At 39.6% G+C, this 144,179-nt stretch overlaps 6 protein-coding genes across 17 annotated transcripts in view; 3 read left to right on the top strand and 3 right to left on the bottom strand.

Annotated features, from left to right (window-relative positions):
- NDUFAF7 (NADH:ubiquinone oxidoreductase complex assembly factor 7) overlaps window positions 1–6,240 on the top strand; it is a 6,636-nt gene extending 396 nt beyond the window's left edge. The window contains exons 3-9 of the mRNA XM_040058120.2: window positions 1,316–1,426; window positions 2,402–2,612; window positions 3,056–3,114; window positions 3,835–3,948; window positions 4,742–4,885; window positions 5,193–5,366; window positions 5,743–6,240. Of these exons, the coding sequence (XP_039914054.2) occupies window positions 1,316–1,426; window positions 2,402–2,612; window positions 3,056–3,114; window positions 3,835–3,948; window positions 4,742–4,885; window positions 5,193–5,366; window positions 5,743–5,955 (1,026 nt within the window). The 3' untranslated portion in view covers window positions 5,956–6,240. The remainder of the gene's footprint in view (window positions 1–1,315; window positions 1,427–2,401; window positions 2,613–3,055; window positions 3,115–3,834; window positions 3,949–4,741; window positions 4,886–5,192; window positions 5,367–5,742) is intronic.
- A 2,483-nt stretch (window positions 6,241–8,723) lies between these two features.
- PRKD3 (protein kinase D3) lies at window positions 8,724–51,023 on the bottom strand. 6 transcript variants are annotated; one of them, XM_040059315.2, is made up of 19 exons: window positions 50,791–51,023; window positions 46,017–47,043; window positions 36,325–36,463; window positions 34,507–34,638; window positions 33,676–33,833; window positions 31,311–31,500; window positions 28,777–28,854; window positions 26,179–26,362; window positions 24,548–24,671; window positions 21,689–21,766; window positions 19,787–20,063; window positions 16,691–16,743; window positions 16,248–16,320; window positions 13,202–13,308; window positions 12,508–12,669; window positions 11,942–12,040; window positions 10,855–11,122; window positions 9,895–9,980; window positions 8,724–9,328 (listed from the first exon to the last, which is right to left on the bottom strand). In XM_040059315.2, exons 2-19 carry the CDS (start codon window positions 46,305–46,307, stop codon window positions 9,155–9,157), a joined length of 2,673 nt encoding a protein of 890 aa, XP_039915249.1. In that variant the 5' UTR covers window positions 46,308–47,043; window positions 50,791–51,023; the 3' UTR covers window positions 8,724–9,154. The 6 variants fall into 6 exon arrangements, with proteins under 6 accessions (XP_039915249.1, XP_039915252.1, XP_058275894.1 ...); XM_040059318.2 differs by having other exon boundaries at window positions 50,915–50,982; XM_058419911.1 differs by lacking the exon at window positions 50,791–51,023 and adding an exon at window positions 50,617–50,636.
- A 4,898-nt stretch (window positions 51,024–55,921) lies between these two features.
- On the top strand, window positions 55,922–68,308 carry QPCT (glutaminyl-peptide cyclotransferase). Its single transcript, XM_040058727.2, has 7 exons — window positions 55,922–56,248; window positions 60,087–60,233; window positions 62,604–62,885; window positions 65,407–65,583; window positions 66,419–66,518; window positions 66,993–67,109; window positions 67,930–68,308. Exons 1-7 carry the CDS (start codon window positions 56,147–56,149, stop codon window positions 68,073–68,075), a joined length of 1,071 nt encoding a protein of 356 aa, XP_039914661.1. The 5' UTR covers window positions 55,922–56,146; the 3' UTR covers window positions 68,076–68,308.
- A 5,031-nt stretch (window positions 68,309–73,339) lies between these two features.
- On the bottom strand, window positions 73,340–88,349 carry SLC30A6 (solute carrier family 30 member 6). 3 transcript variants are annotated; one of them, XM_040058724.1, is made up of 14 exons: window positions 88,290–88,349; window positions 85,793–85,879; window positions 85,094–85,178; window positions 84,000–84,042; window positions 82,275–82,340; window positions 81,795–81,875; window positions 80,522–80,557; window positions 79,630–79,724; window positions 78,843–78,891; window positions 76,937–77,056; window positions 76,532–76,634; window positions 76,184–76,231; window positions 75,560–75,628; window positions 73,340–74,549 (listed from the first exon to the last, which is right to left on the bottom strand). In XM_040058724.1, exons 1-14 carry the CDS (start codon window positions 88,290–88,292, stop codon window positions 74,052–74,054), a joined length of 1,383 nt encoding a protein of 460 aa, XP_039914658.1. In that variant the 5' UTR covers window positions 88,293–88,349; the 3' UTR covers window positions 73,340–74,051. The 3 variants fall into 3 exon arrangements, with proteins under 3 accessions (XP_039914658.1, XP_039914660.1, XP_039914659.1); XM_040058726.2 differs by lacking the exon at window positions 88,290–88,349 and adding an exon at window positions 88,226–88,244; XM_040058725.2 differs by lacking the exon at window positions 88,290–88,349 and adding an exon at window positions 87,884–88,033.
- Window positions 88,350–92,194: 3,845 nt separating this feature from the next.
- Window positions 92,195–130,968, bottom strand: SPAST (spastin). Of its 4 annotated transcripts, none has more exons than XM_040058809.2 (17): window positions 130,483–130,968; window positions 126,432–126,518; window positions 125,084–125,167; window positions 119,465–119,560; window positions 113,381–113,565; window positions 112,264–112,397; window positions 111,872–111,965; window positions 108,546–108,620; window positions 107,262–107,333; window positions 106,667–106,742; window positions 106,035–106,126; window positions 104,249–104,328; window positions 103,390–103,432; window positions 102,731–102,810; window positions 100,819–100,889; window positions 98,952–98,992; window positions 92,195–97,763 (listed from the first exon to the last, which is right to left on the bottom strand). In XM_040058809.2, exons 1-17 carry the CDS (start codon window positions 130,886–130,888, stop codon window positions 97,641–97,643), a joined length of 1,839 nt encoding a protein of 612 aa, XP_039914743.1. In that variant the 5' UTR covers window positions 130,889–130,968; the 3' UTR covers window positions 92,195–97,640. The 4 variants fall into 4 exon arrangements, with proteins under 4 accessions (XP_039914743.1, XP_039914744.1, XP_039914745.1 ...); XM_040058810.2 differs by having other exon boundaries at window positions 126,432–126,515; XM_040058811.2 differs by lacking the exon at window positions 119,465–119,560.
- A 4,317-nt stretch (window positions 130,969–135,285) lies between these two features.
- On the top strand, window positions 135,286–140,912 carry DPY30 (dpy-30 histone methyltransferase complex regulatory subunit). 2 transcript variants are annotated; one of them, XM_040060337.1, is made up of 6 exons: window positions 135,286–135,407; window positions 135,666–135,784; window positions 135,875–135,948; window positions 136,033–136,080; window positions 137,232–137,374; window positions 140,621–140,912. In XM_040060337.1, exons 3-6 carry the CDS (start codon window positions 135,913–135,915, stop codon window positions 140,691–140,693), a joined length of 300 nt encoding a protein of 99 aa, XP_039916271.1. In that variant the 5' UTR covers window positions 135,286–135,407; window positions 135,666–135,784; window positions 135,875–135,912; the 3' UTR covers window positions 140,694–140,912. The 2 variants fall into 2 exon arrangements, with proteins under 2 accessions (XP_039916271.1, XP_039916270.1); XM_040060336.2 differs by lacking the exon at window positions 135,666–135,784 and having other exon boundaries at window positions 135,288–135,407.
- Window positions 140,913–144,179: the final 3,267 nt, after the last annotated feature.

Genomic DNA, 144,179 nt, shown 5'->3' with positions numbered 1-144,179 from the left:
ACGCAGTTCCTTGCTGCTTAACTTACTTGTTTTACTTTAGCCACGCAAGCCTGGCTGCAATCCTGGTAGGCAGCAAGCCATCCGTGAGCCAGCAGTGTGTCCTTGTGGCCAAGAAGGCCAATGGAATCCTGGGGTGCATTAGGAAGAACATTGCCAGCAGCTCAGGGGAGGTGATCCTGCCCCTCTGCCCAGCCCTGGTGAGGCACATCCAGAGTCTGAGTCCAGTTCTGGGCTACTCAGGACAAGAGAGACATGGAGCTCCTGGAGTGGCTCCAGTGGAGGTGACAAAGATGACTGAGGCACTGGAGCATCTCTCTTATGAGGAAAGGCTGAGGGAGCTGGGGCTGTTCAGCCTCAGGAAGAGGCACTGGGAGGAGAGCTCATCCATGTCTGTGAGGATCTGCAGGGAGGCGCCAAGGGGATGGAGCCAGGCTCTGCTCAGTGGTGCTGAGCAATGGCACAGGAGGCAACGGGCAGAAAGTGATGCACAGGGAGTTCCACCTGAACACGAGGACGAACTTCTTTACTGTGCACTGCCACTCAGATTGACTAGAGAGTTGTTTCCTCCCTAGAGACATTCAGGAACCATCTGGACACAATCCTGTGCCTTATGCTCTAGGATGACCCTGCTTGAGCAGGGAGGGTGGTCCAGATGGCCCAGTGTGGTCCCTTCCAATTTCCATCCCAACTGATTTCCAAGCCAGTGTTCAGGTACCTTATCAATGTCAAAATACTGGAGTAGCAATGATAAGGTTCAAGTTATTTCCCAAGAGAAGAATTGGTTTTGAGAGAGGAAGGATTTTGTTCTGAACTTGCTTAGTAACACTTTACTTTTATACAGAACTCGCTTATAAATAGAGAGTTATGGTGATTTTCCAGTGTGAAAACTCCCCTCAAGAATAATCTCCAGAGTTTGGTCTGGCTCGCTCTGGTTTGTGTATCGTTTCCAGAAGTGAAGAGTGACTAAATCCTGTTGTAAATGATGCTTTGGTAAATGCATTGTCAGGAAGAACAGTTGTCCAAAGGCACCTGCGCAGTGACCTGCATTTGAACCTTAAGTGAAAGTTCTTGCTCCAGCCAGAACAGGCTCTCCACATTTACTAATGGCTTCTCCTGGGCTGACAGCAAGCAATGACCAAGTCTAATACTTAAAGACAAGAATGTGAAGTTATGTATCATAATTCTTCTTAACTTTAAAATATCGAGACAGAATGTTGCCATGTTATCTTAGTTATCATCAGACAAAAGGCAGGTATGATCTTCCACAAGTGCTGAAGTTATTGCTGTAACCCTGTGTGTTGTTTCTCACTGACAGTTAATAGGAATATGGTACATTAGTGAATGGATGGCCATGGGCAAACCAAACACCTTCCAGCTGGTGGAGCTGGGCCCAGGGAGGGGCACCCTCACGGAGGATATATTGCGGGTAGGTGAAAACCATTCATGTTCTTTGTTTCTGGCTGTATTGCATAGCTACAGGGGAATCTGAAGGGAAGATGTTATGCTGGCAGGGTTTACCCTTCCCTAGTAGCCAGATCACTTCAGTCAGGTTGGCAGCTCAGACTCTTATTAGAACAGATGAGTTTCTGGGACAGAGCTCTCAGGTGGAAGCAGAACAGGGGCCAGTGTGTGCACACTGCACAGGCACGCCTGTGACCTTCCAAACACCACTGGATAGAAGGGGAGGGCAGGAATAGTCCATTGTAGGTTAGTGCTGTGTAGGGAAACATTATCTGAACTGAAAACCATCTAGGAAGGTGTTGCTATGTGTAACTGGGATGGACACCTTAGTGCAAGGCACAGACCAGGGGAGTACACAAACACAGAATGAAATTGTAGTAATTCTTTTGGTAATTCCTAAGTTCAGGGCCTTATTTCTTTTGAGTTAACGCTTTGTGTTCAGTCATGCTTACATGGCTGTCTTAATTAAAATGCTGCTGATTCATAAACAGATTACTAATGGGATTTAGCACCACATAAGAACTTTTATTCTATTTACATACGTTAATAAAAATAGTGAGATGTGGGATATCAAGCACTTGTTTAAGGTGGCAGGGAAAACGGAACCATTTCTCTCCTAATGCTAGACCTTCTACAGGTCTTAGAGAAGCTGCTACTACTCTTCCAAATTAGCATTTCACATTGTTGTCCTTACAGCATGTAATGTGTAGCAAACTTTTTTTGAAGTGTAGCAGATTTTATTAAGACTTATGAAGAAAACTCACACTTCCTACTGAAGGAGCAAAATGCAGTCTCTGTCACTGAGATTTTGTTAGTGAAAGCCAACTAAAGTCTTTTATCTTGAATAATTAATAGTAAATAGTGAGAAGAAAGGTTAATACTTAAAGCTTTAATGTACATAGCACAAGACTGCACCTAATAGAATTCATCTGCCTTTTAGGTCTTCAAGCAGCTCACCTCTGTTCTCAGTAAATGTGATGTCTCCGTTCATCTGGTAGAAGTGAGCCCCAAACTCAGCGAGATCCAAGCAGCAGTGCTGACAGGAGGGAAGGCGCAGCCAAACCCTGAGGATGAGTCTGCTTACATGAAAGGCATTAGCAAGACTGGAATTCCCATTTTTTGGTACAGAGATATTCAAGATGTGCCACCAGGTAAGGAGCTTGAATGCCTCGTTAAAGGGATGGTGCCTTTCCTTCACTGACAGCTTTTGATAGCAGAGGGCATCTCTGCTAGCCTTCACGCTGGACAGAAAAGTAGTCTGAGGCAGGATCTTGGTTCATTTTCATCATTGCTACCTACTCTGTCTGTTTAGGGATAGCTACCCAATTTCCTATATTCTGTCTTTGTTTTCATGGGAAAAAACCCAAATCTTTACTGGCTTTGCCTGAATCTCATTTCACAAGATAGTGATCTAAAATTAATGGCCTGGAAACAAGAGCTACCTGTAGAAATGGTATCTTTCATGTGTACAAGCTGGAAGTAATTATAGTTTTTTCACAACCACATTAACAAGCTTAATTCATTAAAAATCGTAAAAATATTTTAAAGTGGAAGCATTCATAATTTAATGTGTCTTTTTTTTACCTTCCCCCAGGTTACAGCTTTTACCTAGCACATGAGTTCTTTGATGCCCTGCCAATACATAAGTTTCAGGTATAGTAAGATTATTATTGTAATTGTGACCATCTGCTTAAATAAATACCTTTTCTCTTTGAGGAAGAGCAGAACTAAGGTGCCAAACTAGACACATGCTCTGTCTCTGGTGAAGAAATAATTCTAACTGAATTTGGACAATAAGGCTTAATTCAGCTGGTAACTGTAAAAATAGTAATTATTCTTGAATGGAAAAACTTAAAGAAAGCTAAGAATTTCTTTCTGCTTTGATAACTCAAGGTTTTAGGGTATATTTCTTATGCTACATTAATGTAGCTTTTAATTTCCCTGTGATTTTCTTTAATACTACTAACAAAAGACTGAAGGGCTTTCATTTGAATAGTAATGAGAGCAGCAAGATAGAGGCTAGTTATGATTCAGAAGTAGCTAATTTATGAAAATCACCAGTAGAATGAAACCTTTTATTTTGATAAGTTAAATGTTGCACGGTCAAGAGAAGAGGCAACATCCTTCTTCAGAGCATCATTCACTCCTTTTAAGAGTAATTAAACCTGTATTTGTTGGCTGTGCAGATGAGACTCCACCACAAGCTTTTTCTAAGGCAGTTACTGGAATTAAATAGGAATAAGTAATAGTTGTTAATAAGGTATTGTTCCTAAAACCTTTGTGAGAAAGCTTAACCTATTAGTTGAATCAAATGACCAAGATACTGTGGTACCTGTTGGAGTGTCATGTGAGTGCTTTGGGCTCGTTGAACAGCGAACAGAGAAAGGCTGGCGTGAGGTGTTGGTCGATATTGATCCAGAAGTTCCTGACCAGCTGCGGTTTGTCCTGTCACCATCCAGGACCCCTGCAACACAGAACTTTATTCAGGTGAGGTTATGCCTACCAGAGCTCATCTTTACACCTCTATTGACTCTTTCAAGTACATTTAGTGCTTCTCAGTTACTCTGACAGCAAAAGGAGGGCTCTCAGTCTATAAATAAACAGAACTTAGAATTTCCACAAAAGTTTAGCTTTGTATGCTGTGAAACCACAGCACAGAAATTACCATGGGTATCAAACTTTGCAAAATAGGAGCTTGAACACACAAAATGTCTCAGAGAGCAAACCGAGGCAGCAAGTGACAGGCAGAGTTCTGCACTGTGTGTGCGGCATCACCACCTCGAGAGTGGCCCTGCCCCAGCCAGGCTCTCAGCCTGCTGCAGGGTACTCAGGGCAGCTGCCTGCTTCTGTGCCAGGCTGACCTTTAATGGGAAATGGCTGTGGTATCTTCCCCAAGTGCACTGGACACTCAAAGCTACAAAATTAACTCTTGGAGATTGAGGAGCTGCTAAGTCTCACACAGGAAGGCCTCTGGGAAATGTGTGCACAGCTGAAGCACTATTATCCTTAAGTACCATAGTAAGGAAGTTTCACCTGATTCAGATATTCTTAGTAGAAAAATTTTCATTTGACTACTGGTTACTGAAGAGATGACTGAAATCCAGCACTCAAAAAGTACTAATTGAGAATAAGGGATAGCAAAAAGTAGCTCAAACTAGTATAGGTAGCCTAGAATGCAACTCCCATACCTGTGTGTCCCAGCAAAGCAACAGCCCCAAGACACCAAGTGTGAGGGATACTTGCTTGTCTGTTAATCCAAGTGTTCTGGTCTTTGCATTAGCCAGAAGAAACAAGAGACCACGTGGAAGTGTGTCCTGAGGCTGGCGTCATTGTGCAGAGGCTTGCCTCTCGGATAGAGAAGGATGGTGGAGCTGCTCTGGTTGCGGATTACGGCCACGACGGAACCAAAACTGACACTTTCCGGGTAAGGCACCGGCCCTGTAGCAATGAGCCAAGACTCTGTTATCTTTGATCATTAGGTTCTTGTAAGATAAAGCTCGTAGGTGGGCATAATAGCAAAACCTGCATAAAACTGAGTAATTCCTATTTAATCGGTACCCAGAAGGGTTTCTCTCAGATGGAAAGGGTGATCTGAGGTCTTGCTGCATTTATCTCCAATTTTCCATGTATAATTTGCTATTGTCACCCCTCAGAGGCACAGTTTAATTTTTGCTGGCCCGGCTATGATGGTTGGACCACAGGTGAGTGTAATCTTCCAATTTCATTTTCAGGGTTTCCGGAATCACAAACTCCACGACGTGCTGAGTGCTCCAGGTACAGCAGACCTGACAGCAGATGTTGATTTCAGCTACCTTCGAAAGATGGCACAGGGGAAAACAGCTACGTTAGGCCCCATAAAGCAGCGGGAGTTTTTAAAGAACATGGGCATTGACCTCCGACTGCAGGTACGAGTGCTCACAGCTACAGAACCCTGCCAATCCACAGACAAGGCCCTGAAGGAGCACGAGAGCTCTAGTAAAAATACCTGGTTTTAAAATGAAGTTGTTCAAAATTAGATGTAGGTGTGAGATCAGAAAGTTGCTTCTGCTAGATGTAAGTTACTCCAGATCCCTGAAAGTAAACTGATCATATTGTACTTAGGAGCATTTAATGCAAAACTTGCATCAGTGTATGGGCTGTGAACCACCACCAGTGATCTCACCGGTGCTACAAACCATCACAGCACTGTTCAGTGAAAAGGATGCAAGAAGGGATTGCATGTATGCAGGAATTTATAGGAACGCAGGAAGGGCTCTAACCTGCCTTTTTTTTTTTCTCCAGGTGCTCTTGCAGAACTCAGGTGACACAGCAACTCGTGAGCAGTTACTTCACAGCTATGATATGCTGATGAATCCCGAGAAGATGGGGGACTGTTTTAATTTTTTTGCCCTGCTGCCTCACCACAGACTTGTACATCCTGACAAGAAAGATAAGCCAGAATCAAGGTCTCCCCTACCACCTGTTGCTGGATTTAATGAACTGTTACTAAAGTAATTTCAAATACTGTTGCAAAATATGTGATGGCTGTTTCAGAGTAAGTCTGGTGCAGCACACCAAACCTCTTGACTGACCTACTCAAAGTAGTATGAGTGGAAATGAAACACTGCATACAGAAACCAGCACACACAGAGCAGAGAATGAACAATGGTTTGGGGGTCTTGAGATAGAACTGAATGAAATATTTACTAGTGGAATCAAACTTGTCAGTAACAAACGTGCATTAAGGAGTCTTCAGATGTATTCAGGCTTTAGTACTTGAATAAAATCAAGATGCCTTGACATCTTTAAAGATATTTTTATAAAGAGAATAGAGACAGGATACACATAAAATGAGTTGCTGCCAGCAGAATTTCCACAGCAGGACCTATCTAATAACAAATCCACAAACACAAAAGCATAGAACCATTTACTCCCAAGAACATTTGCTAGGAGAGAGAATTCATGTAAATAAAAAGAACAAGTCTGATAGGGAAATAAATTTTATTTTCAAGCTTACCAGAGGATATTTACAAACAATGGGGTGTATAAAAATATAAAAGTACTTGACAGTGTCATTTTGAGGCTATAAATTTAACATGAGCTTTTTTCTAGCATCACCATAGCACTATTGCTCGAGTGAACGCAGCTTAGTTCACCTAGGGGTAAGGGTATTAAACACTGTAACCTACTGCTGTCAAAGTCTGCAGTAAAGGTGGAAAAAAGGGAATAAAAAACTCAGCTATTTTTGCTACTCTAGGAATTTTACTGATAATGTAAGTCTGATTTTTTTGGTTTCTTGACTGCTAGCTGCTTGTGGCTTCTATTGTCTCGCCCCATAAGTCTGCCTATGATCAGGCAATGTCCTCCAAAGGCCAACAGCATTATATTTATTTTAATACAACTAAAGGAATAAATAGCTCATATAATATTTTGAAGCAGAGCAGACTTAATGGGGAGAGACAAAAGCCAGGCCTTCTACTTCATTATTGTCCCCTCCTTCCTCTATTCCTGTTGTGCTTTTTCAAGTGACTGAGCTGCTTTATTTCCTCCCTTTAAAATAACACAAACAACAAACCCACAGGTAAACCTAAAGTAACAGCTCAAGTAAAAAATCTGAAATTTAAAACCAAACTGTATCTACATTATTACAGTTAGGATGGAATATAGCAATGGCTTCACTGAAATTTGGTCACTTGAGCACTGGAAGCTGAAAAACAGCACTGCTTTCCTTGCCAAGAGCAGGCTAATACCAATGTCAGAGGTGATTGCACTGCTTCCAGAGATGAAAAGCAGTGCCTCTTAGAGCAGTCAGTCCTGAAACCCTCCCTTAAAGGGTTAAGAATCCAGAGCTCAGCCTCTGCCAACACAGACACCTACAAAATGCAGGGGCAGATATATAAAGGGCAATGAGAAAAGAAAATGTGAGTTAAGGACCCAAACCTACCTGTGGGCACATCCTTCCGCAGCTGCCACTGAGCACTGCCAGGTCACTGCTACTGTGAGCAGCAGCCAGCTCTGAACTAACCCTGTAACATTTTAGGTATATCTAACAACTTAAAAATCTGCTCACCGGTTTCCTTACCTGAATAACAACAGTAGAAAAAATACTTATCTACACACAAACAGAAGAAGAAAAATCTTTGTAGGAGAGAGGAGGTACCCCAAAGCCTCTCGTTGCCTTTGCAGTTCAAGCCCATATCAGTATTTTAGAAATATTTCCAACTAAGCTTCAGTTAAGCAGCTTGGCACATCAGGGATGCATACAGCCACCCAGCACCCTCCAGCAGCACAACATTGTTATCCCACAAAAAAAGGATTTCACTCTTTTTGGTTTTTAGAGTAAGACCAAAAAACCCTCATCCATTTGCATTTAGCACTATGGCCTCAGACTTCTTTGAAATACCATTAACTTGAACTGTCCAAGGGAATCATTTCCAAAGAACACTGCTGTTTCCCCTCTATTGTGCCTCAAGTCCAATTAGTTAGAATCATTCAATTGAGGCAGGTGCACAGAAAAAAACTGAGTTAGGAGTTGCTTTTGGACGCTTCATTCAGTTCAAACAGTTCTGAGCACAGTAAAGAGGATGGGAGGGGCTGCAGGTTAAGGTGGGAATGCAGTCCTTTCTCCTACAATCCAGCTGCCCCGGAAGAAGCAACAGGTGATGCAGTATCCACTGTTACTTCTATGTGTTGAGCAGAGTTAACATAACAAGCTAGCAGGCTACAAACTACTGATGTAAGTCCAGGGAACCTTAAAAAAAAATAGAAAAATATTAGAAAAATTTTGAAGTCTTATTACTCAAAACAACAGAAGAAAGCTGCATGTATTTTTCCCTATTTTTCCACATCCTTCTGGTCTTCCAGAGTGAAAGGACATGCTACATCAAGTCTTGTGTGCTCTCTGTGCATTACTTGTGTAGTTTTAAGGCAAAATGCCTTTGGTGTGTATCAATGACATGCCAGCCCTGCACAGCAGCATTGTTGTGGCTTATTGCTTTTTTTAACAGAAAAAATAAAGGCCTAGCATGGCTTTGATTGTCATCTCTTTAGAATATCAGCCAGCATTTCAAGAGGAATGTAAGAAGTAATTAGGTTTTCATTTTTTTTTTCTTTGTTGCCATCTGTAAAAGGTTCAATTAGGGCCAAGACACACATATTTAACTGTCTAAAAAGCAGCAAAATATTCCTTCATCTCTGAAGCTGTATTCAACTAAACCACCATGTTTTGCTTTAGCCAAGGTATTCTGTACTGATTTCTTTATAGAGTCTCTTCACCATCCACAGTTTGAGAAATGGGAGATGTATCTAAGTAACAGAAAACAGTCCTCTATGGCCTAGTAAATAGAGATTAGAAAACTAATAAAAAACTCTTACTGCTTAGGCTATGAAAAAAACCAAAAACCCTTGAAAAACACAAACCATTCAGTCTGTACATACTACACTTTGGTAATGGCTTTGTAGCCACCCAGCCCAGTAAAATGTTCCCCAACAGGGAACAAGTGGGCTTTGTATCCCACTGTCCAAAAGCTACTCAGAGTTAAAAGTCAGGGATGAAGAGAAGCTTGCCAGACGACAGTCTATTCCCATGGCAATGCAGGATCCTCTGGGGCTTCTATGTGGACAGCATCTGGAAAGAGCAATACTTGTTCCAAAACTTATCTTCAGTTTCTGCCTGGAGTATCCTTCCTTGCTGCAATTTAGCATAATGAACAAATCAAGGGTCTTCTTCCATGTCATCTGGATTAGGAGCCATAATGAAGTGCTGGGGGTACTCGAGGTTGTGTTCATAAGCGTGTTCTTTCCAGCGCGCATCGTCGCTCTCATGGGTAATGTAACGCTCTCCAATGCGCGTTTCGAATTCTCTGAGGTCAAGCCAAGTCTGATAATCCTAGGGAGTAAAAGAGATTTAAGGAAGCAGTTTTAAGAAACAGCAGCACTACATTCCCACAGATAAATTCTGCAGTTTGTGTCCATTTTTAGTGTAAACAGCCACAAGATAGAACCAACAAGATCTGAATTAAAAAAAAAAAGAAAACCAAAACCAAACGCCCTCCCACAAGATGCCCCAACACTGCCTCCAAATAATAGTTCAAAATTAAATAGACTAGTATGTAAGGCTGCCAAAGCAGCAGATAAACTCCATTCTAAACACACCTGTTCTAAACTGACTACAAGTTACGGCACACACCAGGCTGTGTGTCCACTTCCACACTGAACAATGTCTCTATGCTGATTTCACAGGGCTCCGTGCACTCATCACAGCCCACAGTCAGGGGGGAAGCCAGAAGAGTAAACCCATGTTGTCAGACAAAAAGGAAAAGGTGGGAGAGACAGTAAGACAAATTTCCCTCGAGGAAAGAAGCCATTCACAGATGGTCAAAAGCCTCCGAAGGATTTCAGCCAAAAAAATTATTCACCCATTATAAACATAGCGAAAAAGGCAGATGGGTTTACCTGTAACCATGGGTGACTAAGGGATTTGTCAACACTGAAACGTTTTCTCATCTTCACTTGAAGCAAATTGTTTATCAAATCGATGGCTGGCAAAGAAGAACAAAAATTATACTGTTTAAATACTAATCACCTCTCATCATTCAAATGCTGCAGTAGAAATTAATTATTTATGTGCGAATGTATCCTCCAATGAACTCCTTTAAATTTAACCAAGCTCTTGAATTTTATATCTAGCCTTGCTTATGTTAAATGAGGCTACAAAATAGGGATGGTGCAAGTTCCCCCTACTTTTGATGGAAATACTAAAAGCTTTACTATGATATTGATTAATCTTTTTCCCTACTAATTTTAGTGATTTTCAGACAAGATTGAGCATAATCCCGTGTTCGGCCATGATACAGGTACTTCCACTATTGTACATGTCCTTCCACATCTACTTGTGTATTAATCATGTATTAACCAAACATGGCAACAGCATATAACCAAAGCTGGCACTGGAGAGCTCTAGAGACCAGCCTTGTAAACTTCTAGATTGTTCAGACCTGACACTTAAATCTATACTTCTTAATGTACAAACTAAAATTCCAGATTCAGCTTTGAACTGTTTCTGTGATTATAGTTCAGATAAAATATGCCAGCATTCAGCAAATACCCACACATGAATTAACTTTCCTTTGGGACTTTCGGGAAGTGTCAGATTACTCATCCATCATGGATGAAATTCATTTTTCTTGCTAAATCTCTTGACTCCCCTGCCCTGAAAATGATCTAAAGCACTATATTTCACAATTTATCTTTCACAAATACGTTTACCTCATATTTATCCACTTTGGCATAATCTACTAAACTCAAACTATCAATAATTTTCACACTCCTTCCTAAATGAACCTTGACGTTTAAGCATTTGAATGTGTTACCCGCATACACGAACATTCTAATAGAGAAAATTAATTTCTTTACCTTCGCTAGAAATTTCCTTCCAAGGATTTGGTGGGTACATAAATGCTGCATTTTGAATCTGATCATTGATATCCTCATCTTCATTAAATGGGAAGGTACCACTGAGGCTGACATAGACAATAACTCCTACTGACCACATGTCTAGGGAGCGGTTGTAGCCTTTGCTCCGGAGCACTTCAGGGGCAAGGTAGGCAGGAGTGCCCACCACAGAGCGCCGGAACGACTTCTCACCAATGATGCGTGCAAAGCCAAAATCACACAGCTTCACCTGCAAAAGCGGAACATTTGACACTGAGAAATCTCTGCTTGACTTCACACCCTTCCTGCCATCACCTAAACACTGCCTGTATGCAAGCAGACACAAAACCCCATGTAAACCAGTCCATTAAGGTTTTAGGTTGCTGGGTTTGCAGCATGCACATCAGCCACGCTTCAGATCAAGACCTGAACTGGCCCTGCACAGACTCGGGTCTGGGGAAGTTTGTGTATCACATGGCCACAAGTGTGCAAATATGGAAAAAATATCTTGATTCCAAACCCAGCTCATTTTCAGAGGTGAATCCTCACTCTTGAAGGGCACAGAACCAAAGTTAAGAATGCACATGAATCCTGGCCAAATCACATTTCTCTTAATCGTATTCCAGAAGCTGGAGGCTTTGGCTACACAGAAATCAAACAATGAGTTTTAGCTTGAACTCAGACCCAGCCAGCTTTTGACAAAACATGCCAGTAAAAAGCATTAACAGCTGGCGCATGCACCAATGCTCAAATCTTCATGATCCTGCAACAGCTCGTTAACTTGAACACAGCAGGCACTTGTGGAGATAAAAGGATCCACATCAAGTTCAACATGTAAGCCCAAGTCAATAAGTCGTCCTCAGAGCATAAGAAAGAGCAATGCACTAAAAAGCACTTAGTGAGACAAGGGAAAAAAAGAGACAACTACAATACATACAGTTCAAGTAATTCTAGAAGTTGAAAATCCCACAAGAGATTGTTTTTTAAGCAGCAATGGCGATACTTCTTAAAAACAAAACAAAACAAAACAATGAATAGTAATGAAAAATATTGTTTAATCTTCACTCACCTGAGGGAATGGTTCTGCTGACGCTAGTAGTACATTTTCTGGTTTTAAATCACAGTGCACAATATTCTTGAAGTGTAAATTCCTCAAAGCAACAAGTATCTACAAAACAAAAGAACACTTTCAGAACATAGTCAAGCATACCAGAAGTGTCAAAAGACGCACACACTAACCAATACAGCAATTTTTATCAACATAGTCCTCAAGAACTAACCCATATATACTGTGCAAGTACTGTTTTTTCCAGTCTATCAAGACTTGAATAAACAAGAAAAGAACTTTGAATGTTAATTATGTTAATTTTTTGGCCCTTCTTTCCCCAGACATAACATTATGGACATTTAAAAATGAATGTCAAAACAGTAAGCATTCGAAAAGACAGAGAAGGAGGGGGGAGGAAAAGATTGGAGAAAATAAACCCCCTTGTTTTCAACTTTTATTAGATGTGTACCTCTCTAAACTCTCTCTTTAAATAACAGTACAGAAAACCCCTTCTCCAAATTCTTGTCTTATAATTACACAACCCAAATCTAGCCTTTCGTCTCAAAGCAGAGGAACTGACTGCTCACCTGAGTGACCATGAACTTAGTTATTCGTTCTGGAAGTCGACTTTTCTCACTGGAAAGAATCATCTCTAGCATATCCCCATGCAGCTTTTCCATCACAACAAAGACCCGTTCTGGGGTTTCGAACATACATTCCAGGTTCACAATCCCAGGGTGGTGCAAATTCTAAAACAAAGCAGCATAGGTACATCACTAAAACAAAACAGTATGAAATACCCTGAATTACACAGAAATGCTGACCACAAATCAAAAAAATGTTAAATAGATACAGGTGAAAATAAAAATCTGAGGAAAGAAACTAGCTTGAAACAAGTCAACCCATGAACCATGCCAACGACTAAGGGTAACTTGTTTAATACAAATTAGCTGCAATGATTAATATTACAGCTGATGCATGTTCTGTACTCAAGTAACCGAGTACAAGAATAATACTCAAAGATCAAGGAGCCAATAGTGGAAAACAACAGAAAATAATACTGAGGGAGAAAACATGGAGCCAAAGTACATGGCTTCAGCAGGATCCTCTACAGCGGGGTAGATACCACTCCGAAGTTATCTACTCTACCAAGTACTCTTCCAAAAGTACTCAGGAATCACAGATGTAAATTTAAAAATCAATTCAGAACACTCAATGCAAAATCTTATTAACGGTCTATTCAAGACAAAACTCCAACATGGTCCCAAAACACTTTTATACCTGGAGAATGGCTACTTCATTACGAAGCTGACTTTCCTGTTTAGTTGGAAACCTCATCTTGTCAATGACTTTGATAGCCACATCTCTTCCAGTCTTCCTATGTTTTCCTAAACAGAAAGTCAGAGTCAGCCATCAAGAGGTAGAAGCAATTCATAGCTGTAAAACATTACAGTAGAAATTCCTTTCTGGGGAAACCAGTATATTCTGCCAAGTATACAATATTACCATATTTATATTTAGAATTGCAAATGGTGTATGAATAAAAGAAGTGATCAGCCTCCACAGGAATTCTGTAGGTTTAACTTAAACCAGTTACTACTCTGCTGTCAGGTACACACACACTGACATTAGATGTATTGGGTGAAGTTTTTGCTTGTGCAAGGGACTTACTTGCACATGAGCAAATAATAACTACTCCACAGAATATTGCCTCTCCTGTAAAAACTACAACAATTCAAGGCCAAAGTGAAGACAGATCCACAAACCCACTCCAGTGGTTTCATACGTCCACATGCACAGGAAATTACACATCTAATACTCCATGGGAACATAAGAGTAATTAGGTGCCCCAAAGAACAGCAACACATTTAACACCCAGGGCAGTCTGCTGCCATCAAAAAGCTCTAAAAGGTTGTGGTAAGAAAAGGTGGGAAGAAAAACACCATGCTGACAGCAGCACATGTTATTCCTCGCTGCAACCTGCATCAGCTACATGAGAAGCATTCTGCAATATGCAGGGAGGCTGCATCCAGGGCTAAGTGAGGAGCTGTTAATGCTTCCCCAGCTTCTTCCCAGCTGCTGAACTGGTTTCTTTCAGTCACATCAGAGAGGTTAATGGGATCACACACTGCAAGACCCTGGAAATCTGAGACATTTAATGCTACACTACAACAGAACAGCAATTCTGTACCAAATTTTCATTTTCCGCTCAGTGAAGGGTTTAGAAGCCATTTTAGGAGAAGGGATGACACACACAGCCACAGTGCAAGTGGCACAGAAGGGTCTACCAGCACTTCTGTGGGGAGCCCAGCTACACCTCAGCAGCCAGCCTTCCCTGCTGCTCCCTGGTCAGCACTGGTGCCAGGACATAGGCAGGGCACAGGAACTGCTCCACAGGCTGCTCTGCCAAGCAACTACTGCACCTGCCTTTAACACCATCATAAAAAAAGGGCTTATCACCACCAGATGAAGGAAATAATATTGAAATGCAGCACAAATACAATTACAAACTAGATGCAAAACACAGAAGGCAAATGCTAGATTGCTAAAGAATGTAAAGCAAACCAATCCATCTAACAAAACACCTGACTACACAAGCTAGACTACAGCTAAAAATTGCCCATGAAGAGTAACAGAAAAGCAGCTTGAAAATTCCTTTTGTTAAGCAAAACACAACCAGCCAGTTTTCAGTGCAAGTTTTACATCAGTAAGAAAATGTCAAGAGCAGTTTTTTTTCTGTCTCCCTTTTTCAGATCTTTCAAACTAATCAAAATAGGAAAAGCAGAGGGAAACTGTTCTCACTGATGCAGGAGTTGAATAACTATATCCTGTAAGTTTTGATTTGCAATTTTGGAAATGTTTGTCAAGAATAGAGGGCAGAAAAAAATACAACAAAAAAGAAAAACCCAATCCAAACCACACAACAGTGAAAGCAACCGAATCTATTAATTGTTACCCTTATTTCAGTTTGACTAAACAGGCGCAGATAAGCCAGTATCAGAAGTTACCAGATCTAGTCTCCCCAAATACCAACAACAATTAAGCAGTGTGTAGAGCCAGCAAAACCATAGTCTTTTATATTGTCTTTTCATACCCTTTCAGATTGTGATTTTATATTAAGAAGTAAGCATATCCTATATATTTTAAGTCCTCATTCAGTAAAAAAAAAAAAAGTAATGAAAGCTTTTTGTAAGTGTTTATTACACTTACAAGCCCTCATAAGCATTGCATCATACAAAATACCAAGCTGAGATTTATCTACATGGCAACTGAGAAAAAAAAAAAATCCCATCATTAAAATAAGTGTCTGCATTTGTTAATTTCTATTCATAAGAAAGGGAGGACATTTTGATTCATACTGCGCTTTAAAAAATACAGAGGGAGCAAAAAAACCTGACCTCTTTCAAGAGTGATGTAAAACCAGACCAAACTATTTCCATCAAGAAGTTTAGAAGTAAAAAAGTATCTAACTATACAATTGGCACACAGAAACATCATAGCCACAATACTTCCTGATTAGAAAGAAAACGTGACAGAAGCAGAGAGATTACCACTTGCAAATTATTACTTATGACTTTTTCTTTCTTTCCAGATTTATGGTCTGTGGTTTTCTCAACACTTGAGATATAACATGAGATTAAAAAAAAAAAAAAAGAGAGAGAGAGATAGAAACATTTATGGCTCATATGCATTTCTAGTATTTCTTCTTTTTTTGTGATTACGTACTAAAAACAAGTCATATGCTGCAACAGAAGGTTTTATAAACTAGGTGATAATACTAGACTTGAAATCTAGGACTCACACTCTTGGCAAAGAATACCTCTTTCTACTTTACCCTGCTGACAGAAATTTGTTTGCATCAAGAATGTCAATAATATGTTTGCATCCATACTGTCAAAGCATAAACTGTGTTTTTCTAATTGCTTTTGGCCACATCTCTCAGGTGTCATATAAAACAAGTGTAACTGACAGCAAATATATGACTTCTACTACTGTAAAACACAAACAACAGTGTTAGAATTTGCAATTTAAAAAAAATCATTAAACATGGCCAAACTGGATTGCTTAGTATTTAGCTGTGGTCAAAATGCAATGCATGCTCTAAACTGATTAGGATGCCAATGCGGAACTGCAAATGCAAGAATTGAATTGTAAGAAATATTGTACATATTAACTGCGGAGACATGTAGCAGAGTAATCCAAACAAAACTTTTAACAAGGATAACTTCACCTAGATATTCTAGATATAGCTATGTATGAAAAGGATAATTTTATCAAGCAGACATTCTATCTTAATAAATGCATAATGGAACATAATGCAATTTACCTCCATATACAATACCAAACTGACCAGAACCCAGCACTTCATCGGCAAATATTTGGTACACGGAGCTGATATCCTAATGCATTAAAAAAAGAAATCACAAATATCACGAGTCATTAAAATGTTCAGGACCACATTAGTTATTACTGGCTAGGCTGTAATTATATTTGGCACTAATCAAACTCTGTAAAAGGTACCATCATTACACTGAATGGGAAAACACAACCAACTTTTCCTGCAGAGGATCCACTGAGCTGCACCAAAAGCAGGGACATACATTCATAAAAACTACCAGCCATGGCAGGTTAATTCCCACACACAGCATGGACTTCTTTACCTGCCGTGCCCTGGTGTTGCTTTCTCATCCAGACACTGCTACTACCGATTACTTTACAATACTCAGATAAATAAATAAATATCACTGTAATACAATGCACATGACTCACCACATTCTCCTGGACCTGGCAATTTGAAACAGAGATGCTTAGAGACAATTCTTCTGCAATAAAGAAGATAAAGCCAAGTAAGTAAATAAAAAGGGCAGACTTTTTCTAAAAGGAGTAGGAAAATGAAAACCAACAGAAAGCCTCTACTGACTTCTAAGCCAGTATCGGTGAAATAACTTTTAGTGTTATTTTCCAGAACCTTCATGCTCTGGAACATGTTAAATAAATAACTCTGGGAGTTTTGCTGGTAATATTTTTCTTTTTGGTCCTATTTCTGAATACAAAAATAGTAGAACAATACAAGTGTGTACACAATAGACAGCTGGAGAACCAAAAGCAATAGCAATTGTATCACAGTTCATTAAATGAATAATGATTTCTGGTAGCAATAAAGGAAAATACATGCAAGAGGAGCAGGTAGATCCCTCTTAGTCAAATGAATGTGGCTTCTTATCTTCTGTGGTACTAAGATATACAGAATCAATGCATAAGAAAAGGAAACAAATCAAAGAAACCAAGTAACAGAAAAACTGATAGTTAAAAAAGCAATAAAGCCCATGCATAATATAAAAAATATCTTTGTTTCATGGATAAACTACAGAAGGATATCAATCCTTGGAATAGAAGGGCACATTCACATTCAGAAAGTGTAATCTCCAAGTAAACGTATCAGATCAAAAATTCTTCAGTCTGCACCAGACATTGACATGAATTTTTCACTACAAGAATAACACTGATGCACAGGCAAGAACAGACAGACCAAGGAAGGCAGGAAATACCCTTCTCTTTTGACCTCCAAGACCAAAGTAAAGCATCTCAGACTAAAAGACATCTATCACTTGGAGACTGTCTCTCAGAAAGCATTCCAACTGGAAGTGTTTGTGTGTAACTTGGACCCTGACTTGTCAGTGGGGTTGGACTGGATGATCTCCAGAGGTCTCTTCCAACTCTAACAATTCTGTGATATTATGTTAACTTGAAGAAAAAAAAAAAATTATTTCATCTACAAGGTAGATAGAAAACACACTACAGACTTACTAGCACTTCGAAAAGAGCCTTAATCATCCTAAAGAGAATTTAGAGAAAAAAGATGTCTGATTTTTGCTACCTGTGCTTTATCTCAAAGAAGAAATTTACTGAGAGAAGACAGGAACAAATACTAATTCTGAAAGACACCCTGAATTCTGCATCTGAAATATGAACTCTGAGTCTTGCATATGCCTACTGATTATTGACTACAGTGAAGTCAGTACTGAAGTAACTGTGCAGAACACAAGGGAAAATAATAAACAATTCAGCCATAAAATATCCTAAGGTCAACAAAAACTGCTGCAAAGTAACTAGAAAATAAAGATACAGTTTTTGAAAGTGTTTAACAGAACACACTGAACCCTTCTCCACAGATGGCTACAGAATACAAAGTAACTCAGAGGTAAAGAGCGAGTTATTCCTTCCAAATAAATCCATTTTTCTCGTGTCTGAAATGTGCAAGAATAAGGGCTAAGAAGTAGTCACTTGTAAAGAAATCACTAATGCCACGTTTCAGTGTGTAATCTACAGCAGGTAAACAGCTTACTCTCTCTCTCATTTTAGATGAGAATCACCCCACAAAGAAACACCCCACCCCAAGCACCAGGCACGTGGTAACAAAGGATCCTTTGCCATGGGCCACACTGGAAGAACATCCTCGTTTTGAACGAACTCTGGCCACAGGGTGGTATATAAGAACTAAATAGTGCCTTGTGGACACTTAGACACTACAAATTCCCTGCTGCTGCAAGTATTTCAAGCACTAGCAATGTCTCCCTCCTCCTTTTGGTCTTTTCATTTAAAAGCATGTATTTGAAAAATTTTCTTAACTAAAATCTAATTATCTTAAAGGTTCTCGAGATACATTTCATGATTCACAAACTGTAGGAAGAAGAGGGATGAACAGACATTTTGCGGCCTTCTGAGTTTAAAAAACAACCTGAGTTGTCTAAAAATGTGCAAATGCCACTCCCCGACTCACAGTATTTTCTTATACTCCTTCCTCTCAGCATCTGCAGTCCTATTCCCTATCAGTGTCAATGAAATGTTATTATTTATCTCTGAAAAACTATTTGTTTTGGAAATATCAAGTGTCTTTCCAACAGTAAGCCTTAGGTGCTAGAAAACAAATGGTGTGCATGTATATATATAAGAAACTAAAAAATTCCATACCAAAAGTGGCATTTTACGTATGGATAAAGCCAGGTATGAGGTACCATTTCACAGGTATGTTTCTTCACTGTAATTAAATATCAATTCTACTACTGACATTTATAGTTTACTGGTTTAGACCATTGCTCCATTTGCAGAGAGTGCCTTTACCTCAGACTAGCATTTACATGTTCTTAACTGTTGCTGATGCAGAGTAGCCAGATATCAGAGACAGAGAAACTGATCTTAGAAACTCCTGCAAAAAAAAATTTACTGCAAGGAGATTAAAGAGTAGCTGGAATTCAAAAGGAAATTCAAAAGCAAAAGCATAAATCTCAGTAAAGAATGAGAACGAATGCTGTTTCAAGGAATAAAGAGATGTCTTAAAAGAAAGAAAACAATATATTAAGTTTAGTGGAGCCTTGATGATGAATACAATCCTATGCCAGAGTTAAAAGGGGAGGGAAGAAAAAGAACAGGGTACTTTTTATACCTACCCATATATAGGTGCTAACATCAAAAAACATCCAAATTTAGTTCTTTCAAAGTGTATGCTTATAATCTGAATATATTTATTTAGTTATGTATATTAGAAATATCTAATCTGTGCTCCCTTTTCACATCTCTGTGTGCTTTCTCAGTGGTCCCACAATAAAACTCTGCATTCATATTGTAAATCTGATCCTTTACTACTTTCTGCTAGAACAGATTAAAGGATTTGCCTCCACAAACCTGAGGGTCACTTTTTTAGAGAGTTATGGAAAATGATGCACCCAATTCAGCAGATAATCAACACACAATACTAAATAAGTATACTAATAAATACAAGTACTAAATATAAGCACTTTTCCCAAAGGAATCTCTACCATCAGCAGCTTCAGCATATGAACAACAGAGCCTTGTTTGCCTGCTTACTGTGATCTTTTCCTTGTCCTGCAGCAGTGCAAACGCTAGGTTGAGGAGTGACTGGCATCAAGGCCTGGCGAATGGCTTTCTCCCAGCCCTGAGCTACGTCAAGTCCAACTCCAGAGGCAGCAAGAACTGGACTGTGATGAGAGCTGCCATTGTTCTCGCCAACAAAGTACACCATCGTGTCAGTGATGATCTCAAAACAGTAGGGGTTGCTGCCCTGCACCACGTGTGAAAAATCTCGAGGCTGAGTCACCTGGAGAATTTCTGACAGTGGAATCTCCTGAAGAAAGATATTAAAAATTAAAAAATGAAAATGCACAGAATATTTTAATATACTAACACTAATAACTTCAAGCATTGCAAAGAAACCAAATCAAATATATCGAAAAACCAAAACACCAAGCTTCGTAAATAAATTCAAACTCCACATGACCATTGCCCACCCAGTTCTCTGAATTCCTATACACAAGTCTAGACAGACTTTCAGGCCCATCACAGTTCTCTCTATACAACTACTAGTTTCTACTCAAGCTACACTTATATTCATCGTGAGACACACCCCCACTGCATAAGTGATGCACAACTAGAGAATGAAAATTTTCCCCTTGCAGTTTATGCAGCTCAGGCACAGAAGAGCATGGGGGGGAGGAAGTGCAACAGTAACAGAAAGGACAGGATGCAGTTTTACAGGCTAATCAGTAGGCACTGCTTTGTGCATCAGAATCGTTTTGGGTAAAGATTCTCTTTCATACAGATATTATCTGCATACAGATATTATCCTCCACCTGGTCAGTTTAAGACCATGGTACAAGAGTACTACAGAACAGATCTGAAGGAAGAAATGGTTTCAAGTTCACGCTAGCTGGAGGAGGACATTCCACATCCATGGGAAGGTGCAGGCGCATGTCACTTGCAAGAGTAGTGAACAAGCAGGTGAAAGCCAGGCAGGCATTAGGAGGACAAGAGACAGCAGCTGATTGAGATGAAGAGCAAATAAACATGAAGGCAAAAACTGTGAATTACTCAAACAGCAAAGACAAACAATCAGATCTAAGCAGTTAAAACAAGGGATGCAAAGGGGCAAGTGAAAGGACTAAAAGCAGTGACATAATGGAGCAACAAGCAAGGAACATATTTTACCAGCTGTGTTTTGAATGCACAGGGCAATACAAGTATCAGAGAGGTCTGAGAAGAGACTGCATTGGTCAAGATAGGGATGAAAAGAATCTGGGTAAGTTTAGCTGGGTGTATAGAGAAAAGGCTTGATCTTAGAGATGTTATAAAGGAAGAAGCTGCAAGATTTGGACCCCCACCTAAAGGTATAAGACAAGAAAAGGAAAAGTCCTGTTTACACATTCAAATGCATTTTCTGAATATTCCACCACCAAACACAATCCTACATTGACAATACACTAAGCTTCATTTATACAAACATAAGGCTATACAGTAAATTTTCCTGTAAATCATGCTAGACACTTTCAGTTGTACAGTAGGGAGTAATTTAATTTGAGGAATAGTGAAATTAAACACATAAGCATGCAAACTTTCAGTCACTACTCAAAGAACATAGAAATCCAAGCCTTCATTCAACTGGTGGCCAAAGAAATTCCCTGGTAATTTTGAGGAAAGCTTAATATGCCAGGTAATTCAGGAGAACAGTACATGCAAAAATGTAAGGAGAGACATACTCAAGGGAATTAGAGCAGGAGCTGCAAGCAACTTCTCAGAGTTAGTCTTGGTCCTTCTCACTTACAGGCTTTGGGCAACAATTAACCTGGTCACAGTTTTGATTCAAAAAGAGATGGGAAAATGGAGATAATACGTAAACTGCGCACAAGCAGATTTCATATCTATAAAGCACTGAATAAATCAACTGAAACACAATTATTACTCATCATTAATTACCTTGTAATATTTTGTTCCAGATTCATTTTGAAATAGTGTGAGGCATTTGCTGTCCAGTCTCCAGTAATGTCTTTTTCTCTACAAAATGCACAGTACAATTACATAAGAATTACATAAGAGTCATATGGCTTTTGCTATCTCATTATTTAAATAAAAATGTTTTCAATTACTGTAATAATCATTCAAAATTAATCTACAGTTTAATGTTAGACTACAGAAATGAAAAAATAAACTTTGGGAATAAAGACTTTGTTTTAGTTGAAGAAGCAGCTCAAAAATTATTTCCACAAACTAGCAAAAATACCACTTACCCTACAGCAAAAGCAGTGATAAACAGGAGTTACCTCATATAGGAAAAAACAGTTACTAGACAGGTTTTATTCTAGGTGCACATTCTCACATATCTGAACCATTTAAATTTAGTGACAACTGTGGGAGTCACGCTTTCTCCCTCTATGCCCTCATACCAACAGTGCAAGGGTTCAAGCACCGAGCAAGCCTTGTTAGCCCTTAATTCTTTTGTCAATATAGTGGCAAAACAGACACATTATGAGATTCAAATGAAAAATATTCTTTGTGGGGAAAAAGAAAACTAAGACAGACTAAATAGCCATTTGCTGGAAGTATCCACCAACGAGGAAACTCCCCCACCAAAAAGCAACATGGATTAACTGTTGTATATAACTGTTTTGTAATTTAAGCAGAAGAATATTCCTCAAAACAAAGAAGCTTTTAGAAAGCTAATAGGGCTGTATGAATCTAAGAACTTTGCTTGCACCACGTCCATACAGTTAGAAAACCACTTCCATTCTTCTGGGACAAAAATCCAAGATTCTCACCTCTAACTTAGGATGACAAAGTTTGAAATATTAATCTATTATATTTATATTTTATAAACTTTGTCATATTAAAAGCCAAGGGGTTTGGGGCTTTTTTGTCACATTTAAGCAGAGATTAAATCACTTCAGTTAGGGAGAAGCTAAGTCTACCTATAGGAGTTAGACAAAGAAAACTAGATCAGAAATGGATTTAACTAAAAGGAATTCCCAGACAGCACTGGGACAGTGGGTGAAATCAAAAGGGTAAACCCCTCCTTTCGACATATATGCTCCTTATTAAATCATGAATCAGGAAAACTTCGGAGGAGAGGAATTAAGGAAAAGGCTGGTAACTTACTCAGGGATTCAAAATCTGCCCCATACCCTACTCTGAGAAAGGATGGGACCAGGATCAGAACAAGTAAAGAAGATGACACAGAAACTTCTCATTTTAAAAAGTGAAACATCTTGTTAACCAGGGAGCACAAGAAGCACACAGATCCTGCTGTGAAAATGAGCCTGTCTGGAGGTGGTAGGAAGCCCAGTTGTTTCAGGAATAGGAAACAGTCTGACATTGCTGAGAATGGAACCATCAGGGGAAATAGCCGATGTTGTAATGCCCCATACGGAAGTCTCCTCCCATTAGGAAGCTCTGTGAGATCATTTGGCTGGAGGTACCTTGCTTTTGGGTCACTCCATGTGACTGGCCTTTTTCAGGTGATGTCATCGAGGCAGCAGCCAGACTGACAGATGAAGAAAATCAAACTAAGCTAAGGTGTTTCATCAGATCACTGTTCTAAGGGGAGGTTCAAAAAAAAAAAAAAGAAATCCATGGAAAACCATACTGGTTGTACTGAAAAGTTTAAATCAGAGCTGAATACCACATCTGCCCTGAACAGTTCTGCTAGAACTGTTCACCTTTGTCTGCCACCTGGCCTTAGTTTTGCCAGAGCCAGCTGATGAAAATTGTGACTTTTATGTAGTCTTGGTTGTAACCGCATCTAGAATACACTAGATACTTACTTTGGATTGTGATAAATACATCTAGGTATTGGAAAACTGTACGTTAAAGGAATTATTTTTAAGGTAGTTTCACAAAGACCATTTACAGCAGTCAGTTTAGCTGACAATCACAAAAAGTGAAAGCATTACGGTAACCTGAGCTGCCTATCACCCCTTGATTCCATAAGAACTTAAATAACTTTACTTCTCTAAATTCTCTAAGTCTCCTTCAATCAGGTGCCAAAGAGATAAAGAAAGCAAAAGTATTTCTGCTGCCTCTTGTGGACAGTCTCCATACGCCATAATGTTCCCCATGAGATCTGGGAACTTCTTAAATTCATCCTTTTCATTCATGTACCAGAAAACAAGAGGATTCACTTCCTGCCATCAGACAATACTAAGGAACCCTGTTATTTTGCCTTGTCTTCCTCCTCAATGCACGAAACCAAGTAGCTTGCCTACTCAGTTAAGAGCTCATTACTGGTAGCACTGGCAACAAACACACGTTCTTTTTGGAGGATACTTGCATGCCCAAGGACATACAGTCAAGCCACAACTCTTAAAGTGAATTGCTAGAGGAATTAAGGGCTCCCATATCTACACATAACTATTTACAAACATCTAGAACTTTAGAATAATACTCTCAACCATTTCAGTACACGTAATATTTTCATGATTTCATGAAAATCAATTGCAGCTTTCTTTTCATGCAGTAGAATAGAAAAAGAGACACAAGTATTTAGTTCCGCTACTAAATACAGAGAAAACACAAGCAAATTATTCCCAAGTTACCTTCCCAGGAAAGCTGAAATACTACACATGTAATTCATTTGAGACAATGCTTTTCCTCCTTAAAAGGGAGAAGGAAAAGTACAGTTCAATCACCATATGAAGAATTTTGAATAAATTACAGTTTCTGCCAGATTTCTTTACAATGAAGAATCACAGCTAAGTTCTTTCAAATGATACTCAAAATCATAAATAAAATACACTAGTTTAGAGAAATAACTTAATTTAGGAAGAAACTAAAGTAACTGACCAGGTTGTCTCTACTGGTATAGTGGACCATCCATCCTTCTTTCACCATTGTACTGCTCTTCCTCTTTGTGTGTTTGATTGACTGTACAACTCGCATGAGAGGAATATTATTGCTCGTTGAAGGACTAAAAAGAAGATACAACAGTTTAATATATAACAAGTTAAAATACAATAGTACTGCAATTATATTTGTTTTACACATTTAGTCCATAATTTTCAGGAACAGACACCTTTTCTTCCCATACAGATTTAGTTGATGGATGAATTTGGTAAGGCATCTGAGCTCCTACTAGCTCTCCTAGGGCAAGTATTGCAGTACATAAGGAACAGAGAACACATCGGAGTGGGGACACCTACAGAAATCATCTTCTCTCTAAAGAGAACTCTGCTGAGATTGCTGGTCTTTTATGCTATTTTACACCACAGAAATATAACTAACATCAGCATAACTATCATTTCTTCTTGTCTATGTAAGTTGATTATGCTGTTTCATAATATTGTTGTTAATGAAGGGCCCTATCAAAGCAAACTTTCAACTTAGGAAAACAAACTGGGATGCATTAACTCAAATCACAACTGCACTAGAAAATCCTGTAAATGCTAAGGTATATTAACTGTCTTGCAGACAAGGGTTTGATAATCTCTCATACTCTGAGAGAGTCATTCATTAAACATACAGTTTTTAATAGCACTGAAAATGCTATTGAATGCATCACCGAGATGCCTGCCTAACACCAGAGCTCTACATGTGGCACTAACAGACAGATCTGTAAACAGAAAATGTAAGGATGCTTTAACATGGCATGCTGTTACATTACAGAATTGGCTACAGGATGCTGTCATGCCATAAACCTGAATTGCTTCAAATCCGATTTGAAATAAATGGAAAAATCCTACGTAGAGGTAGACGTTGCTTCCCACTCAGGAGATCCTTGAGCTATAAATCACTTAAAGTTGGGAGGTATCATTATATGCTCTCCCTCACAAATTTGCTATTAAGCCCTGAGCTACAGTGATGCTTAGTTTGACCGAATACAACTGCACTTATCTTATTAAGAATGACTAAGAATGGCTATTAAGACTGACTATCTGACTGATACTCAGAATAATAGAGAAATAAAAAGATCAAATTTGATTCAAGGAACTATGTTACAGTTATTGGATAAAAAACTTCAGAAAAAATCACTTTCAAGGTAAATAAAGCAAACTATTGCAGAAGATGCATAGACTATGATGCGAATATTAAAATATCCCAACTAATGCCTTTTAAATCCACACACATATAACAGTAACTAAATTAGGCTCAAGTCACAGAGACCTCAACCGCGCATTAGCCTTGTTAAGCCATAAGTTTTATCCTGCTTTGATAGACAGGTTGTATTTCTTCAATAACTCTCATAGCATAACACTTTTTCCAAGTAGAAGAGACTATATTCTTTTAGTCTATTTATGTTCCAGATTTTCATGAGATGGGAGGACTTTACAAAGTATTTTCAAGCTAAAAAAAAAAAAAGAAACCCCACACAAAGGAAAAATACACCTTCAGCAATAAAACTGGGGTAATTGGAAACATTTTGCTCACAATACTGAGCTACATACATCCCGAGCAAAGAAATCCGTCCTATAACTTACCTGATTGTTTTGACAGCTTCCTCATCTTTGTCTGCATCGAGGTCAGATGGATCCATAAAAAAGATTTTGTCCTCTGGAGGAGAGGGCTCTTCAGCATCATCCAGGACTCGACTACCATCACTGTTCATTTCACTGCTATCAACTTCCATTGGCATATCCAAATCCTGGCCTGGGCTAGCAGGTTCTGGAAACAACACAAGTCAGACATTATTTCAAACACACAACTAAAGAAAAAATTAAATAAAATCCTCCAAAACGCACCTTGTTTTTGTTGGTTTTTTTTTTCCCAGTTCATATTTATGGAAATAAACATAAAACTACAATCACAATATACAAAATCTTCATATTTTTCCCATAAGATGCAGAGCATGCTAATGAACATTACCAATTTCATTTTGCTAAATGCCAAGGCAAGAGAGACTCAACTAAAACACAAACCATACAGAAAGAAACAGAGTGAAAAGCTTAAAGTCTAAACTTAAATCTCATTAAGTAATTCTGTTCCACAAGTAATCAGAACAAAGTAACCTTTTGATGGCTAGAGATGACCCAGGGAATTATTCCTGTACAAATTAAATTCTCCATTAACAGAAACCCAACTCTGCTCTCCCTGATTATAGTCCATAACAAGAAAAGTAAGAAAGAAAAGGGGGACTGTGGAATTGCAGGAAAAGAGAAAAGCAGAACAGATCTTATTTACCTCCGATTTTCTGCAGGCAGAAATTTAGTACTTTCTAAAGCTGTACAACTGGTACTGTGGAAAACTAAGAATTAAGACATAAAAAATATCTTCATCTGTAGCCTTTTTATGGTTGATTTTTTTTTTTGTTGGTTTGTGGGGGGTTGTTTGTGTGTTTGTTTTTTACCTGGGGTGAGTTCAATTAAGAGTAGGAGAAAGAACAAAAAATAAATTGCTCCTTATGTCTTCAGAAGAATTACATGAAACCGTAGCTCTCAAACTACGTGGCCTTTAGCACCTTAGCACCACAAGGGCAGTAAAACCAGGCTGCAGCAACATCATGTTGCACATTGCTGCTCACAGCCATCAACCTCAAGATCCAGGAAAGAGCCTGGGAGCTGAAGAAAGTTAGCATGAATGGATGGGATATATTGAGCAATGGCAACAGACCCACTTAGCTAACACAGCTGCTGCCCAAGCCTCTAAATCAAGTTGAACAGTTTGAAGTGATCTGCTCCATGTCACCAATTTTGTTTCACCAAAAAATGTGTGACAAGGCAACACAACCACAGAATGGCTGAAATTAGAGATTTTTAAGTCACCTGGTCCAACAACCCCCCGAGTTCATTTCTCCAGTCTGCTGTAGTCCCTCTGGATAGCAGCACAAACCCTCTGTCATATCAGCCCGGCCTCTCAGTCACCTGCAAACCTGCTGAGGGTATGCTCTGTCCCATCAGGATCATTAATAAAGATGTTGAACAGGACTGGACCCTTCGTTGACCCCTGGGGTACACCACAAGTTACCTGCCATTGATAACCACTCTCTAGGCCCACCCATTCAATCAGTTTTTAATCTCTATCTGCTCATCTATCCCATATTTCATCAGCTTAACTCTTGTCTAAAACCTATACTCTTCCAAAAAGCGTTTTGCACACTCCTCTTTCAATTCTACAAGGTCTATTCAGAAAGCAGTCCTACTTCATTGAGGTTTCTAGAAATCAGAGTGGAGTTCTTTCTTTCGGTTTGGCTTGTGCTTTTTCTCCTTTCTCTTATCTCAAACACCTCAGCTAACTCTGGCCAGTAAAAATCATGGATATGAGAAAGTTGTAAAAAATGGTACATTGCCTATTGGGATTTCCAATACCTCTGAGGGTCCAGCCCTGGCAGAGAAATGGTTTAAATCACAGAGCAAGATGGCATGGTCGAGCACGTGTTGAAAAATCAAAAGGTTTTAATAAAATAAACTAATACAAAACAAAATATCCAAGCTGAACACAGAGTAGGGACATGTCCTATACACCTGTTACAACACCTCGAGAATGTCAGGAGCCCCTTTGTTCTTGCTTTTATCTACCCAAAGATGGAGGAGGGTTCCACTGGCAAACTGCCAATAAGGAGAGGTGCAGGATTTAAAGAGCAGTGACACGGTCCAACAAGTGCTTTTCTCTTGTCATTGAGCCAATTACAAAGAGAAAGACACAGAACTTTCTAGTTAAACTTCCCAAAATGTCAAAAGGTAAACGGAAACCCTTTTCCTCATACAGAAATGCCCACTCAGGGGTGAGGGGTGCATTACTACACATGCCTTCAGATATTTAAATGTTTTAAATTATATAATTCATGGTGAACAATGAGTGGACTGATCACAACAGATCTTCATATTTGGTACATTGGGGTGGCTTCTAGATTTTTCATTTCCATTGAGCAATCCCAAGCAAAGCATACTGAACTTGACAAGACTGATTAAGTGAAATTTCAAGTCACCAGAGTATAAGTTTTACAGTGAATCTTTTTCATTTTCACTGACCTCCAAGATAAATAAAAATATGTCAAATATTTAGAGATGAGGGAACTAAATACTAGTGCAACTTATTCAGCCTCAAAAGATCTCTATTTGAAAGCATGTTTCTCATCTTACCTCCATTGAAAATAACCTCTCCAAGACAGTCTCGAGGTACTTTAGGTGCACAGCGTTTGTGGCAGTTGAATCTGCAATCTAAAATATCAGACAGATAAGCCCGTAAACCAGAACCTCACTCCCATCCAGACACCAACATTTACCATTCACTTCTTCCAACACCGACTTCAATTCAGATTCATACATTTGCATGTAACTGAAGACAGCACCAATGAGGTCACCTCCAGGAGGAAATTAACAATCTTGGCCTTATGTCACATGTTGATTTGTCCCACCACTACTTATTATGTCAGTGCTTCCCCTTCCAGTACAAAATGGTTTGCTACTTCTGTAGCTTTTTCTGCAGCTATTTTTTCCCTCATGATGTAATTTTTCCCATTCTTTCATTTGTTCCACATCCTTTTTTCCACGGCTATATGATTTAACTGTCTCATCTCTAACATTTTTTCCCACCTGCCAACTAAGATTTGCAGACATGAGAGGCCTCTACAATCACACAACTACATCAGAGCAAACATGCTCCGCAGTAAATCCCCAAGTCCAATTCCCCTCTCATTCAGGTTACAGATTTGCCTGACTACTCAAGTTCCACTTCTTGCTGACACAGGACAGACAGAATAACGTTATGTCCGGATTCGGCCTGACGTGGACATGGAATCTCACCTGGATGTGTGCCATTTCTGCATCCAAAGTATCAGACACAGCCTACTGAACCAAGTCCAGCGTGCAACATTACTGGTATTAACAGGAATTTCCTTTATTAGTAGCATCCCTGTGATTTTCAACTCCATCAACACCACGGATTTCAAAAGTCCCTGCTGCCCCCGCAACTGTTTCCATACTGATAATTTAGCCTCTTTTTGCTGTCCAAAGCAAGCTCAGTCAAGAGAAAAACCATTATCTCTCCATTTTTAGTAGCAGAGGAGCCAAATTCTGGAGCAGAATACAATACTGCTCAGCTTCTGAGTGCCTAAAAAGATGCATCCTAGGAGACCCATGAACAGTCTTTTTTATAGCTGTGGCTTCAGTCCATATTATGGAATACAATTACTTCACTACTTTAAAGGAGGCTGGAAGAAACAGAGACATTTCAAACCCTGTCAGGAAACTAGAAGACTGAGCCTATCCTAATAAATTAAACCACATTCAGAAACATTCCTGGATACTGCAATGCAATTCTCTAGTCTAGTAAATAGCTACAAACATCCCCTAGCAGGCTTTTGGCCCACAGCATTAGTATAATCCCAAACAGTTCCAAGGTCTAGCTCATAAACCAGAGCATCCTATGAAATTGCTCCAAACAGGCAGTCTGCATAGAGCCACCCAGGCTGGGATGCTAAGAAAACTTGTTCATGAACATGGGTCATTCTGTCCCAGCTGACCTCAGTGTCCAGGAATGTTTCTGGGCACATTTAATTTATTACAACAAATACAGCCTTAACATCTCAAACATCATCCTCAGAGCCTAAATAGCAATCTGAATTAAACTGAGAAATAAATGCTCACAATATGTATACAGATAATCTTTTTATCCAGGTCATTCAATTCCCTGAAACTGATATGGTAGCCCCATTTGTTCAGCTGGATACAGTCATAGCAATTGTACATGGCCAGCAGCATCTAAATGTTAAAACCACAAGGCATCTTTTTCAGGTTTCATTATTTTTGTATCATGCACATCCAAGAGACACACTGACTGGAAAAAATATCAAAACCAGTTCAGGATGCAGACTTCAAACAGACTACAAAGACTGCAAATAACAACAGAAATGAAAGATAAAACTACTTCCTTACTTACATGAGACAGGAGTATTACTAGTCAAAAAAAGTTAGCACAGCTGTAAGCTTACAATTTTTTCTCTCCTCTAATAAAGCCAGCTGAAAATGTATTAAGTGACCTCTCAAAAAGCTGACCTTTGATACTCCTGCTCGACAAACTCACATGAGAGAAATGGAAACTCCTTTCCATATTAATGTTTATGATTCATCACTAGATTTTTGTTTCCTGCAACAAAGCTGACAGATCTGCACTACCTGGTAATAAAAAGCCAGAAGGAGGTCATACTAGTTATGCCCTAGAAACCACATGGAAGAGCCTGAGAACTGAAGCCATGCATGTTTACATATGCTACATAAAAACCATGCAAGTTCAGCACAGGCACCTACCTCCAAAAGGTAATAATCAGTATCCTGTACTAGAATAATACAATGAGAAGTCACAGATTCTTTAGTGGTTAAGTCTAGAATACAGACATTGAACAAAAGGAAGCATTTCCCATTTTTATTAATTCATAATTATCCTTCTAGAATTAGAGTGCTTTCAATCTACACAATTAAATATTATTTTTCAGAAAAATGTAAAATGCACAGCTTTACTACAATGAAAGTGAGGGCTGCTGTGATGTGAAAATTATGCAATCTTTCAAAAATCACACTTCCCTGTTTTGCAGTAAACAGCCACCTAAGTTGCAATCAGTTTTAAATACAAGACCTTTACTGAAATTTACTGCTACAGCAGAAAATTAAATGTTTACCTTTACACTGCATTCCTTGGCGAAAAAGGCCCTTAAGCAGCCGTTTGCAGTACTGGCAGATGGTGGGACGAGTGTAAGAGTGAACAGCAAAGGTGTGTGGGACCTTCACCCTGCAAAGCACCATCTTATCCATCCAGATGGGGCGGCCACTCCAAGAGGGAATCCTCTTACTAGGTTCTGGGCAGCAACGCTGGAATAGAGAAGGAATTCATAATTTGCACCAGAACAGTTCTACTGCCATGACTGCTTTGAAAAGTCACAGCACTCAGGGGAACTGGAAAAAGGCAAAAACTGTGCCCATTTTTAAAAAGGACAGAATGGACAACCTGGGAACCGCTGACCATTTCAGCCTCACCTCTGTGCCTGGGAAGATCACAGAGATCCTACTAGAAGCTATGCTAAAGCACATTTAGGACAGAGAGGGGATTAGGGACAGCCAGTGGCCTTCCATGATGGATGGAGTGACTCCATCAGTGGAAAAGAAAAGGGCTACAGATGTCATTTATCTGGAATTCTGTAAAGCCTTTGACATGGTCACCACAACATCCTTCACTCCAAAGTGGAGAGAAGAATTCAACGGGCAGAATTCTAGGAGAATAAGCAATTGGCTGGATCCAGAGGGTGTGTCTCAGTGGTCAATGGCTCAGTGTCCCAATGGACATCAGTGACAAGTGGTGGCCCTCAGGGTTGATACTGGGACCAGAGCCATCAAATGCCTTTACCAATGACAGACAGTGAGAGCGAGTGCACCCTCAGCAAGTTTGTGGATGTCACCGAGCTGAGTGCTGCAGCTGGCACACTGGAGGGACATGATGCCATCCAGTGGGACCTGGATAAGCTTGAGAAGTGGGTCCAAATGAAACTTATATAGCTTAACGAGGCCAAGTGCTGGCACTGAACCTATGTTGGGGCACCTCTCTGTATGAACACAGCCTGGAGATTGGTGTCAGCCCTGATGGGAAGGCCTTGAGGCTCCTGGTGGATGAAAAAAAAATGTCAGTGGGGCTGTAAGGGAGGTGTTGGCTCCAAAAGTGACCAGACAAGAAAGCAACCTGGCCAAGGAGCTTTAAGAGGACATTCTGGTATTGTAAAACAAAACCATGAAAACACCAGATGGAAAAGCCTTACAGAAAGCAGGAAATTATGTATGAACCTTCATTTCCACAGAAGATAAAATTCTAGAAATTCACTCGTGACACTTATTTTTTAAGCAACCTCACATGGTTCAGAGAGCACATACAAGCCTCCATATAGAGGGTAAAATGGAAAACACTGGAGGCAGGCAAACCAAATTCCAATCACCACCTCAAACTATTAAGTTTTTAAAAGCAAGGTATAGCATGCTGGATTAGCTAACTAAATTAGGCAAAAAGACTTAGAAAATTCAAAAATTATTCTGAAAATTAAACCCTCTCAAAAAAATTCTTTGAAATTAAGTTAATAGAAAAACTTCAGCAATTAAACCAGAAAAGGCATTGAGTAAAATGAAAAGGTATCAAAAAGGTACTAAACATACACATAGAAATCATAAAGTTACAATACTATGTTCACTGAATAATCTTACCAGTAGTCACAAACATCAAAATAAATATTTTTCACTACTCAAGAATAAGGTTTTTATAACTTCTAGCTAAAAAAATCATGTTCTTGAACTAGATTATATGATTTGTATTTTAAACAGGGTAAGAATAGTAATAGTGTAAAATAACAGATTATTAGAAAAGACCAAGGCACAAACAAATGGCTCTAATCACTACCTGTCCTGTGATCCCCATATAGCTGGGATATAGTTGATAATTCATATTTGTTATGTAATTGATAGCCTCTCAGCAACCACCATAACAAGGAACTGTTATGGATGTCTGGTTTTACTGTAAGCCCTTCATCCTCTACACTCCTCTTGAGTGATGGATTTTATTTGGTTTTTTTTTGGATTAACTCCATGAAAAGCGTAAGAGCAGATCAGGAACACTCTTCCCCAGTATTAAAGCTTACAATCTGTACTGCTTTGGCCAAGTAACTAATCTGTGCTGATACAATTATTATAGAATGAATCTGTATTATTAAGAAGGCAAGATGTTTTATAATTCTGAAGCCAAAGTTCTCAAGATTTTCCATGAGTGAAAGGCTAGTAACAAAATTATATATAAAACTTGTAATTTATTTCCTGTTTCATCTCTCACAGTAATAATAAGCAGTAAGTGTCACGGTCTAATAATCACCATATTTTGAAATTCACTAAAACTGATCATAATGGTTAAGCTTGACTCACACACACTCATCATGAGCCACTTAAAACACTATCTAGTTCTCCACAGGTTAAAGAATTTAAAACAGAAATTGTTTCTCCTTTCACATTACATACTTCTTCAGAGGCAGAGGATGTGTGTTCAGCTTGTGCTGGTCTTGGAACTGAAAGCCCTGCTCCTGGTAAAGACACGTTCGACAGGCGCCTCTTTCTCACTCCACTGCAGTTGTTTGGAATCTTGAAGGCACATCGCTTATGGTAGTTTAACCCACAACCTGGAAGAGGAGTTTGTTTTTTCAAAACACCTCCCAACATTCAAAGTAACAAAAACAGTACGAATATTTTGATAAAGCAGTTTTAAAAAGATGACCCAGGAAAATGGTAAAGGCAGAAATAGCCTGTTGCGTCAAGTTCTCTTATTTTAGTGTTCCTGATGCGATTCACAGAAACAGCTTCTCCTCCAGTAAACCCAGTACCAGTAACAAGATCTAAGACTTGGAAGCAGCTCATTTCCCACCACCAGGAGGCTTTCATCACTCCCTCCCTTTGGAGCACAAGAACCAAGAAGAATTCAGTGAGAAGGCAGCGTCAGTACCTGACAGCAGGCTGCAGAGAGCTCCACAGCCAGCTGGATCAAAGCCATAAGGAAAGGGATTCCCCTTTGGGAATCTCTCCAAACTCCGTGTTCCTTGTGCAAAGAATACAAGGTTGTAAGCTAGCTATCTTTTTCAAAGTCGCAAACAACAACACTTCTTAAGTCATTAGCCCAAGGTCATGCACAGTTTGTATTAATGCCAAGATCAGAACTTGGGTTTTCCAATGCACAAACCCTTCCAGCTACAAAATACTACATTTATCACTTGCTAACATACCAAACACGACACAACTTCTTCTTCCTCATCTTATATAGATATACACACACAAATACACTCAATATCATAGACTTACCTTCACATTTTAATCCTTGTCGTACCAAACCCCACAGCATCTCTCCGCAGTAGTCACAAAAAGTAGGAGCCTTGTAGGAATGCACATAAAGTGCATGAGGACGAATCTGGAAATCTTCAACTGTAGCCAAAGCTTTTAAAAAATTGCAGTAAGTTATGGCTCTTGCCAGAGTATCAACAAAGATTTATGGAAAGAACATGTTTTAAAAATGGCTAATTTAAAGAATGCTAACAAGCTACTTAGAAATCAGCATTTTACTGTATGTCATTTAAATATGCATTTAGGAGACTACATAGTTTTCAGTAAACATTTTTACTGAAGAAAAATATCCATTGAACTCCGTAGGCTAATGGCCCCAACTAATTAACAGTATGAATCACTCTGCTGAAAACCTCACTGAAGGCAGGTACAACAAGCTTTGCTAAAAGCAACAGTAAATACTTGACAGAACAACTTAATTTTCAAGCTGTTTTGTAACGTACAAAATTTTCAAAAAAAGACAGTTCTTCAAGATAGATTTTTACCTTCTAAAGGACTTTCGCAGTAAAAGCTTATTAAACTCAGTGTATCGAAACAGAACTGTGGATAAAGTTTCCACAGAACACTGAAATATTCTTTTCCTTAAACAAGCATAGATATATTTAAATTATTTTTGTCCTGTTTCTTTGAGGGGAAAAAAAAAAGGTCATCAACATTACCTTGCCCTGATGGCTACTATTTTTTTACCAGATATGTACTAACACTTCCTATTCAGATTTTTATTTTAAAAATCCTACTGAAAGAGATTTACTCCTAAAAATCTCCTGAATAGTCCTGAAAATCCTACTGAAAGAGATGTCTTCAAAATGCCTCAGTTTTGGGTGGTCTGTCTGTCTGTAAGGAAACTGTCAGATTGCCAAGAAACACACAACAAATTTTCCAAATATGCTATTCACCAGAAGCAATGAAAAGCTCAAAATAAGATGATCAATTACTGAACATCTTATACATGCCCTGAAATGCGGCCATGGACTCGGCCTTATAGCTATCAAATTCATACTTTATTGACCAAGTTTACAAATCTAAGCTGATGACAGTCAAGAGGTCTCTCTTCCTAATATGTAGCCTCAGTTTATCACTTTATCCTCAAAGACTTAAAAAACTGTTCAATACTAATCCAGCTTTTATTTGTAGTTTAACTACAGCTGACTTTTGATTGAATTTGACCAAGTATTGATCAAACATATACAACAACAATCCAGGCTGGGGTTATTTTGTCCTCGTTATTGGTTAATAACCCCCACTCTAAGGACTACATTGTTTAAAGAAACCGTTTTTGAGAAGTACAATAACCCATAAGAGTCTGCTTTTATAGGTAGGATTCAGCAACAACATTTATGTAAGTCTTATGGCAGCATAAGCCACCAATAGCAAAAGGTACAGAACAAAAAGACAGATATAAGCAAAAGAAAATCCACAACAGTTGGAAGAACAAATTCTGAATCCTGCCTGCATTTCACATTGTGCCGATTTAGCACAACCTTAAACAATTATAAAAATTAAAAACTGATATTATTATACTTATAAATGCCCATTTGTAAAATTCAGATTCATTTATAATGATAAACCTGAAGAAGATTAAAACAGAACAATGGAAAAAATTACAAAACTGAGTACTGAAGCATCAGTGACACTTGGACTTTCTTGGAAAGCTCTGCCCCAAAATATGTGAGACTTAAGTGAAAAAGCTCAAGGCAGACACGAAAATAATGCACCATGAAGTCCAATTTTTTTAATCTACCGAATAAAGAGTTGTTCCACTGTTAAAATAATACCTACCAGAGAGTACAACCTCAACAAGATCTCCCTCATGTATCTCTTCTGCTGATGTAATTCGTTGCAAAATATTATCTGAGTTCAGGTCATGGCGGAACAGGAGAATTTTGTCATACATGCCGAAGAAACCACACTCTGGGAACTGCAACAGAAATCAAACTCTAAATGAATACATGCTCTTTGATAATTCTATACATCAATGTTTTCAATAACAGCTATAGAACTCAAGAGTTGTAAATGTTGCATGGTAACAAAATTTTCCTGCTTATTTTTGAGGAAACAAAGCATTTTCTGAAATTTTTAAATTTTATTTTTAACCTGAAATAAGTAAGTGTTAAGGTTTTTGTTTCTTTGGGTTTTTAATCTCTCGGACCTGCATGATCAGTCTGGCAAGTAAAAGCCAATGCATGCCTTTAACTTGGATAGCACCGCCTATAACCTTTATTTCACAGGTATTCTGGTCAGGCAGGTACTCAGCTCGAGACACTCCAGCAGCAGCTGCCACACACTTTTTGAGAAGCAAGCCAGTTAAGAGGCTCCTTGCCATTGTTCTGCAGCAGTTTAGATCTACAGATATGAGAAATCCTGAGTAACACTCTCCGAAGGATGCTGCTTCAGCCAGCAAGTTGGACTCTACGACCTCCAGTGATCCCTTCCAACATTACCTATTTTCTGTGATTCTGTGAAAAGGAAAACTCAAATCCCCACAAGGACAGAATAAAAAATCCACACAGGAAACAGATACACCAAATAACATGCCACTTTTCTATGACATGCCAATGAAAAAAAAGCTTTCCCATTCTGTATTTTCCCTACTCTTCAAAATTTCAAGTATGAGTAAAACTTCTTAAAATGAAAAGCTTAAAAGTAAACAGTTCATGGGGAAGAATCAGGAACAGACCCTGAAGAGGAATGAGCAGCACTCAAGCAGCTCCTTTGATCTTTTGGTTAAAACCAGAATTCAAACTTGAGGTGGGAACACACACGCAGAACAAAATGGGAAAAATGGGGGAAAAAATATGGAAAAGCTCAGAAGAAACTTTTAATTAATGAGGTAACAAGTCAGTAATTTATGTTACACAGTCAATAGGTATCTAAACTGCACAAAGCTTATAGTATATTAATTGTTCTTAACTAAAATCAGAGATTTGTTCCTTCATCAAATCAAAAACATAATGAAGGTATCATATCCATCGTGCCCATTGTTTTCACACTTTCCTCCCATTCAGAAAAAAAAATAATGTTCTCTTTACATCAGCAATTTTATCTGAAATATCAAGTTGGTCTTCTCTGTTTGATGTATAAACACTGCATAATTACATGACACATAACGCTGTGTTCATGCTCCAGAAAGCATGCTATTTACCCTGGACAGTCACTAAGAAAGGCAGAATTTGTACAATTTAACCCTCTCAAAAGCAAAAGACAGAGCTGACAAATTTATACTGATGCATCGGTATTTAGCACACAGCAATAAGAAACTGATTTACTGGGCCAATGCCAAAGCAGCTGGCTGCTTCCTCTGTCTCTCAACTCACTCTCGGGTTTCCTACATAAAATAGCAAACATTCAAAAATATTCTGAAAATCACATTTTTCCAACTGCCCAAAGATCATTTGTAATAGGAAAGAAAATATAAAGCTTAAGAATCAACTGTGCTGCCCAAATACGTGTCTCAGTATCTCTGCAAGTACGCACAGGACTTGATTTTATATTCAGAACACACAAAAATAAAGCAACTAGTAATTCTTCCAAGGGAACTGACGTTTCCTCATACCTGAAACCATGTCATAAACTTACTTTAAGCTCTAACCCAAAATCCCACTGTGCCTTAATTGACAAGAAAGCAAGATATATTTACATTATTAAAATAAGTGCTGTGAGGTTTTATTCCTTGATACACAGTTAACTTCTGTTAATTACATTATACTGTTGAAGAACTTAATTATATCAGAAGGGATATAAAATCAACATTACAACAGTATATATCTGCCTGCAGATACACTTGACACTTTTTAATAACACAAATATTAATTTCAGCTTCCAGGAGGGATAACTCATGACTCAGGGAATCATGTGAACTATTGCCTCTTCGTATTAAGTCCACAGAACCACCTATGAACCACAGATTTTAAGGAAGCCTCTAAGATATTTCACCTCTAAGGTGAAAACCTCTAAGGTTTGAGTCTCCTTTTGATAAAGATACGTCTTTCTCTTTTATATTTTTTTACTCTTTAAGACTATAACCCTGTCATGCAGCTGGCAGAATATCCCTACACATGTAACCAGAGGTCACATAATCACCTGCCAAGCAGCACTTATCTTAATTGCTATGACAAAATATGCTCTGCCTATGCACCATTTATCCATTCTCATGTACAAATCTTGGATTTATTAAAGTGTTTTAAACGTACTACATTAATTTTCATTACTAAAAAGCATTAGCTGACAAAATAAAGTTACAGATGAACTCTCAAGTGCTCTTTGTGACAGCAAGTGTAATCATTAAAAATGAGATATTACATCCCTTAGAAAGCAGCATCAACATTAACCCAAATAACATTATAATACCTATAATAAAGATTTTGGTTTTCAAATAAATTCCAGACAAAGGCAAAATTAACTTATATGGAGTAGAAATATTGTGAAAAAAGCAAAATTATATGTTACAGATTGTTAGAGCTGTAGCAATCCAACAATCAACACCTTCATTTGATTCTCCATTAATTATACTGACCTTCTAAGCTATGCGTCATGAATGCTTCTCATATTGTCATGATATGATTTACTGCCCTGTTCTTCCAAAACAAACATACATGCACATAAAAGAAGTGACTGTGAAAGACTGTTTGGTTTTGTAACTCTAACATTCAACCTCCTTAAAATGTATTCCTTCTGTTTACAAACTTGAGCTTTATCGGTGACTTCTAGACTAAGAATCACAAGAGCACAACTAACAAAGGAATAATCTCTACTAGTATGGACTACAAGAATCCTCTCACTGAACACAGACTCTGTATACAGTTTCTGTACTACATGACAAGACTGCACAAGGACATATTTTTCCAGACATTGTGCATGCCTGATCTCCATTTCTGAAATAGGAATTCCAAAAGCTAAAAGGATGAGACGAAGATAGCCTGTTCATTGGTATGGAGAGCTTCAGTTGCTAGGACATTTTCCTGAATCCATAAGAGGGACAGGCAGTAGCTGAGGAACGTCACAGTAGCTCTTTACCTGTCCTGCCTGTCGGGCACTTGTCTGCACATCCACAAAGCAGTACAGAGGAAAAAGGCAGGTGGGGGAAACCCACCAGCACCCTGCCCTGATCCTCACAGGCCCTTCTCAGGAGCCACCAGGCCACCAAAGGCCCATCTCCATAAGCCAGGGGAGCACAGAGAAAGAAGAGCAGGCAGGAACCCATCCCTTAGAAAGCAGCATCAACATTAACCCAAACTAAGAACTCCAGGGAAAAGATACCCTGGCCTTCACAGGACATCCTTAGACCCAGTTTCCACACATACACTGATCAGATAAGTCAACACTACAACACTTTTTGGCCTGAGAGGGGTTGCAGTCCAATGGCATGGTACAGATTATAAAATGCTGGGAAATTAGGATTGTACAATACCTACAGAATGTTTACAGAGGAAACAAAGGCAAGGAAAGAGGTGATTCAGGGGGGAATAAACGTGGGAAAAAAACTGAGAGATAAGAAGATAAAAGAAGGAGGTCACCTGTAAACAGGGATTGGTCAGAACAATTGTCTGATCATGCCCTGTGCATCATCAGCACCACCCATCCTCTATTCTCATTAAATTCAATTTCTAGCTATTTTCCTGAATGATTTTCCCTCACTCGCCCGTGTGTGTACGGGTGGGGTCTGACTGCCAACAATCAGAGCAAGAGGACCCTGTAATGTCTGTGACTGGAAAGGTCAGAGCAAGTGAAATCAAGAGCTTGAATATCCAGCAACTGGAAAGACCAAGATCCCACATCTGCTAGTGGGCAGAGAGTGCTTGAAGTCAGCTGCTGGAGACACCCACTTTCTTTTGTTGCTTTTTGTTTTTCTGGTGGGTGAGTAGGTATGTGTCTGTACAGTTTTTTCCCCACACCAGACCTCCATCCTGAACCACCAGAGACTGATACAGCACAGGACCGCTGGTGCTGTTTGTGTTCATGTGAGTGCTCACAGACAGACACACTGTTGATCTGTTTGGATCTGTGCGTATACACCTAAGTGCTGCCCACCTGTATCCAAATGCTAGTGCCTATCAGGTATATGTGGTCAGTCTTGCTGTCTCTGGCTGCACACAGGGACAGAGCTGCAGCAGCCTCCAAATTCCATCATACCTAACAAAATTTTTCAAGTCAGATGAACTAATCCTCATCTTTCCTTGCACACTTCCCCCTGACCCTCACCAAAAAAAATCCTCCCAGTTACAAAAGAACAGGCACTACCGGGAAGATGCTTGCCTCCCAAGTCCTTTCCACGCACTCTGGCTCAGATTCCTCTCGTCTGCCCCCACTCCAGCCCTGTGCACCCAAGGCATGGAAGCACTGGCCAGCTGCCCTCCCCACGGCCGGCTCTGATGAGCTGCAGGTGGCCCAGCACAGCCCTGTCTAAGGCACTTGGCCGGGCCTCGATGCAGGGAGCGATCAGCTCCGAGCAAGCAGCTTGGCTCCTTACAGGCGTGCGGCGCCCGGCTCTCTCTTCCGCTCCCCAGTCCATTCGGGAATACAGCATTCCTTGCTAGCACCTTGGCCAGAAGGCTGTGCGCAGACTGCTGGCCAAGAATAACCTCATCGATTAACAGGGGCTCTATTTCAAGTGGTATCTTTTAACAGAATTTTTACGCAAAGCTTAAACTATGTTCAATAGTTGAACTATGTTCAAGTTGTACACTACCAAATTCTTCGCTCTTGTACTCTTGCAGCAAAGTACAGCTTTTATAGCTTTCCTTACGCTCAGTTACATGAAGCCGTTAAGGAAGAACATTATCCAGTTCCTTTGAAGTGTTAAGAGCTCATAATGTAAACTTGAAAACAAAACTCAAAGCAGAACTTTTTAATGCCTGCTTTATCTTACGGGATTATACAGCTATTACTTTCCTGCATAAAAGCCTAATGTATCTTCACAGTTACTCAGAACACATAAATTGCTAATCTCAGTATTACCAAGTTTCCTAAAAGCAAAAACATGACTGTTCCCAGTCTTAATAGTTCCAAAAGAGCATCTAGTGACAGGAAATCACTTGTGGGAAGTCTACGTATGCACTAGACTGTGCCAAAATTAATCTCTGGTACACCAATAACATCAACTTATATCAAGAATATACGTAATTCTTAATACTTGAGTGGTACTAGCACAAATAACACAACTAGTGCATTACTGCAGCTACACTGAGGAAAAATCATTGGTGCCATCTAGCATGATCATACTGTAAATATTACAGCATATCTAGCTTTAATTGAGAGTGCATTACATCGTCTTTTTTTTATCCAGAACTCAACCAACATACAGCAGTCAGTATTGCTGAGCAAAACACAACTGAGGCTTCTTTCTATCTTGGCAGTAACTGAAAAATCCCTTTACTTCAAGTTCCAGGAGTTACTTTACAAAATTCTGGATCAGTTGCCAAAAATTCACACTAGGGAAAAGTGTAGGCGGATATTGTTTCAAGGTCCAATATCTCATGACCCGTCATAACTCAAAACAAATGCTTCAAACCACTGAAAGTTAATTCCAAAATCTAATGGTCCAAAACACCACTGGAAAGTTTCTTCGTTCCCTGAAGTCATCCATTCTGTTCTCCTGCATCCCTACCCAGCTATTCACTCCCACTCTTTAGAATCATGTGCCAAATCACATTATCACACAGACAACTAGCTTTAAACATGTTGCAGGAGATCTTCCCGTCACCAGATGCCTCGGTACAGACATACTTGGACTACTGCTTGGCTAGGTTTTCCAGCATACAAACCTGTTACCGTGCTGGAAATGCTGATCTGCCCCCATGTAACACCTCTGTACCCCCAGTAATTACCCAGCTCCCTCCCTCTCACAAGCACGTTTGCTTCTCATGCCTCAACTCTTGCTAAGTCTCTGCATTACTGAGCCCACATGGAGAAAACAGTTGACAAGTCAAGAAGGCAGAGCAGTAGGAGGAAATAGATTTGAGCACATCTGAACAGAAGAGATGATTTGCATTAATTTTAGAGCCTTTCAAAAACAAACACCATGAACTATTACGAGCTTAACCTGGAGAAAAACCCAGAACACTGGTTGCAGTATTGTTATTTATTACACTCAAGGTGTTACTGAAAGAGTTATAGGGATCCATTTGTAACATGGATGGATCCTTGTAATGCAATGAAAATACAGAAGCCAAATCTAATCAGCAAAACATAAGAAAATATCCCTTTGATTTTGCTAAATGATGCCTTTAGGTGGTTCAGTCAAAAAAAAAAAAACCTAGGCAGGAAGAATACGAAACAGACTTCACGGGTGAAGTATCAGTACTCAATCTAAAAGAATGTAATGGTTAAAGGATCATGAGAATTTCAGAGAGACATTCTAAGGCAGGGGAGCAACTGGTCTGTTTCAGAGCAAAATGTAAGGAAGCCATCAGAGGAAATACATACAGAAAAGGAGAATGCTGAATGTGACTGAAAGTGAAAATGATGAAGGACAGGTCTGTGGACCAAAAAATATAGAGAAGTTGCAAAAACATGAAAAATTCATAAGTTTACTGAAAAAAGTTATGACAAATCTTGCAGGTACTCATACTACACAAGTAATAGTACAAGTAATCAAATGTTTTTCATTTATAGCTCTAACCAGAATAAAATTAGATAAACTAAAATACAGCATTTAGAACATTCTGTCCAACCTAATTCTCAGTTTGCAGGCAGTGGAACATCACCACATGCGAGTTTCTAGTTCTAAGTCAGTAATCCCTTTATTGTACTTCACATGAGGAATGAAGAAACAGTATTCCAACACAGAACAGGATTAAGAACTTGCCTCTGTAATATCTGATCATTGTGCAAGGATACACACTGTCTACCTGCTACAAGTTTTTCTGCTTCTAAACACTGTCCCTCTGTTCCAGCAGCCATGTGTGTCCACCTTAGGTTCCTCTCCAGACTGCCCCTGAGAACTGTATGTCTGACACTTTAATACACAGCAACCCAGATAAGGGATGAACAGAGAAGAAAGTGAATGTACTGGAGACCATAAGCAAGAATTTTTTTGAAGCATCTCTATAAAGCCTAAAGCTTGGATTTTCTGAGGACTTCCATTAACCATTCCAGTAAACAACAACCCTAACACAGTGCCTCCCAAACTTTAAACTTGAAAAAAATTGAAGAAAAGCACTTAAAAAGGAGAAAACATCTCCTGATGTTTTGAACATCTGTAACAGAGCTAAGAGACACACCAAATATTTGCATTACTCATCTCACTCTCCTTGCAGACACATGCCTCTTCAGTTTCAGTTCTGCTGATGCTGCTTCTAATTACCCTTCTGCAAAACCTTCTGAACAAGCTACACTGAACACCAGTGTCTGAAGCAGGAAACACAGAAAAGCAGAGTCCTAACCAACATTTTTAATACTGCAGTTGTAGCCCCAAATACAGTTAAGCAGGTGGTTCAGGCTCCCAAGTAAGTGAAGAAGGACTCCTCTATGTAGAGGAATACAAGAAGGAAGGAAATGTCCATTTAACTCTAGTAAAGATAACACCGAAGAAAGAAGAAAAGCTATCATTACTCCAAGTAAAAGAAAAGGTATTTCTCCTTATTCATTAAAGAAATGAGACAGCAAGTAGATGCTGTTAGTACTATCACAACAACAAACCACACAGTACCCTGCAGTCAAGACAAGGCAGTTTAAGCAGGCTGTGGAATACCAGAGGAAAGGGGAGTTTTAACACTGTTGAATCTCAACAGCATACCCAGCAGCTTCAAAGCTTTTAACTGGAAAAAAACAGCAACCATTTGCATGACTACCGACCAGAATGCAGTTCACAATTTTCACATTAGGTATATACTAATTTCACATTAGGTATATACTAATCCAAGAACATTTAACAGTCTTGCAACAGTCACCAGATCAAAGAGAAAAAAAATTCAAGGCAGGACATATTCAAATACTCAAATAAAGAGTACAGGGAGAATATTGCCACTCGTGCACTAGCTGCAAAACAACTTAAGAAAGATGAATCCACCACACACGAGGTTGTTTCATGATCAGTTTGCTGCCAGCAACATTTTCACTGAGCAGTCACTTTCTAGTAGCATCAGCTGAAGGAGAGCAGAAACTGCGGCGAAGCCAGACAAAAAGGAAAACTGCTCATGAAATCCTCATCAGTTTTGCAGTAGATAAGGTTTAGCTTGTAAGAAGTTTGAACTATAACAAGACCTCAAGTTAAACTTTTAGCTGAGCCTGCTAAAAAACAGAAAGGAAAAAAGAAAAATAAGTGTGAGTGTACTTGTTTTCATCTTTCTTCAAGACAGAAGACAGGAAATATGCAGATGTAAAGAGAAGGAGCTGATATAGAAAGAAAAAGCAGCCCCTAAGATGGCTGCATAAAGGTACACCTAACATGCACGGTACATGAAAAAAAAGTTGACTCAAATAACTCGTCTCTTCAGAAAGAGATAGACATGCTGAATTATATTCTGGAAGTTATTATGAAATTGGCTTGTTTGAAAACTAGTTTGTAAAAATATGAAAGACGCAGTAAGTTATGAGATGGGGAAAAAAGACACACAAGCATATCCAAATACAATATAATGTACTTATGATTTTTCAGGCTATTAGGTGGAAAGGAATTATATAATAAAACTAACCAACAACAAATATTGTAATTATCACAACAATGGAGATAATTCCCTGACCTTGATGAAAAATAGCAATTATTTCTTATTTTATGAAATACTGTTAACTTCTTTTCAGGCTGCTTCCTGCGATCTAGCCTTCTTACCCTAAAGATAAAATCTGGATGCAAAGCCAGCATGATCAGTGTTCCTTCCTAGAGAGACAGAATTTCCAATAGGGTAGCCAAGACAGAACAGAAAAGTGTGCTAAGATTCCTTTATTTCTCAGTCAACCCTCTCCTAACAGAAATTATACGGATATGTAAGAGTAACACATGTATTCAGTATACAGAAAAACAATGCTAGGACATTATTAGCTGTTTGGTGGGAGCTTTAATTATTAACTAGAAACAAAAAGAACAGCTAGTATCAAGTCTGTGGCCCTGCTACGCATGTCCATAGCCACAATTGGTACTGCCACTGTGGCTGGCTATACAGATCCAAGAACGTTCCTCAACAATAGTAAGCATAAGCCAGTAAAAACCTAAGGTATCCATGACAATTGCTGAAAGGAAAAAACTGTCCATATTGTGAAAAGTCATTCTCGTAGAAAATTTAGAACTACATCTTCTTTTACTAGATTTCACAAGTAAGAAAGTAAGAGGAGGGTTTACTCTTTTTGAATTAAAAGTTTCTCCCTTGAGACTTACCCAAATTTCTTTCTGCATAATTGCAAATACATAACATAGATCTTTGTCACCATACCAAACTCTTGGCATATCTCAGCTGCTATTCACTAAACAGCCTGTTAGCAAATAGCCTGTTAGCAAACAACTGCTGTCATCAGCAGAACATGGCAGCATTATACCATACCTTCTGGTAAACTATTGAGCACACGAGGTCTTTAACAGCAGAGAGGGACAGGTCCTGAGCTTCAATGGTGACAGTCTCTCGAGTGAGACCGATCTGCAGAAGGAAGGAGATCCCATGCATAGAGCCTCGGGAGTTGGTGAGGCTCTGGGTACTGAAACTGCCATTGGAGAGTCGGCTGGAGAGCCCCGACTGGGGACTTGAAGACAAAGATGGGGTCTGTGGTGCAGCAGCATGACACGTAGGTGGGGAAAACTTCTGTAAGGATGGGGGAGAAGAGTCGTTTGCTGACATCTGACTTGCTTTACTCTGCCCAGATCTCCCTAGTAGTCAAACTCTAAGTAAAATACGGTATCAGTTCTTGGTTTGAAACGAAAACAAGGATAATGTAAGTTTCCCTTTCTTAGTTCAGTAAAATGCTCCTGACCAGTAAAATTTAAAGTTCCCTTTCATTTGGTGCAAGTCAAAGAGTAAAATAATTACAGCTGCAAGTTACTTTAAATTAAAGGTTCTCTTTCTGCAGTCACAATCAGCTGATCAAAAGCAGATTGCCTGTCCTTTAGCACCACATCCAGACACAGAGGCTTACATAAAGGCCTCACAGAAACACATCAGCTCTGCTGTTTTATACTTGTCCTTCATTTTTATTAAAAAACAAAAGCTGGAGAAACAGACGGAAATAGATGTTGGTAATTCATTAAAAGTATCCTTGTTCACCTAATCACACAGATCATATCTTAAATGAAGACTCATCTTCATGCAAATAGCCTTTTACAATGAAAAAAAAGTGTATCCTTGAGCAACAACAGAAGTCCACGTATGTGATGAATGTATTCCTCCTTCAGAAAGTCTTCTCTGAATTCACAGGACACGGTGAACTTGAAGATCAATGAATATATCTGATTTCATTTTTATAAAATATTTTAGCTCATAAAATGAAGGAGCAGAATGTCTGAAGACACAATCACATTAAACGTAATCTCTAGCATCACCCAGATAATCTCCAGCATTTTGAAATGTTGTACTCTGCCTGTAGGGGAAAAGACAAAGTTGTTATTTCACATGAAATGCATAAAGTCGCATACCCATGTCATAATCACTCTACTTATACGCAGCAGGATACCAGCTCCTTTTACTCAAATTTGTTACATTATAAGCATTTTGCATTTGTAAGTTAAATTTGACTGCCTTCCCACTGTTTGATTCACAGGAAAAATCAGATCTAGCAATGACCAATATGTTACCACAGCTTCTAATTAACAACAGTTTAGCAGAGCAAAGCACTTAAGAGGAAAACAAGAAAAAAGGCAGGGGGAGGGAGCAGTAGAACACAGCTCTGCTCTGTACATCTATATTGAGAAGCTGGTGGGTAGGGAAGGAAATTCATTAAATGCATAGGAATGTCAAAAAAAGATACAAGATAAAAAACTCAAACTCTATGCGGCAGCATGTACTCAGGGTATCATTTTAATACTGTTACTCAAGAAAACTGAAGAATGACTTGCACAAACTCTAACTATAGGAAGATATGTAGAGCATACAATTGAGCATTGGTCAGTTCCTTTGGAAAAAAAAATGAAATCATTTAATAATGCTCACACATCTGATTAAAAAGGCAAGTCTGCTACAACCTTTGGGGAAAAAAAAAAAGGTCAAGAGCATGGGCTTGAGATATTTGTTACAAAATGCTATGCTACCTGATTCAATATTTCAAGCATCTCATGAGCAGATGAAATGTTTGAAAAGAGTAATTTCAAGATACCCCATGCAACTTCTTCCACAGGAAAGTCTTCTACGGATGCAAAAGTGGTCCAGAGACCTAGATACTACATACTGCTAACAGTTTTTATGGCAAATTGATCCATACAGGATACCAAAATCAGTAAGCTCATATATTTTTCCATCTCTTATGTATAAAAAAAAAAAAAAAAAAAAAATCATCTCAGAAAGTGTATTACCCTTGCAATGAAATTTCAGAAGAGAAATGCCATATCTTATTGCACACAGAAATAAGTAGAAAGGACAGCAGAAACTATCCTTCCCAGAAGTAAGGCTGAGAATTGCTAAAACAATCCATTAAATACACTATGCACTCCTGGTATTTACCAGTGTAATAGTACAAAGCCCTATTGTCATTGCATTCTGAAAGGTAGATAAGGTAAGAGAGATACACAAATTGCAGTACTGGAAGGAAAATAAGCTGTTGGTACTGTGATAAAAATTCCTAACAGGGGCTCTGAAAGAGAGATCAAATTGATACTTCTAGATTATCAACATAGATATCTAGAAACTCTTGCCTTCAAATACAGAAGAGTTGTTGGACATTTAGCAAGGACACCTGAAAAGAAACTTCTGCCTTAAAGAACATGCTAAACCCGACACAGATGAAAGCAGTAAACAGGAAGAGTAAGGAGAGCAACAGTAACATTTAAGGACCTTTCTCAAGAAAGCAGCCTCACAATGTCTTCAAGTCTGCTTGAAGATGATTTGTCCTTGTTTTCTACATGCTGCTTTCCTCTCCCGCACCTCTCAGAGATACCAGAGACAGCAAATACGAAGCCTTAGGGGTGGATTTGAATTACAAAAAGCAATGCCTAACCAACATAATAGAGAACAGAAGAGCCTTATGATGTGAAAGAATTAATGAGTCTGCTAGGCAAGTTTAAATTAGACAGTGAAAACACCCTGTGAAAGCTCACCTACAACTGCCTAATTAGAACGCTAATTATATTTATCAAAAGCGCGATGCATTTCCATCGACAAAGCCTTTTGATACCATGTGTATTTGCATACAAGCCTTTGAAGAAGTTTATTTTTGTTACTCGGTAGGAAAGAATAGATCTTTCTAAGAAAGGAATACCATAGAAACCGCTCCCTTTGTATTGAGGATCGAGTTCTACCGAACATCAAATCAAGTAAGTTCATGCCGAAATTGACATCCAGTCTACAATTCTGCATTCTTATTTCAGCAAACAAAACCCTACACCTCAAAAAGCAGAGAGGAACGGGGGCTATGAAGGAGTCCCTCCGCCTCCTTCCCCTGCTGCCCAGCTCGCAGCCTGAGCTCGCCCAGAAGCGCTGTCCCTCCCGATCCTGCTGCCCCCAAACCAAGCGTCCCTCGGGCACCTTCCCCAACACCTGGCCCTTAACTCTCCCCTCCGTCCCGCTGACGCGGACGCCGAGCCCCGCTCCAGGCGGCCGCACTCGCAGCTCTTACCCCCGCAGGGGCCGTTCCCCCCGGGAGGGACGGCAGCTCCCCGCCACGGACGCCGGGCGGGACCCGTCCTGCCTGCCGCGGCTCACGCAGCCCCGTCCGGGCCGGCGCTGGCAGCCGCCCGTCCCTCCCAGGTTTAAATCCCCGCTGCGCGACCCGCCCCCGCCGGCACCATCTCCGGAGATGATGTGGCCTCGGCCCGTCACCCCCACCCCGGGGCGCCCAGGGCGGAGCTGCCGCCGCGGGGCTCTCCCCCAGCGGGGTCCCGCGGGCGCTCCCCCGGGGCACGGCCCGTGCCGGACTCGGCAGCCGCTCCCGCCGCCGCGGCAGGAACTTTTCGAGTCCGCCCCCGCCCTTCCCCGGCGCGGCGGCGGCCCCAACCCCTGTACGCACGCCCACAACCCGCACACCGCGACCCCGCGGCCGCTGCCGCGCACGGCGGCGGCGGCGGCGCCCTCGGTCCCGCCGCGCTCACCTGCGGCCCCGCTGCCCCGGGCCGGAGCGGCCGCTCACGCATCTCCAGCCCCGCGGCTCTCCGCACACACACCAGAGTCGCCCGGCACGGGACGGGGCTGCGCCGCGGGGGCTGCCGGGAGCTGTAGTCCCGCGACCCCGTTCTGCCGCGGGCCGCCCGGCCCGTGCGAACCACGAGCCCCGACGTGCCCCGCGCGGGCGGGGGGCTCAGCGCGCGCGGCAGCGCACGCGCAGGGCTCCCTGAAAGAGTTTCCGTTAGTTTTCCTTGGCCGTGGCGGGCGCTGCCCCGAACCGCTACAGCGGGACGGGACGGGACGGGACGGCCCCGGCCGCGGGGTCCTGCGCTCCGCGCTGCTGCCGCCGCCCCGCCCTCGCCTCTCCAGCCGTGCCAAAGCCCGGGTCCGCGCCGGCGCGCATCCCCGGCTGCGGTGCCAGCGCCGGCCGCGGGTTTGGGCAGCCCCCCGCCCTGCCCGCCGTACCTCGCAGGACCGCGCCTCTTTCCCCCCGCTCCGCCGGGCCGGGGCAGCCACAGCCCGTGTCTCCATCCCCGTTCACCTTGCCGGGACGGGGGTGGCGCAGCCCCGCGGGGATATCCCTGGGCCGGGCAGGCCCTCCATCGCTGCACAGGAAATACTTGACCGAGTGTGTCACAGCATCGCGCTGGTCTTTTCCGTGGCCACGCTGACCTGGACGCTTTCAGCCTCTCCCGCTAGCCCCCCACGGATGTGCGTGCAAGAGCTCAAAAGTTCTACAGGCCCTTTTCACTGTCCGTCTCCTGCTGCGTTTCAGCCCCCCCCTTCTAATATTCTGGTTCACAAAAACCCATTTTCTGCCCCCCGTTAATGATGCCCGTCTTGGCATCAGCAGAAAATCTCTGCCCGCAAGATACTTAGCAGAAACAGTGGGCTGAAGTACCAAATAAAACTGGTGCAAGGCAAAATTGCCTCTAATAACCTCCTTCCAGCCCAAAAGCTCCCCGTTGAGAGACAACCCGTAATCTTCCTTCTTGAATTTGGATTCAATTTCTGTGTACAAGTCTTAAAATAATAACCACAACCATAGGAAGTTGCTGAAGTTTAAGTTACATACCAGACTGAAAACACCTTGAAAAGGCAAACTGTCAAATTCAAAGGCTTCTAATCCTCCACTCAGTGAGGCGCAGATGGAGAAGCAGATTAGTGCCTTGTCACTTATAGCTCTGTTTGTAACGTACGTTTCTCATTTCCTTCATCTTGCACTCCTGAGGCCTGGCCCAAAACCCGCTGAAGCTGAGGGGAGTCCTTCTGCTTTCTTCACCCTGTTTTGCATCAGACCTTTATGCAGTGCAGCTGACAGAGAGTGTAACCAGCTAGCTCTCTGTGCTGACTGGCACCATTTTATTTGATAAATAATTAGCCTGCAGCTTCTTGTCAAAATCTGGAAGTACTTTAAACTAAAAATGTAGCAGTTAATGGTTGATTCTGCTTTTAACTGGTTTTGAATGCCAAAAACCACCCTGGGACTTTTTAATGAAGGCTATTCCATGAATAGAGGATGTTCTTGCCAAAGCTCTGCACCAGATAGCTGAGCAATCTTCGCTTCCTTTTTCCTCTAAAGTGGGACTCCCACACACCACCACTGTAAACACAGAGCTTGGCTCCATAAACATGATTTCTGATGCTTAGCACAGCAAGGAGTCACACTCTACTGTATAAAGTGCAGCAAGCTTCTCATATTTTGAGTAGCAGTCCTAAAAATAGCTGTTTATGCACAACACCAGATGGGTACTAGGTATTACCGCTGTCACTGGGCAATGATTATATTTCTTTGGAAAAAAAGCTCAGCTTTATACCATCCAATAGGGTTGGTGCCATTTCATTTGCTGCCCTAAGCTGTAATAGCTGCTTTTTCATAAATCAGAAGATGGATTAGTAAAATTGATTTATTACACAACACAGAACACAGCATCAGGCAAAATAAACCAAACTGCTGTAAGTACTTCTTTGGTGTTACTTTCTATTAAACAAATATCGCTGAAGCATCCAAACCCTGTTCTGTTTGTAAAGAACTCTGTTGTGAAGATGTGTAAAACACATCTGAAAGCAGCTCTGCATTCAGTATCTGTGTATGGAGCAGCACATCCATCTGTGCACATGCACAGCTGACTCTGTGATTGCAGCATCATGACAGCATTAGCCCTGGCTGCAGTAATTGACAGGGCAAGCATTCTGGTTTGTTATTTTTATGACTACCATAATTAGTGATTTCCTGTGGATTTCATCAATGTTCTTAATTTTTTTTCAGAGCCCACATCATTCCCTCAGATGGTTAGCTTGCTTTCACAGCTCAGCTTTCCCCACTGAAGCCAGCTGTTCTTTACAAATCACTCTCTCATACGTCTACAAGATACCAGAAAATGGGTAACTTCCGTTGTATTTATTTGCTTTTATAAACAAAAAAAAAACCCTGATTTTTTCTGTACAACCACAAGTCTAAAAAAAAAAGACCTGTATTTGGAACCATTTTATAACTCTAAAAATGCATCAAGTCTTTTTCCAGTTATAAAATAATACCCCTATCATTTGGATATTTCATATCTGGAAATGGATACATAATGTATTAATTTCTGTTCACTAATCTAATGTTTTGAGTATTTTCATGTTCAAGGCAATGTCTTGGGAGAGTTTACTGGTGCATTTGCCTGAGAAATTCCATAAGCACATGCTGCCATGATTATTTTTCACTACTTTTGACACTGATGTTGCATAGGCCCTCATTTAGGATCTGCAAGGTCTGCAACAAATGTCTGCAAAAAAGAGGAAGTAATATCCCTATAGACAAAATATAGAAATGCTTTTCCTTTTTTTCTTCTTTTTTTCTGTTCATTGTCTCTTTTCTCTCTCACTCTCTCAACTTAACCTCTCCCATAAGCAAACTGAAAAAAAAAAAAAACGTTAGGAGTTCAGGTTTGGTTTGGATAAAATCCTAAAATGTGGGTATGTCTCTGAATTACCTCATCGTCTTGGTTTGAGCCCTTAGTTGAACTTTGTCCCAAAATCTACCTCCAAAAAAACAGTGAAAACTTAGTATAGACTTAATAAACATAGAATCAAAATTTACCTTGATATAAACATATGTTTTGACATATTTTTTATGAAACAAAATACATATTTGTATTTAAAATCATAGGTAATTGAGTTTTGGAATTCACTTAATACCTCTAGTTTAAGGAATGACTTCACAGATCCTTGCATCTGCTAGATGGGTAGCCTCATTCATATCATATATGTAATTCTACTGTGTTGGCTCCAAAATAAAGTCATATCCTAAATAAGTGTTTAGGGTAAACCTAACACATTTCACACTTTCCACTTATTAAAGCTTTGTCTGAGAAAGCATCAGCCCATGGAAACAGCATCTCTTTAACGTGAATCACCAAGGAGAGTGCTCCCACAGCCTGATGAAGCTGATCCAAACCCCTCAGAGAAGAGCAGTGGATGAGTTAATCGGGATGAGCAGCAGCAGCTCAAGCCCACAAGATGCACATGAGCAGTGGGCACCTGCAGGCTCCTGGGCTCCTCTGTGACCCTCATCCCCACCACCCTTTCCCTCTGGCCAGGAAGAGCTGAGTCTCCAGCAGCCCAGGCTGTGCCCTGGAAATAGAGTATCTGCTGCCTTGCTGCTGTTGGCAAATTAGCCATAGCTCAGGCTCAAAATTATAGAATTGTAGAGTGGCTTGGGTTGCGAGGGACCTTAAAGACCATCTAGTTCCAACCCCCCTGCTGTGGGCACCTTCCTCTAGACTGGGTTGCTCGGAGCCCCATCCAACCTTTTGGATTGGAAATGACCTTTTATGATGTGGATTCAAACCATAGGAAACCACACTTCCTCTGCTCTCCCTGCCACGGACCTGCCAGCGGGAAGAGACAAGCATTGAAACTGTATTTGTAACAGTGGAAGGTGCACGAGTTCCCCTTCTGGAGGAAGGAGAAGCCTCCATCGACTGTCCATCGGGACTTCAGTAGATGGCACTGTCACACCAGCTGTCACTCCCTGGGCACAGGAAGGGACGATGTACAGATCATACTGTCACAGATTGCCTGTGCCTTTCTTCAAATAAACTACCCCTTTTTTCCCCCTCTCTAGATGACATCTGATTACATCTATTTGATTTTTCCGAGTAAAAACCCAACTATTTCAAATGTATATAGTGGAACAGCTGACCACTGAACAGCAATTTGTTGAAACATGTTGTTATGTCCTATGGAGCAGGACTAAACAATGCATTTTTCTTTTATAAATCCCTAGAAGAACGAAATGTCCATCACTTTTGAGGTTTTTTTTTTAAGGCTGCATATTTAAAATAGTTATGTAATTCTGTTTTCAGTTGTGAAGCGTTCTGATTTCTGTTACATGGATTCATGGATTTCCCCCCCCCCCCCCCACCTCAGTCTTTTTTATAGACATAGAACTTTATGGGGTGGTTATGAGAGGGGACATCTCCACTCCAAATTTTGAAAGTAATGCCCTTAAAAAAAAGCCTGTTTAATCTCTCTAGACATCTGGTCCAGCACTTACATTTTTACGGGTGTTTCCCATGTAGGTGATATTAACACTGCCTTAATCTGACTTTACACTTGCCAAATTTGTAATCTATCAAATAATTGAAACCCTCAGAGCAACCACAATCCCTTAGGGAAAAGCAGTTAGCTAGTCCTGACTCATAATCTTGTCAGATTTCTCCTGTAGCTATTGTATTTATTTTCTTTTCTGCTAAATTGCATGGGAACCCTGGCACATCACCCAGAAATTCTGTCCAGCATCTGGATTGTATAGTCAACCACAGGAAATCTCATGGAGGGGCAATAGATTTTTGTTCTGTTGTATAGTTCTGCTGGGATCACCATCAATTTGGTAGTAGGATTTAGACTAATTTCCCATGACTTGATCTCTGACATCCCAGGGCTTTTGTCTAAAAATCTGTCAACCATGCTGATTTTTCTTGGTAATCGAAAGATTGCCCATTTCTTCCTGTTAACCAGTGACTTGGCTGTGAATTTGGAACAATTTCCTAACAAAGCACTGTGTGGACTTTCACAACTGAAAAAAGAAAAAAAGAAAAAAAGAAAAAAAAGAAAAAAAAAAGAAAAAAGAAAACAAACAAACAAACAAAATAAACCCCCACCAATTTAAATTAACTCTTTGTTTTCTCATATATGAAAAAAAATTCGACACAGCCACGTTCTGAGTATCAGCTAGAAGGATTTTGCATCTGTAGTATAAAGCTATCACCACCAGAGATGTCGTCTATATGCTGGCGGCAGATCCACCAGCTTTTCTAGGAAATCTGTGAAATCTGGGTCAACAATCTGTGAATCACATATCACTCCATTTCACCAACATCACCCTTCCTTGCAAAGCTGTAGTTACTAGGATGTGGCTTTGCAGTACAATGCTGACAAGAGCAAAATTACTACTCCTGCGGCTTCCCTCCTTCGTGTTTTGTTGTTGGTTTTTTGTTTCTCTTGAGATTAAGCCTGAACGTTAAGAAATATGTAAAAATCGGAGACTTTAAATGGAGTATCTTTGATATATTAGTCAGATGTTTTCGACATCCTAAGAGCACGAACGGTGATGTCAAATGACCTAAAGATCATGAGCACAGAAATTTGTATCTTCGGTTTAATAATTTAAGTCGGTGTACTGCAAAATACCGCCTCACCACAGATTTTGCTTCGTTGTTAGTTGATAATAGAATTAATTAAGAAATTAAAACGCCTAAAGAGTGGATTTTCATTTTAGCAAGTGTTGTTGCTTTGGGCCTAAAAAAGATCATAAGAAGAACTCATAAATTAATAAATTAACCCCCTTCGCAATTCTGAAGGTCTTTGCTGTCACGCCCTTGAGGAACACCCGCTCCGAGCTTCCATCAGCCAGGGCCGGTTCCCAGCGGGAGAGGCCGGGCCGCGCCGCAGAGCCCTCCCTCACCCCAGCGCCCGGAGCTCCCACCGGTGCCCGAAGGCCCAGAGATCACGAGGGGCCCCGAGCCGCAGCCCGTCCCGGAGCTGCCCCTCGGAACACAAAACCAGCTTTCAAGGGAAAGCCGCAGGCTCCGGCTTTTCCCACCGTGGGAATCACGAGTGCCTGCCCGCCCTCACGGCCCGGCGGCCGGGGGAGGAGGGAGCGGGGAGGGGGCCGGGGGGCGGCGGGCAGCCCCTGGCACTGCTGACGTGCTGCCGGCGACGGGTTCGGCTGGGAGCGGGAGACTGGCACTGCTGCGGCTCCAGCGGCCAGCGCCGCTCCTGCCGCCGCCGCCGCCTCCCTCCGTGCCTCCTCCGTGCTTCCCTCCCTGCCTCCTCCGTGCCTCCTCCGTGCTTCCCTCCCTGCCTCCTCCGTGCCTCCCCCGCTGGCACAGCCCCGGCTCTCTCCTCCGCGCCCCCGGCACTCGGCGAGGCGGAGGGAGGGGATGGCGGAGGTCGCTGCCCGGCTGTTCGGGGCACTGTGCCTCGCCGCCTGCCTGCTCCCGGCGCTCGGGAGGAACGCCGGAGCGCAGTGGACCCTGGAGAAGGTGGGTCGCGTTTGCCTTTCCCAGGCGCTTCTTGCCTCTCCCTTGGTGCAGGGCTCAGCGGCTGGGCGGGGGAACAGCCTCACACCTCCTGCCCTGGCCTCCAACGCGAATTCGGGCGGGGGTCACCCTCGGCGCGGTCCCGCGGGTGAGGGTGGGTGCCGTGGCTTCCTCTTAGCCCGAGCTTGGTGGCTGCAGAGGACAAATCTTCGCGCGTTTGTCTTTGTCATCTCGCACCGCCTGGGACCGGGCAGCAAGAGCGATAAGCTTTGTCAGGGACAGTTACTGAATATAAGGGGAAACCCTAACAGGACGGATCAAAATCTGAAATTATATTCCTTATAACATTCTGCTGTACTCCCAACTTCCATTGTGATTATGGTGAGTCAGAGGACGGTGGCTTGGTTTGAGAAGACAAATAGCTCTTTCAGCAGTGATGCACACGTATCTAGGAAAAACAAGTAGGCATGGTGCTGATAGCCAGTACAAAATTGTTTGGAAAAGATAATAATGCTCTAATAATTTGTAGACCCGTACTATATTGTGTCTAATTTAGAGTGGTGTGTGAACTAGTGAAAAAAGGAGTCTTGAGATAAGGTTTAATAAACAGTGGTAAGCTTTAAAACACATATTTCTCAATGTAGCAGCTCTTAGTATTCCCTTATGAAACATTAACATGGTTTTCTTCCTAAAGGATTAAACCACTTGGAACATAGGAGAGCATAAAACTGCAAATCACATTGAACTAAACTCTTCAGGAATTTCCAAACAGAAAGTATACTTCTAGGTCCCTTCCCCAAGTGTTTGTAGAAGAGCTGAAGTCAAAGTTCAGCAAAAAGCAACTGAATACCGCTAATCCAGTGCACCATTCTCTTCACCAATAGATCAGAGTCCAGGGCAAGCTGGTAAAATGAAGCTTCCCTTGCACCTTTCCACACTTCCTCTTAGTCATTCCCTTTCTCCTTGATTTTATTCACCTCCCCCATTCAAGGAGATGTTGGCTTGTTTATTTGTTAGTGAGGTACTGTGTCATTCTGTTCTACTGATTGTATCTTACAATAAATACGTTTGTGTCTAGCTCACTATATAATATATATACCTCACATATAGACTGCATATCTGTAACATAATACATCTGTAATTATGCACAATACATGTATACGTACATATACCGTATACACCTAGGAACATGTTGGACTAAATCTTTAGTCACACTGGTCAGTGAATGGTCCTGTAGCCCCAGTGCCCCTTTTCTCAGCTCCCTTGAGCCCCAGCACTTCACTGTTTAGTTGGTTCCATTCTGACCAGGCAATCTCCTTGCCAGTGCTGTCAGTAGTGTTATCCAGCCACAGAGCCATCGCATCTGAGCTCCTCTGCCGGGACACACACTAAGCAAGAACAACTTCTTTCTCATCAAATTCTTGTCCTTCAACAACTTTTGTTCTTTCTCCCTGGAGGGGCGTGTGAGCCAGAAATTTAAAGTCCTACAGGTAAGCCTGGGCTACTTGTAGAACTTGAAGTTCTGCAGTTTTATACAGCTTAGTACAACAAGCTTCGTGACAACCCTGTTATTAATATATTGTTCTGCCTCCCTGCTGTGGCAAAATAGGGATTGACCAACACTGTGAAGAATGAGTCACTTACAAATCTTATTTTGCTTCTCTTTTATTTCATAACCACTTTTGTAACTCCTCCTACTTCCCAAAATTGAAAATATCTCCATTATTAGCAGTGGAAATTGATTCCTCTCTTCTGAAGTATTTTCATGCATTTCTACTTTAATAATGTTACTTTGCAAAGTGATTCGATGACGCCAATTACCAGGCGTGCTCTTCACTTGTTCAACTGCAGGCAGATTTTCTGAACTTCCTTAATTAAATTGTCCTCCTACACTCTTCTGAAGTACATAGCCGTAGCTTTTCACTCTCCCCTTACAGCCTGCTCCTCCTAAACCGAGCAGCCCCCTGACATTTTCTCTTGTCTTTGCTTCTTCTACAGTGGTCTAAGTTCCACCATATTAAACTACTTGTATTTCAAAAGACTGTTTTACAACTTCCATGGTACAATTTCTCAACTTTCAAGAGTTCATCTTTATATCAGATGAAATACAATTTTTCTTTAACCTATGTCTAAATTTGCTAGCATTAAAAATGTTAACTGCCCATCCTAAATTTTGGTGTCCTTACAGTCTTAAAATTCAGCTTTAAACGCTGTAATAAAATTGGCACAATGAGATTCAGTGTCTTTGTGTCACCCCTCTACTTAATTTCACTGGTAGAATTAAAGGAAAGGTTCACACGGAGATAAACAGCTAGGAAACAAGAGAAGGGTAGAAGTAAATGTTTGCAGTGAAGTCTAGAAAATACTCGTGCTCATACTTGCTTGTACAAACACAAATGCAGTAGAAAATAAGTCAAAATAGTGAGGCAAACCCCCTTTTTAACAATAGTAATCATGTAGGGTGATAACAGGTAATAAGAAACCTGACTTTGGAGGTCAGTTCACATTCTGGCCAGGTAATGGGTTTTAGGTGTTATTTCAGACATGTGAAATGACACACACGAGTGGAAAAGGGGAGTGAATTATTTTTTGTTAACACATACAATGATAGGGTTAGACTACAGATATTTATGAAAATGTCAGTTTGATGCAGGAGCGGCCCAAAAGCAAGTCAGCTGTTAAACAGTTTGAAGAAAGAAAAAGAGTAAAATAAAAAATACCATTGTCCTACAGTATAAAATGCGATGTGCTCATGTTCCAGTTTCTCTCCTTTTGCTCATCTCAGAAAGGGTGCCGTAGACAAGGTGCACTGAAGGACAGCAAGTCTGATCAGTCATGTATGGCAGTTCTGATCAAAGAACAAATAAACAAAGCAGTATTTTTCATCAGGAGAAAGACAGGAGTAGGGGAAGACCCTGTGATATAAATGAGGAATGGATGATAGTTCCTGAAATAGGAATCTATAAAAACAATAATGGCACAGGAAGTTTCTGAGGAGACAATTGCTAGAGATTGGATAGGTTCAAGCCTGCTGTAAAAAGGGGCATTTGAGATGTCCTTGGGAATCCCACCCGGCATTCAGTTCCCACTCCAGGGCACTCCGGGGCTCTCGCACATCAAAGATGTGCATTTGCCAGCTACATAAGGATGTCCCAAGCACTCTGGGTCACCTGATACAGCCCCAGAGGCCTGTGCTTGGGCAACAGAAAGGAAGTCACTTGGGAGGTAAGTCACATACTGGTGGCTGTCACAGGAGACCGGCTGTCGGTCTGAGGTTAACCCATGTGTCACCAAGCTGATGAATGCTCCAGCTAGCCCCAAACGAGCCACAGCATTCTGTGCAGTCGCGCTCATTCTGCCACTGTGGGCAGAGGCCACAATGACACAGCTCACTCCCTCTGGGAGCGAGTTACCTTAGGCATTTCTTTGTAGTTCTGCATCTTATAACATAGACACAGCATAAAGCTAAATACTACTACTAGAAACAAAGCTTCTGGTGTTTGTCTCAATGGAAACCTCAGTTGAAGGTGGCGTGGTTGCAGACATGACATACAGAATTTAGGTACTAGGAAACAGAGGAGCCATTCATAGGCTGAGCTTTTACAGCTAGCTGGTAGGTAAAACTTTCTGCCATGGTTTTAATACTAGCATATTTTGCATGGAAATGAAAGATCAAAAAGCCAATCATTTCTGAGTGAAAGGGGTTTCTTTTTAATTACTTTTTGTTGGGAGTAAATCAGAGTAGCAAAATATACCGCTTTTATCGTAATTCTGAAGAAAACTATGGTTAAAAAGGTCGAGTAATAGTTACAGCGGTTTTTCTTCTCTCTACCTATTACAGTATTCTCACCAACCAAGAATTTTAGGTTCTGATGCTATTCAAAAAGTTGTGGCCAACACAGATGTTTCTGAAATGTGGGAGAATGATTTGCGCCCTATCCTGATAGAAAGATACCCGGGATCAGAAGGAAGTTACATTGTGCGACAGGTAAGACAACACTTCTGGACAACCTCTAAGAACATCTTCATTATATATTATTATTTATATTCTGGTCACAGCTTTGGCGACCCCCACCAAAGAGACAATCCCACTAAAGTGACAGTCACATTCCTTTCATTCACTGGGATGAACTCTATCGTTGTTCAGGTCTAGACCACATAGTGCCTACATGACACAGCTTGCACATTAGCTGACATTGTTTCCCAGGGTTGCATAGCATGATGAAAAATAAGTCTTTTTTTTAAAAAAAACAGGTTTTAAATTAAAAAGTTTGCTCCAGGTTTGGTACCCAAAGTACAACACAATGGTTGTCCTTTCCATCACATGAGCAGGTTTTTGGTCACTGGTTCAAACCCGAGAGCATGCATGGGATCAAATAAATGACACCCCTGCCACTTTTTCTGGAGAGGCCCTGTGCTGTGCTGTTACAGTGCTGTGGAGTCTTGCTTCAGATGGGTGTATCCACACAAAAAGGCATCACAGAGGGGCCCAAAGGGGCAGGCAGATGAAATGGTCAGCACAACAAAGTGCAGCCCTGGTCCATGAACCACAGCAGCTCCACCAGCCCAAGCGCAGCAGTGTCCTAGTGCTGGGCTAACAAGCCCAGGCTGCAGCTGGCCCCAAGGCAGTAAAGACTCCAGCACACAGTCTTTGAGCCACAAGAAATTACCACACAACTGGGTTGCTGCCCTGTCAGCACCTCTGCTCTGCACTCACAGCGTGGCCATCTTCAGGACAGTATCCATGCTGGCTCTGGATCACATTAGCCAGGCAGGAGACAGACAGTGGTATAGCTGAGTTTACTAAAGACATTCACATCATCTCACTAGCCTTCATCTACCCTTCAGGCACTGGCTCAACAGCTCTAAGCCAGTCCTAACTAAAACACATTTATTTGCCACTCTGCAATTGGTAGATTGGAAAAATGCAGCCTTTTTATGCATCGTGTGTGTGTGCACGTCTCTGTAGATTTGGTTTTGTGGTTTCTTTAGCGGTACTCTGGAAGGCAGCCAAATGAAAGAGGGAAAAGGAAGAAAAACAAAAAAACAGCTGAGCCTAAGCTAGAAAACCACAGATCACGTTCAAAATAGGATCATCCTGTTACAAGGTAACAGCATGTATTAAATTACACCCAGCACCAAAAGAAAAAAAGAAGAGTCCTCTATGGTCAATACACAATAATGGAGTTTGAAATGGTTGACACTTCTTCGTTGAGACGCAGAAAACATCGGACTCCTTTAAGGGGAAAGGCTACTGGGAACTCCATCCAGGCTTGTAGTCCCCTTGATCCTTAACAGACATCCTTTACTCTGCCTACTGATAGCTGATAGACCACACAATGTTGTAAAAGCTTTCAGAGGGTGACAACAAACAAAATGGAACAATTTGTTGTAGCACTAAAATCTATGGTGCTATTCCTACTGACTTCCCTAAGAGCAAAACAAGTCTTCAAAATCTGTTTTCCCCTCAGAGGCTTTTCCTAATGTTTACTTAAAGAGAGAGGAATCTGCCTTGAAGAAGCTCTCTAGGGACCCATAAAAATAAGTTGCTCAACAGAAACAGAGATGTCCCTCTAATATGAGTTAGCCAGAACTCTTGTTGAAGAGGTATTTTCTTCAGGCAGGAAGATAGCTAAAATTAATGATTTGCCTTATAGATTGTCTTAATTCTTATCTTTACAGGAGATACACTTACAGAATTTCATTTTTAAAACAGTGTTCTGAAATGTGTCCTTCTTTCTTTAAAGGAATCTACCTATCTGTTATGGCCTTGAAAACAATTTATGTCACTTGAGAGGCAGATTTCTCACAGAAGCTTAAAAGCCCAACCACCTCACACCAACCAACCAACCCAAACAACTTTTCCTTTTTTTCTTTTTTTTTTTTTCCTTTCTTTTTTTTTTTCTCTTATTCTGCTTTGGCATCTCTGTGGTAATTGTCTAAACAGCCACAACAAGGTCTCTGCAGCCAATTCTGACTTTTAATTTAAGGGCACATCTGAGTTAAGCTTTGAAGATTTTAACATTAAATCTGCTCTAGTTACACCTGAAAAAGACACTGGTCTTAAAATTTCATCAAGATCTTAATGTGTCGTAATAATTGGCAATAATTCAAAACACCTTCACACTCCAACGAGAAGGTTCAAAAGGAGGAAACCAAAAGCAAATGAGGCAGTCAAAGGCTCAGGTAGCAAAGCTACACAGAAGTATTACTTTTTTTGCTATAAAGTTTATCCTTTTAAACACCATGAACTTACAGAAATAAGCGTAGGAGCTACTGTGAATTAGCTAATGACAATTTGTCTGGAACATCTTTCTGAAGCAGGAAATATTAATCTGATTGATTTTTATAATTGCAGCACATCAAGCACCGTCTTCAAATATTAAAGGCTGGTTGGGAAATTGAAGAAGACACGTTTCAGAGATACACACCATATGGCTATAAAACATTCTCAAACGTTATCGGCACTCTTGACCTCTCTGCAAAACGCCATCTCGTACTTGCTTGCCACTACGACTCGAAATTCTTTGGACAACAGTGGCAGGACAGAGTGTTTGTGGGAGCAACTGATTCAGCTGTGCCTTGTGCTATGATGTTGGAGCTGGCACGTGCCCTGGATAGCAAGCTTCAGTTAATCAAGGTAGGGGTTTTTTTGTTTCATTTTCATTTGCCTTTCCAACAGCAACAGGCCTCAGGGCATTTCCACATTCTTTTCCATAGACTGCATGTTGGGTTTTCTGATTGCTGTGCTTGTAATAAATCTCCCATTGACTTCAAGAACAAACAGAGATCAGTATCTTCTTCTCTAAAGTACATTATTACATTAAAACTTCTTATAAAAAGGGTGGATATCTAAAAGTTATCTATATAAACATATACTGTCTAAAAATAACAAGTGATACATGAATAATAAATGAATTAATAATTTCCACAGATTTGGAAAGATAAAATGCTACTTTCTATCTAAAAGGCACTGAACCTGACTCAGGTTCCTATCATGTCCAGTAACATCCAGGGTCATTGAAAAGTTTTGTTGCATTCTGAATCCTGCAGAAATTTCTCAGTCGTATTCTGCTTTGGGACACAGATGAACTAATTGTTGTGCAGAAGAGTCACACTCAGGTCCCCCCATCTCACCAGGACTTCAAGTTTTTCTTTTTTTTCTTTTTTTTTCGTTTCTTTTTTTTTTTTTTCCCAACAAATTTGAATAGTTTATTTATGAAGGAAGTATAATGTTATCAGTCTGTGTCACCTATACTATGAAAATCAGTTTCAAAGGGCTGCCAACTGCTAGGCACAAAAATCTGTTGAGCCTACAAACTCGTAAAATTTGCAGGATTACAAATCTGTAGGATTATGGATTCATGAGTGCCATCTACTGGTTCACTATTCACTATTTACAGAAAAATCTTGTGTGTTTACAGAGCTTTTACAGGAAAAGGTCTCTCAAATGTGAGAGACGCTCTACAAAGTGTCAGGAGTACACTCAGCTCAGGTATTAGGATTACTTGTAGACAGTAATTTCCAGAAACTGATTTAGTGTCTTATGGTATGCAAATATTTAAGAATGAGAGGATTAAGAATATGCCAGTATTTTTAATCACAAAACAAAACACTCCTGTATGCTTTCATTCAGAACCTTCATTTATAATAAATTTGTGTGGTGATTATTTATGAAACAAACCTGCACACTGACTTTAAAGACTGCATTTTTTTGCTATGAATACACTATTTTATAATGAAAATTGGGTTTTATCATTTAAGATGACAGCATTTGACGAAAAGGCAACTAATTACTTTGCACAGGCCACCACTTGTACAGTCTGTTAACAAAATATACTTTGGGATCCATCTGCTCAATACATTAGCTGTGATGGTTTTGCTCTGCTTGTGGCAGCACAACATACTTTGCTGTTTCCAGCCACATCTATTTATACTTTGAATTGAAGCTGTGATTTTTATCTTGATGCTTCTCCATTTATATAGAGTGAGTTTAAAATTAATGGGCAGAGACATCTCTCTACATTATTTCAATGTGTTAAGGAGTAATAGCAATAATAACACAAGTACTTCTTTATAAAACTCAGATAGCACTGATACAGTTTCCTGCAGAATGTAATGCAAAATGACTGCTGCACATAGAGCTCTGTCATGTGCAAAGAACAAAGGGCAGCAAACCATTGCCATTAGAGAAATCAATATACCACTGTGAGCACAATCAATACCGTCTCGCCTGTGTGAGCGACATTTCGTAGAAGCTTTTCACTACTGCTTATATTGCATCAGCTCCAGCCATTTGGGAGTTGTAGCCCATCCAGGACATGACTGCTGCCAGTGACCCCACCTTTTTAACCACATCATACAATTTTACTTGAAGTAGTGTTAATTCATTGAGGGGTTAAAATATTTATAGCAACTGTCAAGACCACAGTTCCCAAAACTGTTCATTTAGTGGAACCAGACTGCGATTCACTGTGCTCTGGATTATTAGGAAATTCTGACAGCTCAAACAAGGTTTCAGATAGTAGACTCTCTCTACATTGGGAAGAAATTTCATACAAATGTCTTCTCTGTGACATTAAATGCATTTATCATATATATTCTCAGGTTTTAGTGGTGTTAAATTTTTGGTTGTTGAAAGGGAATAATGTATCTGACATACCCCCTCTCTTTGCTTTGGTTTAGCGTAAAGTTGCCTCAGTGCTTGCAAATTCCCCTGAATGAAAAGAAGGGTCTCAAAGAACCATCAGCTTGTCAAATAATAATCCACCTCCACTTATGCACAGCTGTAGCAATTACATTAATCCTTGTGATGCAAATAATATTAGCACTCCCATCAGGTGTTACTGACACATCTCCTTATTTGAAATAATGTTGCTGGTTTTGCAGGTTTAAACACTCAGCTCATGTCTTACAAAGTCAGAAATAAAACTTTTATCCAGAACCAAAATTATATGAGACTGGAGAATGTGCCACTGTGTTAGATAAATAACAATTACCTTGACTGATCACTACCACTATTACACCGTAGTAACAGTAAAGGAAGGTTTGCATAGGGAACCTTGAAAATACACCCTTGTTTGTGTTACTTATATGACTACAGTATTTGCCCTTTATTTAATGTTCTGGCCAGAATCAGTTATTTTAACTTCCTCCAACAGGCGAGCTCAGCATCAAGACCAGACCTTTCACTTCAGCTCATTTTTTTTGATGGTGAAGAAGCCTTTGTTCGGTGGTCCCCTTCCGATTCCCTCTATGGATCTAAACACTTAGCTCAAAAAATGGTATCGACTCCACACCCACCTGGTTCAACAACCACAAACCAGCTGCAGGGCATAGTAAGTGGCTTTCACCTCCTTAATGAACAATAGTTAATGGCATTTTAAAAAGTATTTAATTAGTAGGTTACTGGCCAAATTCCCAAGAAACCAGAACCCCACTATAGTTAAAGGAAGAAGCAGGCTTCTGAAAACATTATGAAACATGACTGAGAATTGGCAAGAGCTTTTCAGGTGATTAGACCTGCTGCATGCAATTACGAGGAGTTGTCCTAGAAATATCAAAATACACAATTTATTAGAATATAAACTAGGATACCCACCTTCTTCAGGAAAAGATAATTCAAAGTGATAAGGAAAGAGCACAAACAGTATTGCCCTATGAACAAATTCCCCCTAGCTCAGTACTAAGCTACAGCAACCTGTTTTCTTTTGATTCCTCCTAACATTCTGGTTGTCTGTTCCCTTCTACTTTCCCTGTGTACTGCTGAGGCACTTCTGTCACTGCTTCTTGTGACTCATAAAAAGTCTTTCCCTTGACAGACTTCGTTGTTCTCAAGGGAAGAAGCAACTTCCTCTTCTTTCTCCCCACCTACCGTCATTTTTCTTTTAAAGGGATATAACGCACAAATTGCACACTAAGCTATGCAGCCAGCTGCAGCCTGGGAAACAGAGGAATAACCCGTCTTTTCCCTCTTTGGAAAGACAGCAAAACGTATCAGATCAGAATCAGGTTCTGCTATTGAACTCTTCTCAGGCACCACGGTAGAAAAGCCAGATCTTTGGCCAGGGCTAGCAAAGACCTGCTCATGACCTATACAGGAAACCAAGAGATTCATTGCTGCTGCTGATGTTGTAGGAGAGTGTTCTGTACTAAACATTCTTCCTTCTCTAGGACCTGTTTGTACTACTGGATTTAATTGGTGCACCAAACCCAGTCTTTCCCAATTATTTTCCAAAAACTCTTCGATGGTTTCAGAGGCTTCAAGCAATTGGTAAGCAGAAGGATAAGGGCTTTGAATGAATTTCGAAACCTAGTGAGTTTCTGAATGTATTAAGCCCTGTAAATCAGGTTTTTAGATGAATTTTCTGGTTTACAGTAATAATCTTTGATAATGTAAATGTGAAATCGTAAAGCTATATGAAGATTTTGAAACTTCGTTAATAAAACAACTGAAGGAAGACTCTCAGACATTTGGAAGCAACAAAGCAGATTCTGTTACTCATTGTCACTCTGCGACACTTGGCAACTGCTTCACTTCTGTGTTTTAGTTCTCACTTCTGTAAAATTACGGTAATAGCACCAATCCTGAGGTCTTCCAAGTATTAAACAGATGCAAAAGGCAGTCACCACTGCCTTTTTCTTCTCTGATAGAAAAAGCCTCCACATGAGAGGAAAAACAATTCAAATGTGCTAACACGCTTCATTGTCCAAAAACTGTAATAATCACTTTCACTGTGCATTACAGAGCAAAAGCTACACAATATGAATCTGCTGAAGAATCACCCTGTTGAAAGTCAGTATTTCCACAGTACTTTGCATCGAGGCATGGTTGAAGATGATCACGTTCCATTTTTATTACGAGGTACCAGAAATTCTTATATTTTGAAGTACATGTTCAGTAAGAAATGCATCATTTAGTAAATGAGCAAGTACATATGCTCCTTCTTTTCAGCTTATTTGCCTCAACTTGAGGCTTCTGAATCCAACTTTAAAGCTTTGACATAACACCTAAAGAAAAAAAAAAACAGATTCCTTAGTGGTATGCATCTGAAAAATCAGAGAAAAAGCAGTAAAACAGGAAAGAGGCTGAGAAAAAAAAAATGCTCCTCCCCAAAAGCAATCAGGAAGCAGAAGACTGATTTAATTCCTCTTTTACCTAAAAGTTGCAGTACATGTAGGTGGCTTGATATATATATATACACACACACATACACACATATGTATGCAGTGATACAGTCCTTTCAAGTCAAAAAACTGTCTCTATTTTACAGAGTAAAAACTAAACACCCTATTTTACAATTTATGTAGAGAACTAAAGGAACACTTCAAAAATGTTCATTCTTAGCATTTTCACAAAAACATGGTAATCAGTTTTCAGTTTAAGGAGCTGCAGTGATTTCTCTGTCCTTCTGTAGCTCTTAAATACACAATGCAAAGAAATCTCAAAAAAAAAAAAGAGGGAAAAGTATTCAAAGGAAAGGAAGATGGCAGCTTTACACTCTTTAATGATGGGATGCAGTCACAAGCATCAAAACGAGAAGGTAAAAGAAGCTGCAGTGACACACCCTATAAAGCAAGATTATTGAGTAGTTGCCTGACTGTTGCTAAATGGTGAAGTATCAGTTGGCTTAACAGAACTTCTCCAATTATTTCTTCTCCAAATTTCATTTACCTTTTCACAGGGGTTCCAGTCCTTCATCTGATTCCATCCCCTTTTCCTGCAGTATGGCATACCATGGAGGACACAGAAGAAAACCTTGACAAAGACACTATCGACAATCTCAACAAAATCCTGCAAGTGTTTGTACTGGAATATCTCAACCTGTGACAGAAAAACATCAACAAATTGTACTCCATTCACACTACTGTTTGCCCACCTTCACACTTGGTATTCAATTGCATTGGAGAGTATCAAGGTGAAGAAAATATGATAGTTCTTGCTAGACTGATTATTGATTGAGCTGTTCCTGGCCCATTGGTCCATTAGCCAAATAAGATAGTTCAGCCTGGAAAGAATTTATCTTTCCATGTTATATCTCTGAATAAAAAAACACTCCAGAATTTTTCCAGATTGTTATCATTGGTTTTTGTAATGTATTATGATCCCAGGAGGGAATGCCCCATGTCTTAATTGAATGATACCGTTTTTACAAGCTGTGACCAACTTTTGCACTGTTCAGCTATAGAAATTTACGCCATGTTATGAAAAGAGGCAAAAATTCACACCGTTGCTGACTCCTGCTTTGGGCTGAACTAAACCACCTCATGCTGATATGAGTTGCTAGAACTCCTGACACACAGATGTGATTTTTAATCCTTTCTAGTCCCTCTCCTCCTTCCCCTACAAGTGTGACTGCAGGGGTTTTTCTCTGCAGACAGCTGACCACCAGAAAACAGAGCAATAAACCAAATTCAGTTTTGCCCCTATAATTTGTTGGATACTTTTTGATGGAGAAGAGGGGGGGTGATGCTAATAGGAAGGTATGTGGGGTTTTCGCTGTGCTCTGACTGCAACACAAGAGATACAAACAAAAGATCAGGTGGTGTGTGGGAGCAATGACCCAGTACACACCATTCAGTCACGTGAGAATTGTTCGCAATTTGACCCAAAAACCCTCCAAAACACCACCCACCTGCTGTTTGTAATACAGACTATGACAAAGAATCATATGAAGAAAGTGATCACTTTAGAAACTACAGTTCATCTAAATAAAATTTTAAAGGCAAAGTGCTATCAAAAAAAATGTTATTAAAAGCAAGAGAACAGTTTAGGCATCAAAAATATATCGATTTAACAACCCTGTGCTTTTTACATTCTTTACTGGAATTATTCAATAGGTTTAGTGTAATGCTGGCAAAAAGAAAGCCTGGAATGAGATCAATGAAAGCCACAAGAACAATATTCAAAAGCTGACAGAATTATGGTTTCTACTGCTGAGAAAAGGATGAGAGCATTTTAAGAAAAAAATAAAAATATCAAGCTGAGAGAAGATGAACTGAGAGAAAAAAAAAGTATTTTACTGCTCCAACTTCTTCCCTACAAAGTTCTACCCTGAGCAAAGAGGTTTAAAAAGGAGGTAAGCAATGGAGTTGTAGGCATGTCAGATTTGGCCTGTATTTTACCATTTTCCTAAAGCAAACATTTTGGAGCCTAAGACAATGCTTACATCCATATTATAAAGTTGTTACAGAAATAGGTATTTACAGCAATGAAAATTTGTAAAATTTCACTATTACAGGATAGCCTGAAAAATTAATTTGATTTTGGTAGTTCAAGATGAAACAAAAGCATTTTCTGTTTTCCTGTCATTTCAACATTGGTGAGAAACATTTGTCTTACCTGCAACTTCTGAAACAGAATACCATGAAAATTCTAAAAAATTAGACAGATGTCTTTATTTTCAGGTATTACTGTACATCAGAGTAAATACAATCAAAGCTTCTTGAACTCTTTGCAATCATGTTCTTCCCTACTTCAGCCCATGAGAAAATAGTCAAAAAAACTACATTAAATCTTCTGAAGTTTGAATATTTTGAGCAGTATAAGGCACCTTCCGCACCCTCCTAAGTGGCAAAGAAAGGTAACAGAATGGCTAAATATAGAAATATTAAACATGAATTTGTGTGGCTCATTTGTTTTGGTGAACTCTTGCAGTACTTCATATTTTGCAGGACCTCTGAAAGATGCAGTACACATTTGCACTGTGAACTGCTACTCTGCCTCTTGGAAAATTTGAAAGTTAACGTAAAAAAAAACACGCTTCATTGTGAAATGTTGCAAATGAGCGTTGTTATAACTAGGAAAAGTCTGGCTTTTTAAAATCTCTATTAAGACTTAAGTTGAAACCATAATTTAACCATGTAGTACACCAAATCATGTCAATTTTCTCACTAAATTTTCACTGCCTGGGCATGCAGCTCTCTAGTTACTCAGTCCAAGGAAATAAGATATAGGTTGCTGTAATATGATTCAATATTTTTCAAATGAAAAGGCTTACTTTTTTTTTTTCCTTCTCCCCCTGTGTTTTGTGTTTGGCAGTTTTTTTGGTACAGGAAAAAAGGGCCATCTCCTAACTGGATGGATGTCCTGTAAAAGTTTACTTAAAGAGGGAAGGATCATCATCTTAATAATTTATATGATCCATCATTCATTTAAAAAATAATTGCTGAAAGAAAAACTTATATCAACCCATGTGAATCCAAGAATCTAAGCTCTCCAAATCACAAGAAGCAGTCAGTAAGGCAGATATGGTACAAGGTGGGTTCTCATTGCTACTAAGGCCGGGGAGAAGAAGCACGTAGGACAAAGCCAAAGCTATTTCATAAAATGCCCAGAAAACAAAATATACAAGTGAAGAGACCAGGAGTGGTATCTCTTCTGCTCTCAGTTTCAACGCTGAATATGAGTAAATATTCAGATCCATTGGGTCTGGACAAGCACAGGACAGATAATCACTTCAGAATTCAGAGAGAGGCTCTGTGTTGAAAAACCTACGGCCAGACAGTTTCTCCTTCCCTGTTGGATGGTGACAGCGAGAGTTAGAAGTCAAGAGAGGACTTCAGTTAATCTAATCAGAACTGCTGCACAGGTTCTGTCCTTGAAAAGGATTTGTCACATCTCAGCCAAGGGGAAGGGAATAAAAATCAGTTTACCAGCCACAAAAGGTGGTCACTGGCTTTGTGTGCCAAAGGTGTCTGTGGTTACCACCTGGGTTAAGGGAATGCAGGATACAAACTCATGAGCCATCACTCAACATGTAAAACTGAAAAAAGCCTCCATATTATGGTAATTATTTGTCTTGTAATAGGTGCTCTGGCTCATTCTGTATCAGGACAAGACAGTTTCTCTCAAGAATCTGATGCCAAACATGGTACATGCCCCTCAAACTCTCTAAAGCTGGATGCATTTACTTAAAAGTGATGTGATCCTGTGTGATCACTGCTGGAACAACTTCAGGGCGTAGCAATGCCAAATCCTCTGGCAGACAGAACTGACAGCAAGTACCAGTCCTCTTCTCTCTAGCTGGGACAGCATTCCTGGCATTAGGAATGAAGATGATATAAATTATCAATTCTTATTCACTATGGATGAAATAAACATTTAGATTGTGACCACGTAACAGCAAAACACAGTTAGAAAAGGCAAAATGTATAAAAAACTTTCTACAGAATTATTCCAAGGACCAAATCTACATTGGTAGTAGACCCAGCAAAACAGTTCTGAAGTTTGACATACCTGCTCATTGAGACTGAAGTATCACCCAAGAGCATCAATTAAACAATATATATATAGAGAGAAAGATGACTTTAAAATCTTGTACACAAATTACCACTTTTGCCTTATCATTTATGAATTACACTGATTTTATTTTCCCCATATAAAAGGAGACAGTTTACTCTGTGCCAATTTAACAAATATTCTTAATATATTCATAACAATAAAGCAGCTAAAAAGCTGTTCTAATACCTAAAAAGAATCTTTATCATCTACACATATGATATATATTGTAAACAATCACTCAAAAAAGTATTTTTGTTAAAGTGATTATATTGCACTCAGAATTCTGGGATTCTCCCAGAATTCTCACCCTCCCTTCTCATTTTAAATCAGAGATCAGCTTCATTTTTTAATAAAATGGAGATTTAATTTTCTACTGAAAACAAGTAAGCATGCATTCAATATAATACAATGTATTGAAAATACCAGAAAAAGGGCATGTGTTTGATTATGAAACTGGAGGAAGGAACAATTCTTAACCAGGCCACACAAGAGTAGTGCATTGTAAACATTCTGCTGGCTCTAAGGTGTTGCAGATGCTGTGGAAAGTGCAGTCTAGTTCAGCACCCAAGAGGTAACAGAGAATCTGTTCAAGTGTTCTGTACTTCAGTGAATTTCCATGCAACAATGGCACATGTAACAGACTCACAGAAAGACAGGATAACGGACCAGAGGTGATTACTGAGTTAATACTGACCTCATAGAAACAGAACCAATCGTTGTAACTTCATTGTAATCTCTAAATGAAAGTTTGCCAGGTCATTACATTTTCTAACACAGCAATGAAATTTTCACTCTTGCTGCAAATGAAGTACAGAACAAGATTCCCTACTTGTAGCTTACATGGACAGCTTCCCAGTGGCAGTCTGGACACTACCCTCAGCCTAAAACATCCCCAAAAGATACATCTCCATCATGCAGAATGTCACCTTGCTTTTGCAAGAATGACTCCGTCCTCCAAGCACTGGCTCAGGAAACACAGGTCGTGGAGTGGGGCAGGAAAAAAGAAGAAAAGAGTAATACAGTGTTCTTACACAGAAAAACAAATCCTCAGCCAGTGAAGAGGCCACAGATCTCTGAAATTCAAAAGAAGGCTGTTTTCTCCACTCAAATCTACATGAGAAAGATTTCTTCATCAAAGCCATTATCTCCAGGTAACACAGTATCCTTGGAATCCCTGAGATACTACAGCTCCATATAACCACCTCACAGAAGTGGAGAGACTGACGTAGCACACAGATGAACAAGGTGGAAGCCAATATACAGCACCCTGAGTTGCAAGTGGAACAACAGCAACGGGCAACCTAGATGGCCAAGAGATGCAGAAGAATGTGCAGAGGAGCCATTGTAACATGGATACTGCACAGGAGAACAGAAAAAAAACTGAAGTATTTCTAAAAGGCCTTTCCCTGTTGCCACAGCAGAGAAGGAAGACAGCAATGAGAGGGAAGAGCTATCTGAGAAAGGCCCTGGAGAAATGCAGACACCTCAAGGTACAGCGGGACAGTAATGCAAAAGCAGAGACAAGTTAAGTGGTCTAGTTCCACATGTGCCCCAAAGGTTAAGCACTCCAGCCATGACTACAAACTCTCAGCGATCGCTGACCTCTATACTCTGGATATAAACCAGGAATAAAAATAACGTTTTACCCCGGAACTACAAAACCAAAATACAAAGAGGAAAATACAAAATCACAATAAATCACAGAATACACTCCATAGTCAAAAATTAAATACTAGCTTTGGAAACCATAGTCACCTGTTCTTTATCCTAAATAGGGTTAATTGTAAAAAAGAGGTGCTTGTAAAATCTTAAGTTTTAAGTATTTTATTTCCCAGTATATTGCTAAATAATTCTGCAGTTAAACCAAAAAGTAAAAAATATCAGAGATGAGTATGGAATACTTACAACTAGAAAATGGTTGCTGAACCATGTGAATTTCTATAAAAGCATCAATAAAAATGTAAAAACATGGTCTCACAAAATCAATTGTAACCTGAAAGGCCAGATTGTCTTCACAATGGCCACAACATGAATATTGATGGATTTCTGCAACCAAAAACTTATTGTGATTTGGCTCAAACATGGCTTAATACAGCAATCAAATATATTTGAAAATTGTGAGTTGGTATTTCTGCCATTTCCTAGTCTCTGAGTTATTCAGCATCCAGTAATTCTCATTAGAAAAAAAAAATGCTACCTGGTCACTATTTTATTCTCTTACGGAGTTGTGCTGCATCTCAGTACATTCTTGGATAAATAAAGAAAAGTGGATATAAAAGATGAGTAGAAATAGACACCCTATAAAAACTACTTGTAAAGTATTGTAAGTCTGCAAAATATCTGTGGCATTACACAGGCTACTGCTGATGCGAAGGAAAAAACTGCTACTTAACCACTTCATGAATATGAACAATGCACTTGTTCCCAGCCATTTAGAATGATTTGACATTCCAAATGTTTATAAAAATTGGGTAATAAAAGAATTAAGTCAATACCCTTAAGTATAATAAATAATGGTGTTTATTACGGTCGGGGCTGACCACGAGCGTTTGTTCCATATCTGCTTGGGACATTTGCAAAACCAGTTCTGAATCCTTGAGCTGCTCCCATTCCCGGCATTCCAAGTCCTTGGCTGAGTACACTGCTGTAGGGTGCAGATCCATGATTAAAGCCCAATCCATAGGGCTTTGTCTGCGTGTTTAAAAGGATGACTGGACTCACGTTTTTGCCAGGTGTGTTAAAAGAAAATTCTGGTGGTGGGCTGCTGGGCTTAGCTGGAGTGGAGGTAACAGGGTTCGAATTGTCAGCAGCTTTCAAAGATGGCATTGGAATAATGTGATGATCCGAAAGGTTCAGAATATTGTTTGCAATAGGCACAGATGATAAGGTAGGTCTGATCCAGTCATCTTTGAAAATCTGAACAGTCAAGGTAGAGACCAATGTGTATAATCTGTTAGTGACATGGGCAAGTACCATCTGCTCATTTGCATCTCTCCGAATTCGGACATGGACTGATCCAGCCTAGAAAATGATAAAAACAAACTGGCTGTTAATTGTTACTCCAATAAAGATTCCTCACATGCATTCAAGAGGAGGTAAATTATCCTGCAGAGAATGACACAAAGGCCTTTTGCAGTGGAAACTACTGACTAAATTAAGAACCTTATTAGAGGATACATTCTGATCTTTCCTAATATGTTGCTCTCTTATGAACATATCAAGATCAGCATTCAGGAAAAGTGACTCTTAGAACCAAGCTATACAATACAACATGTGTTGGCAGGAAAGGCAACAACTGGGGAGAAAAATGGCTCAAAAGAACAAAGTGCAAATTTAGGCATAGACAGAAGAACAGTAAACTGAAAGCTATTTTTACATGAGAAAGAGTGAACTGCTGCCTTTTTTGGTGTTTTAAGAAGGGTAGCATACTAGAAGAAATCAGTGAAGAAATATTCTAAGAGCCTTAATTTTCCAGCTGTCACAAAATACCTACATCAACTTAGAGAAAACCAAGCTCTGTGTGATCATTCTGTATCACAAAAAAATTTCCCTTCATTTCTTTCAGCTTACAGAATTATTGGTACACAACTGTAGTTATTTTGTTCTACCTTCTCCCTGAAAAACATGATTCTACTGTGGACCTTTGGTGCTCAAAGGGTTACAGTTATTTCTCTCTTCCTAGACAATTTACACTAACACACCATTTTGAAAAACATTCTTTCTATTGTTTGTCATTTTCTTCACTCCAAAATACAAAAGAAATTCTACAGTTACAAAAATATGTGCTTTAAACCAGAACTGCAGTGTACACTAATAACATTAACCAACAACAAAGCTGTAAAAAAAATGTAAAGGGCAGGGGAAGAGAAGTTTTGCAATAAACACCAGGACTGTGGAGTACTGACTCCATCACATTTTTTGATAGTTAATATTTCAGAAGAAATATCTTACTCTATGTAAATTAAAAAATTAAAGTAGTATCTGACAACTTTTTTTTCAAAGGCTAGAAAGATAATAGAGACATAACTTACCAAAGTGCCAAAACCTAATGTCCAGAAATGTTCATTTCTAACTTCCAACACACCATCCAAAGTTGAAACCTAATTTTACACAAACATCCACAAATATGAAAATAAATTAGAAGTTTCAAATTCCCTTAGAAATGTATTTTATACATAACTGAGTAAGAAATAATTTTCAGCAGCGAAATAAAAGCTCCATACACAGAACAGATGATGTCCGTTAATGTCACTAATGCTTATCTAATGCACTTCTGCTACCCTTAAACATCCAAATCCATCAAAAAGGTTTTAAGGAACATTTTTCAAGTAACTCTTGCTGCCAAACTGCCGTATGTTCTCAGCTTGTTAGGCTGTAACTCAACAGCTGCCTGTACTCCTTTTCCTCCTCTAACTCCCATTTGTAAACCACTTCAGTAGTAGTTCAAATTTAAATAAAAACAGCCTGCACTAAGTTCAGATGTTACAGATACCTAAATGACACTATTCATCGTGGAAAGCAAGATGCCTATTTTCTACATGCAGCTAAGAAAAATTTAAAAATAATTTTAGCAAACTTCTTGAAATAAAAATTCTTCACATTCCTGAATGCTTATTAGCTGTACATACTGTGCTATGTATTACACACTGACTTACCTCTCTAAGAAGTTTATCTAACTGGCCAATCACATGAGGTGGGGTTGTCTTCAAAAACAAGAAGAAAAGAAAATACAAGTTATAATAAAGATTAACTGGCTCTGTTCAAATAAGAAAGCCTTAAAGTCTGGTCTAGCCACACAAGAGACCAATGGCGCTTTCATTATAATTTCGTGATGCATATCTGCACAGCCATTAACATTCTTGTAACACATCACAAACTCCCATGGGAATACTTCCTATCTGCAAGCTTAAAACTGATTTCAAGGGTTTTGGTTTTGTTTGTTTTTTTAATTAGGCCATTTAACAAAACCACAAAATCTGGGTTTTTTTGTGAGGCTGCCTTACCTGGAGTAGCACTTTCCCACTGTAGACACTCATGGGATACATGGTACCAAATGTCATCAAAGCAATTGCTATAGCAGAGGCTGTGTCCACAGCAAAATAATTGCTAGGGAGAAAGAGCAATTTTAAAGAAACACTGGTAATTTACATTTTTTAAAGGCAGAACAACTTACTTATGATTCTTTTTTCATTCTTTTAAATTATATACACTCACAGAATTTTACACATACTAATCTCATTTGAAGTCTCATTCATCTTGGACAATAGAGAGATGCATTCATAGAGTTGCAATGCCATTAATACAAAATGCAGCTCTAGATCAGATCATTCCTTTCATGTAAAAAAAGTGTTTTCCCTACAGACTGGATACAAAAAGAGCTACTGTTTTAAAACAACAACTGCACATACTTGATTTCAATGAGCATATATGTAATGCAAAGAGCCAGAGCTCCAGCAATATCGATCAAGACAAAAGGGTTCATCCGTGGCAGAAAGATGCTACTCAATCCCGGGATGATTCCACAAATACTGCAACAAAACAGAAAAAGCAGCTGTCAGGGCCAGATCTTCATCACTACATTGAAATTCTAAAATTACACCCATTATTTAGCACTGATTTCTAACACACCTTGATGTCATAGCATATGATGAGTACTATAAAGGCCCCACAAATTCTGTTCAAAGGCTGCTGTCAGCAAAAAGTAAACAAGTGGTTTTTTCTGCGAACACAGCTCTATGATTTAGCTGTGCCAGCTGTCTGCAACACAAGTACTCCCTGGGTTCAATATTGGCATTACACAGGTGTACACAGAGAGAGATTTGTGTATCACGAGTCTTCATTCCACCTGCCACCTTGGTGGGCAAAAGTGTCCCAAAGCCAAAGCTAACTAATTCATGGAGTCTGAAAGGAGGAAGGAGACCAACTAGCTGAGTAAGAAGATACCAAAAACATGCATGAGGGAATGCTGGGAAAATTATTTCTTTATAGCTGTTTCATGTCAATGGGAGTATAAAAAGAGAAAGGAGCTTCTGTACTTCCCAGTGAATGTAAGTGCATGTCATGTCCTGGAGAATTTCAAGGCAAAGACAACATGAAATGTTTTGTTGGTATGGTTGAAGCCAACTTATGTTTAGACATGCACTGGCCTGCTCCTGTAAGAATTTTAATCAACATAATTATATACAGGTACAGATATTTTTTAATCAGCACTGCTTCACGTAACACATCTGAAATAGCTGTATACACACTAATTTTTTTTTTTTTTCATACTGGCTTAATGGAATACAGGTTATCGCAAAACCCAGTAGAAATTATATTACTCTTGATCTGGGATCCCTTCAAGTTACCCATCAGTGTCCTTCCCCTCAAAACTGTGTTCCTACACTGATAAGAGGAAAGCTGTGCTACTGTCTGTGATTAGAATCCACCTTTTAAATTTTTTTTTTTAACAATAAAACTTGGGCAAGCTGATTATTAGTCTTCCAAAAATATTTCAAATATTTTCGTTCTGATGATGTAATATCTGATATCCATAAAAAATTAATTCTTCCGTTATCAAGTCAGCATTCTCTGCTTTCCTAAACTGTAAAAAAGATCACAAGATGCAGAAACAGATGGGTTTTGAAGCATACTTAACATGTTTTACAACTTGGTTTAACATTTTTTGATACTGACAGATAGTTGGAAGAACATGTATGGATTAAAATAAACTTCTCTGACACCTGACAAAAGTATTTGCAAACAATGTTATCTTGCATTCAGATATCCAATACAAGCAAGACAGTTAACAGACAAGATGAATGAGCAACACTAATTATATCCCTGGAAGACACAGACTTTCCAGTTTCCTGCTGGACAGGTGAAGAGTTTCCACAGCTATGGTTCAGTGAGTAACTTGTTTCACAGATCACATTGAAACTCAACCATCTGAATCATTTGTCCAACCCACAGAGTAAATAAATATAAATTATTACAAAATATATCACTTTGTAATGCATGTTGTGAAATGAAGTTCAAATATGTACAGGATAATGCTATTTTCCTATTCTCATCCAAAGAGAATTACGTACAATGTACTGAACAGATATATTCAAAAGAAAAGATACCCAGAAATATGTATTTCTGTTAGACCAATGTGTCTGGGAGACATTGTTTGCTGCAGATTTCATACATGAGACCTACAGTAGGCAAAGCTATTTTAAAAGCGCTAATACAAGTTTATGCCTCAATACCCCTCCAAATTGTTACCATACACACAAACCCAACACTGCTTTCCAGAAGCTAATGATTTTGGAAAACAATATAAAGCTTTACCTTCTACTGAGATCTGCAACATGTTCCTGAAGCCAACTTGTGCTGGCAGCTGCAAAAGAAAGAAGGTAATAAAGTTACCACAATTTTAAGTACCATTTTAAAGTTACTACATTTTAAAGTGCATGTAAGTTTTATTTTAAATGAAGAATCTAATAAATACACTGTGAATGAGTAAATATATGTCAACAGATACCCTGGCACTTGAAAAAAGCCCCAAGTCTGTCTTTTCCAGGAATCAAGTACAACATCCATCCCTCATAATAATCTGAACTGATTAAATGCAAGTATAATTGCAGGTTATAACCGTTATCTTTTATACAATATAGTGTATAATATATATTTATAACTATGGGCAATTTACAGGACAATTATAACAAGACAATTTACAATTGCAGGAATGACTGCAAACCTACTTCACAATGAAAAAAGGTAAAAGAGCATTAACATATTTTTAATCTATTACTACAACCATAAAATGTGTTGAAAGTTCTGGTATCTGTTCCATGACCTTCAGTGGTTGAATTCAAAAGATTGAAAAGAAAGGATACTGCAGCATTAAAATGATACTTGTTTTATCATATTAATGACCTCATACTACTCAGAGCTTTTAAGAAAGTTGGAGTTGAAAATCAGATGGCAATTCTACTGCACTAAGCTACATTAACAGAGGTAACAGTAATATACTCCCATAAGTTAAGGAAGTTACCAGACAAGTTACACCTCAATAAAAATAGGAACATTAACATTTTTTTTCTCAATTCTTGTTACAGTCTAATTTATCACATACCTTCAGAGACATAAGCAAAAGGCTTATTCTTAATGGAAAGCATTGTAAATAAGTTGAAAAAGAGAGCCACGAAAGTACCAACCAGCAGTCGTCCCCTAGGGAGAGGAAAAAAAAGGTGTCTTAATTTTCTATCATCACAGAACATGTCATCAAGCTGTAACTACCAATAATAGTATCAAAATACTTTGCTTGGTTTCATTCACTGAGGCCGAAAACAAGTAGGATAAACTAGTGTAATACTTAAAAACCAGCAGTGTATTATCACTGTAAGGGTTATATGAGATCACCGAACTTTGTACATTATTTTTATCACATAATGCTCATAATGTTGAGTAAGAGCTCTTAACTAATTGCATACATGCACACACATATATCTGCCCTTTGAAGATACAAACACATTGTCCCCTCAGCAGCACAGCTAAGAAGCTTAGCTTTCTACGGAATTATGCCATATACCCCCAGCATTCTTCTAGAACTACTTCAACATATGTCCCATGCCCCACTCCTTTGCCCCATAACACCTTCTTTTCCTCTCCCTGTGTTCTTCATAGTCTGAACCCTCTTTGCAAAACCTTCAGTTCCCTGTTGACCACAGCATCCTTCCTCCCCACATACCAGGCCTTCCAAGAGGCCACAAGAAACAAGAGGAACAGAACTACGAAAAGCAGCAATATACAGTTAGATCATTATTTGAGAGAGCATAAACATTAAATTTCAATTTTACCTTGAAAATAATGGCTTGCAGTATAGCTTGCACATGGTTTGAAACAAATGCCAAGGCACCAAAAGCAATTTGGTACTGAAAGAACTTGCATAACTAATACATGCTAGATAAGAATTAGAAACATAAAAGGACAGTAACACATTTTACTTGTCAAAAATAATTTCTTACGTGTGTATCTCAGGCTGTTCCAGAAACCGCTCCACACTACAAGAATAATTGAAAATTTGAGTTATATTCATACAGTAAAGCCTTGATACCTGAAGCATGTTTTTACAATTCCATAGCATTAGCATAAACAAAAACTGATAGATAAAGTACTGCAAAAAAATGAATTGCTAAAATAAACACAGCAACTTTTATAAGCAATGAAAGCATTTAACACTGAATCAGAGCAGATGTGATTTAGATTTCCCAAATATTTCTAAACTGTGCCACATATGTGCTAGCTACCATGAATGCTGCCTACAAGATAAAAATATGCTTGTAAAAGAACATGCAAAAAAATATTGCTAGTGGCACCACCACCACCACTGCTGGTTATCAAAACAAACTAAGTTGAAATTCCTGGCTTCCAGCCTCACACTAAGCAAGGTCAAATAAAGTAGACATTGGATACTGTGGTGGAGATACAGATCTTTTTTCACCCACCACTGAGTTAACAAATGAGCTTCAGCTGTAACAGAAAAACCTGCTAAGTTTGTGGAATTTCCTAAAATTGATGTTGTCAAAACCTCCAAGTTTTCCAGAGGGTGAGTCATTCCAGTGGACAGTCAGTTCAATACGTTGACCTTATATTATAGAGTTGCCAAGTTGTTAATACTGCCCTTTACACAGAAAATAGAGCACTTGAATGGAAAAAGGGAAGGTACACTGCTGCAGTTTTAAATTTCAGATGTTAACAAAAGCCTCTTCCTCTTTAAAAACTAAAATAATGTTTTAGGCTAACCTCCCGAAATGCAAACGCTTCCAAGCATAGATGATTTGGCAAATTAATACTTGAGCAAACTTTGAGGGAGTGAAGAAGTTAATGCTCTAAACATTCAGATCCTTGATATTAGGAGGCTGCTTTGACTTCAAAAATTAACAGAAGTAAAAACAAAAAAGTTTTATTTTTTAATGAACTTAAGAAAGTCAAGGTACATAAGGAAATGCATTAAATTAATCACACAACCTTTAGAAAAAGTATTCTTAAAATCATTAAATCCTTCCCTAGAGAGCTTATAAGTACATTTATCAATTCCCATCTTCACATCTCAAGCCTACATGTAGTGTAATAAATGTAAGCAAGCAGTAAGGTTTAACAATATGGGTTTTTTTAATCTTTAATTTTTTTCTAAGTTATCTCTCTACATACAGCACTCATAGAATGCACGTGCTTTTGGCTGACCTGCACTATATCTTCGTATGTTAAAAAATTAAAGAAAACAGTACATAACCCTACCTTTCCTTCAGTATAAAAAGAGCACCAAGCTGTGCCAGAACTGTAGATGCAAATACAGCTAGAACTTCAAACCTTTCAAACCTGAAATTTGAGAATTAAGTTTAGAAACACTGAACATTGTACAATGCATCCAACAGAATCTTTTCTGTGCAAGAACCAGCAGGATAGATCTACTCTTTCCAATTCATTCAATAGCAGACAGATGGGAAGAAACTGGAAGTTTTAAGGAATAGGCATTATTTTCAGTTTTTTTCAACATTCCGCTCATTAGAGACACTTTAAAATTAAGCATTTCTTATTTCTTCTTCCTGTCCATCCCCTACTCTGTAATTTACTTTAAAACAAGTCCTGGCCCTCCTCATTTTTAGGCTCTTTCACATACAGAGTATTACTGATGGCTGTTCAGGGATCCAGGCAATGACAGCGAGCAACGAATGAAATGCTGTATTATCAAACACTGCACCTTGTTATTGTACTTACCCAAATGAATAGACCGGGCTGGGTTTCTTCATCATTACCCAGTAGCTTATTAGACATGTTACCAAACTGAAAAAAGGGGGAGAATTAGACTGTGATAAATAACAGCAGCATTTACAAACTATGTAATCTACAAATACACACTTGAGCCACCACAACTCAACAAACGAATACAGCCACATCTTGCCCTGAACTCAAACCTCCATCACTGTCACAGTGATGTTCTAAACGCTCCTCATGTGTTTCTGAGCTTGCCTAAAAATGCTGTAACCTGAGAAAGAGGCTGTTTAAGTGAGAAGGAAGCTGATAAGCAAGATGGAAGAGTAGAAGAAAAAGCAAAGAAATCTCTCCATTAAAGTCTTCTTGAGATACACCATGAATTACATTTAGTATTCTAGAATAAGTCCCAGGCCACACCAAGTATTGCCTTTCTTTTTCACAGTGTAATTTCTCTATGTATATAGTAAAAACAGATTAACTTTCTTTGGCTGCATTCACCTACACAAGCTCTAATTTAACTGGCCATTCACTGACAACCACAGGCCTCTCTTGCTATCTTCTGTCCCAACTTTTCTCTCATATTGAACATCTGTATTTCCAATTATTTTGGAACCTCCATGGTAGTAGTCAGAATGTTTCAAAGAAAAGTATAGTTTCCTTTGGCTATTTTTCCTCTATTGAACAATTTCTTCTCTATTGAAGAGTTTTTTCAATTGGAATCCACATGGATTCAGTGCCATCACTGCTTTCATGCAGTCCTTTTGCAATTAATAACAATGTTAAATCAGACTGAATCAAGAACTCGTCCCTACAACTGATGAACAATCGTATCCTTACAACTTGGTTCTCAGCTGTGTAAAAATAAAAGCACAGGAAGTAATACTGTTCATATACAAAGCCATAAATACATAATCTTAGTAAGACTAATATACACTACCAGGAAAATGACAAAAAGAAAAGAAGCAGAAAGTGATTTTTGTTTCTGCATGTTTGCTGATGTTATTTTTGAATGTTTTACTGTAAGTCAGATAAGTTATAGTATGTAGTGGACATATGTATGACTCAGAAAGCTGATCCATATATTTTATAAGATAGCGAGATAGCAAGGAAGATAATGTAGGCTAATACTTTAAAAATATATACATTTTATCTCCCATTCTGCTACCATTCTGTATCTTAGGTAAGAACTGGATATATTTCACGCCTATATTATCAATATTATCAAAAGTGTTCAGAACTATCCTATTAAAAGTTGTTTTAATATAATTTTGTTAGAAAACAAGAATATTGAAAATATCTAATGACCTTATGTGCAGAGTGCTTGGTATCCAGCTTTCGAAATATTTTTGAAATAGAATTACATACTTCTTGTTTCCTGATGGTAAAACTGAGGGTTACTTCACAATCAGTGACCATGGCATTAGGAAAATGTTCTGAGAGAACAACCAGACAACAGTTTTGTGCTGTATTGTTTTACGTTGTCACGCATCTGCACAGAGAAATCCAAAACTGAACTGATGAGTTACTAGTCATTCTCAATACAGCTATGGTGTGTTTTACAATCTTTTTATTGTGTGCAATTTTATACTCATTTAAGCTATATTTAAACCAGTTACTGTTTCTATACTGATGACTAAGTTACATGTCTTTGAACCTGTAAGTAAATTTTCAATGTATAGAAATGTACAGACAAAATGAACAGTAAGACAAAAAGGGAAAAAACCTCACCTGAAAAGGTCAAAGATTGTCAAATACGTGTAAGCAGTTAAAGCTGTAAAGAAAAGTAAATATTAAAAGGTAATACTTAATTTTTCAATGCAAAAATCACTTGTATTCCAAGTCCTTTTTGTGCAGCTCTTTTCAATCTTCTACCTATATCAACTGCCTCTGCTGATAGAATGAGCCTCAGTTATTCTAAAGACACTAATATATTTCATGTTTATTACTGCATGTTTATTAGGCAATCCTAATTCAACTACAGAAAGTAATAAACCACAGATACAAAAGGTAACCCATTTGTGACTAAGTTGCAACTAGGAATTTAAGTACTGGAAAGTCAGGAGATCTTCCAGAAACATCATTTATCAAAGTAAGCGATCTCTTATGAGCGTTATTGCAATGAAAAGTAGGTTGAACTAAATGTTTTACTTGTTTTGCATCTCTAACCTATCCTGACACTGCAAGAAAACCTGCATCAAAAATTAAAAACTAAAAAAGCATTCTATTCTCAGTACAGGGATGGGAAGCACTTCTAAGCCCCTATCCAAAAGCAGAAGGCACACAAAACTGCATTGGGTCTGGCTGATGTGGAGCTCATTTCCCCACAGCAGCCCTCACAGAGCTGTGCTTTGCAGTGGCAGCTACAAAGTGTTGGGAACACTCCAGTACTTGGGCTACTGCTGGGCATTCCTTGGAAACAAAGAAGTCTTAAGCCTTTTCCACGCTACAAATATCCTCATTCAACTGCAAGTAGAAGGTCTCTGCATGCCACTGGTCCTACAAGCAACAGCTTTGAGGACTAGTAACCCAGAACTCTACTGGTTTTCACTCTTAAAGATGAAGAAGCTACTGCAGGAAGCAAATGACCAGCAGGACTGAAGAGTTGTGCAAACTTTGAAGGACTTTCACCCATCCAAACCTGTTTGTGAAAAATGCTTCTAAGCGGACTGTGTCAGATCAAAAGGAAGCACCTTCTGAATCTGGCTGTGCAAACCCCTAACTCCATTAAGTACTAGATTTGGCTTTTTCAGTCAGCTGGAATTTTACAAGTATTTAAAACACATGGCAGTTTGTTGTAGTTTCAGTACACGAGAGCCACCTACCTATGCTGTTTGTAGAGCTGCACCACATGAGCAGGAAGCCAATACATATTAAATTTATAGCACCAAACAGTAAAATCTTCCAGGACTGTTGATGAGAATAAATATGTATTTTACACCTTCCAAAATTTACAAGACAGAAATATATCAATCTGGTTTTAAAAAACAATATTGCAGTACTTGGTCATGCAAAGAGAACTGGCTTCTCCTCCCTCCCCAAAAATTCACCACTCATTTCAGAACAGCAAGCCTTTACTCTATTTTAAACTTTACAGATTATTCTAAAACTCATTTATGAATGCCACCATGCTTAAAATACCTTTTTGGTCTAATAAAAACCCCACCTATCTATAATATTTGCATTTTGTTAAAGCACACAGCATGTGACTTTTGAAGAGCGACTTGTGCAATTTTCCATTAGTGGGTTCCTTTTTTCGTGCTGAAACTTTGGTCCCAAAAATATCTGAACACATTCAGTTTACAGTTTTACTGAACGCATGAGACAGAAGTATAATTCTGGAGAACACTAATTCACAGGAACAAGGCACAGAAGCAATACAGCTTCAAAGGTTTTTGTTAAACACAGCTAGAAAAATTAAAAAAAAAAAAAATTCTTAATATACTTAAGTTAATAGTGTATTCTAACTCATTACAGCTAATGTATTTTTATTATAGTTATGATTCTTTTTCAGCAATACTTACCCTTCTGTCTGCTGCAACCAACCTAAATTCATGTGTTAACTTTCCAACCAGTGATCTCTGTGATTTGCGGAACAAGTGTATTGTCCCCTTTAAAAAAAAAAAAAAAAAAATCAATAATTTAACTAAAAACTTTACTCAAACCATTATTTAAATTAGCAAAAAGGAATTCCTCATTTATGAACTATTTTCACAATTTCACAAAAAGTCTTTCACAAAGACTCGGGTGAATTTTTTGTTCACCAGAAATATCACAAACTTTAAACTCAACAATATTTCACATGCTTATTATATTAGAAAATTAAAAATTACTTAGAATCAAGCTTCATTTAGACATAATCCAGAAGTCAGGTTTACTGGAGAAGACACTAAAGTATCATTTAAAGAGTGAGGTTTAACTTTTATTTAGATGAAACTACCACAAGACAGTCAGAAAACACAAATATTTTTCTTCATCAAAACACACTTCCCACCCAAAGGCAATGCATTTATTAAACAGGAAAATATTGTTTATATCTCTGTAAAGGAGAACCCACCACAGGAGTAAATACAACGCTGGTGATGAGGACACAAGGCCAGTAACAAAATGAGACATACAAACAATCTTGGCTCTGACTTAACCTAAAGGAGTGCTACAGGGCTCTCCTGCAAGCATGACAGGGAACAGACTACCACAGAAATTCATCTGCCATGACACTTGTCTCCCTCTCCTCGGAGGGTCCAAGCTTCTACTTGCTTGTCCTCCGTTCTGTTCCCCCCACAAAGTAAGTTTTCCCCGTGAAAAGCCCTTCTGATTTGCAATAGAAATTTGTGGACTTGTAATGGATGGTCTGTCATCTGCAGCAGTTTGGGGCCAGATTAAATAAGGGTTGCTTTTAAGCTATCACACCTTAGCTGCCAGTAGAAGGCAAAAATACATACTAATGGGCTCTTCACCAAAATAAATTCAATTAACTTTCAGACATTTTGTCAACACAGATGCATTTCATATTATTTGAGAAATACAAATGTGCCATGAATTAAACTTTAAGCACTACTACAGATACCAAGTTTAGCTCATTTGGCACAAAGCACTGGCACTTAGTCTTTTCTTTGCTAGCAAATCATTACATGATTATTTTCATTCTCAATAAACACATGCAGGATGCCAGAACATCTTGGAAAGCTTTTCTAACAGGCAGTGGATGGCCTGTATATGAAAGCTGCTGCATTACAGAATCACAAAGAACCATAGAATATCCTGAGTTGGAAGGGACCCTCAAGGATCATCGAAGTCCAACTCCTGGCCCTGCACAAGACAGTCTAAGAGTCACATCATGTGCCTGAGAGCGTTGTTCAAGCACTTCTTGAACTCTCTCAGGCTGGTGCTGCAGCCACTACCCTGGGGAGCCTGTCCAGTGCCCAACCACCCTCTGGGTGAAGACTCTTTTCCTGATACCCACCCTAAACCTCCCCTGACACAGCTCCAGGCCATTCCCTCAGGTTCTGTCACCAGAGAGAAGAGCTCAGTGCCTGTCCCTGCCCTTCCCCTCATGAGGAAGGTGTAACCGCAGTGAGGTCTCCCCTCAGTCTCCTCCAGGCCGAGCAGACCCGGTGCCCTCAGACACTCCTCACATGGCTTCCCCTCCAGACCCTTCACATCCTCGTAGCCTTTGCACCCGGCTGCCTTCCCACACTGCTGGCACTACGTCCATTGCCCAGCCACACCTCCCTGTTTACAAAGGATGCCGTGAATCAGAGCTGTGTATTCTGTGCCCCAGGGCCACAGCTCACCGCTGGAAGCAAGCTCCAGCTCAGCACGTGTTGCACCCTGCCATAAAGCACCCCTGGATCCTACTGCTCCGCGAGAGCTCGGTGCTGGGCGAGCCCCACACCTCCGCCCCTGGGGCGCTACAAGCACTGTGCTCCAACAGGTGACAGCACCTGTTATCGACACCCATGTCACTCTGGCGCTGCTCAGCGTGAAAAGAGAACATTTCGCCGCCCAGATAAACACGCAGACGCGGCGGTGGTTCCCGAAAGAACGGGGTTTTGTCTTTGAAAAGCGAGGTACAGAGTGACAGCCTCGACACCGTGGAACAAGAGCACTATAACCTGTTTGTCCTGCGGCGAGTCCCAGCTCCCTGACCGATGTGCCGCTGAAGAACTCCAAGGCTCAGACCTCAGCCCGGCGACCCCGTTCGAGAGGCAGCTCCGGCACAGGAGCCCCCCACGGCCCCGGCACCCACCCGGGGCCTGCCCGCGGCGCCGGCCGGCCGCAGCCCGGTGACCGCGCTCGAGGGGCGGGCGGAGAGCGCCGAGGAGGGAACACCGCAGGGGAAACGACGCTCCGCGCTGCCCCCGGGCCCCAGGCCCGTCATGGGCCGCGCCAAGCCCGGATGCCCCGCGGTGCCGCCGGCCCGGCGAGGGAGCGGACGCTTCCAGCGGCCTCCTCACCCCGTGTTCCACGCACGACTTTCCTCCCCCCTTGCCTCCTTGCCCCCCGGCAGGGGCCACTCACCATATTACTCCCCGCAGCGGAAGAGACGGCGCCATGCGAGGCCGGAAGGGGCGGGAGAGGTTCCCGTCGCCGCGGCAACGAGCGGGCCCGCGGGGACACGTGGCGGAAGCGGCGCCCGCCGGGAGCCGGGAGCCGGGAGCCGGGAGCCGGGAGCCGGGAGCCGGGAGCCGGGAGCCGGGAGCCGGGAGCCGGGAGCCGGGAGCCGGGAGCCGGGAGCCGGGAGCCGGGAGCCGGGAGCCGGGAGCCGGGAGCCGGGAGCCGGGAGCCGGGAGCCGGGAGCCGGGAATGGCCCCGTCCCGATCCCGCGGGGTGTGCGACCCAAGCCGCCCTGCCCTCGCTCCTCCCCAGCCGGCGGCAGGCTGAGATGCCGGTCCGCCTTAGGACATAAAGGTCTCGTCTGCCGCCTCACCGCACTTCTGCCGCTTAAGTCCAAAGAAGGGGCTCTGACGGGTGGTCACCATCACAGTCCCAGTCCAGCCTGTGACCAGACATGTCAACTAGAGCGTAGCACTGTGCCACGTCCAGTCTTTATTTTAAACGCCTCCAGGGATCGTGACTCCACCACTTCCCGGGCACCCCCCCCCTCCCCCCCATTCCAATATTTAACCACCCTTTCTGTGAAGAAATTCTTCCTAGTATTCAACCTAAACCTGCCATGGCACAGCTTAAGACTGTCGTAGTCCTAGGCCTGTCACCGCCTGTCACGATACTCCACGAGAGCAATTCCACAAGGATGGGTTCGCTTCCCATACGAGCATTCCTCCGTGCCCACCGCCAGCCCTCGCCCCGCCGCGGTGCTCGGCGTTAAGGGCACTGGGGACACAGCCTGCAAAAAGCATTTCTTTTCCCCAGCAAAACCCCCAAAGGCCAGCGGCTCTCCAAACTACAGGAATTACGCTGAAAATTTAGTCACGCTTGTTGTGTGCTGAGATTTCTTAGAAGCGCTCCCGGCTGCTCTGAATACGATGGACTTTAGAAGCATCACAGTCCCGAGGAGGGATCTGCAGGCGGTCTGACCCCATCCCAGAGGCTGCCGCTATCCAAAGCGGACTGTGACAGGATTCTGCTGCTGCCGACTGCTACCGAGGCTCTGGAACACCGGCACACGGGGGCTGCGAGGTGACAGCAGTCCCCGCTGTGGGCGGGCAGCAGATCGCTCCGCTGCCTGTGCCCAGAGCTTGCCGTCAGAAGGAACGCGTGCGGCAGCGCCGCGTGGCGTGGAAAGTACAACGGGATACCGAAGTCACCTCGGAAGGTCGGATAGCTCGTAAGAAAAATCGTGTGGCAAAGGCACCTGCATGGGATTGAATGTCCTAAAAGAGTTATTCACAAAACAGCTTATTTATTATTACTTGCAAAATAAGTGAAAAAGAGAGAAATAAAAATTGAAGTGAGATATTTTCTTAAGACAGATTATTGTGCCTAGGAAGAAACTTGAAACAACCTTCTGTAACACTGCCTCAGTCTTTTTTCTCTACAAGAGTCTACTCATTTCTCCAGTACCCATCGTTAAACTGGTTAAAGATGTTCTGTGAAACATCCCCAAATACTGACCTGACTGTGGGTGAGAGGTAGGCCTGTACATCGAATTAAACCAGCAACAAGCCAGTCTTTAACCTACTTCACAGTTAAGCGTGCTTCACGATTAGGTTATGTGTATTTTATCCCGTTCCTGTGCATTTGCAGAGCATGTGATTTTATTATTGATTTAAAAAAAAAAAGATAAAATAATTTTTATTTTCTTGATTTTGAGTGTATCTGGTCCTTGGAGGACACAGTATCATTCATTAACAACAACTATCAGAACTGATCAAGTAATTGTACTCCATAAAATATATTTAGTGTCTCAGACTTCATTCTAAGCTCTTGGCTGTAATCAGTAAGCTTTTTTCCAGTGTATGGAAGAAGTTTGGGAAACTATTTGCAGAAAATAGATTTATGCTTTATAGAATCTGGATGACAGGCAAAAAATTCGAATTGCAGCTGCTGCCTCCATTCAAATTTAATGAGGAAATCAGAACTCAGGTGAACCACTGTATAATTTACTCCACAGTGTTGTTTGGTTACTTAATTATTGACATAATATCAGGCTTTTTGATTCATTTAATGTCACGGGGTATTTCTTCCCAGAAGAGGCCAATAGTTAGTTATTAGAAAGTGCACTTGCAGAAGTGACTTCACAGAAGAAAAATTCTACAATAGCACAGCTATTAGCACAGCACTAGCATTCTGCATGTAACAAAACTAACAGTCTTCAACGATGTCTTGTAACTGAGGCAAGTTTGAGGCCCTTTAGAAATTGCTAAAATGAGATTTGAAAATAACAGAAGTTACAGACTTAGAAAGAACATATTCTTACAGTATACACTTGCCAAAAAAGTGGAATTTCCAGAACTATGTGGTAAAAACATCACACTTTGTTCAATAGGTTGTTTGTAGGCTGATATTCTGAAAAACATGTGATTTTTTTTTTTTAATATAGCTGCGACCCAGCACCTGGAATAATCCCAAAAGTGTTGAGAGATGGATATTACTTAAATTATATTTTTCTGCCTTCTGTGCATCATGATATACTATATAAGTACTATATGTATTTTCTGTTTTATCATGATGCACAGAATAAAAAATAACTTAGAGGAAGTTGCATAACTATCTTCTCCAGAGCCATAGGAAACAGGCTGGATCTCACAAGTTCACAACATATTTGGAAATTTGCAGAAAGATTGCATGATTGGAGAAAAAAAAACCAACCAAACCCACCCCCTCCCCCCCAAAAAAAAACCAAAACAAAACAAAAACAAAAAACCCACACCCAAACAAGCGGGGGAAAAACCAAAAAAAAAGTTTTAACTTACTTTTTTCTCACTTTTCTCTGGCTAACTTAGAGCACTAAAATACAGAAATAAATAGATCTCCATCTGAAATATACCAGTATCTAACACTAGGCATGCAGCCTTGTCTCCCCACCTTGGCTGGAATGGGAACAATTTAACAACTCCAAGATAAACTTCAGTCCAGGGTATGCTGCCAAAAACAAATTCTCTGTAGATTTCAAAAGAGCAAATGGTGGGATATATTTTCTCATGCTCTTCTTTCTTCACTAATTTTAATTTATCTGATTATCTACTCTACAAGAATAAAATATTTGAATGGCTGTAACCTATACCTAAAATGACCAATAGAAATCATTTTAGTGGTTCAAAATCTACCTCCAAGTAGTAGTACTTCAGCCAAAGAGAGATACCTTGGATAGACACCTGTGATGTCTTTCTGCCCTAAGGAATTATTCCTTGACAGAAGCAGGAATAGCTCATACACTTCAGTCCAAAACACTGGGTTTTTTTTTCCTCCTTGCTGCATTAATTTTTATTTGGTTGGTTTGTTTTAGCAGTGATTGACATGATGATGGGTGGCAGGCAGTGGTCATGGCTGTTTTTTGGGAGACCCCTAATGCTGCCAGGTATGTAACATTAAAATGAGTCCTAAAAAAATAAAGTTTGAATAATTTTATCTTCAGGATGTAACTGCAGTAACAGAACACCCCCAGAGCTGTAAGCAGTCCAGATGCAGCCTCAAGAAAAATTGCAAATGGTAAGGCAATGGGGATAAGTAAAGAAATTATATTATTAACTCAGAATTAAAAGCAGCACTCTTCCCCAAGCAAAAGAAAAGCCACTTTGAAGCCAAGCAAATTTGCTCCAAATTTTTCAGGTCTTCACCATGACTACCCGAATTGGTTATGTGAAACCTCCTGGTTTTCACCATGATCTAGCAACACTAGGATAAGCAGACACTTTCAGTTTAAGCACATTTATTTAGGAAGTAGCACTTCTGTTTACATTAGTTTTAAGAACTTGAGTTATGTTCTTTAGAAACTGATCTATTTACATATTTATTGTTCCATCATCTGGTATATAACACCTGATGTTTTTAATTTTTTTTTTTTTTTTCTTTTTAACCAGCAGCAATTTAACAGGCTTCAAGTTTAATGAAAAGGCTTTTAGTTTTGGACATTTAATCTGATAAACAGACAAGAAAACAGTAATAACAGGACAAACAAAACATTTTATTGTGAGCTAAAGCTATGTGACTGCTCGTCATGCTTTTTTACATTGCTTATTAGTAAAATGGTGTTGAACATTTCAGAAAACATTCTTAAAAGAACAATGAAACGAAAGTGCTTCTAAACAACAAAATACAAAATTAATTCCATCCCAGACTGGAGTTGTCCAATATATTTCATGGGGGTGGGGTATGGTGTTTCATCTCCACCTTTGGTTTTCATACACTTTAATACAGGTTTCTGAAAAGTACTGACTAGCCCTTCACATGACTAAAAATTGGAATCATGTGGCTAAAACAGTTTGTGTATTTCCAGTCCCTTTGATGGGTGTGCGACTATTAGACAAAGTACTTTCTTCCCCACTTCTGATGGGAGAAAACCCCGCGTAACTGAGAGGCCACACCCTGGCACCTTTGAGGACTACGCCTGTATTAACCAACTACAAAGAACACTGACCTTTTATCCTCCAAGCCACTTCTCTGAAGAAAAGGTTTTTTACGAAGTGTATCTTATGAAGGCAAGGAAAGTCTTACAGCAAAAGCAGGCTGGTCACCATAGTTTCCAGAAGTAATGTCAAGCATTTTCAAATCAAAACATCAGACTTTGAAGAATCTGCAATGTTGAGCCAGTATATTGAGTCCACCAGAGGAGTGTATACCTTGCCAATTATTGCTGAACTCAGGAGGTAGTTATTGACAAGGTAAGAAGTTTCCACTCTAAGACAGTTAATGATTTACACAAAAAGCAGGAAAAACAAAACACACATTTCCCCATATTTTACAAGATGATTTTGTAGTTGCAGGAAGTAATGACAGCTTAACTCCCTCATCCTGCGAAATGATAATTACCATAAAGAAAAGATATTGAAAATTAAAATTAAATAAGAAATTCTAAAAGAAAATAGCTGATCAATTGGTCATCTCTTAGAATGTCTGTAGATCATCCTAAGCATGAAAATTCACATAGGTCAGTAAAACAACATTCTTCAACACTAAATAGCAGCTCAAGAGAAACTAATAATAAAACTGCCTCTAATTAGCACATTGACTGAGATAACTAGTTGCATTCACTACCTGCTTGCTACTCTTCATTCCATTTTTGATATCTGGTAGAAACCCCAACAACTTAAAGCATCACAAAAGCTTGAGGCCACGACAGAAAATGAATGAAAATCTGGTCAGGTACAGTAGCACTGGCCACCTCCCAAAGCTGCCACATGCAGAAGCATCACTAAAGCACTGGAGAAGCTAGAGAAGCACATCCTAGGAACAACCCTGCATCATCCATGTCTTGGGGAGGAAAGCACTATGAAAATCTAGGGCACCAAGTCTCACCATAGGTGATTAAGGAGAGACCCTAAGGAGAATGCTGCTTTGCAGTTGCAGAACAGATGTCTCAGTTCTATTTGCCAACATCTGACTTCAGTATTCCAAGTACTTAAAATTTCACAAGAGGGACCTGACAGCAGTGCCAAGCAGTGCTAAACCCCACTTGCTTAGAACAGAAAAAATACTACTTATTCTACACCAGGTGAAGTTAATTGAGTTATATGTATAAAAACTGTCCTTTTAAAAACATTTAAAAGAATGGAACAATAAAACCAGCAATAGCCTCTAATTAGCGCAGTGACAACCTACCTTCTCAGGTTAGAGATACCATTCTTACTCATTTTAAAGTGTTATTATCACATTTGTTACCTACATAAAGTTACAGGGCCACATTCAACAGAACTGTATTAGCAACTGGCTTTGAGTCAGTAAGACATCCAAGGGGCAAAATGCCTATTTCTGATAGACTGAACACTGTAAAGTTTAAGAAACTAACAAGATAGAGAAACTTATTTGTGCATAAATATCCTAGTTTAAGGCTTATTTTTAATATTCTGTGTTGGTTTTGTCTAAGCATATGCAGAGAACCTGTACAGGTTTGCTGTAGTTCACAGAAGTCAACATTAGTAAAGGGAGCACCATAACACACATACTCCCATTTTAAGGAGAAAGAGCAATCTATATACTATTCTTCCAGTGTGTTGAAAGAAAAATATGTGGCTCCTGCTTAATAAAGAGCAGGAACTTGCTTAACAAAAGCAAAAAGACGTATGAAGAAGGTTGTTAGAAAAATACAAAGGGGTTTGGGATGGTTTTATTTTCTCCCTCCAGTAACTGCTAAACTTGAAAGTCAGTAAAACACACTTGCAGAGAGCCAGACAAGCTGCTTAGCAATCATGTCAAAGAAGTGGGTCAAGTCGCTAATTCACTAGCAGTGGGCAGATTCACAGAAAAAAAAAAAAAAAAAAAAAAGGGGGGGGGGGGGAGAGAAAAAAAAAATAAAGGAAAAAAAAATGGTTCACAGGGCTAATGGAAGGGTAGTCTTCACAAATGTTAGAAGCACCCAAGCTGCTGTCCTGTTTATCCTGATTCAAGACATTCAAGAACCTGATTTTATAGAAAATATACTTGTAAAGTTCTATGCAAGTACTATAGACTTAGGAAAGGCAGGGCAATTTGAGGTTGTTCGAGGGGTTTTTGGGGGGAGGGGGAAGGTTTGGTGTTGTTTTTCTGTTGTTGTGGTTGTTTTTCCCCAGATCTGCTCTTATACACAGTTAATCCAATGTATAGATGGAATCAATGAGCTGGGACTTAGTACATGTAAAATGAGGAGTAAGATGCAAGATAATGCCTTAAGTGGAACAGAATTCTTCTTAAAAGACACTATTCAGAAAATAGCATGAGACAAGACATTTAAAGATTTATGAACAAAACAGCACCTGGCCATGGGCTAAGAATCCAGCAGCTGTGGGGAAAACTGACGTTGCAGAACAAAATTTTCTTATTTTTACTGTTTTCCAGCACTAATTTATAGGGCTGTAGTTCATCCACTACACAGAAAACAATCAAGCATAATAGAAGACCAAAAAGCAGCTGTACCAGTCACACAGATTCTCTTAACCTGAACTGGTTGTACAAATTAGTGAAAGGGCTGGGCCCTTTTCTTTTTATGTAGCAGCTGGTGATTCTGACTCTTTGTGCTGCATACTGGTGCTACTTTAGGAGATGGGGACTTCTATCTCAACATTTCAGGTGCCTATTCCCATGCCAATGAGTATGCATTTGAAATAACTAACCAGTATATTCCTCAGAATTAAGTGGACAAAACCAAGAGTTTTACAGCAATCATTTAGGAACACTCAAAACCAGAAGTGTTATCTTCAAAGTTCTCATCTGCAAAGGATCTCAAGGAATATTTACCAACGCTCTATGAATAAAACCAAGGCCCTTAGCTGCAGCTATTTGGCAGATGCTAATACAACAGTAACACTCATGCTTAGCACTATGAAGAATATTACAAATATGGATCAAGTCAGCCAGGAACCTCCAACAACAGAGATGGCCTACTGAAGGCAAAACTAAGGCAAAGCAAGTCATGAGATATAAGAATCTTTTTTAGCATTTCTCCAGAAAAGTGAATCAGGGAAACTGAAGTAACGTTTCATTTATGTAAGATGTACATTTGAGAGAGTCCTATCCTTAGAAGGCTAGAAGTGGTTTGGTTAGACTATTTCAAAAGGCAGAGTAGTGGAACACAATCTTCTCTTATTTGATTGCTTTTAATCTTAAAATCAGTTAAAAGCATCTCTGGTTGAAAAAAAAAAAAAAAAGAATCCCGAACATATTGCATATGTGCATCTCAAAAGTTGGACAGAGCTTCTGCTATTTAGTACTCAATACCACACAGTGAGCACAGTCCTCTCAGAGTACTACTATACCTACAACTGCATCTATCAGCTAGGGTTGGGGCTTTTTTCATATATACATATGATATATTATTTATAGTCGACTTTCAGGTAAGTAGTTCCAAAAAATAAGTTAAATGAAAAACTAAAAACAAATTTTCTGTTAAGACAAAAAGCAAACAACATTTACAACTCATTTGCATTAAAACATTAAACAAGATACATTTTTGCACTTTCATTAAGTTGGGAGAGGTGTGAAAAAAACCCAAACCAACCAAAAAAAAAAAAACCCCAACAACACACAAACCTGCTTTAACAAGGGACTAGTGTTCTGCCTTGCAAACATCTGTGTTTAATCTGTGTAGAATTTGTAAACAAGATGTTGGGCCTTTAGAAGTAAAGGCAAGAATGCTTTCCTTTATTATGGTATTTAAAGGCTATCATTTAAGAGTTTGGTTTTTTTAATAGCTTGTCACTTATGTAATAAAAACAAGTATTTGTACAAAGTTGCAGTTTCTTTTTAAAAAAGCAGATCAGTTGAATGTTTCATACTTTAATATATAAACTGAAACATATGAAAGCTATAAAAACATTAATGTGTGCCACGTATTAAACATGTAGCCTCATATTTTAATGCTTACATGTGGAGATTAAAAAAATTATCACAATGGAAATTTTACTTTCAATTATCATAAACAGACCAAAATACAGAGCAGAAACATCATTTCTGAAACTCAACAATTAGCATCACTTACTCTCTCAAACATCCGCTGGGCTTTAAGCAGTACACTGTAAGCATAAGCTAACATTCTACCAATGAAAGCGTTACAAAATGCATTAGGAGAAAATACTGCCAGTAAATTAATAACTCAGTCTATTCTTTTATTTAGTAATTCATCTTTCAAAAGGCAGTTTGAATTGGTTTTATAAGGTTGGGGTTTTTTGCTGTTCTGCTATCACAGGTCTTCTTTAAACCTGTCCTGTGAACAATTCAGTAACATTACAACAAAACAAAAAGACAAATAATAACAGACTTTTAACATTTTAATTATTGTAATTCCCCAATGCTGTTCTTCCACTCTGCACAGGGAAATTGTTTTATTTGGCACATTAAGGATAAAAAAAGTCAAAAAAAATGAACTGAAGTTTACAAACTTCCAACTGAACACCATTGTTCCAAGTTCATTGTTCATCGGTGTCATGGCAAAATTAAAAACAAAAAACCACACACACAACATAGGGAAAGGTCCTCCAATGGTCAATATCATCAGAGCCTTATAGATGAAACAATATACATATATTAATGTTCAAACCAGAATCGGATTGCTAGGAATCTCATCTCAAGTCCTGTTGTGCTCTTACTTACAGTGTGTAAATCCTCCCTAAAATGGCGAGGAGGCTTGGATGAACACATTTCACATTGTGTAATTTTCTTTTAATCTCAAGTTTTAATGCAGATACTTAGATATCTGTAAAGTCCTGTAAACTCTGGCTGCTTCCCAGTCGTCTGCCCCAACTGCTCCGCAGGCAGCACCATTTCACTTCAAGTAGTGTCTCACACTGTGGTATCTCCAAAGTCCTTGTTCCAGCGAATGTACGCTTCCAGGGTCTGCGGGCTCAAGCTGCGCTTGATCTTCTTCAAAGATTCCGTGAAATCCGACAGTTTGATATTTCTCATCTAAACAGAAAATGAAAGCCATCAGGGCCACAAGCTTATTCAAGAAGTACTTAAGTATTCACTTTTAACAAAACACATCCTACGAGTGCTGCATCTTGATGTAAGAACAATTCTTTACTACAGTGAGAGCAGTCATTCACTGCAACAACCCCCCAGGAGTGCAACAGAGTCTCTGCTGCTGGAGCTTTTGGAGATATGACTAGGCAGGGTGCTAAATAATCTCATCTAAGTTCCCTTTCCCACAAAAGGATGGACCACATCATCTTTCAAGGTCCCTTCCAAACGGGGGTGTTCTATTATTCTATCACCTGATGGAAGTCTTGTCATATAAGACTACCAGTATTTACCATTTTTAATAAGCTAACACTTGCTAATAGCAAGATCTGCCTTGATATTTAATAGCTCATGAGACTGTTTCATTAGGGGGTGTGAGCTGGTGCATAGGAGGACATCACAACAAGTTACCACAGATGCTGTTATTCTCCTGCAACAAATCCTTCCAGCTTGTAGCTTTAGCCATGGCCTCAGGCTAAACACAATTTCTCAGTTGCTTTTTAAGTTTTGCTTCATTTTCCCCTGTGAAACCATTTCATGGTTTGCACACACATGAACAGAAACTTTCGTACACAGGACCAACTGCCTTTTTTTTTTTTTATGTTTACAGCTGCAGTTTGTGGTCAGGAGCTTAATCTTTTTCTTTATGATGGTCCATGTGAATGAATGCAAGTATTAAATCTATTTTAGGTTCTCCCTAAGTTAACTTGCTTTACATAAAGATGGGGCAGAGGAGGTAGATGTAATTCCACATAATACTTCTGAGAATGCTCTTGGGAAATAACACTGTGAGAAAATAAAAGCCAGGCCTCTGATATCACCAGGTAGATAACAAATACTGTTCAGTGTGAAGGAAAAGGACAGGACAGTCAGCTGAAATGAACAAAAGAGAAAAAGAAGTGCTCTGAACCCTGAAACCTAACAAACTATCCATGAACCTCAGACGTCTGAGGGCAGATCTTCTCAAACTCTATTCTAAAGAACTTTCTTTAATGAAGAAGTGATTAAAAAGGATAATACCCCCACAAATTATCCTATTTTGTAGGATACTACACATAAAAAAAAGGGACTTTAAAAGTTTCTAGTGAGAAAAACTTCTATTCAAAGGGGAAAATACAGCTGCTAACAGCTTACCTCACTGGCAGACATGTTCTTCACCTGTTCTGGTTTTAATTCTGTAAAAATAAAGATAAATGGGCGAGTTTCATCAGAAAACTTCCGTCACTTCTGACAACTAAAACAGGTTAAAAGCACTTCAATTCTGGAAAAGAACCCCTGCAAGCTAAAAATTTTACCTTCCTGCCACAACACAGTCTCCTGTACAGAAAGATACATAGTGTTTTTGCCTCCTTCTTCCCCATTTATCAGCTCCTCAACCAGGCTGCTCCCACACTCGGTTACTGCAGATGCAGTACAAAGTGGTGGCAGAATTATTCCTTCTTCCTGAAGTATGGAAAACAGCACACAAGCCAACAGAGCTACCTTCCCCCATACTGTTTGTGGTACCCACAACCTCCCTACTGAATTTCACAAAACAGGAGATCACTCAGCCAAAAACTCTGAAATAAAATCAGCCAGGGCACACCAGAGTGCTTCTTGCCCTAGGGTGCACTTCTGGGATCAAAATATTTTTGTATCATTTGCCTTTTTTTTTACCTGAAATGCTCTCATGGTATCAACGTGTAAGAACAAACATTTTGCTGTGAGGGTACAAGAAAAAGAATCTAGGCAGGCAAGGATGGTATCACAAAACACTTTCAAAAATATATTGTTTTATATGGAATACAGGAGCAAGTAAAAGAAACGTGTTGCACAATGTTACACGGTCTCTTCTTGAAATGAACTTGTGTGAAGTGAGTTGTCAGCGAAGTAAAGCCTGCATACCTAAATGCATACATTATTAATTCCACCACTCTCATTAAATATATTCAAATTCTTAGGAGACATGATGTCTCTTATGAGAGCCATTTAACGTGGTTCTGTTTCCCAGTTATTATGCAGAATTGTGAAAGATGTGCTTTACAAATTCAGCAGCTGAAATCAAGTGGGTAAAAAACATTACATTCCAACAGCTGCTTTCAAAAGAGGCAGTGCACTGGCAAAAAATGCATGCTACAGGATTTAAAAAATAGTAACACAAACACAGCCACAAAACATGAATAGAGCTCTCCTTCCATTAAACAGTTTAAGAGAGTTGCAGTAATTTTTATTTACACATTAACAGGCTGGTATTACAGAACACTTCTGCTCTGCCTGCCTTCAGTACCATTCTGTCAAGTAGGACAGTATGTCAACAAACAGAAAACTAACACCAAATCTTCACAATCTTTTCTACACAAAAATCCCACTACTCATCTCCACTAAACAAGATCAGTTCCCTCAGATATGGCTACTGGACATGTAACTAGCTAGTTAAACAGAACAAAGACAGGAGGTATTGGAAAAATGTATTCACATTAAAACTGTGGGTTTTTCCTAGTCATGCATGTCAGGAAAAGAACAAATGTAAGTAAAACTCTAGTTCATTCAGAGTTGTCATCTGGATCACAATTCAACATTAAGAGTTAAAATTATAAAAAGCTACGCCATTCAAACTGTATCTAGAAAAAAAGCATAAAATTGCTTGTTTCAGTTTTCCTTCCCTTAAGACTTGAAAGAGATTTGACCCATTTATAAAGACAAGTAATGCAATCAGCAATTGCCATTCAAGTAACAATTTAGCTACAACAGAACTGACACCAGCCTCAGAAAAACACTATTTAAAAACCCTACGAATCAGTGAGAAACACTTCACACTGCTTTTCTCCTGACACAAACATTTTCTGTTTCACATGAGGAGATGCTGAAGGTTTTTGTGTGAGTAAATCTTACGAAGATGCTATTATGAGGAACAGACTAAAATCCAATGTAAAAAGTTAACTTTTGGCGGTTTGAGAATTATAAGCACATAAGAAAATACATCTCTAATGTCAAAACATCAGTAAAAATCTCTGCAGCTTACCTCGAATGGGGCCCAGTGCTGCATCCTTTGCTAATGCTGTTAGGTCACTTCCAGAGTATCCATCTGTCATTCTTTGTCAAAGGAGAAAGTGGGGTCAAGAAGGAAGGAAAAAAACCAAAAACCTGCTTCAAACTACATCAGTTTAATTGCAGATAATCAAAATGTTACTTAATCAGAAGCATTACTTTGATGTTATTTTGCAAGGTTAATAAATCAGAAGTGCATCCACTATAAGTGATCTATATTTCACTGTAAGCGATCTTTCACAGATTCAAGTACAGATATTCAAGTCCCAAGTAACATTCCAGAAAAAGGTAGCAACTAGGATTTGTAGATGAAAACTGATCCCAAACACATTTATTATTTCTGTTAGGAGAATTCTGTACCAGTAGTTTATCAACATTTGCCAATTACAGTAAGACCAAAACCTCAGCTGTCCTGTACTCTTTCAATCCAATCCATAAAATGAGAGAAACCAATACCACGTGTTTAATATGATACAAGGTGAACTGAAAAGAAGGGAAATTCTGCTACCCACTAGGGTTTGTTTGTCTTATAAACCTGACAGATCATCCAAATCCTCAGAACTACATGGTAGGAAGAGGAAAATTTAAAAAAAAAATCAAACCAAGGAGCCAAACTCTGTGGGAGCTGTTCCAGAATCAGACTTAGTATCCATGTTAACCAATGAAATACTTTGGAGAATAAAAGCCTCCACTGAACCAGGAAGCCACCAATACAAAATGCCAACATAAGTGAAAATAAGTAGTACAGGTTACCTAAAGGAAAGTTAAAAAACAAAAACACCACCCTTCACAGAGCAGTGGCTAGCTGCAGCAACAAGAGCTTAGTCTTCTAGAGATCATGAAGTCTGTTACAGTTCATAGAAAAAGTTGCAGAGGAGCAAAGGAACACAAAATCATAATGGAGGTTAAATACTTCTCTCTTTCAGAACTAAGAAAGATGGAAAAAGAAGCAGGCAGGACGCTCAACTTCTGCATTTTCTCTAAACCCTTTAAAAAAGATGTACTTAAATTGTATTTGTGACATGGCTCTTACATTTGCAGTTAGAATACAGGACACTGAGTGTGTTTTTCCTCCAGTTAGCTATTACTGCAGCCTAAATGTGACCTGAGCTAACCACCTCCAAGCACAGAGGGAAGGTATTCAATGGGATTACACATCAACTTTTGCAACATTAATAAGAGGCTAACAAATGCTATATCCAAACCTACTGTACTAACCTCTGGTGTACTACCACAAAGAGAAACAGACTGAAACACATCCACCTGCCTATCTTTGATATTTTATGCTCTGTTTTCACTCCTTCCTGACCGCCTGCTTTTTAGTTCAATCTCCTTCACACCCATTGTTAGATTTAGGTGACTAACAGCAGTGTCAATCTCAATGATAAAAAACATAAAACAACTCCGTTTCATAACAGGAGGGAAAAATTATCCCACATTTTCCCAATCAAATTTGAAAGTGAAAAGAAACTAAAATTATCCAGCACTTGCTCTGCTGGGTTGGTAATAAATACATTTAACAAGCCTAGCAAGGCACCAGCAAACAGAATTTGCCTTTTATTTGAAATTAATGCCAAGTGCAAAACTGGTGCTATTGTTTTGCATCAGGGAGGAGAGCTGGACCCCTTGAGGGATGGGTGGAAAGAATCATCCTCCTCCCTCCTCCTCAAAGGAAAGAGCTGATGAGCATGTTTCAACAACAGAAACCTGACAGGGTGTATCCTACATATGTAGATATAAAAACACTTTCCTACAGCCTGACAGGGAACCATCTTCCCCAGATGCATGCAATTCACGTTGTTGCTGTCGGATGATTTACATTAGTTACATTCTGAATGTATGCAGTAAAGGAATATATTTATTTAGTATGGTTACAAAATACTTACCTAGCTAGTTGAGCCAACTCTTTTTGGGTTAATGGACTTCCTTGCTTGCTTAGAAGATTTTTTAGTAAAATCAATCTTGTCTGAAAAGAAGATAGAACTATCAGATGTAAAACTTGTTTTCACAGAACACTTAAAATTGTGTTGCAAGAGCAGAACTATGCTTCTGTCAGTTTTGCTTTTGTGCTTCACCAGTTTAAACTTGCCTGTAGTGCTTCTGCAATGAGACTGTAAAATATCATCTCTTCAGGAGCAGAGATAAGGACTGGGTAAAAACAAGATCAAGAACCTAACTATCAAGAATAAGTCATTAGAATCTTCATCAAAAGTCCTGATCTCCTGTTGAACTGAAAACCATTAGGAAAATGACTTATCTTTTGCAATAAAACACTCTCCCTTCAGTCAAATAAATATGCTCCTATAAGTCCTGCTTCAGACTCGTCCACATCTGCCAGTCTCTAAGTCAAGAAACACTGAGTAACTACCACCAGATTTGCTACTAGTATGAGTGGAAAAAAAGTTAAATTAGTTCCCAGAATTAATGCACAGTGTACATGGTCAAGGTGAGCCAGAAGTTAGTTCACAGTATTGTAACCATCCAAAAGGGCAAGTTAAGAATTGCCTACAAGTGTTTTAAAAACATGAGTGGAAAACATACTTACTTCCTCGTTTGGTAAAGACACATATACCCGTTTGGTGAATCGTCTGAAAAAAAACCAAACACATACACATTGTTCACACTATTCTGTAACTATTTAGCACATACAAATCTAACATTTGGTTTGGTTAAATGACAGAATTTCACTTCCATCATCAAATTCTAGGAAGCAGAACTGGAGACTTGGAAAAACCACCACCAACCAACCAAAAAACAGGTACAAGCCACTGGTGCCACCTTACTCTTATCTGAAGTCATAAGACTCCTCCCAGAGGGGAAACACTCTAAAGGGAGAAATACCATGACTACCAGCAATGAAATGAAGCATCCCTTAAATTTTATACAAAAAAGTCTTTGGAATCATTTCTTCTGGCAGTGCTGACATAACTATTTTCCTCAATCAAGAATGAAAAGAGAATAATGTATGAGTACTTTTAACAAAAAAGTCCTAAGGCAAATCTACAGCAAGATCTGTAATTGCATGGGATGTCAGAAGACAATATTCACAGAGAAGAAATACTGGATTTCTTGTCAATCTGGAATACTGATCAAATTTTCTCCTTTATTCTGCCATTAAGATTCAAATAACAAAAAAGCAAAATATTAAATTCAAGAAATTTTAAAAACTCTGATTTGGTGTCAGTACTACAGGTACTACTGTTTCAGACAATTCCAAGACAATCATGATTGTGCAGATGCATCTCAAAAGAAAAGAGTAAAGCTCCTCTTTGAGAGGTTAAGTAATTTAGCCTCGATGAACAGCTTTTACTTATTACAAAACTCCACCAAGATACTAGGCAAAATCCATTCTTCATAATGAATATCATCTTACTGTTAATTCAGAAAAAGAGATGCTTTGATACCTGAGAACAGCATCATCAAGCTCCTGAGGCCTGTTTGTTGCTCCCATCACAAGTATTCTGTCCTCTCCAGAAGATTGCACCTATATAATGGAGGAAGGTAAGACAGCTTTCCATTTACACAGTCTACATTAATTAGAAATACCACAAAACCAGTTGCAGACTTGCCATGTATTCAGCACACTGATGGGATCTTAATATATATATGAAACATATATATCTTATATATGTATGTTTTGGGTTTTTTCCCCATTAAGGTAGGTTTAAAATATCCCTCAGATAAATGTAAAGTCAAACCAGAAAAAGGAGCGGGGGGAACAACACAACCCAAAAAAGTTTTTCTGGAAAAAACTGAGACTATAAAACTATAGAGGGCATGCAAACGTTTTGTCACCAGGAGATAATTATGCTGAAAAATCCAGAGACTTTCTGCTGTTCTGGGGTTTTAACACCAAACACTGTTTTGAAGCCTATAGGGTGAGAATCAAAACTTTAAACTGAAGTATAGCCAGAACTGCAAAACCAGAACAGAGATCCATCTAACACAGGCCTTGCACAAATCCAGTAATCAAAACAGGCTATAAAATAATCAGAGTAGCAGAAAGACACAGCAATTTCCTTCCCAATTCACTCATTTTATACCCAAGAATATGGAGAGTTAGAGCTTCTAAACTTCAGAGAAAGCATTGGGCTATCAGAGACATTATTATTCACTCAGTGCTCAATTCTTCATATGACATAGTTGCACCTTAAATATTACGTCAACAAACTGCATTATATTTATTTTCCCCTTTTCATTTTAAGGGAAAACTCTGCATGTGTGTGTAATAATTTCTGCATATCACCGTCACATTGCATTATTTGTCCTGACTCATCCATTTTGGAGTTTTTCCCAACCTTGCTGTCTCTCCATGTCGTTATCTGCTCCGCCTGTACCTCATTACTATTGATTCACCACTGTAGCATTGGTCTACTGTACTAATGGAATACAAACTAAAATTATTCAATACAAGAACAGTGCTGTGACAGAAAAATATTTTGATACTCATTTGTGTTTGTGAATGAAATCCAGTTCCTCCTCCTGGAATGCCATTAAGCACTCCTTACTGGATTCTGTCTTCTCTAGCTTATGATGCCAAGAAAAAAAGTTACAGTTCAATAAAAAATATACTAACACAGAAATGAATCTTTCTGATTTGTCAGAGCTATGCATATATGAGATACATATATATAAATACATATAAATAAATAAATAAATATAATTTGAACTGGTCTGTTTGAATCCCTCAAGTCTTACCCCTTGACAGTGCATGCTTGTGACACATATTCCTCTGAAACAAAAAACTATTTAAAAGCCATTTGATCTTGTTTTGCCTTGCCAGAATAAAGAGAAGTGATTCATCAAGCCATGCAATTTCTAATATGGATTCAACTCTCTGTGACCCTCAAATGTCCCTCTTGCCCTGTAAGGACAGTTGTCCTCACAGCTCCTTTACAACTGCTATCTGTTATCCTTTCTTCTCTGCCCATGATCTTCCAACACATCATTACAGCTCATTTTCAGATCCCTACCTTTCAGTCCAGACTTCATCTTCCAGAATACCACAGTAAGCAGGCAGAAAATTCGGAACAACCAAAAAAAGCTGTTTGCCAGCTGTGGTGAGGTGGGAGAGAGGCTGAGCTAAGCCCCAACAGCCAAGCACTTTGTAATTCACCTACAGGTTGTGCCGGTATCCACTGCATTAGCCAATTTTAGCTAAATCAAACAATACCAAGACTAAATACTTACACCATCAAATTCTATTAAAAATTCTGTTTTTAGACGCCTGCTAGCATCGTGTTCACCTTCTCGTCTCTCACACAGAAGGCTATCAACTTCATCTAAAAAACAAAGAAATACATCTTAATTAAGCATACAGCATCAAAGTCTTTGTATTTGCCTAAGTTCCTTTGCTAATACAGGGCTCCACTAAGAAAGACCACATCTTTATTCTTTAGGAGACAGACAGATCTTAGGAAAGTTTAAAAACTTGCATGATGTGTTGGGCTTTGAATAGGTAATGCCAAGCACAGATGAGAGGAGGAAAAAAAAAAAACTTTCTGATTATTAACTGCTACTCAGGACAAGCAAAATGCAATTTTCGCATTTGAAGTTTAATAGACTTAGTCTGTAAAGGCAGTGAAGTATTTTTCTTTTTGAGAGCACCTCTTCCCACTTACCACCAACTAAATAACATAACTGTAATCTAACATGCTTTATATGAACTACTGATTGGCCAGCAGGTCACATCTGAGACAGTTGTCCTGAGCTGCACAATTACCCAAAATAAGCTTACCCAACTCTTCCAATTGTTAATTACTTACTAACTTTTGATAAGTAAGATTATTTAAGTAAATAAAAGTTAGCATTTAAGGTCTTACCAATAAAAATTATAGAAGGTTGAAGTTCTCTGGCAACTGCAAATAGAGCACGCACCAGTTTCTCCCCTTCACCCACCTAAAATAACAATAAACTCGTTTTGCAAGGAGTTAAAACTTTTTACTGCAAGACAGCTAACAGAAGGACCTACAGAAATTCTTGCTGGTAACCAACCACATTCAGTCCATTTATACAAATTCAGATTATCACTGTACATACAATGGTATTGCTTACGTCTTAAAAGAAACACTGCAACTTCTCTTTATGATCACAACTGAGTTAACTGTCAGGAGATTTTGGTGCCTAAATTACCAGAATGAAAAAGAGCTGGGACCCTCTCACCTTTTAAAGACAAAAAACCCCACAACCACTCATCTGCATTACTGCCAGTGCCATTGCTGAGCTGAAAAAACCTTTGACATTGATTTATCACAAGCACAGAACAAATTTTTTTTACTTCGCAAGTTACTTTTTAAAAACTATATTCATTTATAGGCTAACAGTTCACCAAGGAGTCATCAGAAGTCTCTGGCTTTCTTAAGCCCCAGCTGAAGCGTGGGTGTTTTCAAATCAATGTAATTTACAGCCACTACTTACATATTTTGAAGTCAGGCTCGCTGCGCTGATGTTAAAGAAAGTAGCATTTGATTCTGCAGCGACTGCTTTGGCCTAGGAAAGGGGGGCAAAAAAAGTACTTTTAAAAGCTATCATACTGAAGATAGTTCTCTGCATCTGTAGTGACCACTCATGTCCTGGTGGACAGTTTTGAAAGGGAGCACCTTGTAAAAATGGTATGGAAAACTTCTGTCCAGGCCACTTACAAATGAGAATGGCTATGCAGTCAAGCCAACAGAGAAATTTCCAGACTCCCATAGACTTCTCTAATCCCATTAGCTCCATAGCCAACTACAACTTGCTTTTGGAAGAATAAAAGTCTCCATTTCCTTTCAATTTATCCTGCATAAACATCTAAGCCAGTTTTAACTAATTTAGGGTGGTAATTTAAGGCAGCAGTTGGATCAAATCACATAAAAAAAATTAGGATTTTTTCCCCCCTCCCTTATCTATGCAAAAGCTGTTTTCAGAGGAAAGCTAGGGAAAATTATCAGTTGGAATGCTCATTCAGACTACCCTCTTCTTTAACAAGAAATTACGATTCCCTGGTTATAGAGTCTAATTTTAGTGATCAGCAATTATATTCCAGTATGTCAAACATAACAGATGAGCCTGCATGTGCTGCTCTACATTCGCTCTCCTGCACTTGAGAGCTGATCCAGCTCCAGTGTCAGCAGAGTGTGCAGCTGCAGCCACGCCACGTGACCAGGACGATGCGCCGGCTCAGCTGCATCAGGACACTCCACGCTCTCTGGCTGATGCACAGCCATGGCGCTCCAGTTCCCTGGATCCAGCACATCAGCCTGAGAAAAAAAGCTGTGGCTAGGCAGCTCCACAGCCCTTACATTCTTTGCACAGCAGTGTGCAAGTGAGACAATCCCTTTTTGCTATGATGCTCTCTCCCCATTTCCAAAACATACTCCTAAGTATGTTTCAGTGGAGAGCAGATAATTTCTGATTAATTACTACTGTACAAAACAATTAACCCACTTCCTTTTGCTCTCTCTGAAAATGAAACCTGGACTTGCTGGTTTAAGCATTAAAATATTACTTGTCATAATAAAAATAACTAAAGAGAGAACAGTTTAGCAATTCCCTCCGTAAAATCCAGGGTCAAGAACAATTTTGCATTTTCATATATAAAATGACACTGTAACACATATTCTGTAAGAACGTACAGTTTATTAGTCCAAGCCCCAAACTGAAAGCCACCCCTTGTGGTTACATTTTAAGCTCCCCCACTCATGCGTGAAGTAATTTTCTCACCAACATTGTCTTCCCATTTCCAGGTGGGCCAAACAGCAATAAGCCACGTGCAGGAGCTCTCAGACCTGTAAATAACTGAAAAGAGCAGCATCATAAATTATCAAAGACTTCAATAAAGTGTTGCTTTACCTTTGTAAGAGAATGCTTTAAGACGACACTGGCAGTAACAGCAGCAGTGAGTGCCACTACAGTACAGGCTTTGAGAGAACTACACTCTGTTACTAACTAGACCTAATGCACACCACCATTGTTTCCCACACAGCAGCTAAATTATGTTGTAATTGTTCTGTGCCTGGATGCACTGTGAAAGCAGTTTAAAACACTTTCCACAAGACAGACTAGCCTATCAAGTTGAAAGCATCAATTCCATTTAAAAAGGGAGTAATCCAGGTGTACAGTAGGAGAGCTAAAGTAGTTTTCTAACTAACACCATATGGAAGAACTCCTTCATCTTTCCTTATTAAATGAAACTTGAGAAGACAAGCTTTCAACGAAATTATTTAAAATATTACTTAACAACCACCTACTCCATGCTACCGATAGTCATCTCTCTCTCACTTTACACTAGACTCATCTTTCCTACTCTGTAAGATTGCCCCCACCATATGTAGCATCACAGCAAACAAGTCTACAAATTCTCACAAAATACATAACTTTCAGTTATTACTCTTGCCTGTTTTCTCTAGCACTTTGTCTTTACCCCTTCCCTCAAATGTTTCAGAGTTTCTCTTTTGGTCTCACACTCACCCCTCCCTTGCAGCTTCCAACAACTCCAATAAACAAGCAAAAGCAATAGGAGGGTATCTCATATACATCCCACGTGTAAACAGCATTTCTTTGCCCACAATAACCATGACAACAAATAGCTCCACTATCAGTGTTGTATTTCTGTCATGACTGACCAACACGTGTTTTCTCTATTATTTCACTTTCCCTGGCATTTTGTTTGTGCTAGACTGATCCCTGAAAGTAGTTACCTGGCTATTCCTGAGTGAACACTCCAGTGTTTCTGCTTTCCGTGCTGCAGACCACCATGTGCATTCTTTGTCTGACTTCTTTTGTTTGAAATAATTCTTAGGGAGCCCTACCATTCTGACACAGATCAAATCAACAACTCTGCCTCACCTTAATCATCACCTACAGTTCAGCTGCACTGACACTTGTTACTGAGATACACAAAGCTTCTCAAGTTTTTAACAGGCTAATTATACTGAACATGGTCTAAACTAACTGCTAGCACTTCATTAGCATCTTTCCACTGAAATGGTTGTAGCCAATGTTTCCTGCCTATGTACCTCAACTTTTGCTCTCCTACTAAAATACCACTGGCTTCTTAAATATGAATTTGAGTTCAAAACTCATTAAGACTGAACTAGCATTAATTTACTAAGTATCCCCCTTCAGTTGCCACATCTACCGTGTTCACTCAAAAGGAATAAAACCAACCCTCTCTACTTCCAAGGAAAGCTTAAAAATTCATGGGATTCTCTGTCCCTATTACATCTCAACCTACACCAAGGTCAGGCCCATTGCTTGCTACAGCAATATGAGACAGACAACCTTACTGAAGATACCACACTACTGGAAAAGCTACTCCAAGCCTCCCATCTTCAACTCCTGCCCACCCAGCTCTGTTTAGTGACACTGGTGTCACTAAACAACACACTTGATGTACTACTGCACTGTAGTGACAGAGATGCTCATAATGACATCTTCCTTCTGCAGAACAACATTTGAGCACACACCAAAGCTTTGCTCTCCTTATAGCTTGTATTTCTGTGATGCTCTGCCAGGTTTAGGGTTTCTTCCCTATGCTGCTTCAAAACCAGTAGCTGTATTAAGGGAAAACCACAGAGCAACTCCAGTCACCTGTCCATGTAACAAATGAGACCAACAAGCAAACAAAATGTACAAACAGCAATTTTTCATCAATAATCATAGAATCATAAAGTGGGCCTGGGTTGGAAGGGACTTTGAAGATCATCTACTTCCAAATTCCCTGTCATGGGCAGGGACATTTTCAACTAGACCACACTGCTCAAAGCCCCTTCCAATCTGGCTTTGGACAACTCCAAGATGAGACATCCACAACTTCTCTGGGCAGCCTGTTCTAGTGTCTTATCATCCTCACAGTGAATAATTTCTTCCTAATCTAAACCTACTCTCAGGTTGAAGCCATTTTCCGTTGTTCTGTCACTACCTGCCCCCATAAACAGCTCCTCACCAGTTTTCTTTTAAGACTCCTTCAGGTGCAATAATGTATTAAGGTCACCCTGGAGCCCTCTCTTCTCCAAGTTTAACCCCAATTCTCAGCCTTTCCTTACAGGAGAGCTGCTCCATCCCTCTGATCATCTACTGCTCTTCCTCTGGACTTGCTCCAACAGGTTCATGTCCTTCCTGTGCTGGGGACCCCAGAACTGGGCACAGCATGCCAGGTGGGGTCTCATGAGAGCACTGCAGGAAATCATTGCACACAATTTCCTCAAAATTACTGCAATTTTTAGTAAGCGCAGCTTTATAAAATGACTGATTTAACTTTTTCTTAAATGTAGTTCAGAAAATTCCAGTATGCAGACTAGGCCTGAATCTAGCCAGTCACAGTAGCTGAGGTACCATCTATGATAAATAAAAGCGTAAGTGATCAACTTCCATACAGCAAAGTAAAGAGGAAATCTACCCTCAAATGTTCTATATCTCAGTGTATTTGTCTGTTCACTACACTTCTTTGCATCCTCTCCATCCGTGAATAAACTATTCAGTGTTTAACCAACATCCTCACAGAGAAGATGACCACAATTAACAATGATGTTTTTCTAATCAGATAGACCTAATTTACCTATACAAATCTCTCCCACTTCACCCTTCCAGTTGTGGGCTTTGTCCTTCATGTGGCCATACAGGGTTGGACACACAGCTATAGCTATCTGGAACAGTCATCCTGCCAAATGGTGAGAAATTTTGTTTGCTTCTGCTGTTTGTTTTATGGGGTTGTGGAGGTATTGTGGGTTTTTGGTTTTTTTAGGGGATTGTCGTTTGCTGATTTGATTTGGACTTCGGTTTTTCGGGGGGTTCTTTTTTTTTTTTTCTTCTTGCTCCAGTCACTTTCTGCAACATTGATTAACCAAAAGACAAGGAATTTCATAGTAGTATTTTAATACATAAATCCTATATTCTCCTTTTCCAAGATGACTAAGGGACCCCACAGCTACCCGTAGCAACCGTGAAAATCCAGTAAAAAGAGGATTCAAGAACCATCATTTCACATGTGAAGCACAGAACATTTTTTTGATCCTGTCACAGATTGATAACAATACCCAATTGCTTACCTCAGGCCTAAGAGAAGGAAGGATAACAATTTCTTGCAAAGCTTGTTTAGCCAGCTCCTGCCCTGCGATATCATCAAATTTGACAGCTGGCCCACTAACAAAGAAATGGAATACTAATTAGTCTAACAATGAGATACTCTTTTTTCAGCTGCAGCTGACTAATTTAATGCATTTGACTATTTATACAGAATCCTTTTGAGAAAATCTACAACTTATATTGTTAAGTATTTTAAAATATCCTTTTGCCAAAGTAACAATTAAAAAAACCCATCCAAAAAATCCTCAAAACCCTGACCAAGTAGGAGCACTGCTTTCATTCCAAGCGGACTAAGATTGTACTGAATGCAAAACTGATTTACTGGATTGAAAAGCCTACTTTTCTTCATACTTACCTATCAACAACTTCATTTAGGATAAGATTAGCAAGATTGCTGTCCACATTTCTAAATATCTTTGTGTCTTTCTTTTTTCGAGGAGCAGTGGTAGGAGTAGAAGGTTTATTTGTTCTGCTATTTTTAGGAGCGGCCTGGAGAGGGGACAAGAAAAGAAAATCACAACCACCAGATAAATACTTTGAAAGTGTACCATTAAACAAAGTAAAACCTACATTTCATTTGCTCCAGTAAAACAGCACATTAACAAATACCCAATAATCTAATGCTGTATTTTGCTACAAATCATATTATCATATTAGTCAACCGTGAGTAGACTAGCTTAGGCTCCAGTGGTGAAGGTCTTTGGTTTGAGGTTTTTTGGTTTGATAATTCATTTACTTAACTACAGTATCTTCCCCTGGCTTGCTCTGGAAACAAGCATCACAAACCATCTCAGGTTCTCAATACCTATAAGCATGAATTCCTACTGCTGTCATACTTCGTAACAGGCCACTTAAAAGTCATCATATTATATTATAGCAGCAGTAATGTTTTAACAGAACAGTTATGTTCAGTCCATTCTGCTCTTTATTCCACTTTACTGGGTAATAAGGATGGAAGGGGAAAAGAGGCAACAAAAACACTGTATTTTTCTGTATTCTTACTATAGGACTTACTTCTGTGTTTCAGCCCCAGCCTAACCCTGATTGGCTTTTCAATGTGGTTGCAGAAGAACCTGTGCATGCATGCATGCTTTGGGAGAGAAGAACAGGCAGGGAGAAAAACCTTGTAGCTCTGGAATAAGAGGTTTTTCCTTCCATCTTTTACATACTACAAGTTACATTTATTTTTCATCTAGGTAACTTTCACTCAGCTTCCCATGCAATTTTAAAAACAAGTCATATTTATTACTGTGATTATACTTAAAGTCCTTTTGCCCGTGCACCCACCTGATGCCCTCCAATTTCTAAAATCCACTCTGCAGCAAGAGGCCTGGATAAAAATTTGGAGTTTCAGTGTTCTCCAAATCTTTCTGCTGCTACAACCCTGCAATTAAGGCATTAAATCCAAAGCTGCTTCTGGAATTTACACCTGATTTTTCAAGTGTATACTTCCATGTTTATCCTCACTATACCTTGTGAGCTGAAGGTGTAGGATTAGGTGCTGGTCTAGACACAGATGATGATACCCCACTGTAGCTGGGCGTTCTGTGGTGACCTGAAAGGCCTGTGGATCCAGTTTTTGCAACAGTCTTTGAACGAGGAAGGGAATTACTCGTGTGTGTTAAGGGATCCTTCTTTTTTGGAACTGCTCCACTTTCTATAAAGAAAACCAGTGTCATAAGAACACTTGCAGCAGTTGGACTTTTACAACATCAACTGCAACTAGAAGATAAATGACGTATTAAATATTCAACAATTCTTACATTTATAAATGTAAACATTAATACCACATTATAGAAGAGTAATGCACATTTCTAAAGAGGTCTAGTGTTTTTAAGGGGATAAATCATTTATACAGTAAAAATTCTAATCTTTAGGAGCTCTCAGAATGAACCCTAGTTAGCCATCTTAGAAAAGACAGATATAACTTAGTCCTGTTATCAAGGGAAGAACACCATCCACTCCTTACGATGCAAAGTCTTCTGGTTTGTGTTCTGCTGTCTTCTTTCCCAAGAACTCTTAAAAATAATCAATACAATAACCCCTAAATTTCAAGCCTTCAGATCCAGAGTATTCATTCTTTAAGTAATGTTATCAGGCCAGTTAATTGGATGTCAGCTAACATTATCTAGCACCTTCACAAAGAAGCTTCAACAAAGCATTTTAATCTGGAAAAATTACATTAGTAGTTATATTTACAAGTGACTGTCAGGTGTTTTTTTCTTTCAACTTGCTCTCACTTTAGGATTCTCGAGGTGTAAGTAAATTCTCAATGGACAACTCTGAAGCAGTGTACCTTTCTACATTAAAAATTAAGTCTTAAAATATATTTAAACATCACCAGACATTCCACTCACACTACTTATTCACTTGCATGATGAAGCAGCAAAGTCTCAAATTAGGAGATAGATAAACTTGAAATACTGGCCACAGGTCATCAAATTACAAAAAGCCATTCTGGTCCAGAGTAAACAAAATAGCACTTAATGTCTATGTTCTCTGTATGGAATACACAATAAAATAAAGTTCCTTGGCACAGAAATGGCAAGTGTAAAACACCAAATCAGAGATTAAGAGGTAAGAAGGTGATACAGCAAGCAGGCAGGTCGGTCAGGCTGGTTAATGATTAAAGCATAGCTTTAGATTAGGGTATTTTTTCGTGGTGGGAATACACTACTGGAAACTGTCTAGTACAGTATTGTTGTCTGTGATGGAAACTATAAATACTGTCTTATTTTATATCATTTTAAAATGATAAAGGAGTCTTTTGTTTAGGTATGAGAAACAGGGCATCAGAGGTAGCTCCAAATAGATTTCAGCTACAAGTATTCACTAGGATTGCAGAAACTTGCAACTCAATTCGACCTGCTAGTGTTAAGGAATAGGCCAAAGATCTCTAATTTTTAAGGAAATTAGTGACTCTATCAAGAATTTTTAACTTATAATATTGCAGTTCAATGAAAAATAACTTTAAGTAAAAAGTCTCGTAATTTTATATGTTGTGTTTAAAAAATTCAAAGAATACTTCAGTCAAACGGTATCATGGAAGAATCAATTAATTACTACAACATCCTCAGCCTCTTTAAATATACTACCAGGACCAAATCTCTACACAGCCTGCAGGTACCCTTAATAATTCAGTGAAAAAGTTTCTAAAGGCCTTCTTCAGTCACAAATCTACCCCTTTTTAGAGCTCCAGAAACTCTGCAGGGGTCACGATAAAAAATGCAGATGTATCAATATGCAAGAAACAAGGCAACTTGAAGAATATAATTAAGTATATTTACCTATAATACATTTCTTAAAAACAAGAAAAACCACCAAACCTGGCTACTGACTAAACGACACAACTCCAGAGCTGGATACATTTACTTAGTCATTCCTGCACAGGAATTTCCAAGTCAAAAACTCTTTAAAATTAAGCATACTTAGTAACTTTCAAGTTCAAAAAGCAGTACAAAAATCTATTAACACATCTAGCTACTCAGCACTTTGGCTGGTCCAACTTGATCAGAAGGTGGCACTCAGTTTGGTTGGGGGTTTTTTTTGGTCCACCTAAACCTCATTTGCACAGCTGGCTTGAAGTCAACATGGGAAGGCTTCAAAAACCTAAATTAGTTTTTCTCAAAGTCCTTCACCCTAATTTGCTGCTCAATTATCTCACTCTCCCAGAACTACTCTCACAAATTGAGAACAATACACAGGTAACTGCAATTTTGAGGGTCATAAAATTGCAAAGGTGAGGAGTATTTCAGGAAGCTGGAAACAGAAGGGAGGAAAGAAGGGGAAAGAGACAAGGTTTAATACAAATTACAATTTACTCTTAACTGCACCTCCAGGACTCAGACCAGTAAGTTTACAAGTTTTGTTGTCAGTCCTGATGGGTAGCACACAAAGCAGAACTGATGAACAGCTCCTGAACATAGTCACTGAATGTCAATTCCAGAGGGAAGTTTCATTTTACATACAAATTTCACTGAAGTAACAAATAAAAATGTTATCAAATCCTTCAGAATTACAGTTTATCTAAAGTTTATCTATTTCTAAAGCATGATGTGTTTAAATGAACACCACAAGTCAGACAGCTCCTACTGTTCCATTATGCAAGACATATAGTTTGCCGTAAGAAATGCAAAACCCCCCAAACACATTTCTTACCCATTTTTATTTATCTACTGAAAGACTGGAAATTCATAGCAAGTGACTTTAATGCCTTCATAATATCTCCAGCAGCCTTTTGTCAAATGTTTCCCTGTTCTGTTTAAAACAGTAAGGAAGTACCTAAAACATGCTCTAATCACAAAGAGACACCATGGAATGTTTTCAAGTGTATGTGAAACGCTGAACAGTTCAACTGTTTACTACATATATACTTACAGGATAGCAATAGATGCTTAATCAGTTTGATTTTACTCTCTAATTCTGGACAGAATAATTTACTTTATAGCTCCAGGCTAACGCCACTGGATTACACAGACATAATAGCTGTCTGGTCCTGAAAGCATCCCTGCAATTTTGATCTGTCATCCAGATACACACACAACACAAATTACAAACAAGCAAGCAGCAAAATTTTGTCTGGGGTTTTCTCTTGGGTAAATTGTGTCAAGGTGCAGACAAGGGTGCCCTATTTGAGGCTCCCTTATGGAGAGAAATGTTAGAAGTTTATAATATATAATATAGACTCTTATTACATTACACTGGTTTTAGAGATAAAGTATAAATATGTTTGAACAAATCTAAGAGAAGCTTGATTATATTAAATACCTGGAAATGCAAAAACAATCTTAAAATTATGCAGCTGTAGCTCATTTATTTAATATAACAACATCCTTTATATTTCTAAAAAGCAAACACATACTTTTCTGCATTTAAACCAGATTAAAGCACATGTCAATAAACAAGTTTCTACTAGTCTCTAACTTCTAAGCATCCAAAAGAAAGTTTAAATTCAAATTAACAGCAGCGATTCCAGTACTGCAGAACAATTTCCAGCCTTTAGTTGTGACATTTTAAAAATCATCAGGGAATATTCCTCAGAAATTCCCTACATATGCCTACTGATAAGTAATATAAAGGGACTAAAACAAGTTATTGTACGTGGTCTGTGGACACCAAGTTGGAAGAAAAATCCACCAGTCTAATTATCTGTATCTTTATGTATGTAGTTTCATTCATTCAAAACCAAAAACTTTAAATTGCTGTTTTAAACATGCAGCAATTGCAAGACTGATCGTTATTCAAGATCAGCATTCACAACAGCCCCCCGGACTGCAATTCTTAAAAAATTCAACTCAGATTTTTCAAACAGAGAGATGCAAGTAATAAAACCTACTTAACAGAAAACTCCACCAACCAAGAAGGACATGTTGCATGTTTTCAATGGCAGCACAGCTACACAAGCCAGGAACTACAGCTGTTTTCCTTTCTGAACTGACAAAACTGTATCACTCAAACATCTGCTTTTGTCAAATTATGCTGTTAAAAACAATTTTATTGCTACTTGTTTTTCTACTTGGGGTATTCCTTTGAAAACTTCAGTATTAAAAATAAAACTGTTGCACTGTGACAAAGATTGCCAATATATGTCTACTATAAAAGACGGGCCAGCAACTCCTTCCACGTGAAAACTGAGATAAAATACCAGCTAGCTGCAGAGTATTCATGTTGAGGTAATAGAAATGTGATGCTTTCTCTGGCCATCCATAATGCTGAGATTTACATGTAAAATGGTATACACAGGCATTACTGTAATACTCTAAGTATTGTATGACTAGTAAATGAGTTCATAAAACTCAAACTCTGCCTTTGGCAAGACTGGCACAATCTCCTTCCCTAGCTTGTTCAAAAAAAAAAAGAAAACAACAATCCACAATGCAAAGGAAAACAAGCACATTTGCAGGGAAAAAATATAGATAAGTTGTTTTAGATCTAATTTAAGTTTGCTATGAGAAGAATGATGAATATTAAATTAGTATTATTTCCAAGAAAAGGTTTGGGTCAAGGCTACTTGTTATTACTCTTTAGACAAGTTACCGCACAGCCCTCGGCAACTGAAGGGGCAGGTGATACTACCACTATGAGGTCTTGAAAAACCTCAGTATATATCTGGCAGATAAACTTTGAAGAAGAATCTCTAGATACTAATGTAAGTTTGGAAACCACAAACGCTGAAGACAGAGGCAGGTAGTCATTTGTGTTAGAATCAAGTAAATTGGTCAGGAAGGCTGACACAAATAGTATCTTGAGAGAACAAAGAATCTCAAATCAGTAACACTTTGGAAATATTAAAAATGTGCAACATAGCTCTGATAATATACTCTTCCACAAAATTATGAAACAAGAAGATCTGTAAAGACTTTGGCCTTTAAAGGCAAATAAAAGAAAGTAGTGTAATTTTAGACCAAATGATGGGCAAAAAGACACCTGTTTTATGCTAAAACTAAGAATGACCATGTTTCATAGGTCATAAAATCCTGGACTTCTAAAAAGCCCAACCTGATTAGGCAACAGGGCAGGTAATACTTTCCACAGACAGTAAACTAAGCTTATGCCAGAGCCCTGTGACTCAATACCTCTGAAACACCACTACCCTCTTAGGTAGAGACAACAATCCTCTTATCTGAAGTAGACTGCAAACTGATTTTGTTGTTTTCTAAGAAATTCTGTCATCTACTTTGAGTTTTTAAACACTGTTTTACATGTATAAAGGAAGAACAACAAGCAAGATAATTAACAGATTGAAGCATAATCACCTTTTTACATTGCTTTTAGGAAAAAAAATGTATTACTAGTACGTTCTTACAAAAAACACTCCCTCGCCCCACACCCCAAAAAGATTAAAAAAGCAACCACAAGAGCACAGGCACCAGCCATTTAAGAAATCCAGATTCCTGTTAATAGCCTGACTTTCATGGTACTGTATCAGGGATCCCACAGCTGCAAACATTCAGTACTTTGGGTAATCCTCGGACTTCCACAACTTTATACCTTGTTTATGGACAAAAAAAAGTTTATTTCTGCTATTTTAGAAAGTTTGGTTCAGTCTTCCGGGCAAGCATTAAAACAACGTTCTTTGACAAAATACAAGTGCTGCTGTCATTTCTCCCTCATTTCAATTGCATATCACTTTCTTGATGTAAAAATCCCCTGAAATTTAAAACTGCATATTCACAATACCATAAAGGAAGAGCTAATGAATGTAGGCACAACATACAACCTATATATCCAACACTGACACTTTCTAAAACAGGCTTCATGTAATTCCTTGAAGAGTATCACCTGAGAATTTTATTCTAAAATGTTGCCTTATTAAATAGATTTGAATTCTAGGACAGTCATTGTCAGAGAAAACTGAATACTACAAAATAAAACAGTATTGCCAAAGCCATGGAAAGGATGGAACGTATTTTACACAAAGTCTTTAAAAACAGAAATATAAATAATTTTATTTTAAAGCTGGTGGGGCCAGAACATAGCATTGCATTATTTTGCCCTGCAATACACCAGGTAGTGAGAGACATCCCCTCAATAGGTGCTGGTAAAACCAAACCCACCTGACTGGAGATGTCCATTGCGGCATGCCAGGTTAGTACTGTCATTATAGACCTCCATTTGCGGCTTGGAAATTTGCAAAACTGCCTGCAGCTTCTCTACATAGTAGAACAGAGGGGGAGGGAGGAAAAAGGACAAAATAAACAAACAAAAACCAAAAATGAACCAAGAAAATTTATGTATGTTGAACACAGAAATGTCAAGTTCGGCTTTGTTATAGTTAAAGATAAAAGGAATATTTCTATCTATTCTACACATTCAGCAAATGTGTAATAAAATTCTGTTAGTATGAGCATGACTGAAAACAGCTTTAAAACTCACCCTTTATGGCTGAGTTAATTACAGCAATCTTTCCAGTCTAGTGATTGCAGTCACTTCTCAAAAACAATGTTCAGGATTAACTCAATGTAATTTAATAAATATTTATATTGTTAACATCTTTCTGAAAGTCCTCCTCAAGGTGTTACTTTTGACCAAGTGCAAGGAGTCCTCACTTCTCTGCGTAGTAAATGTTCCACTTAAGTAGTAACAGCCAGTTAACATTTTACAGAAACTTTCAAACTTCAAGAAGAACACCGTAAGACACATTACAATTATGTCTTTTGACATAATTTTTGAGATCTCTGTTTAGATATTTAATTGCCTTGAAATTAAGTCAATAAAATTATCATGCAAATTGTGTTCTTTAGGAAGATTAACTTTAGAAGATAAACACCTGAATACAATATTTATAAAGCTAGATTAAGGAGAAAGAAGTTAACTCTGAGAAGTAACGAAAAACAGCCAGCCCATAAGTCAAAGAGGTGTAAGGCTGCAAACACAGAAGAAGAGTTAAGGACTACTTGTTCTCTGCAACTCAGCTACAACTCCTAATTTTCCCACTGCAGTTAAAAACCTCTAGGCCCCTTTACTGCCTCTCCCCGCTTTATTTCACACACACCCCTCTTGTTTTAAAAACCAAGCACGGTCTGTAGGGATGCAAGGCATACACTGTCAAGCTCTCTCATTCCCTCCCTTAATTTTTTTTTTTCCTGCTCACTTCCACAAGAGATAACGCTACCAAGAAGCTGCAAGAAGAGAGATGCCAAGCAGAGAAGTGATGTTCTCTGGTAATATGAAAGCATATATTGGAAAAGCAGACAAATTCTACTGAAAATGTACACAATTAAGATCGTAAATGACCTGCCTGGAGGAAGAAGTGACATTCAGAGCCTGCAGATGGTACACCAACAAGCATGAGCACTTCCTTCCTTAGGCTTCTTTACCTGTTAACAGATCTTTCTCTAATACTTTCTGCTTCATTCCTTTCTTCTTCTTCCTGCTCCTGATCACCCACTGCTTAGCTTTCCTGAATAGTATCTTTACACTCATAGCTACAGTGAAGGCTTAATAACATTTAGGTTGAACAAGATGTGGTTTAGAATGAAAACCTGGTAGTCACAGGCAAATATGAAAAGCTAAAGTTCAAAATTAGCATGTGTACACAAGGTTTACTTAATTTTAAATTGAAAGCTTTGAAGAGTCATAGTAAAACAAAACAAAACAAAAAGTCAGTCACACAAGAACAGCCTATGAATAACCACAAGCTTCTGCCAAGAAGTTACCCTCATAAGCTTTGCTCTCCAGGAGGGTAAGGAAAGTCCTTTTAGTATGACCGACTGCAGAGACACAGCACTACCAAAGGAGGCAGCAGAATGGTCTACTCCCTGCCCAGTGCATGCAGCCCAAATGGAAAGAACGTACAGGAAGCTTAGGAAACAAAATTAGTATTAATAGACTTCTAACATATTAGATAATCAGCTGAGTTTTGGAGAACATTTCTGAGCTTAACAAAGAAGACTTTCTAGTGGGCAACCACAAGAACATCAACTGGCTTGTGCAGGAATTCAGGAAATGTTATTTGCTTTAATGCTATAAATTGACACTGGATACTACAATTATCAATGCTTATCAATGCATATTCAGGAACTCCAGAACTCCAACCAAAGAAAAAACATAATCCAACTGTTCTCCAGTTTCAATTCAGGGTCTTCTCATCACATTTCCTATTAACCTGTCATTTTAGTATTGCACACAAGACTTCAAAAAGCAAATATATCTTTCTTTAAGGATAGTATAGCTGCAGGATCCTCTAGAACATCCAAAATAAATTAAATTGAGCTTTTAAATATTATTCCAATGAATTATAAGATACCATCATCTTCCATTTAAATGCTTTCTCCCTGTTTTTCCAGACACTGACAGAAAGTTTACAGATTCTCATTCATTATTTCACGTTGATGATGCAACGCTAACATAAACCTACCAAAAAAACAGCACTGCAGCCTCTGTCTTTAAGCAACACCAGAGCTTGAGTACAAGGAAACTTAATTTCTACTAAAAAAATGCTACCCTGTAACATAAGCCTGAAGCAAAAAGCATCATCTCCTCCAAAAAAAGTGAAATTTTCTAAAAAGGTGTCCATTGAAGACTGTATCTATCCAGGCAGAATAGAGGAATATTAATGCCCTCCAAAGAGGATACTGATGACAGATATTTGAATTATGTGTCACATAAACCCTTCAACCAAAACACTGAGGCTACCTTAAATACACAGGAAGGCACTTGTTGTGACAGAAATCTGTGCCCCTCCAGAAAGTCTCTCTGAAATGAGAGAACACAAATAGGTAAGACACCTAAATAGCATCAGAACTGACCAGCGTTGCACTGGCCATTACAGCCATCTATCTTTACGAACAACAAGCTGCCGAGTTCTGTGTGTTGACCATAGAACACAAATACTCTCCTGTCATTCTAAACCTCTTTAATGACTAACATGGGTGATCAGTCATCCAGGAAGAGACCAGGTGTGTGAAGACCATCAAAGCAAGGTTTAACCACAGAACAAACCCACCCTAAACCATGTCAAAAATGGGGGGCCACCACCAAATCAAATGGAAGAACTTTCAAGTCCCCTGACAGCCAGCACAACCCAATATTGTCAATGGACTATCAAAAGCGATCAAGTCCCCTTGAGGTGACCTGAAACACATCAGCAGTCACTTCAGCTTTTAGACTAAGTCACAGTACAGCTTCAAACAGAGTAAGAAAAATAATTTAGACTCAGGATGAAAACAGGGCTGAAGGCAGAAAACCCATCATGCACGGTGGGTAGCTCCATCCTCTTCCAGCATTAGAAGGCATCAGTGGTGTGATGACACAGTGGGAAGACGCGGGTGTGATCAGACATCACGCTCTCACCAGTGGAGTCAAACACCCTCATCACTGGGGTCATGCAACAAACTTACACTGATGTACCAAAAATCTTAAAAAGCCAAAAAACGACAACACTGAGCACTTTCAAGGGACAGCTGTAATCAGTATTATTTAATTTTCGCTTTCTATGTACTACTGATGTAACCTGCTTGACTGGGTGGCCTTGGAGTTAGGCAGCCTGCAATCACATCTCCATCTAGCAAGCAGGATGAAATACTTGATATTATTGTCTAGTTTGTTTTATCCTGTCAGCTAATGCAATAAAGGATTTGCCTCTTCTGACTTAGGGAGAAATTCCACAAAGCTAGCAGACAAAACTCTTTTGAGTTCAATTCATAGGAAAAATCACTTCAATTAACTGTAATAGCTTCAAGAGACTCATCCTTAATTCAATTACAAAAGGATCTTCACAGCACAAAAACTTCCAGATATCTGTTAATATAAGCAACAGGCTAGAAGTGTGCTTAGAATGGCACATGGAATTCAACTCTAGATTATCTTAAATTTCTACAAAACCCATGTAAAAGGACAGCAAAAAGAATAAAAAAACATGCCATCAATATTTCAAAGTTGGTTAGATAGCACAAAAAATAATACTCAAATAGAACCCTAATGATCAAACTTGCAGGGATTTAAAGCCATTGAAACATCTCTCCAAACCACATCTTTTGTCTTCCTAAAGGGCACATGACTTCACTCGCTCCTTTTTATCCAAATTTTGCTTTTAGGTACATTGTATGAAGCACATCCTCAGTAAAAATTAACAAGAACTTAGGCAGAACAAAGTACTAAATGGATAATTTAAAAATAATTTAAAAAAACCTTTCTTTTACATCAGCTATCCTAATAAACACTACTTGGATCTGTTTACCTTTCAATCTGCACTCTTAATGAAGCAAACAAATAGCACGTGATCACACATTCTGGTAGTAGAGATGAATATACTTCAATTTCAGGGTGTTTTTTTAATTTTACCCTTTGCTTCTTTTCAATCAGATCACAGCAAGTAAGCAACTTACCAACACTGCAATCGCTACTAAAGTAATACAAGCAAGGATGAAGCACTACCCACAAAATACACTGTTTCTTCAAGCTTTGAGGAACAGGGATTTTTTTTCTAGAAAGAAATTGTAGTTACTTGACATTAGGATGTGTGTAACAAGCCATACCTTATGAAAGACTGTTAGCATGTGAGAACTTTCACTCTACTGTTCCTTAGCTCGTATCACCTCTAGAAGTCAGCCTTTAACCCTAGTAAGCGGAAAATATCTTTCCTCTATACACTAAAACTGTACCAAGAAACAACCATATTAAAGCACAGAAAACAGATGCCTCCTTCACCTCCTGTCCCCTTCAATTTTTTTTTTCAAAAAATACTAAAGACATTAAGAACTCAAGGGAAACAAAAAGCGGCTCACTTCCTTGGGGTTGTCATAACTTCCCTATCAATGACCAGTTAGGACCACAGGAGCACAAAGTGTAAGAGGAGAAAAGAGCCCAAGTTTTCCCAGCTGCTCTATATGCTCCTAGAAGAACGAGTTAGTAGAACTCCACACAAGAGAGGGCAAGATTAAAGCTGAGATATGCAAGTTAAAATCAAGTACATTTGTTAATGTATCACTAAAGAGCAATTAAAAAATAATCCTTATTTTAATTTTACTGATTGAACTGAAAGCATTTTCAAAGTTTTAAACTTAGAAGATCCACTACACAAGCCACAGGTCCGTTGTTTGATGGGAGGATCTTTACTCTGTTAAAGAGTTTATATGCAATGCTTACTTTTAATAAAGTTAAAGCTATACAACACTATGCTTCTGAAAAAAGTGACCTTACCTTCTAATTTTAAAATAGAACGCTACTAGAAAATAATCAAGAAAATTAGAATTTCACAACCTTATGGTCTGCATGATGTTAAAGAATTATCATCATCATAATTATTTACCAATAGTAAGGAAAATTCTTAATAGAAGTGACAGCAAAATCATCAGAATATGAAGTAGTCACATTTAGAGAAAGCACACTTATCACTCATGATCAGCGATATATCATAAATTTCACTATACTAGTAACAGAAAAATCCTGAACAAACTCCATCAGGAGTTAATCAAGATTGCCTCATTTTAGAGTCAAGTGTACTATGATATGAAGACTTTTCAGTTACTTTTATACCTGAAAGTGGGTCATGAAATTCCATTTTCAAAATCCATCAACAGCACTTACTCTCAACTAAAAATTAAACTGAAGAGACCCTACAAAAGTAACGACTCCTTCACTTTAAAAATCAAAGTAATATTTTAGAAGAATACATTAAATAAAGTTGTTCAAATAATTACAAACTTTCCAAAGTCATGAATTGTAACTGGTACCTAAAAGCTGCAATCGATCCTTGGCCATTGCCAAATTTGTCATCATTTTAGATTGGAGACGTCGAGCCCGTTCACACTGATCACCTTACAAAGAAAAATCCATGTTAAAACATAATTTGGCAAATTAACTTTAAGAGCTAAAATACTGATACCCAGCCTTCCCTCCTCCTCCTCCCACCTCTTATCTATCCCCTCCACTACAGAACTTCATTACAAAACTAATGAAAAAACTCTAAAGCTTCTATTTAATCAATAATTTAAAGTTCATTGACACTATCTGGTTTACAATAGTGCTTAGAGTGATGGGAACCCAAACACTGCTTTGCATATTGTCTAACATTTCATGCTGACCTAACGTGTCCCTTGTTCCTGCATTTCTCAGAATAGAAATCAAATTTTTAAAAAATATATATTTAAAAAGCTTGAAAAGTGACTGAGAGGCAAGTACAATTTGAAAGAATTCATTCTGACAAAATTAACAGATTTAAATTCAGTTGACTGTGTCCCTTTACATTTCAAAACACAAAGAATTAGACATTAACACCACCACTTCCTAAGAAACATCATTTGTTCAAGTCAAGCTTTTTTTTTTTTAACTGTGCAATTTATACAGGTTCTATCAAATGCCACTGGTATTGCCCCCTAAGTAAGATCACCATATAATTTTAAACACATCTGAGGAACAAAATGTAAGCCTGCAAAAACACTTACAGGTCTAGGTTTGGGGCAGGTGATTTGAGTTGTAATACTGTAATTATAATATTGTTTTGAGGACAGAAATTCTCAGCAAGTCCTTCACTACATCTGTATTTCTATGATACATATCAGCTTCTACACTAAATGTTAAAATGTTTCCACATAGAGAGATGGCTTTGTTCCTCTGTTGGAAATGTTCAGTTATTCTGGCCTAAGATATTCAGAAACACAATGCCAGGCCATTCCAAACTGGGAGGTTTCTTTTTAGATTATACTGAAGGGACTATAAAATTCTGCATAAGTGAGAACATGAACTGCCAACTTCAGAGAAAATCAAATCAAAACTCAGTATTTTGGCACTCCCATTATATAAGAAACTACGTGTTTTACTTCACAGTGTTCATGAACTTCTTATGATTTTGCAGAGTCTGAAAATATTTGGAGCAGGATTTGCATGTGATATAGACCAGAATATTAAGGTGGACCAGAGAAATGGACCAGAGTTCACCTATAGATAAAATGGGAAGAAGATTCTTATGAAATAATTCGTACAGCAGACTGCTCCTAGCCCCTACCAGGTTTAGCAATTGATTTCTCACTTCAAAGAAGCCATAAACCAAAATCAGTTCCACAAAACTCAAAACTGGCTTACCTTGACCAATTACTAAGACAGCTATTCCTTTTTCCAGTTCTTCAATTCCTTTCTTATACCATTCAACAGCTTGTTCCTTTTGTCCTGCTTAAAAAGGAAGTGAACCCATTATTTTCTTCAACGAATTAAAGCTTAGGAATGGTTCTATATAATGCTAGATAAAAAAAGTAAGAGAGAGGAAGAGATATTTGAACAAAATCACGTGATTTAAAGAAAGTCTTAAAGGGACACTGTCAACTTTGTATCTATTTAAATATCAAATAAGCTTTTCTATTAAAAACAGGTACTACACCAGCCTCAAATCACTTTTGCCTGTTTTAAGAATTATTCTTCATGTGCCTTAAAAAAATAAATCCCCCCCCCTCCCCCTGCCCCCCAGAAAAAGATAAAAAAGCTCACCTACACATAATCACTCACAAAAGAAATGGTGAAATCACCAGTTTTTACTTCTGGAACATCAACTAGAGATATGCCTCTTAAATCTCCTAGTGATAGCCCATAATAACACTAATGATGGCCAAAATAATACTAGAAGCACAGAAACTCAAGAAGAAAAGCAACAAGTCTTACGACACTAAACGAGAGAGATGAGAGACACGTCTCTGATTAACTTTTATACAGCGCAGCTCATCTGTCATGAGGGTATTTCTTTGTTTATGCTGTTGTGAAACTGCTGTATTACAGGTGTAATTTCACGGGAAGCACAAGTTGGAGCACACCTCTGTACCAACCACGTCCATGAAAACACAACCCTGAGCATGCCTATGCCTGACCTAAGCTATGTGACACCAGGACTGCAAGCCAACCACTGAACTCCTATTAATATCTACTTCATATTGCTCCCTTTCTATAAATACTCTGCATTAAAATGTAATTGCCTGCACATGGAAAAATACTCCTGCAACATAATTATATCACACTAAGACTGCATTTATGTATCACACTAAGCATGCATTTCCACAGAGGAACATAACAGATTAGGTATCAGAACTTAAAACCTGATCAGCATTAACAAGCTATTAATGGTAGAATAAACTAAAAATGCCTACAGTGAAACCTCAGATATCATTACCCTAGTTTCAGGTGACATAGGGCTTCACAAAACTATTCCTAAGTGTCAGTTACCCGTGGCTGTATGCTTCTACACTCAAATCTTTTGATAATTTCAGTCCCAAACTTATTTTCTAGTCAATTTCAGTGTTAGTAAAAATATTTCAGTAAGTTTCTAGAATCCTATTCAGGGTTTTCTCTTGCTCCTCTTCAGATTAAAAAAAAAAAAAAAAAATCTTTAATAATAACATTTGGCAAGATCCACTGTGTGGGTGATTTCATGCTTTGCTCTTCTTACCACCACAAACCACAGAGCACTTGCCTAGAGTCATGAACACCACACACCTTGGAATTCATTCCATTACTGCCCTTTCTTCACCAGCCTCATATATCCTGACTGCCAAGGACAAAGCTAGATAAATTAAATCACCCAAGGTGAGTGACTTCAATCCTCTCTTTAGACTTTTTCTTTAAGCTTCTTCTGCCCACCACCCAGTTTCAACTGCACTGTAAACCATAAATCTAACACTGATTATAGCTAAATAAAAATCTGGCTTGAGAGGATTCCAGCTACCTCTGCTAACAAAGCCTCAATTACTTTGTTATTCTTCGGAGCAGCAGCAAACATGCCAAGGTCATCATTAAAATTTCACTTCCAGCTTTTAACTGGAAAAAGTTTTAAAAGCACAATACCACACCAAGCTGTTTGCAAAGGTTGTGCTCCAACTCCACACAGAACAGTTGACTAGTTCTCAATGATTATGACATTAAAAATACAATAAATGTCACATTCCCTGGAAGTTGCTGATTTGCTACATTGGCTCTGGCAGAACAGAACTCATTTTCCTCAAACAGCCCCAATGGCATTGTGTTTTAAATTTGTTTAACTAAAACAGTTGATAACAAAGAAATGCTTTGGGTGTTGCTGAACAACACAACCTCAAGGTTTTCTTTTTCCCATCTAGATCCCCAGTGAGCAGGCTGAGAGTGCATGGAAGCTGGGAGAGGACACTAGCAGGATGACTGACCCAAACTGGCCAACGGAATATTCTGCATCATGCAATATGATGCTCATCAATAAATAAACACCTGGGCAGATTAATAACTGGATGGAGGCTGTCTTCCAAGGCAATCATTGCTTGGAAAGATTTCTCACTTTTTTTTTCCCCCCCTCACTTTTGCTCCTCCTATGCTCTCCCCTGTCCCACTGGGAGGAGTAAACAAGCAGCTGTGTGGATGCTTAACTGCTTGCAGGGGTCAACACACCACATGTGTCTTCTTCAGAAAAGATATTAGGCTTAATTGTGAAAATACCGAAACAAGAATAATTTCCCCCCTAATTTAGAAGCATAAAAAACTACCAGAAGTGCTATCAAAATTACTGAAGTATGCATAGCTCCCACAAAAATGCCAAATAACTAACAGGCTGTTAAACAATTCAGAAATTCCAACCATTTCACACACTGTGTCTAACATAGGGTTTTCTCTTTGAAGCTATAAAAAGCTTGTTTACAGGAAAAAAAAAAGTTCAAAGATAGACAAGTATTCTGGTATAATCAGATAAGCAAGTAACAAATCTATGTCTTAAAAGGAGTGAGTTCTTTCTCAGTGGAATGTATATTGCAATTGCAGGGCTGTAACAGTTGTTCAACTGCTCATACTAGCAGCATAGATCATCTTACTAACTGTATGGCCTGTGCAGCTAATTCATGTATGATCACCCTAAAGTCCATGATTAAAATCGGTATTTGAGGGCTTGCCCTCCAAACCACCAACAGTTAAAGGTCACAACAGTGGAACAGGTGCCTGATAAGGTAAGACTCTGCTACTCCTCACAAAGCAATCATCACCACCAAAGCTTTCAGCTACCTCACCTTCTTCCATGCTTTGCTCCTATCACCCCCAGTGCTCTCTCCCTGCCCATCTGTGCTAACTAACCTTGCTAACATGATGCAGGTTTTTCATCTCTCCCAGAGCATACCACTGCCACTCCCAAATTGTCAATGCAAAGGAGGACACATCCCACGCTTTTATGGTGCTCTCAGCATGCAGCTTCTATTAAAGGCCTACTCCTATAATTTTAATCTCCTCCTCTAGGATAGCAGTTTCAATAAAGCTCAGCTGAAAGTTTAGAGTAGAGCATTCTGACTTTTCCAGCGAATTTTAAAAACCAGCACAGCATGCCCCCAAGGCCTACCTTTTGCATGCTGACAGAATCATGCTGCTGCATATAGGATAAATTATTAAATTAAATTCAGTGTCAAGTGTTTTGTTTGGTTGGATTTCTTTAATGTCCTACAAAAAGTAATATAAAAAAAAATCCTCACTCCTGTGTTTTATTTCACTGAACCCTAAATGTCCTCCTTAAGGTCTTCTCATCACACAACGGTAGGTTATTAGGGTTTTTAACAGTATGCATGTCAAACAGTTTAAGAAAAAACTTTTTTTTAAGAAACTGCCAAAATACAAGTAAGTATTTATTTCTTTAAAAGTCACACCACTCCAAACGGGCATTTTGAGGGCCAAGTAACCCGAAGCCTCGCTTCAGCACTCACATCATTTGCCAGGCAGCGCATTATAGGATGCACCCCTATTATTGTCCTTGGTGCTTTTGTTGTCCGGCTGGCGTGGTGAAGGCTAGTTACAGTCACGCACCCGCCTGCAATTTTTAATCGCCTCACCAGACCTCCGCAGCAAAAACTATAAAGTTTTTGGGGAGAAATACAAGCACTTGTATTACAAGAGGAACGAGCCCGAGCGGCAGCTTTGTGATCCCACCCGCACTTGCGGGCTGCGGCAGGGACGGACCCGGCCGGGGACCAAAGCACCGCCACCGCAGGCGGGCACAGCACGGCTCAAGCCCCGCACACCCGGTCCGCAGCCCGCCTTTCTCTCATGAGCAGGTTTTGTTTGCTCTTAGCTGGAAGCGGTTCCACGGCACAGGGCCTTCCCGCCCCCCCCCCCTCGCACCCCGCGGCGGCCGCGGGCGCTCCCTCCCTACCTGTCTCGTCCTCGTCGATGCGCAGAGCCATGGAGATGCACTCGAAGGCCCGCTTGTGGCACGCCCGCACCGTCTCGGGCGCCCCGCCGGGCTCGGGCGCGTCGCCGGCCCCGGCCCTGCTGCCCTTGGCGGCCATGAGGGCGCCGCGGGAGAGGCGCTCGCAGAGCCAGGCGAAGAGCAGCCCGAGCTGGAAGGCGACGAAGCGGAGCAGGGCGAAGGCGGCGAAGAGCGGGTACGAGAAGTAGTACAGGTTCCGCTTGTGCGGGGACGCCGCCGCCGCCGCCCCCGCCGGCGGCACGGGGGGCGCCGGCCCGGGCGGCGAGGAGGGAGAGGCGCCGGCGGTCGGAGGCGCGGAACTGGAGCCGGCTGAGCCCTTCTTCTTCCCTCGGCCGCCCGGAGAATTCATTCACCGCCGTCGCCATAACCCGCTGCCAGGGACTGACAACAACCGGCCATGGCGATGGCGGCGGCGGCGACGCCCCTTTCGGCCGGCCCAGGGGGAGGGACGGAGGGCGGGATGCGGGCGGCCCCGGCCGGAGGCGGGGACAGGTGGCACCGCCCCTGCCACCGTGGGAGCCGACGGCACGGCGCCGACAGCGCCCGCAGCGCCCACAGAGCCGGCCTGCCCCGCTCCCACGGCCCGAGGGGCGGGCTCTCGGCGACTCTCGGCGCTGGGCCTGGGAAGCGAGAAATCACAGAATCGATGTGGTTGGAAAAGACCTCTGAGATCATCGAGTCTAGCCTCTGACCGATGTAAAACCGGACCATAGCACTAAGTACCACGTCCTGACTGTTCTTGAACATGATCAGGGATGGTGACTGTATCACCTCCTCGGGCAGTCCATTCCAGGGCTCAACAACCCTTTCTGTGAAGAAATTCCTCCTAGTGTCCAACCTGGACCGCGGCTGGCACAGCCTGAGGCGATGTCCCCTCGTCCTTTCGCCGGCTGCCTGGGAGAAGAGGCCGCCTCCCGCCTGGCTACAGCCTCCTTTCGGAGAGTCGTAGAGAGCGCGACCCGACAGTGAAAGCCCCAGCCCGCTCCAGCCCTGGCCGAGGCCGCTCAGTGTCGGCCCAGGGAACGCACCGAGTGGACGGGCGATGAATAATTTAATAGGATTAGTTCTTCTGACTGGGGTTGTGAGCCGCGCCACAGGCACAGCGCAGCGCGGGTTCCCGGCGCCGCTCCCCCTGGAGCCATTGCTAGCGGCACACGGGCAGAGCCCGGGGAATTCCCTCGCTCGGAGAGGCGTGGAGCAGCCGGTCACCCGCGGTGTGTCCCTGCTCCCGCCGCCGAGGAGCTGCCCCCGGGAGCGTGCTCCGGTGCTTTGTCTGCTCCGCAGCTCTGTAATGGGAATGACAGCCTGTCTCCTCACATGCAGGGAGCTCACATTATAGATATACATTATAGATACGCTATACATTATAGATACATCGCTCGGGGGGGGGGGGGGGAATCTTCACTCTACCGAAAGGGAACACTCAGTTGTCCAAGCCCTTGTCAATGATTTCCCCTGCCATAATATTTATTTATTCGTGTCTCTACCAGAGATAGATCCTCCACCTCCCTACTCCTTTGATTATTTCAAACCTTAATAGTGCTTTGGTACCTTTGGCCTAGCAACTTAGGGCAGGCATCCATACAGCATCACTTCTGTGCCTACCACTATATTCACCACTTTAGCAAACACTTCCCTCTCTGCTTCCATCTTCCCACCTCGGTGGCTGCGTTGTCTGTTGGCTGATCTTTTTCGCTGTTGTTTTGCTTTGTCACACACCCTGTGTTGTACAAATAAAATACTGAGTGACATTAGATTATGACAGATCATCTCTCTGCTGCACCCCTGAACTGCACACAGGAGCTGAGACTGTCCCAAAACTGTAGACTGACAATTCAGTGTACAAGCAGGTTTCCACCAGCTGATAGCAAGAAATGGCGGTGGGATAAGTAAGAAGATATGCCAAACTAAAATCACTACTGTCACCCTAGGACAGATATTTTATTCATTCTTCCAAAATTACTATAAAACTACTGTGTTTTTTTTCGTGTTTATGCCTCACAAAGTTACTTCCAGTTGCCCCTGGTAACATGTGTGTATTTTCTTAAATGACAGAGTGGAGCAGTTTTAATGACAGAAAAGTACACAGTATACAGTTTTCTGTATAAAATACAGATTTTTATGACATATAAAATGACGTACAACATATAACAACTATTCATCACCTAGCCCATTATTAGACAGACAGTGAACATACCAGTGCTGAAAAAAATGCAGCGATGTAAATCGAGTATTTTTCTTCTGTCTTTTGTAAGAAGGATTATGTACTTCTATTATGAAAATATTACCAAGTATGTTCCAGCTCACTCATGCGTGGAGAATTTTTTTTTAGTATACGTAATTGTCCTTTAAAAAAATCTCATTTACTGATATAAAGGTTTAAAAAAATTTGTAATACCAAGGAAATTCCAGAAGCTTCAAGGACTGTTAACACTAAGTAGCATTCAAAAATGTGAAATAATCCCATAACAACAGATTATTCATCTGTTGTCTTTATTATCCCACTACTCTCTAAAGTATCATCCCATTCCTGAGCAAAATAGAAAAAACAGTGAAGAAGTTTATTGACAAGGACAGATTGAATGACAATAGAAGACAACTTAATCAACCCTGACTAGTGAGTTTATTCAGTTATTTTTACTTTTTGAAAAATTTAGAATGACACCTTTGTGAATCATGTGACTCTATCATGGCAATAAGAGTGTACTTTTTAGGGGCATAACAACACGTTAAGCCAAAACACAGCTTCAAAAGCAGAAATCAGTGAGAAATTGTGAGAAAGTCTTAATGCTTTTAGTGAAGATCTACAGAACCAGTTCAATGTTGTGGCTATTAAATATTTTCGTTTTCTGCAAGATGAATTTCCCTACCCTCCTGTATTAAGATCATCCTAGCAATCATTGGACTTGTCCAATGAGTGTCCAGTGAACCGTTCTAATTAATAATCTGGTAAGGATTAATGCTAGTTAAAAACAAACAAACAAACAAACAAAACCCCCCAAAAAACAAAAAGCACAAGCCCTTAAACTACATCAGAGCAGTGGGTGGCTTTCTGCTGGTTAGTGAGATATCCTGGCTCAGCAAGGGTTCCGATGAGCACCAGCAAGGGGTGGAAGAAGTGAAGCCTCCTTCTCTGGAGTGGGCAGCTGTTGACTCTACTCTGAAAGATTGAGGACTTGTGAAATACAGGAGATACAATCTGGTGTCTCAGCAAAAGATCTGGTAATCTGAGTAGACCAGCATTCTAGTCAAAGGAACTAGAAAGGTGCAACTACCCTGACACCATGATTTAGCATTGCATAAAAAGGTAAGGTGGAAAACAGTTTTTCTTTCCCAACATGACCTCTAAATGCAATTTTTAAAAATATCATTACTAGAATACGATGAGAAATTCAGAGAGAGACTCAAAACTAACTGAAAAGCTTATAGCTCTTCACATTAAGAAGTTATTTCTACTCCCGTTCTAAGTTTTAGTACAGAAATCTCAGTGTTTTCACCTCATCTCTCCAGCATCAGCTAAGTTTGCCAGCAATAGGTACTAAAACAGACACAAAGACAGGACACAGTTCTGCTCTAATTCCATGTTCTTCAGTTGAGTATGAAATCTGTGACTGACTACACAAGATTTTGAGCCTGCTTATCACACTGGTAACATTGTCAGTTCTGCCAACGTTGTCTCAAATTCATTTATGTACACACACTTCATTATTACCACTACTAGATGATTGCATCAGAGCAGAACCTATTGAAAACATGGCATTTTCTGTTATTTCTCCATTTCACTAATCTTTTAGGAGCATCAACTAGATCATTTATATGCATTGTCATCACTACAGCAAGAAGACAGAAAAAGTACACCTATTTTTGTAAAACAACAAAAGAAAGTTTATTTCTAAGAAAACAAACACAAACAAACAAAAGAAAACCCCAATCAAACCAAAACACCCCCAAACCTACAGAAATGAAACTACTTTGTCAAACTGAACCCAAAAATATTCTTAAGGCGTTTTAATTCATTAGCACAAACCACATTAACAAAGAACGAACGGAATCATTAGGGTTGGAAGGGACCTCTGGAGATCATCTAGTCCAGACCCCTGTCCAAGGCAGGGTTATCAAAAGCAGGGGACACAGGAACGCACCCGGGCAGGTTTTGAAGCAGGTAGTCTCCTCTGGAGAAGGAGTGTCCTCCCTGGGCAGCCTGTTCTCCAGCGCCCTGCCACCTTCGGTGTCAAGAGGTTCATCCTCAAATTTAATTCCTAATGAAAAGAAAACAAAGCAATCAGGCACAGATGTTCCAACACTCGTACAGTTTGTAACAGCACAACAGCTACAGAAGCAGCAGGAAAAAAATCTTCCATTTCCTGACAGCTTCAAGTCGGGAAGGGATGACTGAAGCTGATCCCTGGTGAAAGCTGAGCAGCTGCGATTTTGTTAAGAGAGAGAAAATTAGCGTCCAGAACTCACCTTCGTGGAAACCACACTCTACGCAGCTCTGGAAGGTTATTTCACTAACAAAACGCCACTTTTAGACCTAAACTAACTTCAGCGCTGTTATTTCTCGTGCACACCACAGTGACACTCCTGTACCCCCAAACCCCGGGCTGATTTGGAAGCGAGCACATCCCGCGAGCGATATTCCCAGGAGACGAACGCGGCCCGGCCCTCGCGCCCCGCCCCGCTCCCCGTGGCCGGCGCGCGGGGATGGGCGGGGCCGCCCGAGCCGCGCAGGCGCAGCGCGCCGGGGGCCGGCCGCGCGACCGCTTCGCTGACGTCAAAACATTTGGCGACGGCGGCCCCGGTTGGTGCGGAGCGGCTCCCGGTGTCCCGCCGATCCCCGTGTCCCGCCCGTCCCGGACCGAGCGGCGGTGAGAGCCCTGCGGCGGGGCCGCCTCTCCCCCGCGGGACGCCCGGGGCCGCGCCCGCACTTGGCCCGCGGTTGCGGAGCGGCCCCGGCCCGGCCCTGCCCTGCCCGCGGGGGCTCTCGGGGGCTCTCGGGGCGCTGCGGCGTGGGGTGGGGCGGTGGGCACGGGAAGGACGGACGGAAAGAAGGAGGGAAAGGGATATCTCCGGCTTCCTCGGGGGATGAGTGCTGTGTTTTCTAATCACAGTACTGCTCTCTTCAGCGGACGTAACGCGAAACTTAAAGGCACTTCTCGGTTCTGCGTGCGGGAGAAACCAGTTCAAGTTTGGCGCGGGGGGGAGCACGGAGCAACTCCCTCTGCTTTCTAGTAATTGTGCCTTGGTAACTATTAGTAACCAAGTGATGCAATACCACTTAATTCACATGGGCTTCATCTCAGCCTGCTGACCAGTTTTTTTATTGCTTTCCAAGATCTTCCTGTACATCCATCGAATTTCACTTTTCGAATCATGGAGGGAGAACAGATTATGGAGGGACAGCCACAGGTATTACAAGAAATGTTTTATGTGCATTGTGGTACATCTGTAAAAGGAGCATTTTAGCTTTGCTAACCATGTGTTACTTTACAGGTTCCGGAAAATCCTCATTCCGAATACGGCCTTACTGAAAACGTAGAGGTAACAAAGATTTTGTTGCAGTGGAAGTCACATTTATAATTGGGGAAAAAAGTTGAATCCTGAGTAACTTCAGAAAATGTAATATTCTCAATGGAGCTAAGCAATACCTGTTCCTTGCAGAAATGGCTGTAAATATATTTTCTTTTGTGCTCCTTCCATTGCACTAAATGGTACTGAAGTAATTAATGAGTTGGGGATTTCTTTTTGAAGTTTATGATTATTATCTGTTATATTGTTATCTGTGAGAGATACAGATATATGTTATGGCACAAAAAAAGCCATCCACATCCACATTAGGTTCTGCCTGTGCTGAGTAGACTGGGACAATCACTTCCTAACTCTATGGCATTTATTTACTCTTCTTATTAAGTAAGAGCCTTCAGTCTCCCTTTATTACACCTTCCTACTCTTGTTCTAAGCTTTTGCAGAAGCTATTTTTAAACGTCTTCTGAGACTCATTTCTCTGATAACTGCTTGTCTTCATGCCTCAGCTTCCATGATTTCTACATACCTGTAACACATTGGTCCCATGTCAGTAGATTTGTGTACATTGCATTGAATACATTTGTTTTACTGGTAGTAGGAGGGTATCACTTTTCCACTACAGGTTAATGGTGTGAGATGATTCAGCACTTTTTGATCAAAAAGTACCTGGAAGCATTTTGTATTTGTTTTCTTTAAAGTGTCCATCTCTATTTGAGTAGAGCACAGTGACAGAGTACTTGACTTTAGCAGAGTCCCCTTTGTCAGGCTTCTCCTGAACTCCTTGTGCTTTTAGCATTCTGTACTAGAAGCATATGTGTAGAGGAACCACTAACTGAGACTCTCGTTAGCAGTGATTCCTGTCTTAGTGGTGTAGAGTTCAAATCAGTGAATGCAAAAGCAGAAATAAAAATTACTGGGATTGGATGTCTTCTCTTATAAAAAACCTACGGCTTCTAAACATTGTTTCCCCAGAACAATAGGCATTCAACAGAAGGTTACTCTGGATTAGGTTTTTGTGCAAGGAAAACTATGCACTTACATATTCTCAAAAGATGCAAAGAAATTACTGCCATCGAATTGCAGAGATGGGTACTTTGCACACACACTTCAGAGTAGATGAGGCTGCTCTTACCAATGTTCATGCACTTTTTTTTTTTCTTTTTTAGAGGATAGTAGAAAATGAGAAACTAAATGCTGAGAAAACATCAAAGCAGAAGGTGGATCTTCAGTCATTACCCACTCGTGCCTACTTGGATCAGACAGTTGTACCTATCTTGCTACAGGGACTTGCTGTTCTTGCAAAAGAGAGGTAAGCTGCTTCCATGTCCTTTGGTTCCTAGGAAAACGTAGGTCTCAAACTTGGGCAGTGCAGCTCCTCTCAGGCCTCGCACACCGAATATGGTTTTGCTGTTTGTGAGATCCTCATTACAAGAGGTTTATGAACCTATGAATTACTGTGATGGACTGTGCAGGTTGGGTTCCTCACTTAGGCATGCATGGTAAGAGTTATTGAATTCATCATCTCCCAATGAGGTATGCTACTGCAGAAGTTTAGAGGGAAAAATGGGAGGGATTTTGTTACTGATTTTATTTTTTTACTGTTGCGTAATTCACCTTAGAGAAACAAGGCAAGAGGATGTCCTAGTTCTGAAGATTTTTGTAGTGTGGAAATATAGGGTTCTGCTTGACATTTAAGAGAAGGAAAGACAAATCAGGCATGACATGCATCTTTGTCAGAGATTAAAATACTTTCTAAAGGGTGAGGCTGAGCCTGCACTGTCAACACAGTAAGAAGCAGACTGATTGTTTCTCCTCTTGAGTAAATATTATGCTGTTGAGGTGCCCCAGCTCTCTTTACCAGTCGGTGTAGAAAGGTATCCGTCAATAACAGCACACAGGTGTTCATCTTAACATCTAATTTCTAGCCTTGTGGTGTGTCTTCACTAGTGGCAAACCGTACTGCACGTAACCTTCTCTTAGGTTGAAATAATACAACCAAAAGCTGGTATAGATGGCCATAATTGCATCATGGCACCCGCAGTCAGAAAAAACATCAACTTCAAAAGAAGTAGGGAATTTAAACTGCAGTGTACAGACAGCTAATTAAGCAAAATTAGGCACCTAGGAAGGTCCACCCCATGTGCACACCTGAGGGATGTGCGGATCTTCAGCTGACATGTGTGGGAGTTCTGCTGCAGACTCTATGTAAAACACAGCCCAAGGTTAATACCCCAGCCTTACACTCTGGATACTTGTGTGGCAGGCAAACTTTTCTCTTTCCCTTTCCCTCTTTCCCTTTATCTTTCCCTTGCCTTTTTTCCATCTTCTTTACGGAGGCTTATCACAGGAGTGAAATTGGATCGTTGATAGGAGGGGTTGGGGAACATACAGGTAAAAATCTGAATAGTATGAAACCTGCTAGGTCAAACTGGCTGTTCAGCTGAGCATAAGGAACCCTCAGGAGTGAGAAAGCTGAAGTGTCGCTCTGCTGTATAATCTACTGCTTAAAATGGAACAGGAAAGTAACTAGTGGATGCTAACTTCTTTTTCAAAGGAATATAGAGATGTCCAGGGAACAGCTCAGTACATCTGATGATCGTGCCTGGGATTCAGTAGAAATTACCATCCAGAATAGTGAGCATATAGATAAATGACATATTTGGGAGGAGATCAAGACAATTTTTGTCAGGACTTTTAAGTGTCTTGGAGTTTATTGAAGGAGTCAGCAAGCATACATAAAGAGGAACGCAGATGATGCAGTCTGTTTGTTTAAATTTCCAAAAAGTTTTTCACATACTTATTCACTAACAGCTTTTAAAGAGAGTTAGTTGCAGTTGGAGGAAACACCTTCATATGGATGAGGAACTGATGGGAAGATATGAGATAGAGGGTAGAGGTAAATGTTGAATTTTCATGGTGAAATGAGCTCAACACTAGAATAATAGAAAAGATCACTTGTAACAATTTGAAGGAGTGGCTGACAAAAGTTGTTAATGAGACTGAGTTTTACAGAATAGACATGGGAGTTTTGTGGTTTAGTTTCTGTTTTTTAAGTTGATCAATTGTAAGTAACTGCACAGGAACTTCATAAAACAGTGAAGACTACCATGAAAGATTTAAACTGACAGAGACTTTGAATCTAAATAAACAAAACTGTGGACCTTGGAGGGTAGTGAAAAACACCACTGACAAAATGTTAGATTCTGAGCTGAAAATTACTCTTGTGGAAAAATATATATGTCATGTACATATATATATGTATGTATGTCAATGCACTGCTTTAATCAAAAATAAATTCTGAATGGTAGGACTTAGAAATTGAAGGGGTAAACCAACTTAAAACTATAGGGGTAAAAAACAAGCATGTCACTAATTAAATTTGTGATGTTCTTGTATTTTTAATACTATGTGTAATTCCCCTGTATTCTGGTAGAATGTGAAAAAGTGAGAGTGACAAGGTGGTCAGAAGTATGGAATGGTCTCTGTATGCGGAGTGACTGAATAGAGGATACCTAGATAAGAGGCTTCTGTGGATGAACATATTAGGAGCCTCTTAAATCACAGCAGCACAGAGATGACCGATTGGGATGGACTGTTTATCATCTCTTCTGATACAGTAATCAAATTAATTAAGCAGGAAGCAAATTAATAACAAACAAAAGGGCTGATACTTCACAGGTTACATAATTAAGCTTTTTTTTTGCTTTCAGTTGAGGACATTAACTTTTTATTTGTGCTCAAAAGGCAACGGCTCAAAGCTGTTGAGGAATCCACCCAGAACTATTAAGGGTGCTAGCTCTGAAATTGGTCCATGCTTGGAAGCGAAAAGGATGGTCCCAAGAAGTATCTCTGCATATTTTTGTTGTTGTTGTTTTTGTGCTCTTTATAGGCATATTTGCTCACTGCCAGACCTTTGGTTTGACCTACTGTGGAATAAGTATGTCATTTATTCTGTGGACAGAATCCAGATTAGCAGGATTCACATGGTATAGCTGGAGGAGTTCATTTAAAAAAACTACAGACTAAGGCCAGTGATCAAAAGTGTTTATTATTGACTACTTGCAAGTTACCGCACTTCTCAAACTTGAAAATTTGTTGTGTTTGTTTCAACTGCCAGAAACCATGAAAACAGCTCTTAATACACTAAACTACACAATAACCACTTGAAAAAAAAAAAAAAAAAAAAAAAAGAGCAAAAAAGCTGAGATTCAGTTTTGCTACAAATAGCATGAGTTAAAGAAATATGCAAACGCATGTCATATCCCATGATGTACATACAGTATTTACGCTTACAGACTGTGGTTTTAGATATGTAACTGTTCTAGCAATTTAGTAACATTGGACCAGTGACTAAGATCCCTTTTTAAAAACTTGCTTATTAGCCATAAACTGGAAATTTACAGAGTCACTCTAGGTAGTTGGTCATCCCTAAATCAGTGCTTAGAAATGTTTGGGAGGAGTTACGTTGCTTTTAAGGGAAGGTGATTGGTCCTTCAGCTACCTAATTTCATATAATAAAAAAAAATTGCATTTGATTTACTTTTTTTCTTTGCAGACCACCCAATCCCATTGAATTTCTAGCAGCATATCTTTTAAAAAACAAGTCACAATTTGAGGACCGAAATTAACTCCATAAAAATGAGGACAGTTTGGCTGCTAGACTGAAACGCTCATTTGCCACCATTTGTTTTCTGCTGTAAAAATCCTTTGGCTATGTTGTTGTCTTTCTTAACTGCACAGTTTGCTTTATCTTTTGAGTTTATTTAATAAAGAACACTTTACATTTAATTGTTCTCTGGTTTTAAACTAGCTATGAAGAGACTTTCAAAATAAAGTACTGAAACTGCTCTGCTGGATGAAAGTCTGAATAATTCCATGGGGCTACATCCTCTGAATGAGTGACATAAAGGGGAACAATTTATTACAGGAATCACAGGGCTGATAATTTATATAGCTTAATTTGGTTTTATTTCATTATTACTTATTTTACTCATAGCACCCTCCAGTGCAACATGCCTAAACAGAAAGCAAACAAATGCAGAACAATTAAAATCCATTTAGTTAGAGGAGAGAACTTGCTTCAGAAGACCAGGAAATGGATTTAGTTAAAACAAACAATGAGATCCAGCAGCTGAACGGATCGCCTATAGCCAGCCTCCAGCATCTCACATAGGTGCATTAATGAGGCATGCTGTTCAGCATTTGTCATTGATCTGTGACTGGATTCAGTGTACTGAATTCAGCTGAAACACAGAATGAATTTGGAAGTGACATATAAGAGTTCTGTAATTCAGTTCTCTGTACTGCTACCCTTAGTTGAATTGTCTAAAAACTTGCAAGGACTGAGGTCCTGCTGTTCGTCTTAGTAGGAAGGTTCTCACTATTTTACATTTATCTTAGTATCTTAAATCAGAAACACTGAATTATTACTGTCCAAGAGCAGTAAGAGTGGGGAACTCTTAAAAGCCTGCAAACCCCAAATCAAGCCTAAAAGCTGTCTCTTGGAAAATATACCAAAATTTGGAAGGAGATTACTAATTCTATTGCATTGTGGTGAACACAGTCTCCATCAGTGACACTAAAAAGATACTGAAAGGATTCTAACAGTGTTTTGACTTTCTGGAATGAGTAATAACATTTAAGTGAAGACAAGAAAGACCATAAGGGCTGGGTACTGCTATTTTTATTGCCAAAATGGCATTCCAGCATTTCATAAGAAACAACTTTGCAAGACTAAGAACTGTTAAATGCAAAGGGAATCTATGCTGCTCCCTAGCTTCTATGTTGAGAATTTGTGCATGACCAAACAAAATGAAGCAGTTTCATTTTTAATCTTCCCCACACAGAGCAATTTTCCTATACCTGAATTCAGAATAAAATCAGATTTCTTACCTCACAGTAACACCTGTCAAGCAGCTGCACAAAACTTGCAAAACCCTGGCTTTCTGCACAGCTCTTGCATCAACCTGGAATCTCAAAGCATCGGTCCCAGTGCTAAAGAAAGCTGTCCCTGCCATCTACCCAGTGCTGGCGTCACTGGTATGTGGTGTCATCTGCTATTATTTGTCCATCTAGGCTGGAGATTTAATTCAAGAGGATGAAAAAGCCATGTTCACACAGTGATGATGTTAGATTTACTACAGCAGCTTTTCTGGGCAGCCTCTTCTAAGAAATAAATTGAAGTGTGACTAGCAGCAGTGAACTCACCAGCTCTAAGAATTAAATCTTAGTGATTCCTGTGAAGGTATGACAAGTCAACAAGACAAGCAACAACCATTTTCTTTTACTTGTTAAATTGGCTTCACCAATTGACATCTTCTGCATAGCAGATACTCTGTAACAGGAATAAGTAGCAAGTTATTGCCTGAATTATCTAGTTCGCAGTTACAGAAGTAATGATAAAGTCTACGTTTTAAAGCATTTATTTGTTTTAAACTCTTCACTACAAAACAATGAAAATTCTGTGAAGAGACTTGACAGATGCTTGGTATCTCACTTTAATCTAGAAAGAAAATGGTAGTTTTTCCACAGGAAATAACAATTTTCAAAGCTTCAAGACATTGTATTTAATTTTGAAATACAAATACATTTAGAGGAAAAGTTTGAAGAAGTACTTGAAAGTGGCAACTTTAGATGTATGACAGGCCACTGCTAAATGGCTGAAAGCCATTATCTCTTTTTTTTTTAAATTTTTTTTTTAGTGTTCACTACCCCAGGTAACTGACTATATGCTCCAAATGGCAGTAAAAATGAGTAGAAAATAAAATGGAATACCTAGTTTACTTGACACATGCCTTTCAGGATGACTATTTTAGATCTCCATTTAGATCTCCAATATCCAGAAGTTAGTAACTGTGAAGGAATTATATATGAGTCATATGCAGTATTTTGAAGTGTGCCTTTTTAACTGCTTCCACTGAGAACATTGTCTTTTACCTGGAAGGGAACAAAGACAGAAGAAAGGTTTTCCCACTAAAAGCAATTCTGATCAAAGGATTTGACATCCTTCTATTCTGAAGCCTGTTACCGCCTAAAATTACAGTTTAATTTGCCATATCCTTTTTTTTTTTTAATTCCTCCTCTAATTTATCAAGGACTTTCTCCAAAATCAGTACATCTTTGAGCAATCAATTTTTTTTTCTGAGGTACTGTCATCATTGTAAAAGCAGTCTGATCAAAAGAACTTTTCTCTCCCCATCAGACTTTCTAGAAATAAAAGACCTGCTTTCAAACAAATGAAAAATCTGAAAAATTCTGAAGATACAAGCAGTTGAAACCTGTAGGTTGGAAAGGAAACGTGAGAAAAATTCCTATGCCTACCACGCTTCATAGAGTGGAGGTTTTGATATATTCTTACCATTGTACTAATTACATAACAAATTATTCTTAGCCAAGCCTTAGCTTGTGTTCCCTATTCCCTTTCATAGTCAGGATTCATTTTAAGAGTGACTACACAGCCTAGATCACAGAAATATAGAATGCCAGCTATTACAGAAAGAGACATTTTACCATGATGAAAAGTCTATCAGCACAGTTTCTGCCAATGTTCCCATTGAAATACAGTTTTAAGCAAGGACTTCAAATGTAAATGTACCATGAATAATTATGGGGCAGTTTACATCAGTGCTAGTGCAACACTGACTAGGAATGTGTCATATTCCTATTCCAAATGTGCTTTTAGCTCTCTTCTCCAAGTTGGCTTTGCAATTGTGTGTAACAGACCTGTTTTCTAAGAGGAGCCTAAATTGATAAAAGACTGCTGGGTGGCTGTGAAGTATTTACAAGTTGGATAACTACCCTGATATTATCTCAGATGCTTTTATGTTACACAGGAAGTGGAGATATTTCCCTTGTAAGGATTGTGAAGCTGGGGGTGAGGCGGGGGTGTCTGCTTTTAACAGTAGAAGGAAGGACTGGTAGGAACAGCGGGTTCCTCAGATGCAGAACAACAGTTTGTAAATAGAAAAACCTAAAGTAACAGTGAACAGCTTCCTGAGAAGGGAGAGGACAGGAAGTGGACATTGTGAAAAACACTATAGGAAAGAACCACATGCAAGAAGACGACGAGAGCAAAAACCAGGAAAGCAACAGACTGTGAAAGCTGGGCCAGCTGA

The sequence above is a fragment of the Hirundo rustica genome, chromosome 3, assembly GCF_015227805.2.
Source record: "Hirundo rustica isolate bHirRus1 chromosome 3, bHirRus1.pri.v3, whole genome shotgun sequence".
Lineage (NCBI taxonomy): Eukaryota > Metazoa > Chordata > Aves > Passeriformes > Hirundinidae > Hirundo > Hirundo rustica.
This window is presented reverse-complemented; position numbering and strand designations above follow the sequence as displayed.

What these genes read in the sequence shown, in the direction of transcription:
- PRKD3 (XM_040059315.2), bottom strand. Translation starts at nt 46,307, where the DNA reads ATGTCAGCAAACGACTCTTCTCCCCCATCCTTACAGAAGTTTTCCCCA. An exon ending in ATACCAGTAGAGACAACCTG is followed by an intron (nt 21,767 to 24,547) that starts GTCAGTTACTTT and finishes TGCATTTTGTAG; the next exon opens with AGAAAAAGACATTACTGGAG. An exon ending in CAGCAGAACCATTCCCTCAG is followed by an intron (nt 11,123 to 11,941) that starts GTGAGTGAAGAT and finishes CCGCTTTTGCAG; the next exon opens with GTGAAGCTGTGTGATTTTGG.
- QPCT (XM_040058727.2), top strand. Translation starts at nt 56,147, where the DNA reads ATGGCGGAGGTCGCTGCCCGGCTGTTCGGGGCACTGTGCCTCGCCGCC. An exon ending in CGCAGTGGACCCTGGAGAAG is followed by an intron (nt 56,249 to 60,086) that starts GTGGGTCGCGTT and finishes TACCTATTACAG; the next exon opens with TATTCTCACCAACCAAGAAT. An exon ending in CAAACCAGCTGCAGGGCATA is followed by an intron (nt 65,584 to 66,418) that starts GTAAGTGGCTTT and finishes TTCCTTCTCTAG; the next exon opens with GACCTGTTTGTACTACTGGA.
- SLC30A6 (XM_040058724.1), bottom strand. An exon ending in GTTGCAGATCTCAGTAGAAG is followed by an intron (nt 77,057 to 78,842) that starts GTAAAGCTTTAT and finishes GTTTTGTTGCAG; the next exon opens with TATTTGTGGAATCATCCCGG. An exon ending in TATATGCTCATTGAAATCAA is followed by an intron (nt 76,635 to 76,936) that starts GTATGTGCAGTT and finishes CTTTCTCCCTAG; the next exon opens with CAATTATTTTGCTGTGGACA.
- SPAST (XM_040058809.2), bottom strand. Translation starts at nt 130,888, where the DNA reads ATGAATTCTCCGGGCGGCCGAGGGAAGAAGAAGGGCTCAGCCGGCTCC. An exon ending in TGTCTTTACCAAACGAGGAA is followed by an intron (nt 102,811 to 103,389) that starts GTAAGTATGTTT and finishes TCTTCTTTTCAG; the next exon opens with ACAAGATTGATTTTACTAAA. An exon ending in AGAACATGTCTGCCAGTGAG is followed by an intron (nt 97,764 to 98,951) that starts GTAAGCTGTTAG and finishes TTTTCTGTTTAG; the next exon opens with ATGAGAAATATCAAACTGTC.
- DPY30 (XM_040060337.1), top strand. Translation starts at nt 135,913, where the DNA reads ATGGAGGGAGAACAGATTATGGAGGGACAGCCACAG. An exon ending in TTATGGAGGGACAGCCACAG is followed by an intron (nt 135,949 to 136,032) that starts GTATTACAAGAA and finishes GTTACTTTACAG; the next exon opens with GTTCCGGAAAATCCTCATTC. An exon ending in GCCTTACTGAAAACGTAGAG is followed by an intron (nt 136,081 to 137,231) that starts GTAACAAAGATT and finishes TTTCTTTTTTAG; the next exon opens with AGGATAGTAGAAAATGAGAA.